This window comes from the organism of the source record quoted next, unplaced genomic scaffold (assembly GCF_019419815.1).
Source record: "Pyrus x bretschneideri cultivar Hongxiangsu unplaced genomic scaffold, Pyrus_bretschneideri_v1 Contig32, whole genome shotgun sequence".
Taxonomy (NCBI): domain Eukaryota; kingdom Viridiplantae; phylum Streptophyta; class Magnoliopsida; order Rosales; family Rosaceae; genus Pyrus; species Pyrus x bretschneideri.
In genome coordinates, this window is record NW_025999635.1 from 3,023,344 (window position 1) to 3,163,312 (window position 139,969).

Genomic DNA, 139,969 nt, shown 5'->3' on the forward strand with positions numbered 1-139,969 from the left:
ATTTTCGCTAAAAGTAGGCTCCCTTATGTTTGATTATACATCCTTTTTATGCAGTATGACAGTATCTGGTCTAATATTTTCCAGTCTGGTATATTGGGCTTTCTTTTTCTAGTTAACAATGAAATCATTACTTCAAACTACAGGTTTTGTACGTTATTCGTTTGAAAACTAGTTTGTATCTCTTCAGTGCAGACCAAAGATGATGTTGTGTTATCAAGTGCCAAAGTTTCGGGATTGCAAAAGAAATGGGATGATAAATGCCAGCATCTCCACTACTCTCATCCCCTGCCCGAAGCAAACTTCTTTCCAACTATGGTAGGATTTCAGTCTCCTGAGGACAAGAAGTGCAACCACGACAACACCACCAATACATCTTCACAGAAAATTGAGTGCAAGATTGCAGATTCATGCATCCCTGCAGATGTGCAAACACAATCAAGCCTTCCTCCAAAGGCTAAGAACGACAGTTTCTCTTCCGAAGTGTGGGAAAAAACTTCAAAAGATGAAGATCTTGAGTCTGCTGGCCTCGGGTCACCTTGCTTGTCCAACTCTAGTGTGGTTGATGGTAGCCAAACATCTGCCACATCAGCTGCTTCCGTCACCACAGATTTAGGGTTAGGAATATGCTCTTCTCCTGCTAGTAATACGCCGAAAAAACCTCCAGATCTGAATCCAGCAGTTCAACAGGACATCTCGGGTTGCTTTTCCTCTAATATTGATTTAGTCAATGGGAATCTCTATTCTACTCGATCATCATCCTCCTCGAGTCCTGACAACCATGGGCAGTTTGATCCAAGTGATGTCAAGATGCTTTTCAGAGCTCTCTTTGAAAGGGTTGGCTGGCAAACTGATGCTGTAAGTGTAATTAGCCAAAGAATAGCTAACTGCCAATCTAGAAGTGAAAAATTCTGTGGAGCAAGTCACAGAAGGGATGTATGGTTCAATTTTACGGGACCTGATAGGTATGGTAAAAAGAAAATTGCCCTTGCCCTTGCTGAGGTATTATACGGAAACCAGGAACAATTGATCTGTGTGGATCTAAATTATCAGGATGGAATGATCCATTCAGACACAAACTTTGATTGTCCGGTGGTGAATGGTTATGATGTGAGGTTTAGGGGTAAGACAGTTGTTGATTATGTTGCCGGAGAATTGGTCAAGAAACCATTGTCCATTGTCTTCTTAGAAAATGTAGATAAGGCTGATGTGGTGACTCAAAATAGTTTGTCCTTGGCTTTATTGACTGGTAAATTTTCCGATTCCCATGGAAGACAAGTCAGCACCAATAATGCGATATTTGTTACAACTTCGACATTCTCAAAGGGATGCAGTATTCTCAGTTCCACGAAGGGACTCTCCAACTATTCCGAGGAAAGAATCTTACAAGTGAAAGAGCGGCCTGTGCAGATTACTATTGAATGTGCCTCCGAAGACAGCAGCAGAAGCCAAAACTGGAGGGCATCCACGAATCAACATTTTCTAAATAAAAGGAAACTGGTCGGTGTCAATGAACTTCTAGAGCAGCATGAAGTCTCAGAGATGCCCAAACGGGCCAACAAAACGTCAACCAGGTATCTGGATCTCAACCTTCCAGCTGAAGAGAATGCAGTGGAAAACACAGATGATGGGAGCTCTGAAAACTCCAAGTCCTCGTTGCAAGACTTCCTTGATCAGGTGGATGAGACTGTGGTATTCAAGCCCGTTGATTTTGACGCACTTGCTGAGAAAATATCAAAGGAAATCAAGAATAGCTTCCACAAGTTTGTTGACTCAGAGTGCCTGCTAGAAATGGATTCAGAAGTCGTGGAACAACTACTTGCAGCTGTATATTTGTCAGACAGGTCGAGGGTGGTGGAAGATTGGGTGGAACAAGTACTCAGCAGGGCATTTGCAGAAGTTCAAAAGCGACATAACTCGCACAGAATCACTACCGTAAAACTCAAAACTTGCGAGGGGATTTGGTTGGAACACCGAGCACCAAAAACTTATCTTGCCCCTAGCATTGTACTAATATGATTGCCAGGAAAAGTGTAGTGTTTGTAAGTAGATGTATAAGGAAGGTAGCATATGTAGCTTTGTGGTAAGCTTGTTTAGCCTCTTGCTGTAGTTAATTTCGGCCAGTCTATGTAAGCTTCGTAAATTCCATATGGTTTTGGTGGGCTTTTGTTCGAGCATCATATATAAATGTAGCTATTGTGTTTGTAATTTTGTGTCTTCTATGTGTGCCAATTGCCAAAATCAGAGAAAGGATGGACACTGCCAAACTGTATATTTTTTGTCAAACAAGAAGCATTTCTCGAGGGTCTCAAAAGTCTCTAGCTTTGGGGTCTTGAGTGGTTATATTTCTAAATTTTTAAAAATCAAAAGAATAGCCGAAATACGAGTTTGTTTTATAAATTTTCCGTCAAGATTCGAACTTGAGACATTTTTTGACATTTGGAGAGAGATGTTTGGATGTGCATTCACGCAGATTCCCAGCCATTTTTCAAGATTAGAGCTTGGGACTTTTTTGAAATTTGAAAAGAGATGTTTGGATGTGTTTCATGCGGACTCCCCGTCATTTTTGACTTTAGTTAACAGGAAAAAAATGACCCAAATCTTGAATCAACTAATCCAATCCATTGTCCTAACATGAAAAGATCATTTGAGGATTGAAAATTGAGACTAAAAGTTAAAATTATAGACCAAGATTCTAACTTGGACATTTTCTACCCATTGTGTTAATGTATAAAAGTCAAGTATTCAAATTTGACCAATTAACTTTTAGTCTAGTTTGTTCTCAATGTTAAAAGATATCCCAATTTCGAATGCTCAATCTTTACTAATAAAAACAAGAGCACTACTATTTGACCTTTGTCGACTATATTATTGACCGCTTCTCTAATATAGGTGAGTCCGTACACTTTATTAAAAAGGTCAGAGTTGGTCAACACGATGGTCAATAAATGTGTTACAAATTCGACTGATATTATCTGACCTGACCCTTTATGAGAAATCCCAATACAATATCTGAAGCCCAAGCCCGGTTGACGTCGCGGGTCTCCTCCTTATCTAAATCCATTTCTTCTGTTTTTACAAAAATATATATCAAATTACAAACAAATTGGGAAAATGCCATCGTCGAGCCCTCGCACCGTCGAAGAGATCTTCAAGGACTACAGCGCCCGTCGCTCCGCCGTCATTCGTGCCCTCACCTACGGTTCTCTCTCTCTCTCTCTCTCTCTACATCTCTCTTTCTCTCTCTACGTTTCGGTTTCATACATATACTGCATTGCTTGTATCGTGACTTCCATTGACGCTTTTGCTTCCTTTTTGTACTTTCAGATGTGGACGAGTTCTACTCCCTTTGCGATCCAGGTACTTTCTTGTTTCAATTTTCGTTCTCTGTTTTAGTTTTCTGTTTGGTTGCCGAGAAAGTTGAGTGAAAATACAGGCTTGAGCATAAGTATGTTTATTTATTTGTTAATTATTGTTTTGGTGTTTAGTTTGTGTCAAATTTATTTTCCAAGTGAGGATAATAGTCGTCATAGGTTGTGACTAGGTAGTAATGTTGCAACAAGTAAGATTTAGAGTTTTCGTTTCGTTTCGATTTCTGCATTTTGTAGGTAACCTAACAAAGTGCATTATTGCCCAATTTCCGCTTATTGGTTCTACTAATCGTAATCTAGTGGTGGTTTAGTTTAATTTGAATCGAATGGCACTTCTGTTGGATTTTGGATGCTATAGTTACGAGCTTGTATGATTAATCTCTTTCAGAGAAGGAGAATTTGTGCTTGTATGGACACCCGGATGAGTCGTGGGAGGTGACTCTGCCGGCAGAGGAAGTTCCCCCCGAGCTTCCCGAGCCTGCACTGGGCATCAATTTCGCAAGAGATGGGATGAACCGTAAAGATTGGCTGTCATTGATTGCAGTACATAGTGATTCTTGGTTACTCTCTGTGGCTTTCTACTTTGGTGCTCGACTTAATCGGAATGAGAGGTTTGTTTATCCTTGTCCTAGAGCTGACAGTTGGATATTTTTATTGAATTCAAATGTCAAATACATTTCATGTTTGTATGTTGGTCTGCTACTTGTGGAAGTAACATTACTATTTGATTTGTGGGTTCTACCATAAGGTTTCTACATTCTCGTGCATTTACCAAAAATCTTTCCTTCCAGCATGTCTTCTTACTGTTTCATCAACCCTTATTGTCTGTTTGCACGAAAGATTAGTATTGCATTTGCATTTGCTAGGATTTGTTTTGACAGCTGATGGCCGAAACTTGTAAAGGATGATGATAAACTTAGGGGGTGTGATGTTGTATCGTTTGTCAATGTTGATTATTTGAAAACACCAGCAAGACCAGCTCTTGGCGTATGTCTCTTTTGTTGTGTTATTGTTGTTTTCCCCCTTTTAATATGCCTCTTTTAATTATTATAGAACTAGTAGCTTTTGTTACTCTACAAAAGATATGTTGGTTACCAATTTTGCTCGAAGCATATTGTACGGCATTTCAGTTCTTAAGTATATGTGTGTATTACATATGTATATTCTGTTTTGCGGTCCTTAAATGAGTTGTGTTTTTCAGTCGTTAGAATTTAGATCAAATATGGTAGGCTAAGACATACAAGGATGGGAATCAATGCCTCTTCAATATACAGTCTGATTTAATGGCTAAGGACCTTCTCAAGAACCCTATGAAAGGAGTTGTGAGTTTGTGTCTTTATAGAGAACGTATGACTTTCCTGAATTTTTGTGAATTCCTATTCAAGTCAAAAGAAACTGCGTTTCCTTGGACAATGTTAAGAGTTTTTTAATGTCTAAGAATTCATGGTGCTGATTTCTCTGGGATGAACTCGCGATTGCTTCTCTGACTCAAGTTGAACTAAAAAAGACCTCTATCCCTATTATTTGAATCGGTGAGATTGCTGAGCATTCTCGGGAAGTTAGTTCTAAGTGCACGGGTTTCTGTTATTTACATAAACAATTGTCTGAGACCGAAAAAGAACACAACCAATTGCAATGTATATCACTAGAATAGTAGAAAGTAAAGTCTTTGTTGTTGCAAAATAGTTGTGACTGCTCGTATTCTTGGACGATACATTGAAGTGTACTTAAAGTGAAGCTGTTGATTCTTCATACACATACATCCAGTTCAGAACTTTCATTCTCACTTCCCACCTATGCATTTTCCTGCCCTGCCCTCTAGATCCCTGATTCAGCAGATGTTGTTCATTGGGGCACTTGGAATAAAGTGTATAATGCTCTGTTGCTCCACCAGTTCATGTTAATGCAAATTATTTCCTTTATCTTACCAACATCTTGAAATTAACGTGAAACTAAACTGTGATATGGGGGCCATCGATCCTGGAACAGGAAGCGTCTGTTTAGCTTGACAAATGATCTGCCTACAATCTTTGAAGTTGTAACTGGAAGGAAGCCCGTAAAAGACAAGCCCAGTGGGGATAGTGGAAGTAAATCCAGGAACTCAAAGGTGAAACTCTCTCTCTCTCTCTCTCTCTCTCTCTCTCTCTCTCTCTCTCTGTGAAATTATTGACTCTCCAAAACAAATCTGGAAACTCTTCCCCTTTTGCAAAATTTGGGCTTATGACCCAATTTGTGTCTTTGCAGAGATCGATTGACGGACAAGCAAGGACCAACAGTAAGGTACATGATGTAAGCTACTTGGAGGATGAAGATGAGCATAGTGAAACCCTATGTGGAAGCTGTGGGGGAAATTACAGTGCTAATGAGTTTTGGATTGGCTGTGACATCTGCGAGAGGTGGTACCATGGGAAGTGTGTCAAGGTAACACCAGCCAAGGCAGAATACATTCAACAGTACAAATGTCCTTCTTGCAGCACAAAGAAGAGCAAGTAGTGATGAGTAACAAAAACCTCGGGGGCACTTATGTCTGGTCGGCAGATACTCTCTGGCCGTTGTTATTCATTTCTGTTCCTACTCTCGGGTCATGTCGCCGTGGTTGCGATCATGCTGCCATGGTTTTTTCTTCTAGCGTTTTTCTCCCTTCGGATATATGCCCCTCCGTATTCCTCTAATGTACAAATTAGATCTCGTTTCATTTGTGTTATTCATGAAATGCTCTTGAGTTTTCGTTATTAGAAGATGTTTATGATTTTGATTTTTGACTCTGAATTGTACTATGATGTTTATGCATCCTTTTGGGAACAATTTAAACGATCTCAGGGTAACAAAAGTTCTCATCTTTCGCTAGTTTTGTGAAATTAATTTCCAAGTTAAACTAGGGAAGAATTTTTTCCATTTTTCATTTCCTTTAGTTCAAAAGGTAGTTAAACGAAGAGCAAGGTGCTTGTAGTTCAGTTTGTTAAAAAGCACTCATGTTGCACTCGTTGTACTTTAGTTATCGAAGAAATTATTAAATATACTCATTTTTACTAGTTTAATGCGTAACTTGCAGTTTAACACAAACAAAATCGATATCTTAAAAATGATAAATAGGTTCAATTGTTATTAATCCGAACTCATAAGCTTGAAATTTTTGTATACGAAGCCGTGTTGCGTTAACGGATCTTGTATGAGGTTTAAGTTAGACGATTTTTTTTTTTTTTTTTTTTTAAGCGATACCAATGAAATGAGTCAAGTGTGTATCAATCATGGAATTAGAAAATCGAGTGTGCGACAAAATATCACCAATGTAGCTCTCAAATGTTGTCATTTTACAATTTTCTTCTCTGATGACGCCAAGTCTTGTTCACGTGCTTTGTGTGAACGTTGTGATCACAAAATTTTTCCTTTTTTTTCTTGCTCACGGACAAATCATAAGTATATTTTAAATTTAAAAAAATAAATTTAAACTGTTCCACGATGTATCTCTCTCATATTTTTCTCAAACTACTCTCTCTTCTATATTTTTATTTTATTTTTTTATGGATGCGGACTTGATCTAGTTACTATGACATTAATAATGACAATTATTATTATTATTATTATTATTATTATTATTATTAACAAATTCTAAAAGAAACGTGCTCGTATTTATGTCGGCACCGCACCATGGAAGAAACTTGTATATTCCTTTAATTTAAAGGAATTTTAACGAAAATTTTCCAGTATTGTTCATTTTAATGAAAAATTACATTTTTACACTAAAAAAAATCAATCATAGTAATATTCATTTTACCATTTATTTTATCTTTATCGTTAAAACTCAAAGTTTTCAAACCATTTTTATTAGTTTTTCCTTAATTTAATGATGAAATGTCTCCTCCCGTTCTCTCCCACTTGGAAATTGCAATCGTAACCTTTACATGCATGAACCTCTTTGCATGTTCATTCTCTGCAACTTTTATTCATTCTCTGCAATTAAGATGACATAAATATCTTTATTCTTTGGTGGTAGATGCTTTAGTTTATTGTTTCACCAATAATCTATGCATTCAAATATTCGTCGATACACCGATATATTAGGATCCGAGGACACTCATTTTTTATACATTTTGTAGCAGGAATAAAGCTAAAGAACTGTAGCAGAGGGGCAGTTCTCTCGTCCGAGTCTTTTCACCAGCTCTGTTTTTGTTTTTTTTTTACATCTTCAAATGCCTTTTGAATTATACGAGTGATGAATTTCATGAACACCAACTAGGGTTTTTCATTTTTGATCTCCTAATATTTCTCCAGTAACTTTTCCCAAACCTTCCGTTGATATCGATGTCTCACTATTTCCATAAAATTGAGTCGACGTATCCACATATGAATCAATACTTTAATCCTTCCCTATGAGACATATAATGCTTGAATTATTGGTTGGAGCATTGAATTATATGACTCATTCAAAGTTGCATGTCCTTATTCTTGCGTTTACATATAAGTAAAAAAGTTGAAACGTTACCTAATTTTTTTTTTTGGAATACTTTGAATTTGGTCCTTGATTATCAATATTCTTGGACTGAAACCTTGTTGGTTCTCAATTTTTTATCAACGTCCCTGAAATTAATGTGATAATGTATTTCTACGTAGGTTACTATATTTTTTAAATTAAAAATTGATTGTATTAATGAGATTTTAAATAAATAAAAACCCATAATTTGTGGATTAAATTTATTAAAATATAAATTATACTCTCCAATATATTGTGTGTGTGTGTGTGTGTGTGTGTGTGTGTGTGTGTGTGTGTGTGTGTGTGTGTGTGTGTGTGTATATGTATATAAACATGGGTACATTCATCTTAACAAAAAAATTATTTACCAAAATATGAGTACATTCTTTAAAACCACACAAAAAATAATCGATATTAGGCTTGATAAAATTAGTAAATTTCTTTAATTAAACTTGACATGGATACATTCTCAAATCAAGAAAAAAAATGTACCCATATAATTTAAAAAATGGATTAGAAAAAAATTGAATAGATTTTATATAAAAAAAGGGTACATTTTACTACAACAAATTTGGATATTTAAGAATAGGTGCATTTTAAGATTAAAAATTTGAAAAATCACATGAATGGGTACATATACGATTAAAAAATTGGAAACCTTTTTATAAAAAATTAAGGGGTACAAACTTTTCTAATTTTTTTATTTATTTTGGAAATGTTTTGAATTGAAAATTAGTTAGGAGTTTAATAAAGGTGTGAATATTAAAATCTTAAATCAATTATTAATTTTTATTTTAAAAATTATGTAACTAACATGTAAATTTATTATTGCATTAATGGTAGGGACCTTGATCACAATCTGAAAACCAATAAGGTTTCAATCAAAGAACATTAGTAACTAAGAACGAGATACCAATTTTTCCTTTTCTTTTTGGGAGCTGTCTTGGTGCATATGAGCGATACACTTCGACGATAAATCAGTAACATGTCTAAAACAAATACGTAAATACAGTTGCAAACGTGACCTGAAAAGAGAATCTCACTGTGCTTATTCACATCCTCTTTTGCTTGGTCTAGGTTTACCTTCAATCTGTCATCATCGTGGAAGAGCTTTTCTAATTTAGGTGGTTACGTCCTTCCAAGGTGCTGCTGCATTCTCGTAGGCTGTAAGTGATTGATACAGATTGGTACTGACTGTTGGCCATGATCCATGGTCCTTTTGTCTACAATTACAACTACTGGTATCTAACGCTAATGGATATATTAATTTAGAACGTGGAATGAAATGAAGGGCTTTGATCTTCTGGATTGGATAATTGCATGGGACCTAAAATTGACCATTGATGGTAGACTTAAACCAACAAGTTTCTGAAGGACTACGTGCCATCATAGAAAACCATATAACTTGGTACTTGCATATAATCTATCGTGGTTTGGTGCTTAAAATTAGATTATGTCGCACAACTCACTAGATTTGGTGCAAGTTGAATGAAGAAATCAAAAAAATATATTGTACAAGTCAATGATAAAAGATTCATAACAGAAACTTACCCATTTCAACTTCGATAAAATAATAAAGTATCAACATATTTTACAACCTATCTTTTATACTCTCCATACGATAAAAAGTTCGTCACCTCCGTAAGTACACATTTAATTTATGAGTTATTTAATCCAATCTTCAACACAAAATGAATTAAAAAGTTCATATATTAAGTGATTTTCTTGAAATATTAATTATTTAGAATTGTAGTTGAGAAAATAGGAGAGGCTGACCACACATGGCGGAGACTAGACTGTAGGCCATCGAAAGTTTATCACACGTGCCACAATTGTAGGTTAGTGGAATATCATTAATTAAGAAAGAAAACAACAAATTATTGGATTTTGATGATGGATAATGAAAGGGGTCCTACACATCTCCAGCAGCTTCTAGCAGGAAAAGATTTTTCAATATGACTGGAATACGGGATGATGCATAATATGTTATTATATAAATGATATGATATATGTGTTAAAAAATTAATAATTTAAAAAAATACAATTTTCCACTACTTATATAAAAACACGTGGTGTACCACGCGTGTTCCGGTCACAATGAAAATTTTCTCCCTAGTAAGGACCGAACCTGAATCCTCTCAGGATCCCTATAAATCTGAGCCTAAGGATTCAATGATTCGGACTCTTGAAATTTGATCCAATGACTACAAACAGGGAACCTCTCTAAAAGTTATAATAATTGTAATCGTTGGATTAAATTTCAACGGTTTGGATCGTTGAATTCTTGGGATCCAGAGAGGATCCGGGTTCGTAAGGACCACCATGGATAATCACATCAGACATCACCATGATTAAAATATACAACAACTCTGATGGTAAACAAACGTAGTGTTCCAGATTTCAACCCATCAAAACTGCCGAGATGTCGACCACAACATTTGTCCTACAAATCAACAATTTAAAATTAAACGGAAGATAAATTTGGATATGTACATTACGAACGACAAACTTATTAGACATTTGAGTCAATATATCTTACTTTATCTTATAAAAAGATACTGAATTAATAAAGAACACGTGATGAATTGTCATTAGTTAAATGTTATTGCAATCAATCGACAAATTAATAAGGACACTTGACTTTGTACAGAATTGAGGCATAGAAAATTGAAGCTCTACTAGAGCACGGCTTTGACCCTTTATCAATAGTACATGGATAACACTTTTTGCATCCCTATTGGAGGAATATTATCTCACTTCATTGAGTAATTTTTCGTAAAAATTTTGCCGACCCGAGCGATGGAATAGCGAGGGGTGTTGTGGCTGTGGCGGTGTTGACTTGTGTCAATAGACTAAGTCTGATGACTCTTGTTTAGGCTTCTTGGTCCTTTTGGCCTAATTACAAGTTGTTTATATAGTTATCTCATATAACATCTTCATCTATTAATAAAGTTTATGTTTGACTTTGACAAAAAAAAAAAATTGTGCAAAATTTCATAATCCATATCATTTAATATATTAATCTTCAAATGAAGATCATTCCTAAAAAAAATTAATTCGAATCGGAGGCTGGTTAATCATTCAAGTGTTAAATACGATTCATCATGAATATATTATTTGTACTCACTTTGTCAATTTGTTTGATACATTTGATACATAAACGATCTTTGTCCGTTCGAATGGTGTTTTTGTAGAGTTGATCTACAAATGAAGATAAGAAAGAAATGAAACGGCTCGAATTATTAAAACTTATATGGTGAAGATACATTATTTGCAAGATGTGAGATATGCAGGGATACAAGTATTATTCTACAAATATAAGAATTAATTAAACAATGAACACGTATTTTCTATAATTATGATATTTTTGTTTAGTGCGATTTAAAGTTCAGTAAGACAAGAGCTGGGTCATTAAAAATCGGATACAAAACCTGATATTTGATCTGAACTACTGCTTTTGTTAGTTCAAATGACAACTATAATTCTTTTTGCATGCTAAATAATGTATTTTGCTCCTTTGTAATGACGATTAATGTACGAGATGGAGGAACGGGGGAGCTAGTCAAAAATCGTACATTTAATCAATGAGTCAAAGACAATCGATGGCTGATGGCACAATATTACGCGCATGATCAATTGAAATTATGTAGTTTCTAATACATATTATGATGCCTTTCCAAATACTAATGTTTTATTTTTATAACTTTGCAGTTTAACATTAATTTTCGTACCAACATTATAAAATATTGTGGTAAAAATATGAGGTGATAGAGACTCTATAGAGAGTCCCACTTTTGAGCGAGTCTCCTTAGCATTTCTCATAATTTTTGCCTCTCACTTTTATCAAGTAATTAAAGAAACCAAAAAAAGTTGAGAATCCATCATAAAACCATTTAGCAATATGAGGAGTAACTCGACTTATTTATAAACTCAAGCAAGGTCTCTCATTCCCTCAATGTGGGACATTCTCAACACGCCTCCTCACGTATGACGAATTTTCAAGCCAAACACGTGGACAACACAAATGGGGTGACGTGGAGCGCATGTGTGGCCATTGAGCTTTACACATGAGACAATCTACTTTACCATAAAACTAATTAACAATATACGAATTAACTCAACTTACCTATAAGCTCATACAGATTTTTCCTCCTATTAATATGGGACATTCTCAACAGAAAGGGGAAAAAACTATGAATCCCCCCACCAACAGATAGCAGACATGACTCATGAATAGAAATATATCATGTGTGTCGAAGTATTTTATTGTTGCCCCAAAGTAAGACAAATTAGCCTTGTCAATTGTCATTGGATGCAATATGAATCCTTGTAGACCCATAAACATTCAGCAATATTGATACAATGATTTCTGGCTAGCTCCAATCATTTTCTTTAATTAATCAATTTTTTCACTATACTTTGATCATATTATCATCCTTTCATGATTACAAGATGTACAATTAGCTCAAAGGAAGCAATAAAAAGATTTCGTTACATACATTCATGTAATTTTTGTAGTGAAGAAAATTAATTAATGTCACGATGTATTTCGCGGAGACTTTAAGGATTCGACTTGAGATTTTCCCCGAGGGCCATTCAATCTTATGTAAAGCCTGTATTCATTGAACGTCATAGGAGAATATTGTGCAGGCTTGTCCGGCGTTACAAGCTCCTTCGCCGGTTGAATGGGTATGTCGCTCTTCGGATTGTAGAAGAAGGCCAACGAGAGTCTCTCTTTAGCTGGGTTTACGATGACCCTGTGCTCTACACTCTTGTACGTTGCATTACTTAAGACCTAATTCAAAACAAAGATTTGGACAATACCATATGAGAAATAGTTCAATTTATAAAAATTAGAATATTGATAGGAACAAAATGAGTGATTATTTGTCGATGGTATCCTTTTAAACAATATTCTATAACAATTGCATGTATAAACATAGCAATTCATTTTTCTTCAATTCTTGAATAATTTTTCTTCAATTCATTTTTTGAAAAGAAAAATATATTGATAATGCATGTCGTTTAAGTTCCAAACAATCATCACTTGGCACAACTTGTTCATGCACCTTGCTGTTTTTAAGCGGGCATGGAAATATGAGTCCATCACGTGGATTGATTAAAAGAGGCACGTTTTGACCCAAATTGTATGACTTGGTAAGGAAGAGGAGGAGCAGCCCATCACAAGTTGACCCCTCCATGTGCTTGTGGTTCATGCGTATTGGTAAACCATACATTTTTTTATTTCATACTTAATATAACAATATTGGAATGGATGATGTATGCGAAATAATATAATGAGTCAGCTGATAATAAGATATCCAATTGTTACTACAAGAATCGAAAGATCAAAATATAGCTAAACCATAACACTAGTGTATAAAATTTTCAATATTATAATTTTTATATGAGCTTAATCTAGAGGACAAAATAAATATAATAAACGAATAAAACCAACAAAAAAAAAAAGTAGTAGAAAAATCACCTGAATTTGATCCCCAATATTGACAATAAAAGCGTGTGGAGATGGTTTCACAGTGATCCAAGCGCCATCTTTCCGGACTTGTAGACCTGGGACTTGTTGGTCGGCGAGCAAAATGGTCATTCCGCCGGGGTCCGAGTGCGACGACAGGCCAAGGGTCAGGTCAGGCTGGGGGCACTTTGGATAAAAGTTAGTCCTTAGACATGCCCCAATGTCTTGGCCACCGAATGCATTTTGGAGAAAGTCTTCTCCTAATCCAAGGTTTAGTGACAAAGCCTTCAATATCCTCCCACCAAGCTTCACTACCTCCTTTCCATACTCATCTATTACTTCCCTATTAACCATGCAAATACACAACTCAATTATCGTGAAAAAAAAAAGATACACAACTTAAATTTCCACAATAAGGAAAAAAAAATATAAAAATTCATCTCAAGGAATTCAAATTCTGACATTTCGACTTAAAAGATAAATCGTAAATATTGTTACAAATCCAACAGACAAGTTTAACGTGAAACTAACTATTAAAAAGTTAAGTACAACTCGCTTGTACTGTAGATGAATTTTATTTCCCGAGTATGCACATGTCACTTACTATACATATGATTTTTTTGTTTTCCCGAGCATGCAATACAAATAATTATTAGGGATGATTTATGATTATGAAGAACATACAGAAAATCGGGAAGACAAAATGTAAGATCCCACATCATCCAGGAGTGAGGATCTTATAAGCCTTATATGTATATTTTTCATTTTTACTTAGCACAAGGCCTTTTGGGAGCTCATTGACTTCGGGTTCCGTAGGAACTCCGAAGTTAAGCGAGAAGGGGCCAGAGCATTTCCAGGATAAGTGACCCACTGAGAAGTTCTGCTTGCGTGAATTTCTAAAAACAAAACCGTGAAGGTGTGGCCGGGGCCCAAAGCGGACAATATCAGGCGTGGCCGGGGCCCAAAGCGGACAATATCGTGTTTCAGCAGAGTTGAGCCCGGATGTGACACAAAACATATCAACTAGTTCTTAATATAGTGATATTTTTACTATAACAAGTTGTAATATTTAAATACGAATATTTCCATCCATCCATACGTAACGGAAAAGAGAACCACACACTAATTATTGAAGTATGAATAATTAGAAACCTATAATTAGAAACCTACCTTCCATAATCAGGGAGGGCAGGCCACTTGTTGTAGTCCTTTAAGCACGACGGAAGAAAGTGAAGGAAATAGTAATCGCTCCAGTCAAGAATGGCGCCTCTCTCAATTCCAAGCCTACTCCCATACCCTTCATAAGTCTTTGGTGAGTTGGCATACGCCTGCTTCAACTCCATCGGCAAGTGGAAGAATTCCCGCCAAACCTCTTGGGTTTTGTCCATCAGTCCCGGGCTAACGCCGTGGTTCACCACTTGGAAGAATCCCCACTCACGGCACGCCTCCGAGATTTGGCTAAGCGTGGCGGCACGCGGGCGATCGTCTTCGCCGGATAAGCCTTGTAAGTCAATAACTGGGATGTTGGCATGATTAGAAAAATCGGATGATGAGATATAGGTGGGTCTATCAGGTGGGGGTTTGATGTATCGATCTGGGACTACGGGACTGTTGGATAAGGATTGTACTCGGACTATTGGCTCTGGCCAATCCTGTGGGCAACTCATGGTGTTTTTAGTAGCTTTGGAGTTCAAGTTTTCGATGCTTTGTAGTTTGTATGTATATATAGATAACAATTGTGTATATATAGAGCGGGATGACATCATGACAACCAACTTTAAAAAGAACAACGATTTTTTGGACTAGCATTATCTCCCTTCCTATATCTATCCTATTTCTTCCTCTCCTCTCATATATTACTTTTTGTCTTATTGTCTCTATAAAAAAAATTATATAAGATATTGACGTTGCTAAATTGTAACTGATCAAATAGAAAGGGATAGAAAAAGAAAGATTAGGAGAGGAGAGAATCCTCCAACCAATTTTTTTCTCAGTTTTAAGTGTGGGAGAGAGAGAGGATCATAGGGCGTGGATGAGAACGCAGAGGAACAGTAATTAAACGTGGGGGATGTCACTATAGTGGTGGGGATTGAAATGGACGTGAAAGAGAGACGTGAAATATGAATAATGCTAGTGAGATTAAATTTAAAAATTCAATTTGTAAACTAAATAATGTATCATCAATATGAATAAGTATGTTTATCAATGTTTAAGTAATAAATCAATCATCAACTTTCATGTCCTTTAGTTTTCCAAACTTAGTCTCTAAATTTAGTTTCCCTAGCATTACCCCGTGAAATATATATACAAACTTTTTTAACAAGTTTCAATCAGATACAAGGGTACTTTAGGTGCAGAACTGAGCTTAACTAAGTTTTTTTTAAATTTTTTTTTTTTACAAATGATATTATCTATATTAAGAGGGAGAGAGTGAGTTTAGCCTCACAATGAGCTAGTACTAATGTGGTTCAAATTTGCTTTTGGCTATAATTGAACCTAAGACCTCTCACTTACAAGCGAAAATGAATACCACAAGACTGTAGTACTAAGTGGCGTAAGCTTCTAAGGTAGTTAATATGTTTTTTGTTCTGTACTCAAATTTGAAATTCTCTTTCTATAATTTAAATAAACTTTTTTTTATATGTCAAATGGTAGATTTGTTAGATTAGATGTTAGATTAGTCGTCAACGAGATTCGAACCCAAGCCGTCATACAAAAGCTCAACTTCTTTCCACGATAAAAGGTCACTTGCAAATTAAATAAAGAATAATGCTAGAGAAACCAAATTTGCAAACCAATGGTTGTTGATGATTGAATTATTAATTAAGCATTGATTAACGTGCTTATTTCCTATTGGTGACATAATTTAGTTTGCAAATTTGGTTTAAATTTATAATCCTCCAAGCATTATCCTTAAATAAATATTGGGGTAAACTATTCTTTGTCTTAAAAAAAAATATTTCTTGTTTGCCTAAGGTTTTGACTAATGAAGGAACAAGATTTCAGATTATATGGTAAACCGTGTACACACTAGAAAAGAATGACAGTTATGGCGGCCGGATGAAAAGAGACTAAGAATAGTGGTTAGTTATAATCCACGAAATTCGGAGATCTGAGTCATTGAAATTTGATCAAACGGCTAAAATTATAAATTTTAAAATGGGCCCCTATTTGTAACCGTTGGATCAAATTTCAATTGCCGAGATCTCCGGACTTGTTGGATTAGGAGGAAATGATCCGGAGATGATCTATTTCCAGCAAAAAGAAAGTGGGGAAAAAATTGAGAGATTTTTTTAAAATTTTATTAAAATATTTTTATTTACTTATTTTCTGTTGTTATTTAATTTTCTTTTCTTTATCAAATAAATTTGTAAAGCATGAGCATCTAGAAGTGATTCTTTTTACCTTTTTTGTTGGAACATCAAGAAGAGGTCGACACAGGCTAGGGTTCTTTTAATAAGAAGGGAATTTGGACAAATACCATCTGAATTTATAAGCAGGTGCGTCAATATTGTGACATCCCACATCGTCCAGGGGAGTGATCCTTATATGTATATTCTCATCCCTACCTAGTACGAGGCATTTTGAAAGCTCACTGGCTTCGGATTCCGTTGGAACTCGAAGTTAAGCGAGTAGCACGCGAGAGCACTCCCATGATGGATGACCCACTGGGAAGTTCTCGTGTGAGTTCCCAGAAACAAAACCGTGAGGGCGTGGTCGGGGCCCAAAGTGGACAATATCGTGCTACGGTGGTGGAGCAAGCCCGAGAAGTAATCTGCCATGGGCCGAGATGTGACAATTTGATATCAGAGCCTAACCCTGGTGATGGAGCGGGTCCGGGAAGTGATCCACCCCGGGCCGGAATGTGACAATTTGGTATCAGAGCCTAACCCTGGCCGTGGTATGCTGACCAGGACGTCGGGCCCCTAAGGGGGATGGATTGTGACATCTCACATCGCCCAGGGGAGTGATCCTTATATGTATATTCTCATCCCTACCTAGTACGAGGCCTTTTGGGAGCTCACTGGCTTCGGGCTCCACGGGAACTCCGAAGTTAAGCGAGAAGGGGGTTAAAGCAATCTCATGATGGGTGACCCACTGGGAAGTTGCTCGTGAGTTCCCAAAAACAAAATCGTGAGGGAATGGTAAGCCCAAAGCGGACAATATCGTGCTACGGTGGTGGAGTGGGCCCGGAAAGTGATTCGTCCCTGGCCGAGATGTGACAATTTGGTATCATAGCCTAACCCTGACCGCGTGTGTGCCGACAACGACGTTGGGCCCCTAAGGAGGGTGGATTGTGACATCCCACATCGCCCAGAGGAGTGATCCTTAAATGTATATTCTCATCCCTACCTAGCAAGAGGCATTTTGGGAGCTTACTAGCTTCGAGTTTTGTTGGAACTCCGAAGTTAAGCGAGAAGGGGGCTAGAGCAATCCCATGATGGGTGACCCACTGGGAAGTTGGTCGTGAGTTCCCAAAAACAAAACCGTGAGGGAATGGTAAGCCCAAAACGAACAATATCGTGCTATGATGATGGAGCGGGCCCGGGAAGTGATCCGCCCCGGGCCAGGATGTGACAAACACTACCTGAATTTTCAATTTTTAATTTTTATACATAAATTCTCTGCACTGTTGGAATCTACTACCTATATTACTTTCCATCCATTTTTCCATTAAAGTATGGCACGCACCTTTCATGTGGAAAGATATTTTTGTCACTTCACTTCCTATAGAACATTGATCATATTAGAATGTGTGATTCATTCATATGATGTGGTTTTTTTTTAAAACAAAAAATAAAATAAAATAAATTCTGCACTAGCTAATTTTTATTTTAATCACATGAGGAAGTTAAACTTAAGAAAGAGTACAGTGGCTCTAAGTTCAAACTAATTTAGCTAAACTCAAATTTGCGATGACATGATGTGATTTATGGTGATCGCCTCAACATTTATGTTAATGGTTATGAGGTCTGTGTTTCCTGAACTTGACAAGCCGACATGGAAGAAACAGCTCCGCGTAAAAGCTTGGAAGGAGTCATGCCTGCATCACTTCTGTTTAGCCTTTCCAGCACTCAAAACTCGTGGGGTATATATTACAAGGAATTGGTCCCGGCCATTTCGGCGCCGTGAGCGACTTGATTTACACACAACCACTTGTCTTTTCTTGCTTTCTTTTCCAGCAGCGCCATGTCTTGTATTGTCTCAATAAGGACCATGAAATGGATGATGCTGACATGATATTAGAACTATACCTAATTAGCATCATGCATACTTTTATCTTCCTTTTTTTTTACTTGAATCGTAAAAACATTACAAATTAGATTGTCGGTGAAGACTTTGAGTTATGATTGACGTCACTCTTTCACTTATTTTCTTGAAGCGTATAGAATTTGCTTTAATATTTTGAACATAAGTACTTTTGGACTTTATTCATCATATTTTTTCATACGTATTACTGTAAAATTGCTATCATTTTCTCCAATAAAACTTACAATTCATGATAAATTAGCTCTTAGTTTAACTCGTTGCCCTATATTTTCACCCCTAATGGAAATTAATAGGGTCAAAACTTTATATCCGCCTCAAATCCACCACCCCAAATAATCACTTTTATTTTAGTGCTCAAGGAGGTTAAGCTAGCACATAGATTTGGATGTTGAAAACCATGGGACTGAACATGTTAAGCCTAATAATTAGGATGATTTAATTTATTAATGAATCTAGCCAGCAGTTAACTGCTTCAAATGATAGAGAATATGTCCATATGCCTGTCACAGTATAAAGTGTTCATCAATCATTAGGAAAGAGATTGTTCAAACTTCAAATTAAAAACTGATCATCTTACTATAAAGTTAAAAACAGAAAAATAGGGCAAGATTCTTCATTTATTCAATTTGGATTGATAGAGATAATTCAACTGCCAAATAATCAAAAAATTATTTATACGATATATTATGCACTTTCTTCTTAAAGTTCCCCTTTTGGCATGATCAATCATTTTATTGTGTTACGCATCACATGTATATCTTCATACTTCCAACATATTTTACAGACGATTGTTGGTCATACACACCTCTTACGTATGTTCATAGTTCACACACACATGCATAAAGAGAAATTTATGAAAATAAAAAAACATATACAGTTTCCAAATTTCAAAATTTTTCATAAATTGTTATTGTATAATAACAGTCCAAACTTCTTTCAAATTTTTAGCATTATATTCGTACAATAAGGACAAATCAACATGTTTCTTGGTTTTGTCCACGCTTATTATTATTACTTCAATGCTACTTGTCAGTATTGTGATTTATTTAGTTTCTCTTTCCGGTATGAGGCCCTACATTTCCAACTTCTTCCGATGATCATCTAGTTTCTCTTTTCGGGCTTAAAGACGCAAAAATCAAACACTTCTAAAATAAAATCAGATAACTACAAGTAGAAAACGTTTGTTTTATATTTTTTTTATTATTTTTTTAAAGAAGCTGGGGTTGCTCAATGCCCTAGTTGATCATCTTGCATGCCCCTTCTGTTTTAAAGTGAATTGTCAAGTTGCCAACAAGCAAGTATATACTTCAAATTAAAGAAGTACGCAAATAACTTTAGTAACTGGATTAGTTTAAAGAAGCTTGTGACTTTAAGTACTCTAGATCCGACAAATCCTCATGTTAAAAGTAATGGCCTCAATTAAGGGTCTCGTATATATGCAAATCAGTTGATGAAATTTTTTCACTTTCGATTACAAGTTTGTCTCATTTTTTTTTTTTTTTTATGTGTAGTTTTTATTTTTATAATTGTTTGTTTTTTGTTGTTTTGCAGATCTTAGCTATTAGTTAAGGTTAATGCTAAAGAGACTAAATTTGTAGACAAAATTTTGTAAACTAAATGACATGGAAGTTAATGATTGGATTATTATTTAAGTGTTGATTAATGTGTTTATTTTTTTTTATACGTAATTTAATTAATTTTCAAATTTAATCTACCTAACATTACTCATTAGTTAAACTTTGTTTTAGATGGATTGGGTTCTATGCCTCTCATCTTATGATTCTTATCCTTATTCTTTGTTGTTTTCTTTCCAAGTGGTTAAGTTTTTGACCCCACTGTTTGTTTGCTTTTTCTTTTTTTATTCTTCTTTTATGAGTTATAAGCTTATGTCTCTATTAATTAAACGTAATAACCATTTTTTTATGATTCAATATCATCTCCCTTGTACCGAAGTTTAAAGTTGAGATATTAAAAATTCTTCGTTCGGCTGCTTCGGCATGTAATAAGATAGTTCGAGAAATTGACTTCAAGAAACAGAACAAGCGAACGAGCTCAACCAACAATCAATTTTTTTTTTAATTTTTTTAATGAAGCAACTTATCAAATGAACAGCTAACATATTGTAGATATCAAAACATAATTAAAAAGAAAAGATCTAATAGTAAATAAATATTTATACGAGTAATGATTTTTCTTATAATTATTATTTAAAAAATTCAGACATGACTGAGAAAAAAATTTTTAATTTTATAATTAACCATACGGGAAAGTGCCTAAGGCCATACGCGGGCCATACATTTTTTGGGAACAGCATCCGGGAACCTGAGGGATCTCGCAATTTTATTCATTTATCATACATCGTATAGTTAGGAATCATTTAAATTTTAAATTTTAAAATTTAAAATTTAAAATTCAAATATAAATAATACCTAATAAAAACTGACCATACGATATACGATGAATGGACAAGATTGTAGGATCCCTAGGAAAAAGATCCGGTGAGGATCCCATTTTTTGTCAAATTAATTAGCAACTAACATGTGTGAAGGTCATGTGTCACATGTACGTGTATACATGGTACTGTTATGCTCACACAGTTTTCTAATTAAGTAGCGAGCTGGAATTATTATGTGAACCTCTTTTTCCCTCTAAACCTAGCTAGCGGAGAAGAATTACTGGAGATTAGCTATTCTGTAATCGTCGTGTGCGAAGTTACTTTCTCTCTTTTGTAGGAGTGAGGACCATTATATTTGGAAAATCATCCTCCCATCCCCAGCACCCTATTTTATTAATGAAATAAAATAAAAAGAAAGATAAAGTATGTGTTATATAATACTTTTTTGAGTTGAAATGTGTTACACATACTATCAGTCTGTCATGTGTTTCTTGTGGAGACCTGCAAGACAGACATGTAACAGGCTTACCAGCAGAAAAGTAACATTGAAGGGTTTTCAGCCCATTAATCTGTAAGATTTTTTTACTATTTTTATTTGATTAGAATCTCTAAATGATTTTCGATAGGTTTTGAAATCTTTTGATAACAAGGAAGTTTTAAATTCGGTACGTGTGTGATTATATATATTTACCTTTATTTTTGTATACTTTATGGCATCAATCTGCAGATATGTAAAAGTAAAACTAAACGAGTTTTTCTTGATTTGTTTTACGTGTCCGTATGTATTGATTATTTGAAATATATAGTGTATTATGCATGATGTTTAAATCTAAGGAAAATTAACGAAAATTGTTTGAAAACTTTAGTTTTTAATCAAAATGACAAAATAAATGTGTAAATGAATAGTACCATGAATGATTTTTTAGACTAAAAATGTCCTTAACGTTAAAAGAGAAAAGTACCATGAGTGTTTTATTAAAACTCTTTTAAATCTAACAATGTAAGATTTCAAGTGGTGGCTAGATTGCGATTATGGACGTATACGATGTTCGTCGCACTGCACCCCATATTCAAACTCTCTCACTTTTTTAAGTTTGGTTGGAATAGTATCGCTATTTGTGTTAAATAAAATAAAAATTAATAAAAGAAATTAGAGGAAAATGGAAATTCATTATCTTAAAACACTTAACAGTTATTTAAAGCTTTAATGCCTTGTTGTTAGGAGAACTACCGTATCTGTATGTAGGGATGAAAATTTTTACCAAATTACCGTACCAACCGTCCTACCAACCATATCATACCAAATTATTGCCAAAAAATTTGTATCAATTGGTAATGGTACAATATTTGTATCGTACCATACTATTTCTGTACGGTACTGGTATCCAAAACAGTACCGGTGGTATACCATATCTACCAATATTATTATTATTATATTATGTATTTATTCATATAATTATTTAAGGGCAAAAATAATAAAAATAATAATAATTATTGTACAAGTGTAAAAAATGTAAAAAAAAATATACAATCACTCATAGTGACAAGCTTTACAACTTTTATGAAGATGTCAGCTTTAAAATCCAACGCTATAATCCATAAACCTTAAATTTATATTTAACCGTTGATTGTCATTTACGCTTTATTTTGCTTACTAAATTTTATTTTTTGAAAACATGATCATCTGGTGGATGTAAGAAGATGAACAGTTCAGATCTTTGATATTCAGATCTTTGATATCACGTTTCGATATTACGGTTAACTAAAATATGAGTCGATGTCATATAGTTTGTAGAAACTTTATAAACATCAAGCAATATTTTCACTAACCGTAAAACTCTGAATATAATATCAACGATCCAAACCGTTCATCTTCTTACATCCTCTAATAGATCATGTTTTCAAAAAAGAAAATCCGAAAAAAAAAGTTTGATGAGAAAAATGAAGCATAAATGTAAACAACAATCAACGGTTAAATTTTGATCTATGATTTATATGATTATAATCAAGAATTTCAAAGTTAAGCTATTTACGAAAGTTGTAAAGCTTGTAATTACAAGCGTTTATATATTTTTTCTATAATTTTCACACTTCTACATTAATTAAAAAATATTAAATTTTGGACAAATTAAGTAGCGTAAAACAAAGTGGCAATTACCATTGACATACGATATCAACCAAACTATTTGGTATACCGATATTCGGTATACCAAAAGTTAGTACGGTAATGGTAATAGATGTTGCCGTACCAAATATTTAGTACGGTAATTGGTACAAAAGTTTTGGTACGGTAATGTACCAAACCATCGATCCCTATCTGTATGTGAACGTACGCAATGCATGATTTACTAGCTAGCTAGGAGTACGTGCGAGTAGAAGTAGAAGCTAGAAGGAGGCCATGGAAAAACAAATGGCGCCACGTATATGCATGTGCATGGCACACATGGCGAAGCTACAAGTAGAAGTTAGAAGGAGGCCGTGGAAAAACAAATGGTGCCACGTATATGCATGGCAACGTGGCGAAGCTACAGAAGTGCAAAAAGGGGCGGCCGCCCCTACCCTCGTCAGAAATCAAGCGCATGAGCGGCGGTACTGTCCCTCTGCATAGCGCAGGCTGTGCGGGTGCTCTTTTTCTTATTCAAAATACCAAGGCCAAAGAAAGGAGGAAGGGAAATCTGCGATTTGTAGTTTCTGGTTTCTGGAATAGAGTTCATGTTCCAACGAAGAATACGACGGAGGAAGAAGAGAGACTCTCTAGTTCATATTGTCAACTAGTTTTATGGTAGAACACCGATTTTGTTTAGATGGTTATTATGACCATTTTCATGGGACTCTTTATCGTTAGTATCTTAATGGCATGACGTATCCTAAAAAATAGACATGAATTTCAGTATCAGGAGCGGCTGTGATACGGTAATTCCCAGACCCCTTTTCTATTAAGCAAAATTTTCGAGTCAACATGATACTTTTAAACTTAGCAGGTGGAATATTTGCATTCTCTAATGGGACAAGTATTATGCATGTGTTTGATTTTCATCGTTGGATAATAATTCGATGTATCTTCATCTCTTTCCCTCTCCACTTATTTATATTTAATTAGATTGGAACCTGTTTATAATAAATTGAAGTTAACATATCCTGTAAGTTAGTATATATATGAATTTAAAATGGAGGCTGATCTTCAACGCCAAAGTTCCCTTTATGCCATCTTTAAGCCCAAATTTAAGTGAATCAATCACATCACTAATTAATTAATTCATGAGCATTAAGAAATAAATGTCGATTTTTTTTTTTAACAAACAATATTTTCTACACTAAAGGGTTAAGAGAGTAGTCAGTATCATATTAGACTAGCAATAATGTGGTTCAAATTCGTTTTTGACGAGAATCAAACCTAAAACATTTTAATTACAAGTGAAGATGAATACTACTAGACCATATTATTAAGTGACGGTAATGTCGATTATTTAATAAAGTTTATTTGGAATCCGTCAAGGCGTCACTGCTTTGGTCAGTTATGCCCTAACTTCGATTGATAATTGTACACTTGGTTCTTCTGCTCGTGCTTCATTTTTACTTTTAAAAATAACAAAATCCTTAGGTATTTATTTATTTATTTATATTAAAAAAAAAATACAAAACAAAAGCCATTGGTGATTATTTGTATCAATACTTTTTCCTTTTTCTGATACAAGTTTATTTTGAAGTATTGTGTCGCCCTACAACGTTACGACAGAGACTAAACAACTTGTTTTCTACGCCTGACAGTAACAAATTGAGATGGCCAAGTTGCTGTTCTGTTCTGTACAACGTACATGACAATTATTTGAGGACCCATAACAAAAACGTGGAGAAAGTGATAGGCTTTGCTAGTTTCGTTCTTATCAAACGATATTTTAAATTACTCTGAGTTTAAGTATTTTGCATTTATTTTATGTGTGACCTCCTTATGGGTTATATCATTCATCGACATGTGTTAGTTTATGATAATAGAATTAACGAGAATTGAATTTATGAACACGTGTTAATCAATAATAGAACCACAAAGAGACCACCCATAAAATGAATACAGAAGATTTCAATTCAAATTACTCTAGTCCATTGAGAATTTCAACATACATCCAAAGATGCGGACGTTATATTTTAATCAACGGCCTTAATTCACGTTTGTAGTGGCTTATCGGTTTGTTAGTTTCATCGAAAGACCCAAAAGCAAGCGATTACATTCGGCCTAATTGTTTGATTAAAATAAATATTTTGGCCCAATTAAGCCCTCGGTCCTCTAGTTTTTTAACTACGGAACTTGAGCTCCTTAAACTTGAAAGCCCAAATCAAGCCCAATTGCCTAAATTAGGCCCAAGAACACCTGTAAGATTGCAGAATCGTATGTGTCCAAAGTATTATATATTGTGTGCCCAATTGGTGTTTACATTCCTTGTATGTTCAAATGTATAGGAGCCCATATTATAGCATCCTATCGTTTGGTATACAAAACCCAAGTTGTATGCATTCCAACGAGCATTATTTTTCACAAGCGAACGGTTGAGATTTAACCAAATGAGATTTTGATAATTTCAACCTTTGCTTTCTGTCATTTGATGCGAAGGAGAGCATCACTCTCCAAAAGTCATGTACATAAATGCGGCAAATACAGTTAAATTAACTTGGCATTTGAAAAGGCCGTGATTCTTACACTCTTAGTTTCTTTTGTATTCGTCTTCTTAATTTTTTTCAATAATTTGTATTTATTTATTTAACCTTAAAGTTAAAGTAAATGGTAGAATCGAGAGGAGGAAATGCGACCCTTCGAAAATAACCTGGTTTAAAAGTCTATGCTCGTATATAGAACTTTCGCTCCAATTTAACCCGATTATTTTGAAAAGAAACTTAGAAACCTTTATCCATCCAAAAGTTACTTTTATTATTATTATTATTAAGGAGAGAGTTCGAAACTATTACAATAATTTAGGAGAATATGAATTCCGAACTCGAGACGCATGGGTAGAAATTGATACCCTATCCGAAATTTACCGCCAAATTTTCTAAATATACCCAAGAATTTGTACCATAATAAAATGGGTAAATTACCAATTTAGTCTATAAATTATAATTTGAGTGAAAATTAGGTTCTTAAACTATTTTGTTTCTTCAGAAAAATCAGTTAATGAATTATAAAATATGCCAATTACATCCCTAATATTATATTCAAAGCTACTATTTTCAAATTTTGTTAATTTAAGTCACATTACTTGCATGTAATACACATTAGAGGGTTGATTGGTAATTTTTCATAGAGAAATGGTGCATGGAGTTAGGTTTGAAGGGTAAATTAATATTAGACGTTAGATTTGCAACCTATATAAAATGTTAAAGGCTTATTGGCTAGAAAATGACAGTATTACACTCTAAAGTATGTAAAGTAACTTAAGTTAATGAAAAATTGGATAAATAGCTTTGAATATAATATTAGGGATGAAATTAGTAATTTTTAATGTATTTAGGGACTTATTTTACAGAAAAATAATTCAGGGACTAAGGTCATCTCTAACCGAGCCGGTCAAAGGGCTATAGGCCAAAACATAGCCCGTTTTGACACAAAACCCATCTCCAATTGTGGGTTGGACCAAAAAAATTTGGAACCCATCAGGCCAAAATATAGCCAAATGGCCAGAGGGCTGGGCAAATATAGCCAGCCAACCAGCCAAAAGAGTTGGGCCTATCTATGCTGCTAGAAGACGTCACGTAGTCTTTTTTTTTTTTTTTTTTTTTTCTTAAGATGAAATTAAAAAAAAAAAAAATTCTAATTTTTTTCATATAAATACCTAAGCCATTTATACATCATTTTCACCCTTCCATACCTCATTTTATTGTCTAAATTGTTAACATGCAATTAAAATATTTAATAACATGAAACTTAAACAATATGAAACTTAAAACAACATTTAACGCAAGTGATCCTTAAAATATGTTCGAAAATCTTATTTTAATATGATAATTTAATTCAATTAACCAATAAAATTAAAAAACAAACTTAAAATAATAAATTATCAAGGGGCTTATTTTTAACCTCCTTGGGTTGGAGATGGTATATAAATATGGTCTAACACTATTCATTAAAAAATAATTTCTTGCAGAACTATAATCTACACAGGTACTAAACATACCCCTCAGTTGAAGATGACCTAAATCGGCACTCACCCTTATAAAATATATCATTTTTTTTACCAAGCTGAAACCATTGAGAGAGCAGCCAACAATATACAGCTGGAAACTTATTCATATATAGACCAACTGTACAACGTTTTTGCTGCTTGTTTTATTAGCTTGCACCTTAACAAAATTAGAAATTAAATATGCTCTGATTTATTATTTATCCTCTAAATAGTTTGAAAGCCTGCAATAAACAAGTAACAAATGAGTGAGGACTCCTTGTCAAACTTTATAATCTCTCAACGTTTCCTTAGCTTCCAGGGCTTGAACAAAATTCAAGTCAGAAGTCCAACAAAAGCAAAGTTTAGATTAACATTCGGTCACACTCATCACACATATGATATTAATAATTTAATACTAATATAAAAAGAGAAGACGAGTCTCGACGCAATAAAAAAGTTGTTTCTTTATGATCGAAAGGTCAAGAATTCAAATTGTGAAAACAACTTCTTTACAAAGTAAAAATAAAATAACGTACTATAAACGTTTTTCCTAAATAATCTCATGTCAAAGAGCCTAGTTGACTTGTAATCTGCGTTAACAAACAGAAAATGCAGAAAAGAAGATGATGATATGGATAGGGATGGAGGCAGATTGTCTATCATCCTGTTTGGTTGTCATTTCTATTCCTTTCTATGTATGCGGTCACGGTTAAGTTACGTTAATATTTTATATTAATTTTTTTATAAAAGAATAAGATAAAAAATAATAAGAATATAAATTATTAACGTGATTTAACTGTGATGCCACAAATAAAAGAGGATGAAAATGATATCCAAACAGGAGGGCAGACACCGATAGGGATAGGGGCTTTTGACAAACGTCCATGGTGGAAGGCTGAGTCAGAGATTCCAATAATGCTGTTCCTGTCTGTCCACCACCTAAAGTCGGTCTAAATTATAAGACAAGAAGAAGAACGCGCTTAAGCTTTAAGCGTGACAGCTTGGAATACATTTATATGTTGCTATTCGGTCACAGTTGGTCCAACCTCTACGTGCACTTCGTTCACAATCCACTCAGCTCTTGGTCATTCTTCCCGTTTCTTACGACGCAAACACAACCTGAAACTGGTGTTGCGACTTGCGAGTGTTGGCGTGAGTTGATTTTTTTATATTTATCAACTCGATTTATATTAATTTATCAGACTGTTATGTGCTTTATGAGCAGGAACAAATCATGTAACAAATAAAATGAAACATTTTGATGCTGAATAACCGGTTAGATTTAAGATATTTCAAAAAAAAAAGAAATTGAGTTTAACTTTTAAATTTTATCCAAATTGAAAACAAAAGATGAATTTCAATTAGTTATGAATGAAAATTATTCAATTCATCACAACATGAGCAATGGCCTCAATCGATCTTCCTTGTTCTTTAAGAAACATGTTTGTTTTGTAAGTTTTCCTTTAGATATACATTAGATATTCATGTCAAAATAAGTGATAACAAGGTGTGTAGTGTCTTGACAAATGTTAACATAAAGTTTAGAAATTAGTTAAAATAAATAAAAACCTATGTAGCTGTGAATAATTATACAGCCGCAATAAGAAAATGAGTTATTGGATAATTAGAATCATCTTTTTAATAAAATGAATTTGATTTTGGACAAACGAATATAAATATGTATTATCATCCATACAACACCATTACGACACCAATTACCATCACAATTAAATATTTTATTTGTTAGGGATCTTTTAATTAGAGTATGCATCTCCCACACTCGAGTTGTCAAGCAAAGCAAATCCCAAAAGCAAAAAAGGGGGCAGAAAGTTACGAGTAGCGCCGCATGCCGCTTACTTTGGCACTGTTAGATTCCACATCGTTCGTTCAGGAGGGAGGATCTTTTATGCTTTATATGTATAAACCCACCTTCATATAGCACAATGCCTTTTGGGAGAACTTCAAAGTTAAGCAAGTTCGCGCGATCCCAATTCCAAGATAGGTGACTCATTAGGAAGTTCTACAACAGAGTAAAACCCGGGATGTGACAGACACCTTGTTTTTTTTTTTTTTTCCTTTTTGTATGCGATTAAAGAAGTTGAAATTCCATTATAAAATTTATAGACAAGATGGAAGTAGTTCAACTCATTGTAAGCACTTGCAACATCATTTTTCAATATGAGATTCACACTCTCAATATTCTCTTTCTTGTGTGGTGCCAACGCACACTACGTGATATGGGATCACTTGGGCCATTGGACTTAATACGTAGGCAAACCTGCCTTGATATCATAAATAAGGTCGAGTTTCCACTAAAAACTCAAGCTCGAAAGTCCCCAACCAAGAATGGAAACGACCCTTTGACTCACTCCCCATTCTCTCTTAAATAAAGCTCGCCCTTAAACCTTGAGCAGGTCGGCTGGATCTTTTTCTGTTGTTCTATTCTAGCCACTAGAAAAAGACACACTATTGTCATGTTCCCACCATGAGAAAGGTAAAACAGGTACGCTGTTATTTTTTCAATGTGATAGTCGCACATAAGACATTTTCCAACCAAATCAATCTACATACTGCTAGATCAACTAATCATATGCGCATCAAGTCTTGAATCTTTCTCCCCTTCCAATATATAGGTGGTACAAAAATTGATGCATTTCCTTTACTTTTTGGGTGTGATATTCTTCCTGAACCAAAACCAAAAACTAAAAAAAAAAAAAAAAAAAGGTGGGAGATTGTAGGTAAGTGCACAAGTGCGAACCAGATAAAGAAAACCATAAAACCCAACCTCACGTGAAGGACAACTCCACTTTGGACTTTGGGGTGTTTTAGTTCAGCAAACCGTAAACGAGGTGTTGGTGCAGGTGGAATGAAAGGAGAGTCGGTCCACCCTTCTTCGCATTTAACCTGAATTCCATCCTAATTTGAATTCGAATTTGAATTTCATTCACCAGAAAACCCACCTCCTCAATTCTCATAGGACAGTCATAAAGAAGTGGCCCTTGCTTTGAAGCTTTGACTTTGACCAAATTCCACACACCCACGAAACAAAGTAGAAGGAAAGTCACGCTTTCCTTCCTCCTTCCTTTCAGACCCTCGCCCAACAGCAATATAAATCCCCAAAGCCTTCCGTTTCCTCATAACTCCAAGCGCCTCTAAGTCGAGGTTCCTCGTCGATCTTTTTCTCACTCTAACAACAAACGCACAAGTTATCATCCTCCTCCTACTATCTGTCACTCTCTGTCTCCGGAGATCTGTTGAGTACTTGAAACTTAAAAGGTAAGGAAAAGCTTTCTGGGCTTGATTGTTTGAGCTTTGTGGAACCTTAAAGTTTGAATCTTTCTGTATTCGGATTGAGTTTTTTGATATAATTATGTGTGATTTCAATTGGGTTTTGTGAAATATTTCTGGTTTGAGTTAATTGGGTTGAAGTTTGAATTTTTGGATCTGGGGTTGTCTGTTTTCACTGATTTCTGGGTTCTTTTGGGTTATATTTTGATAATTAAGGAGAAAAGTTTATGGATTTGTGAAGTTTTATGATTATTTTTGGAACTCAATGGGAAAAACCAACCATATAGTTTTCAAGATTTAGTTTTTGGGTTTTTTTTTCTGATGAGGTGGGTGAATTCTCTGTTCAATTTGTGTAAAATCTTAGATTCAACAATTATGCAGCTGTGGAAGTGCTTTTTTAATTTTATTTGCTGATATGAGCAACTTTACATAGAAGTAGCATCTGTAAATCTGCTACCAGTTATTGAAACTGAGTGGTATATTGAACTTTTGTTGTTACGATGGTGCAGGACTTTGGATATGTGCAAGGGTTCCAAAAATAAACTCAGCCCCTCAAATTTCAACATGGAAAGCGAATTCCAGAAGCAGAAATCGGTTTTGGTCGAATTGTCCGCCTCGGACAATCTCGAAGCTTTCAGGACTGAAGTAGAAGAGAAGGGTTTCCATATTGATGAGGCCGGCTTTTGGTATGGAAGAAGAATCGGGTCAAAGAAGATGGGGTTCGAAGAGAGGACGCCGCTTATGATCGCTGCCATGTTCGGTAGCACTAGGGTTCTGAAGTATATAATTCAGTCTGGCATGGCTGATGTCAACAGGGGTTGCGGCTCAGATAGGGTCACTGCCCTTCACTGTGCCGCTGCTGGCGGTTCCACTGCTTCACTTGAGGTTGTCAAGCTCTTGCTTGATGCATCTGCTGATGCTGATTGCGTCAATGCTAACGGAAACAAGCCCGTTGACTTGATTGCCCCAGCTTTGAAGTCGCCCTGCAGCTCAAGAAGGAAGGCCATGGAGATGCTGTTGAGAGGCGATAAGTCAATTATGGAAAGCGATACTGAAGAGGGAGACCAACAGAAGGTTTCGAGCCCCCAGATGTCGAAAGAGGGAAGTGAGAAGAAAGAATATCCGATTGATATATCGTTGCCTGATATCAACAATGGGATATATGGTACAGATGAGTTCAGAATGTTCACTTTCAAGGTGAAGCCGTGCTCGAGGGCCTACTCTCATGACTGGACAGAGTGCCCTTTTGTTCACCCAGGCGAAAACGCCAGGAGGAGAGACCCAAAAAAGTACCCATACAGCTGTGTTCCCTGCCCTGAATTCCGCAAAGGATCGTGCCAGAAGGGAGATGTCTGTGAGTATGCTCATGGTGTCTTTGAGTCCTGGCTTCATCCTGCTCAGTATCGAACCCGCCTTTGCAAAGATGAAACCGGTTGCACGAGGAAAGTGTGCTTCTTTGCTCACCGACCCGAAGAACTACGCCCGGTGTATGCTTCTACGGGTTCCGCCATGCCTTCACCAAGGTCAATGTCAGTTAGTGCAGCAGATATGGCAGCCCTGAGCCCGTTAGCTCTGGGTTCATCAGCTATGTCTATGCCAGCTACATCAACACCGCCCATGTCTCCACTGGCGGCCGCTTCATCTCCTAAGAGCGGAGGTTTGTGGCAGAACAAAGTTAACCTCACCCCGCCTGCCTTGCAGCTTCCGGGTAGCAGGCTTAAGAGTGCGTGTAGTGCCCGAGATTTGGAGTTGGAGATGGAATTGCTAGGACTAGATGGTCATTCAAGCCAACAACAACAGCAGCAACAGCACTTGTGGGATGAGATATCTCGTCTCTCCTCCTCGCCGTCCTACAGCAGGCATGGAGAATTGAAGCCAACTAACCTTGATGATGCTTTCGGATCCTTCGATCCTTCTTTGTCGTCTCAACTGCAGGGACTCTCTCTAAAGCCTTCAACCCCAAACCATCGCCAAAACATGAACCAGCTTCGTTCGAGCTACCCAACCAACTTGTCATCCTCTCCGGTGAGGAAGCCCTCATCATTTGGGCTCGACTCACCCAGTGCTCTTGCAGCAGCCGTTATGAATTCCAGGTCTGCTGCATTTGCACAGCAGCGGAGCCAGAGTTTCATTGACCGCGGAGCAATGAACCATCTTCCCGGGCTTAATGCCCCAGTTAATTCTTCCACCATGAGGCAGTCCTCAGATTGGGGCTCACCTGGTGGGAAATTGGATTGGGGAATGCAAGGAGACGAGCTGAACAAGCTGACGAAGTCTGCTTCTTTTGGGTTCCGAAGCAACAATGCCGGACCACCTGGCTTTAAGACTCCGGCGGTTGAGGAGCCGGATGTCTCATGGGTCAATACCCTAGTTAGGGATGTTTCTTCCGAGAGGTCTGAGCTGTTTGGTGCAGACAAGAAGCAAAGGTATCATCACCTCAACAATGGGGGTCACGAAATGCTTCCCTCGTGGGCGGAGCTGATGTACATAGAACAGGAGCAGAGGGCGTAAGCAACGGTCCTGTGCTCCCAGCATCCGCTGAAGAAATCGACACGTCGAAGTATTTTATTAGTCTTTCGATAAATTTATAGTTACTTGTAATCTAAGAAAACGGGAAAGGTCACAGCAAACCAATTCCATTCAATCAAGGCCCTCAAATTCTGGGCAGGAGAAAGGAGACCAAGTTAGGCTCTAGAATTTGGAGAAATTAGATAGGAGGCGAATATGCTCTGCTTTATTTTTTCATTGTATTATTGTATTTATTTATTTATTTTCCCTCTCCATCTGGGAGATGCTAATTTCTAGTTCCCCGCAGAGATGATAAATGCATCAGTGGCAGAAATGTATTTTTATTCAGTCTGATCAAATCTTGCAACTCATTTGGAAAGTAAAGCGTCTCTCTGTTGTAATCTATGATTTTTCGATTTTATTTATTTATTTATATCAAAAATTATTATGGTTAAGGGAATGGAGGAGGATTCGAAACTATTACTTTGATTTATCTTCAAATCTTGCAACTCATGGGGAAGTGCTGGATCATTGTAGCTATTCCTTCCCATATTCGCCGTCATGCAAACGAGGTTGCTCGCTGTTTAGCCCGTTGGCTGTCCGATTCAACGAAGTTTGTACTTGGTTTGAGGAAACTCTTGACATCTTAAGGCATCATAGGCTACTGAATATCTAGATGGTTCATTGCCAATATCAGAAGCAAACCCTAGCTCATTTCCTTTGGCCAATCTAACTCAGTTCCAATTTCATTTGAGAAACTCGTTAAATACATGACACTTCAAGCTTATCTTGTGCCTCCTGGGTGTATACACTTGTGCGTTTACATATCTCATCACATGACGTTCGGTAATAGAGCAAAATCTCTGTTACTACTGGCCAAGTAATTCACAAATCATTAAAAACATTGCACTTCAAACATAAGTGGTTATTAGCCTATTAATGAGAAACTCTTGTATGCCACTCCCTACATTAATTCAGGTCCACCAAAATGAGCCAATGTGAGGCACGAATGTATAGGGTCTCTCTTATTCGTGTCTTGGGCAGACATACAATTTGGCATGAAGGGGCGCACCTAAGAACATCTCATGTTACTAGAGAGAGATTTCACCACATTCTTTGTTACGTCACATTGGCATCCTGAAACAATAAAGACAATTTCATGCGAGAAAATCAAAACACATAACACCGATAGCGTCCGAAAATATAAGTAAGTAAAATCTTCAAATCAAATACTGGCCAAGTAATGCACAAACGTTGATTTTTATTTGGTTTGGCACAAAATTGGTTGGTTATCACAAACATTATCCTAATCCCAATATAATGCAAGGCTAATGAAAACAATCTAGGGTTTAGGTTAGGCATTATATCTAATTATCTACATTGGAAGTTGGGTGGTCACCTCTTCGATCCATCCATCCTTGCTGGAACGTTTCAGTGCCAGGATGGAAAGCAAAACGCAGCGTTCTGCCTTTGTTTCTTATTTATACAAAATTGTTAGGCCGATGGCGTGTGGGCCCCCGACATTTGACGTTTGTCCTTGCTTGGTCCATCCAGCCGCCCATGAGTTAATTTTCTCAATCCAACAAATATGAAGTGTCCAAAATCCCCCATAAACGAAGCTTCCTCCTACTTTTCCTTTTCCAATATACAGGTGATTACTGACGAGGATGACACATCCACTTCTTTCTTGTCTTATTATATTATTTGAAAAACAATTTCCGCACTTCTGTTTTCTTCTTGCAAAAGGGTTACACAGAAAGAATGATCAAATCAAGTTTTTTTTTTTTTTTTTTTTGTTTTGTTATGGCTCAACTTTAATCATTTTTTGCTTGACCTTTATAGTTCAAGTGATAAAAAGTTCCGCCCGTACTTAGACTCACTGTACGTGTGAATATGCAGTATACACCAAGTTGCAACACATACATAAACACACGCTTCATGATTCTAAGCCGAGTTTAGTGCAGATCTACGAATATCCATATATTTGAAACTATGTACATTTTTTCTTTTTACAACACGATATTCTAAAGTATTTTACTTTCCCTCCATGAGGACAACTTTCTAATTCCATTTTGCCAAAATTCTTAAAATAATAGGCCAACCTTCCTAAAAAAAATTGGAAATATTAGGCCGAATAAAAAAAAAGAAAAATTAAAATATTTATTGGTTTTGGTCAAAAACTTCTCTAGCCCTTTTTGTTGGGTCAAGAATACTAACTTTGGGCCAAAATCTTAGCCACGCGGCCCACACCTAATGTATTTCCTAATTTGGGTTTTACTAACCCAAACTCATTTAAACGATTTAAAGCGTTTTGTACAGCCACTTAATACTACGTTCTAATAGTATTCCTCTTCACTGGTAAGTGAGAGGTTTTAGATTCGATTCTTGTTAAAGGCGAATTTGAACTACATTGTTGCTAGCGAGGCTAAGCCCACCCCCTCTCCTTAATGTCGACTAGCATATGGGCACACACAAAGTGTGTAAGAAAATATTTAAACAGCAAAATTTGGTTATTTCATAGAATTTTGATTGACAATGAGTGTTTTATTAATTAGTAAAGATAATATCAAGAGCCGTGTGATGCATCCGACCTTGAATGAGTGTTTTATATTTTTAGGGTCGTCCAATCCATTTTCATCGTCTTTGCATGTCTATCAATTCAGTGATTGTTTATGGTGGGAAGTTTATTCCTGGTTATTCTCAGGGTTTTGACACTCGGATCCTTTCTTCTTTAGGGATCCAACCTATCCCTCGCAAGCACCTACTATTCTTCCTGTCCCTTGGTCTCCTCCTTAGTTTCCTTGGGTTAAGCTTAATACAGATGGTTTGTCTAAAGGAAATCCCAATCCTGCTGCATGTGGAGGAGTTTTCAAGAATTGCCATGGTCGTTTTCTTGGAGGTTTTTGTCAATGGATTGGTCATCGTAACTCTTTTTTTGCAAAGTTATCAGCAATTATTATTGGTATTGAGTTTGCATATTAGCGGGGTTGGCATTGTCTTTGGTTGGAAAGTGATAGTTCTAGTGTTATTTCTGCTCTTCAATCATCTGATTTTGATTTGGCCTCTTCATACGCAATGGTCTATTTGTTTGGATCGCATTCGGAAAATGACTTTCTACGCATCTCACATATATCACGAAGAAATCTTGTTGCGAACAATTTTGCTAACATGGTATTGTCTTCTCCTAACTTGGCATGATTCTCCTCCAATGGCGGTTCGGGCTGCTCTGTTTTCAGACTATGTTGGCTTGCCTGGTTACCACTTTTCAAATTAATGTATATGTCGGCATCCAGGTTTGTCTCACTTTCTTTTTTTCTCCTAACTTTATGGGGTTGTTTGACTTGTTTTGCAGGTTTAGACCTTTAGGTTTGAAGGGATTAGGTTTCATGTCTCCCTCCCCCCCCCCCCTTTTTCTTTATTTCATTCTTGTTTTTTGTTTCTAGAAGGGTAAGGTTTATGTCCCCTCTTCTTTTTCGTGTATTCCTTTTTATTGTCTTTGTTTTTTGAGGGATAAGGTTTAGGTCTCCCCCTAACTAGGTGTAACTTATTTTTTCGTTATCAATAAAATTTTCCTTGTACCGTCGAGGGTTCCCAAAAAAAGAAAAAACAAAAAAAAAAAAAAACGGTGTGATGCATCCGACCTTGAATTTGTTCAGGAATAGGTTCCCGTGCCTTGTTAAGCTTGCACATTGCATAAATACATAACAAAATGCTTAGAATTGTATTACTTTGAGGTTTTGCAGCTCCATGGAGATGGCTTCCGAGCAGGTTTTTCTGCATTAGTTGGAGAGCACCGTATAATCTATGTTCTTCATGCTAACGAAGATGGAAGTCTTGTGAACCAGATTTCCGCTGAACAATCTTCTCTGGTTGATTGGATTCTTGTGGATAGTGCAAAGGGTGGCAGGTAAGGAAATTCATTTTTCTTCTTCATCTACTCTCGTTCTTAAACATCGTCTTGTATGTATGACCGTTCGCATTAGCAACTGTCTGAACATAGATTTAACCCACGTAGTTTACTAGCAACTTCAGTAGAAAGACAACGACGTATTTCCTTCAATTTATTCGACATAATTACCACGCGAAGACCGTGTGTAAAGTGTTTTATGGTTCCAAAATGTCCATAACCTCACATGTGCCTCTGCTGTGCTAATTTCGTCGAAAGAACAGACATAATTAAGCCGCTTCACCCAAACTACTGTGAGCACAATCATTTAAATGTATGTAGTATCGAATATATGAGATTGTTATGATTCACTTCACTCTGAAACCGTTTGGACGCAGTTTAAGCTACCGAACATTAGGAGCAAACACGGGCGGCTCTGGGCAGGAGGAATAAAGCCTGAGAACGCTGGTGAGGCTCTTTCTGTCCTCAAACCTCAAGGAATTGATGTCAGCAGCGGCATTTGCGGCCCAGACGGCATTCAGAAGGATCAAATGCGAATATCTTCCTTCATGAGTGCAGTTCGTTCTGTAAACTGATCGAGCCTGAGCAGATATCATTTGGAAATTTCAAGACTCAACCCTTTTCATTCAAATCATTATACTTCACTATACATATTCCAACGTGTTACAATTCAACAGCCTGCAATGTATCTATGCAAGGCACCTAGTTCTCTTAATACACAGTATATTAAGAAAAAGAATGGCTGCCAAAGGCAGACTAGTAATGCAGAGCCAGAAACTGTCCGGGGGTTAAAGCAAGGTGGTCAGAAAGAATTTAATCCTTTGGTACGCTGTAACGCTTCGATCGTTGTACCTATGACTTCACGGCTTCATTCTGGGACTGCTGATCCGGCGAGTTCCTTATCTGTTTGATAATATACAACATCCCCTGTATCACTCACGTAATGATCTTGTTTAAAGCTTCTTACAAGGACTCCCAGTAAGTGAAGTGGGAGAGGCCCCGATTTCTTCGGTTCTCTGTAGTACTTCCCAAGCACAGGCTTAGCTGCCTCTGTCTGGAACGAACAAACGGAAAACAAGCCGAGAATTAAAACAGGGTACACAATTGAATTGATTTTTCGGCCAAAGAGATTAGTTTGAAGGGGTACTCACTGCTTCTATTAAGTTGTAATGTGGGATTTGAGGGAAGAGATGATGTATAACATGAGTCCCGATATCATGATGGATGTTGTTGATCCAACCGTAATCGCGATCGATGGTTGTCAATCCTCCTCTTAGGTAACTCCATTCCTGTTTGATAGATACAAAATATTTCAGAAGTGTGAAAGCATTTGCATTGTTTGGAGATTTAACAAAATCGAACACTTTACCTTCCCACGGTACCATGGAAGCTTGTCCTCATGGCCGTGGTGATGCAAGTAAGTCACTAAGTCCAACCACAAGACAAACATCTGCATTCGGAAGCAAATTTAAAAGAAACAATTGCAAGATGAGAGAAGGAACACTCGGTAGAGGCATTCGTTTATGCCAGCATTGCAGAAGCACGAGCATATGGAGACGGAACCTACCCAGTATGGAACACCGTAGAGCTTAAGCACTTGGACAGGACCCATTGTGAAAGACAGACCGACTAGCAGCGCAGCCATTGCTGTCCAACTGGCAGTGGAAGTAATGATATCTTTCCTTTCATTCGGGAGAAACAGTTCGCTGTTTGGATTGTAGTGAGACCCATTCTTTCCCGGACTTCGATTCCACTGTGATCGAAATCAGCAGCATATACCACAACATATCAGAAAAAGACATCACAGGCTCATTGTTCGTTTAAGTAACAAAGAAGCGAGGAAGCGGAAGGCTCACCAGATAGAAAGGATAAGCAAGCATGGGGAATGGCAAGGTGAACCTAAATATCTGAGTCATCTTATCTAAGCTCTTGTAAATTTTCTCAGGCAACTGCAAAACCAGATGAGACTAATTACGAGCGAAATAACTTACTTGTTCGAAGTTAATGAAAAACAAAATCTATAGGATGAACAATTTGATACGCCGAATTAAGAACAGAGTTGGACACAAACGGAAACTCACCGGATGCCAAGACTCATCGTTTTCGACGTGTCCATGGTTCTGATGATGAGTTCTGTGGCTAATTCTCCTGTGACAGTAAATGGCCAATGGTTACTGTGCAAGTTTTGTTACATGTATGGACAGGATTATATTTTCTGAAAGAAAACTAACCATCCATGGTATGGGACAAGGATTGAAGAATGAAGAAGATGACCGACCAAGCTATTCAGCTTCGGATTATTCGAGAAGCTTCCGTGGCCACTGCACAAACAAAACAACAAACAATTCACATCAATCGGCTAAGAAAAACTGCAAGAAGCATAAAATTCAAGAGGCACTGAAATCCTGAATTAGAAAGTGCACATTTTTGTTCACCGCCCCTTAAGTGGTTGTAAGCATCGTTAATTGCCAATTAAATGAGTGTTATTTAATCTGAAGAATTTACAACACAAATCTCGAAACTCAAACTCAATAATTAATGTAGAAAAATACACTCAACTAGAAGAACGTGTAAAAATTAATACTTCAACTGAAAGAAAGCAAACTTTACGTACCAATCATGTCCAAGAACAAAGAGAGCCCAGAACATGGTGCCCTGAGCAACCCAGTAGAGAGGCCAAACAACCCAATTGTTAAAGTAAGCTGCAACAGCCGCCATCCCAAAAACCACCGCCACATCTCTGACCACATAGCTCATAGATCTCCAGGGGTCCTTAACCCAGCAATGCTTCGGAATGGCAGCCCTGATGTCACCCAAATTGAAGGGGGGAGGGGCACCAGGGTCGAATCCACCACCGTCTCCAACCCCATGTGTGCTCCCTCTCCCATTATCTTCCCCGTCCACGGATGGGACCCGCAATGGGGCACTCACATTGAGTGACCATTTTGCCTCTCTGAACCGAAAAAGATTGGTGCTTTTTGAGGTTGGAAACGGCCGGAGGGAGGAAGGAACGGTGGGTTTTGACGGGAGGGCGTTTCTGGGATGTGGGTAGGATTTAGGGAGAGGTTTTAGGGTGCATTCTGAGAGGACCCAAGTCGCCATTGGAGAGACCCAGAGGGGAAAAATGCAGAAAGATTTGAGCTTTCAGGTCGGATTGGATGGCGGAATGGAGAGTGGAAGTGGAACTAATCGGTCATAAAAAGTAGGACGAGGAGGATAACATAAGGGCCTCCCTCCTCCACGTCCAAATACAACTTGTGCTTCTTGTCGCTCGTCCTCTTCTCTCTCCCTCTAGGATTATGCAAGTTGCAACAGTTTCTCTCCCCTCCTCTGTTGGTGGATGGTAATAAAATGGATTCTGCGTTAAAAGCTTATTTTGTTTGGAGAGTTTGGTTTTGTTTATATATTGGATGTTGGTGCGCGTACGAACAAATTAAAAATTGAGTAACGTATTCATATCATGTTTTTGTAGCACATTTCTTCTTCCTTTTCTTGGATTTTACAAATTTTTCAAATGATATGATTGTCCACAACCAATGTCATCTAAGGTGATATATAAAAATATGGTATAAATAGCATTACTGTTAAAAATTTCAAGTTTTTTTTTTTTTTTAAGTATAACGATATATTTTTACACTAAGGGGGAAGGGGGAATGGGGAGTTCGGCTAAGCCACACAATAGGTAACCTAATTTGGTATCGAATTCGCCATTCAAGAGATTCACAAGTAAAATAAATATCATCAGATTCTAATATTAAGTAAAAAAAAATTGCAAGTTAGAAAGAAAAAAAAAAAGGGAAAGAAAGATGGAATTTTAGATGGGAATTGGATCCTCTCCTGACTGAGCCCAAGGAGAGGATCCTCCTGATCAATGATCTTGTATCGTTAGATTTTCATCCAATGATTATAATTATTATAACTTTAAAGAGATCCGATATTTGTAATCGTTGAATAAAAATTCAACGGTCCAAGATCTTTGGTCAGAAAAATCCTCTCTTTAAGCTCAGGAGAGAGGATCCAATTCCTTTTAGATGGGAGGCAAAAGAGAGACGTTGATTGGACAGCGGGCCCAAACAAATGTGAAATAAGGCGGGTAGTGGACGCGGTCAAAATCTGGCTCCTATTGGTGGACAAAACTTTTGGTATACGTGAAACTGTACCATCACACCAAGTTATAATAATATAATTAATTAAAAAATTAAAAAAAAATTAATTAATTATATTACGACATTTAAAAAGTTCTTGTGGCGTAGCTGTGTGATTTACGTTTGTTCTTTGTCAAATTCGTTTTTGTCCTCGTGAACCATTAAAAGTCAATTTTAATTTGTCATTTTTCAATAATTGAAATCGCAGCGTGACACACATTAATAATGATTTTTCTATTTCAACCGAAATATGGATCGCCAATTTTCACATGGCCTGTTCAACCAACCAAGTACTAAACCGTCCTAGTATTATAATTGCGACCGCCTAGTGTTATGATTGAAGGTGTTCAGTGAGAAAAACGTGGACGTACAAATCAAATGTCAAACCAAATGAATTTTAGACCCGAGGATAAAGTAAAAAAAAATTTAAAGAAAATAATTTAAAAACTTTAAATTTTAATGATAAGAACAAAATAAAAAGTAAAATGAATAGTACTATGATTGACTTTTTAGTGTAAAACTATGATTTTTCGTTAAAACTTTCTGATGTAAATAGATCAATCAAAGAATCAACCGCACGTGGTTCGTGCAGATTTTCTTTTTTTTTTTTCCATTTTGTTGAGTCCTTCCTCGTTTTGGTCGGAAGAGTACGTTTGATCCAAGAAATTGGACCACCGTATTAAGCGGTAAAATTACAATCGCACGCAATATAATACGGTTTAAACGGTTTATTTGTAATTATTAATCATTAGAAGAAATGTATGATTCAAACGCCGTGATATACTTGATCTTATTAAATTTCACACACCAAGAAGTTTACTGTCAATGACTCCATTGTGTGCTCATGGTAGAAGTTTTGAATAAATGTATTGCCGTGTATTTGGATTTAAGTTCTTTTCTTTCTAAGATGTGGAATAGAATAATTCGGTTGAAGTGTAACAATCATGCATTTGTAATGCATTGTATGGCCCATAATAGTTCCCATTCTTTTACCCTTTTTCAGGGAGTCAATGACTAATCATAGCTATCCCCTTGACACCAAAGAAGAGTTTGACTCAATGCTTTATTTATGTCCTAGTTGATCCTGATTCAACTTGTTCAAGAACACAAAACCAAACCGAACCCGAACATTTTAGCATGTTAATTTGATACAAATTCCAGAACCCCGAAGAAAAGATAGCAATGATTTACAGGGATAGACACAATATAAGAAAAATATGAGCAATTTATGTACAAAAAATACAGATTGTGGCAGTGCTGGATCAAATGCATCAGTAGAACGTGAGAAAATAAAAAATTAAAATGTGCATAGTAGAACGCTCAATCAGGGTACCTTTCTTGAACCGGAAGAGCAAGATTCAGATAAATCTTGATGAATACGTATAAGCACTGGTAACCGATTGATGTTAGCTCGTCATATTTGCCACCATTTACGATTTTCCATTCTCTTGGCGAGCTCCCTTGCCATTGACGCGAAGTCCTCAGCTCCGCTTCGCAGTTCTTCTGAGTTTTGGCTGAGTTTCTGGTGTGTGCAAAGAAGACATGGTCATCAGCAGATGAATCATGAATTGTGTAGTGACAGAAACAAAATTACACAACGCAAGGATTCTCAATGCCGTGGAATGTGAATGCATCTTTTGTTAGATCAGCGAAATGTAACTCAGACAAGTAAATCCTATGTCATAATTTGGGATTGCTAGTGTAACATATCCGTGCACAGCCATTGATGTTTGTGGACTCCACAGTAAGTCCTACACTCATCAACGGCTGAAAAAGATAGCGTCATGTGCCTGAGACTGACTAACGTTAGCATAGTTTGGGGGATCTGAGGTCTCCATTAAAAGAAACTTGTACCTCAAGTTTTTCCTGGCGTTCTGCAAGCTTATCTCTCGCAAGTGCCGCTGCTGCACCCGCAGACACATCCTGAAACAATCGACCACGTTAGAACGTAATCCCCATTTGTTGTCTACGCTTTATATAGCCGTGAAGTCTAATGAAATACTCATTAAATATGCAAGAAGTACTTAATCTTTTTGTGGAAAGAGTAGTTAAGTACCCCAGTGTCTCTATATTTAGCCTTGATTTCTTCAGCTGTCCTCATTTTTGGTTTTGTATCACTTGTCGCGCCTTCAAATAATCTTTCCTTCTCTGTTCCCTTGTCTGCGAAGAAAACACCGGGGCATCAAGTTAAGACCACTAAAAAAGTTTCGACCTAGAAAATACAACAGTTATACCTTTCTTTTCATTCTTGTTCTTCTCAATTGAAGAAGGGGGAGCAGGTCCATCAATTATGAGAGGTCCGTCAATTACAAGATCGTCTGCACCAAAACAGTTAAGACTACGATTACAAAGAGGATGGAGGTAGAGGTAAAAAGGATTACAACAAAAGATAGTTAACCTATATGAAGTTTCAGAATTTCTTGATCATCCTTCCCATCTTGGGAAGGTTTTAAAAACGGCGGACTTGAAAATAAGCTCTCTAAATTCTCACAATACTTCTCATGATTTGCTGGGTGCATGTCTTGTTCCGCTTTACCCGCTTTTAAGCCCTTGATGATACCGCCTAAAATACCAGGGACACCAACCTGTGGCTAACAAGATGTTCAGGCTCAGCAATAAATTACACCTTCACCACAAAAAAATGATAAACAGTGCTTCAAGCAACACACTGCAACCTGTTTCTGGCTAACAGATAAACTAGCAATGACATCCGTAGCAGCTGCAATCACTTTATCGTGAAGACAAGGCAACGTTTCAGGAATCCTAAGCCAACCAAAATCCAATTAGAAGCATGATTTGTATAAAGTGGTTTGAATAAATTTGCAATGAAGTTATCATTTGAAGCTTAAGGAATGTACACGTACACAAAGACAACTATATGAGAGCGGGAGGAGGTTACCTGAAGTCATTTTCATGGGACAAAAGAGATACAAAAGCTAATTCACTCCCATTTACCTAAAAAGATAAAAAAAAAGAAGTTTGAAGGTTAGAGAGTGCAACACAAAGGTATAAATTGGAGGTGCAGAATACACGCGCCTGCCACCGGGAGACCGAAAGTTTGGATTGTGAAGCAGATGCTTTCCAGTGGCATATAATATACTACAGAAAAAAACCGCGTGCTTATACAAAATGAAGAAAGAAACTGACCAGAATAATTTGCCCACGATCAGAGGAGCAGATTGTCTTGTCCATGTTGGTCTTGAAGTTCCATCTCAGAATTGACATTAATGAAAATCCTCCCACCACTTCAAGATTTGGAAAAGACCTGTTGATCGATGGCCAATGTTTTATGATACAAATATTGTTCAAATAAAATGATAAAACACATTGGTGCCAAATGCATAAAACATCCCCGCATATGTGCATTCGCTGATCAAAGTAATATCAGGTTACACAGCAAATAGAACTCGAGAAGCAAGTGCGAGTGCTTCACCTTATTTCGAAAACTCCTGTCTGATAGAATACAACCAGTCCACCATCTTTCCCGTCTTTGTTGAAGGCTGTAGTCCAGCAACATGGTTTTGCAAGGTCCACCTTCTGAGTGGAGTTACAGTCACCCTGGAATTAAGGCAATTTCACTTATTGGTAAAAAGAGATACGGAGATGTTCAACACTAAAGTGATAGCATAAAGGCACCTCAATCAAAGACTTCAATGAGCACATCTGTAATGCATTATCACAACAAAGTAAAACAGTTGTGTTCGTTGATCTCTGCACAAAATATGCAGTTTTGCTAGTGGTGTCCTGCTCAACTTCCGGCTGCGTGCTTGCAGGGTCGGCATCTTTTTGTGCATGATCCTTTTTAGCTTCAGTTATCTGAGAAACGTCCAACGATTGCTTTGCACTTGGAACATCACATAAAAAATCACCATCCTCTGCATAAAGACAGTTCTCAGAAAGCCAAATCTATGTTTTTGTTATTCTAGTATAACATCCCCCACCCCAAAAAAACCAACCAAACAAAACAAAATCAATGATTGGAATGAAATTACTCACCAAAAATGTACATTGAAACCGCAGTGAGCTCCTTTTTCGAATTCATAGTCCAAGAGCTAACCATATCGCCAGAGGCACCGTCTATAACAACAATATGCGCATTTCTAGTCATAACGATTATCAACCCATTTCCAGGATCTTCCAAATTCTTGGACGCAGAGTCCTCTGGACAATGTGATGAGTTACTGGTATCTGAAAATGATTTTACAGCCAGACAGGTGACTGGGGAACTTGAGTTGGATACACTGTCTGAAAGAAACAAAACTGACATTGTACTGATATCAAGCATCGCAACCTGTATTATGACATAAAAAAAAATGAATTCTTGAAATTTATTCATTTGAAATTAACATCCAATCTAAGAACGTATTTGTAGTACAATAAATTTGAGAAGACGATTCTCACCCGGCCACATTCAAAACCCACAGCAAGTCGGCCTCCAAAGTTTGCATATTGTAGGATGCATATAGGTGAATCAAGAATAGAAAACATGGCCGTGCACTGAAGCCCCTTTCCTTGATGTAAATTTTTAACTGCAACCAGCACTGCTCTTGTTAGAAAATGAAATCACAACAACAACAACAACAACAAAGCCTTTTCCCACTAAATAGGGTCGGCTGTATGAATCCTAGAACACCAGCACTGCCTTATTAGAAAATGAAACCGATCCACTAAATTTAAAATCAATGGAATAACAGAGACATCTGTAAATATAAAACCTCCTGCCATTCAAACAAAATAATAGAGACATTGGCACACAACTAATATATATGTAAGCCAACCTTCCTTATCAGTTTTTGTCACAAAGTGCACTCTGGTCTCTTCTGAACCACCTATTAGGTTATAAAGACGAACCTACACAATCTCAAACAAGAACAGAATCACTAAAGTATAAAATTAGGATGACCTAGTAGAAAGGCGTCCATAAGATCAACTAAATCTTACCAGACCGCTATCGTCACCAACAGCTAGCCCTATAGTAACAGAACAGAAATCCAATGCTGAGACCTTTGCACTTGCGCCCGTAGATCTGATTCCTTTTACCTTCCATTCATATTAAACAAGATAAAATGATTTCTGAAGTTTATTCTCGAATATATCATGCAAAAACTGCCTGTGACAGTATACCAACCTCAGGGTCCTAAATCACAGATAAGTGAGAGAGCTGGATATGTGGCATCCCATATCCGAACTGATCCATCTTGGTATCCTGCTATATAAAATCTCTCGACGTGATAATCTTCAGCAGTACAAAGCTGGCTGGGAATACCACCGGTCAAAGGCCACTTTTTACCACCAGTTGTTGAAGCATCTTCCACGTTAATCTTTCCAACTAAGAATTTCTAATGGCCAAAGACATACAAAGTTAACAAATTCATTCTAAAGGCCAAATACATATAAAGTTAACTAATTCAGAAATAAGGAAAAGAAAAAAAAAATTGAATTGTGATCAGAAACTCAAATACCCTTGAGAGTTTCTTGTGATACGAACGTACAGTACCTTAGAAAAAACTGAGGAGTATTCCTCATCTCTATGCACCAGAGAAAGCTTTGCAACTGTCATATATGGTTCAATAGTGGGTAAGAACACAGGATACTGCACTGCTGGAACAGCAGTCTTCTCCTTTTGCTGAGACATTAAGGCCAACAAGCAAGCCTTGTCATAGACATGCAGTTGTCCCTGATTTGTCAAAACAAATAGCAATGTGCCACTATTCTCCGTTGCACCAGCAGTCGGTAACAAAACTAAATCCGCAAATGAACCATTAAGTTTAAGGTCTGTACGGCCAACGCATTTCAGGCTTTCTACTCCTGAAGACCAATCAAGGCTCAGAACCTGTGAATGAGAAAAGAAACTAATATGTAACAATTATACTAAACATCACAAGAAAAACTGCATAACTAACAAAATAACAGAGTAAACAAGCTCATCTGGATCAACACCGTACCGTCAGAACTTCTTGAGATCCAATGTCATCACCACCATAGACAAAGAGTTGGCCCCTATGATGATTATCTAACCTATTTGCAGACCAGTGTAAAACAATGACAGGGAGTCTTCTATCACCTGATGATAACTGTAGCTTTGCAACATTGTTATCTAATTTTTCGGATTTCTGATCCTTGGTAGAGGCAGCAGTTGATAAGTCCCAAAGCATTATATCACCATCTACATAGCCAACGGCAAGAATCGACCCATTGTCAGATACCCAACAAAGAGAGCTTATTTCTTTCTCCACCTGCTTGCTTTCTTCTGTAGCATCAGAAAGCTCCTTTGTTGTGTCCTCTGGAGAATTTGTAACTGCCTTTTCCTTCACTTTCAGGTCCTTGGAACCTCTAACAAGAACAACTCGGTCCTCGGAAGCATCCCAAATAATGATGAGCCCATTCTCATATGCCATTACCAATCTGCAAAAGAACGCATTTATGAATCCATATTTAATTAATGGAAGCGGCAACACGTATGCATGTGTGAATAGGTATATGGTCGTAGCTTGTATATGTGCTACATGTTCATCTTAGGAAATAGTTTGAACATTTGGCATTGCTTTGGAATGAAAAGCCAAGATCTAGGTATAGTATCTTCACATGATTTTTCTTGCCTGTTTCCCAGAGAACCAGGTTGATGGAGAACTCCGACAACAGAAAGATGATCAGGTACTGACATTCCAGCTGCTTCTGCAAAATGAGTACTTGACTCAGCATTAGAATACAATAGGCATGAGTTTTTCAGTACATCAACTACGGCATCAGTGAATTACAAGAGCTTAAGCAATTACCGGCTATGAAATTTGCAGTAATATAGTACGGCAGTAATTTTATTCTTCCATCTTCAACATCATACTTCAACACAGAGACCATTGCATATTCACTTCCAATATACCTGGCATAACGATAGCGCAATGTTAAATTCCTTTGCCAAGTTTCACTTCGATTTTCAGCCAATTACTGTCAACTGGTTACACAGTACAATAATAAGCTTTACAAGTGCTGTACATGTAATTAGTGCCATATATAACAGAGAATGAAGTTATATTGCATTCCCACTGTAAAGAAGAAGCCATTCGCCTCTGTTCCAAATCCCAAACCTGCCAACATCAACAACCTATTAAACCAATCAATATTGTCAGTATATACTATATGAACACGAAAAATGCAACATATAATATAAGGATCAAGGTGAAAAAATAGATAGAAATCTTAAAGGTATCAGATAATGCCTGGTAGCAGATGTCGGTTTTTTATAATAAAATTGGATAGCTTAAGAAAAGGCAATACCTGAATTTCATTTTCACTTGAGACACTGGCTAGAAAACCCTGATTTTGCAGGAACTGCAGAAATACACAACGAAAACACGAACTACAACTAGTTAGAAAAGTATGAGATCTCCATAAAATTTTGAAATATTTCTCAACGGAAACTAGGCCTCTAGAGGTGGAGCATGAAGACAGTTTAAAGTAGGATTGGATGCGGTCTCCTTTTGGAAGAACGATAGCTAAAGTCTTTGTGAGCAAGGACTAGAAAATAAAAATAATATACCAATTGCTTCTTGCTTCTAAACTTACTAACCTCTAAGTTTTTAAAGGGAAGTGGCTTTGGAGATGTAAGAAGCCCTTCGATATTATCACCACCGATCACTTTTATCCTACCATCCCTACATTCAGTACACAATGAAGTCAACTTGAAGTTAAGAAGCTCCCACATTTTGTATGTAACACTCACTTCTTTCTGGAATTTTGAAGGAAGACACTACGGCATCATAAAAATGGACTCTTGAATTTGAACCAGAAACGTTGCAGAGGCTCAAGCAAGCAGAATACTGATTGGACATGTATAACATACTGAAATTCGAAAGCACACATTGTCCATAACATATGTGAACTCACAGTGTTCCGATTGCCAACAGGCTTTGCGTGCGATCTACTGCGAGAATGGACGAAGTAGACGGGATCCCATAGTGAACAACAACACGCGGATCCAAATCCGCTTGTTTGACCCTTGCCTGAGGCACATTACGCCAGATGAACAATATCAAAAAAGCTTCAACACAACAATTACATAGACACATACGGTTTCAATTACAAATGCGGTAAGCATTCAAAAGCAATTTAGAGAAGATTTTCATTTCGATATGCTAAGAAACTATACTAAATTCAGCATTTAAAATCTCTCCCTATCAAATTTTATCGATGAGATGAGCTCATTAGCTCTGTTTCTCCTTCCAAATTCTTCTTTTTTTCGTGATTAAAACTTAAAATGATTTCATAATTTTAATTTGATCAGCTTCCATTGTAGCACGTCAATTACTTTCACTCCAAAACAATCAAATTACAAATAAAAATCATTTTCTAACGAAATGCGATTCGGGAAAAAAAAAAAAAAAAAAAACTCGAATTCAAATTACGACGGAAATTATGGAGAGAGTACCTGAGAATTTGGTGGTTGCTGTGAAGATTTGTTGAAGAACTTGGCGAACATAGTGATTCAGCGACGAGTTTTGGATGGAGCGTCAGCTTCTGTATTTCTTCGTCTGAATTTTGGTGAAAAAAACGAAGGGAAAATATGGTTTCTTTTGGTTCGGTTTCTTCGTTTCAGGTGCGGTACGGACGATTATGCTGGCGCGCCACGTAGAGGATGTTTATTGGGAATTGTGTGTTGCAATGGACGGTGATGCAAGGAGGGAGGAGGGCTCACGGACCGTCGGATTAGTAAAGTTTTTGCCTTGATTAATTTCAGATTAAAGGCGTTTATGTGACTCAGTCTGACATCATATTTCGTTTTGAGAAATTTTTTAATGAGACTATCACATATTGGTGCAATTCATTATAGGTTAGCATGGGTTTGGTGCAATTCATTATAGATTAGCATGAATTCACCATTACGTGACGTCTCATGCTAATATTATGAGAAAATGTGTTACTTTATTTTCTCATGATCTCTTGTTATTAGCACGAGATGTCATCTTGATAATGAACTCATATCATACAAGTTGTTTTATGTGTTTAAGCTCTCAAAATCTCACTAGGATTGGTTGGTTTTGGTTTCTATTTTTAGGAAAGTTTTTCTCTTTAATTTTCATATGGTATTATGGGATTCATGGTGGTGATTAAGTGGTGCAACTCATAAGCATTGTACTCCTTATCCAATATAATTTGAGAGTTTCACATGATATTCGTGTAACACAAGATTTAATTGATTATATTGATCTTTGTAATCTTGCAGTCCTCATTAAGCTCTGCTTTTAACAAAGTGCGTAAAGTTTGCTTATTGTTATGCAATTAGTCATGCTTTATTGTACTATTTTTTAGATCTAATTTGCAAAGACCTTTTGGGGTTGAATTGTTCATGAATATGTCCACGTGACTACCCTTTATTCATTGAATTAAATATTGTACTTTTTTTAAAATAAAAATAAAACATTGACATGCTTTATTCATTGAATTAAATATCTTACTTTTTCAAAAATAAAAATAAAATATTGACATGTTCGTATTTTATGTATTTAATTTTAGATATGATCATTTATATGATGTACTGTTTATTTATTTTATGTATATGAATGACTAAAAAATCTCTAAATAAAATGGTGTTTTTTTTTTTTTTTTGTTTTTGCATATATAATCTTCAGATGAAATTTTATCACGGGATAACACAAGCAATATCTTTAATAAAATACAAATATATCGATCATAAATATCTAATCATGATCCATGATCACGAAATGATGCCCTTTGTAATTACTATTTGGTTGTCATGGATTAGACATAACTCCTTTGTAATTATTATTTGGTTTTCATGGATTAGACATAACTCCTTTGTAATTACCATTTGGTTTTCATGGATTAGACATAACTACTTTTTTTTCGACAAAAATAAATGGCACAACTACTTTCTCTTTCCCTTTCCCTCTTCGGTCTTTTCACCGAGATAAACATCAACCAATCCAATCAAGAGAATCATGTAGCATTCAAAATAATGTTTTACTTTGCATTTGTTAAGATGTTCCTTTTTTTTTTTTTTTTTTTTGCCAAATTGTAGATCCAATATAATCTTGTTATTCACACACCATTATTTACCTCTCACGTACTTTTCTGAATTTTCGACTATATGGTCGAATGAATTAAAGAAGATCAATTAACAAAAATACATAAAAGATAAAAATAAGTATATAGATATAATCATTCTTTCAGTTTAACCAAAACTCAAGCATAACCTCCCATATATCTGAGATATGGCTTTTGGGGAACTGTTTAATTATTTAAGGTTTTTTAGGCTAAATGGGTGGTATAAGGAGATATTCGATTAGCTTTTTGGTTTTCAGAAACAGGATGCGGGTTTTGAGATGATTAATTACTCGTTAATCTCGTACTTTATGAATAAATAAAACCTAAATAGCAGGGCGTGCGACCTGCCACCACCAGCAGAGGCACAACTTCCCTCACAACAAGGCAGCAGATTGCCATTACACCAGCATAAGTTACGAATATTTTGGGTTCACCAAATTTGAAAAGAATATTGATCATTTGTGATAATGTAGTATTCAGATGCAGCACACTCATGCTGTTATGGAATTAAAGCCGGACAAGCATTGTACTGTGTATCTAATATAAGAAAGTTTATCTCGATGTATATTCGATATCCTAATATGTTACGTTATTCAATTTTAATTTGAACAGACTGTACACATAAATTATTTGAATTTGTAGTTCAGATTAATAATTCGATAGGAACTTGTAATTAACAATTTAATTACATCCGTTTCATTTGGTCTCCCTCTCCCACGTGAATAGATGGATGTTTATAAAATCGAGCGAGGCACTTCATGATAATGCTGCCCTACGAGAAGTCATAATTTCCAACCCTTTTCATACATCAAAAGACACATCCTCTCAAAACACAAGCAACAGCAGCAGCTACCACTGCCACCATGCACGGCGGCGCCACCTCAGCACCACCCCCAACACCCTCCAACAACCTCATGTGCACCTCAGATGCCGCGACAGCAGATGCCCTCTCGAGGCTCCTCCACCGTCTTCCTCCCACTCTCTCGTCCCTTCCCACACGCCGCTCACCTCCCACGACGTGTCCACAATCGATCTCTTTCTCCGACGTCCAGGCCAATCCCACCCTCCTCTCCTGTGCTTCTCAACTTGGGCTCTTCCAGCTCACCAACCACCCTATCCCATCCCAACTCGCCAACTCGGCTGAGTCAGAAGCGCTCTCTCTGTTCGACCTTCCCGCACACCAAAAACAATCATCCGTCCCCAAGAGCTGGCCCTTAGGGTTTGAAGACGACGACGAGGATAACGGAGACGGACTCGGTGAGTCGTTCTGTTTGGACTCGTTGTGTTCCACCGAGTCGACCGAGTTGACCTTAACTTCTTTGCGCGAGTTCACTCGTGCTTTGGAGAAAGTGGGGATGGAGGTCATCGAGCTGCTTTGTAGCTCATTAGGGTTTCAGAACCCACTAGGGAAAGATGACCCGACCCGGTTTTCTACCATGATGTGGATCTCTGAGGGCTTACCCGACAAGAAGTCGCAGACGGCGGGTCGGTTTTACCCGTATGTAGTCGGGTTACAGTACCAAATCCGAAGTAGTCAGAAGTACTCTTTGCTGGCGGATTCCGGTTGGCTCTCGGTGTTACCGCAGGTGGATTCAATCATGGTTACCATTGGTGACATTGCTCAAGTAAGTTTTGTTTTAAAACTCCAAATATTACTGTAAGAGACGACAGCCTTAGACGAAATACATTACAGAGTGAATCTTACAAAATATGTGTCTAAAGCGCATGTTCCAGTTCAAACCATATATATATATATATATATATATATATATATTGAAATGGGGATATTATATATGTGCAGGTATGGAGTAATGGGAAGTTGAAGAAAGTGAGAGGAAGGCCAGTGGCATGTTTGGGAAACGACTCCAAGCCATCAGGTCGCTGCATATCAATGTCGCTGTTGGTGACTCTTCCCATGGACAGTACATTGTCTCCTCTTCTTCAAATTGCAGCCATTGATGGAAATGACAGAGATGATGATAATGATGATGAAGGAGATCAAATCGACAGTAGATGTGGGGGTGGCGAAAGAGAAGCAGGAAGGTTGTTTAAGTCATTTTGTCTCGAAGACTATGCTTGGAGAGTGTATCATGAACGCCTATTTTTCAAAGACCCACTGGACAGATATCGTATCAAGAAACAATTTTAATTTAATTTCATAGCTAGAAATGCAGCATTTTGTTGTTTTTATTTTTTATTTCCGGGATAAACTCAGCTGTTTTTCGTTTGGTAACTCATTGAAGCTTAAATTTATATCTTTTAACTTTTTAAGACCATATCCAATGGTTGGGCTAAAAGTCAAATTTTTTAGCTCGAAAAATTTAGTTTTTAGCCCAAAAACAGCTTTTCTACTCCAATCATTCTACCCTAAAGTTTTAGCCCGGGATTATTAAAGAATGAATTTAGGCTATTTTTTTTTGTTAAATTAAATTTTTTTAAAAAAATAAATATGTAGACTATCGTAAATTAATTTTATGAACATTTTAATCTAAAAAAATTTAAATTCTGATAAATATTGGGTAGAGTCCACCCCGATTTCTGGGCTAAATTTCGGGGGGAATTTGGCATTGGTTTAGCATTTAGCATTTAACTCAAAATTTCCCCTTGGGTTGGAGTGCGTTTGGGGGGAAATTTTGGGGGCTAATTTGGCTTTTAGCCCACCATTGGAGTTGGTCTAAAGAGATGTTAATACCTTGTCATTTACTTTTCTGATTAAATTTTTAGACCTGACATGCATCAACGGTCCGAATGTAATTACATACTACTCAACGGTTTTTGATGGAATATGAGAAGATCGAAATGATATATATAGAGGAGTTGGGTTTGGGTTTGCCTACGACAAGCCCTACCTACACTATCAAATCTTAGTAGCTTACACACACACACATCTATACTACATATATGTAAACTTAAGCTTTATGAACAACCAAGAACCATTTTTCATTTTTTGGGTAATGGCAGGCCTAAGCCCGCAAGAATATCAATTACAAATTATTCTCCCCACGTCAATCTGTTGTCATTTTGTTTGCTTTCTTTGTAATGAGCTAGCATAATGCGGTTCAAATTCGTCTTTGGCAAGAATCGAATATAAGACCTCACACTTACAAGTGAAGACGAATATCATTAGACCGTAGTACTAAGTGATTGTTACGTGAATATTAGTTGATAAATAGTTGGTAATAGTATTACAAAAAAACAAATAATTAATTAAAGTTCTTAATATATATTATTCATGGTTCTAAGTTCTAACTTCTAATTAATGGTGTCCCAAGTCGGGCATTCGCAATGTTGTTAATTAAAACCCAATTCACTTTTTCACAGAAAGAAGAACCTAATCATTTTGCAGAATTTCATGTTTTATCTAACGCTTGGATTCTATGTAGTCATGATATCTATGTACGTACGACAGGCGACAGGAGAAGAAAATAGCTAGCTTAACAACATTTTGTACAAGGAGTGACATACCTGTCATCAATAGATAAGAGTTGTCAGGATCAATGACATACCAGCTGATACAGCCATCAACTATGGCTTGCTTCTTGGTAGAGAGAGAGAGAGAGAGAGAGAGAAGAGCTTCTGGGTTCTTTTCTCTCTTTTTCTGGCTCTGAGCTTCTGGGTTCTTCTAGGTTTAGGGGCAGATGAGAGATCAAATTTTCTTTTTTCTTTTTTTAATTTTGCCACCTGTTGGCCTTTTGTGATGTTATTTGTTATGATTTCATGACAACCGTTAGATAGGGCATCAACAGGTGGGATTGAAGTTGTCTAGGATGGTGTAATCGCTTTTTCTATTTGGTAGCCAAACAGTACTTAGTATTAAACAGTATTTTTGTACGGCGTAAAAGCATATATTTGGTTGCTCGGCAAACAACAAACTGCCGCGACAAAAAACACTATTGATTTATAGTGCTTTATAGAGTAGCATTTTCAAACGAGGCAAAATTTTTATAATAGTTTTTTTTTATTCCACATATATTTATGTATACTTTGTCCTCCTCAGATTTCAAGTAATAGCAAATTGTTTGATGACAGACATACTTGGAACTTTTTATCATGTTCGAATACACTACAGGCATAAGGATTATGGTGGATTGCAATCTACGTTATCGACCATAGTAAATGATTTTTAGTTGTGTTATCACATTTTACATACAAAAATACCAATTTCTTTCCATGTAGTTGTTTTGTTTTTTTGTTTCTCTTTTTAATAAATGACATACTTTTTGTTTTTATTTTTATATTTATTTTCTATTTTTATGAATTGACATAGCTGTAAAACGTCCGTGTTGAAGTGGTTTTGCTGCAGCAGTTGGCTGGCTTGACTTGGAAAACAAGCAAGCTATCCCACCATCAACGCACACAGTGGAAGTACGCACTCAAACAGGACGAGCAGAGATAAGGGAGGAGAATGTTGGTATACTCACTACACCACGAAAAAGCTTTCCTTAGACTTCACTTTTCTCAAACATAAAGGCACCAATAATTTGGATTTGTTCGTCTAAAACACATCATTATGAAAGAGGCTTGGCTTAATGATGCATCAAATATACGCTTGGGCAGTTGAAGCTTCCTTGTTGGAGACAAAGATAGGTCACGTGCATGCTAATTGCTAGATTGAGGAGTGAATCTTAATTGAAATTCCAGGGCTTATTGGAATGCTAGGGCTAGTCGAGCACATGCATAAACTAATTGTAATCGTTGATGTTTTATTGAAACGCACACGCATTTTAACTGATCATGGTTGTTAGATGTTATGCGAAGGCACACACGGGTTGATTGATTTTAGTAGCTGGCCCCACAAATATCAATGGTTAGAATCACTCTACTACACCTTCATGACTAGTCGTAATTAATATAAGAGAAATGGTTTCCTCACACCTTTTTGCTCCTCTTACGTACTCATGTTTATTTTTTACATTCATATTGAAAAATTCAAAATAAAATCAAATAATAGTAATAAACAATACTATGCGAAAAATGTAACATTCCACATCGCCTAGAGAAGTGGATCCTCTATGCATTATATGTACATACCCACCTCAATTAGTACGAGACCTTTTGGGAGCTCACTGGTTTCGGGTTCCATCGGAACTCCGAAGTTAAGCGAGTAGCGCACGAGAGCAATTCCAGAATGGGTGACCCACTGGAAAGTTCTACTCGTGTGAGTTCCCAGAAACAAAACCATGAGGGCATGGTAGGGGCTCAAAGCGGACAATATCGTGCTACGGCAGAGTTGAGCCCATGATGTGGTGGGGGCCTGGGCGGGAATGTGACAATTTGGTATTAGAGCCAATCCCTGGCCAGAAGTGTGCCGACAAGTGGATTATGTAAGCCTTATATGTATATTCTCATCTCTACCTAGTATGAGGCCTTTTGGGAGCTCACTGGCTTCGGGTTCCGTAGGAACTCCAAAGTTAAGCAAGTTTGTGCTAGAGCAATCCCATAATGGGTGACCCACTGGGAAGTTCTCGTGTGAGTTTCCAGAAACAAAACCGAGAGGGTGTGGTAGGGGCCCAAAGCGGACAATATCGTGCTATGGCAGAGTTGAGTCCGGGATGTGGTGGGGGCCCAGGCTGAGATGTGACAATAAAAATTCATGTAACTTAATCTTATATTGACATTGAAATATTATTGGGTAAACCTTTTTTTCCTTTTTTTAATAAAAATGATTGGATGACTTTGAGAATAATGATGGTTCTTGCGAGATTTTTCAATGTACCCAGAACATGGGCACATACGTTTTATATTATCATATAAGTAGTGGAGGTACACTTGAAAAAAAAAAAAAACTTATCTCTACTTATATAATAGGATAATGCTAGAAGACCAAATTTGTACACAAAATTTTGTAAACTAAATGACATAGAAGTTAATAATTGAAGTATGACTTAAGCGTTGATAAATGTGTTTATTCCTATTGGTGACATATCATTTAGTTTGTAGATTTTGTTTACAAATTTAGTCACCCTAACATTACCCTATATAATAACATATGACAAATCATATTATGTTCTAGGCCCACTGAAAAATCTCGTGATTCTTATAATCATCATCATTTTTTGGTTGGCCTCCTAGTTTTGGAGTCCAAACAACAAAAAACCAACATTTGGTATTAGAGTTGGAAGCATAATGTTAGTTTAATTAGTTTGTTCATTAGCAAATTTTTATTTGATTAAGGCTTACAATTGTCTCCTATTCACTCTACTTCCTTATCCATGACATAATAAGTTAAGACCCACATTTATATTATTATGAGAAATTGGTTATATTTGTTGCTAAAATAATATTTTCTCTTTATAATCACCAAACTAATATTACCTATTTTTCCTAAACAAATATTGCTATATTTATAACATACATATGTACTCAACTTGTGTCATACATGAGTAACATGCATAGATAAATTTATAAGGATGATGATAGAGAGACTATTTACTTGAATCGTATCTTGTAGATTATATAATACAACGGTTGATAATTGAATTCAATTTTTAAATCAGTTAAAGAAGGAATTCAACCATCAACTGTTACATCATGTAATCTACAAAATACGATATAAAAATTTAATTTCCTAGCATCTCAATCTAATCTGAAAAGCCAAAGCACATTATGACCAAAGTTCAAACTCATGAATGAAGTTCAAGCATTATCTCAAAGATAAAAATACTACATGGACATTATTTAGTAAAAAGGAAAGGAGAAAATTGAAGGTAATGAGATTAAATCACTATATTAGCCCTTTGACTCTAGAAAATTATAGAGCTCAGTGGGACCTCGAAAAAACTCTCGTGAAAGTTGAAGCTTCCCCATCAAAATCTGTAAACATAAACAGATTATCTGCCATGGAGTTGAGTTCCACATCACCACCACAGCCTGCAAATCATCCTCATTCACCTGCAGATTGGGACCAACTTGCCAGAAGCTTCGAGATTACTTCTCTCTCTCTCTCTATGAAGCCAAGTTGAAGGGAATTAGTTAGAATTATTTATTTATTTTTTTAAATAGAAAAGAAATAAGCAAGAGAGCAACTGAGAGAGACAATTGTCCCTCCACCAAAAGGCTAGAAACCATTTATTGAAGACAAACACATTTCACCAAACACCCAACTAAACAAATATCGCAATCCAATAATCCTACTAAAACTCCCTTAATTCTCTCTTAATCTACACCTTCATGTCTTTCACTTTTCTTATATTTTCCTTCTTCCTCCTCCATCTCTCTATCTCATGCAGCTACCTCGCAGAAAAACTCTCTCTCTATCCGAATCTACGGCAATGAAGGTACGCAAGAACAACCACCTCTCCATCTTCGTCGTTGTCTCTTCGGTCTTCCTCTTCGGGGTGTTCATGTACAATGAGGACGTGAAGTCCATCGCCGAGTTTCCATTCTCGAGCCACAAAGCTCAAGAGCTACAGGAAGAACAACAGTCGTCGAAACAGAGCGACCCGGTTCGAGAAACGAAACAGACCGACTCTGTTCATGAAACACAAAACCGAGTGTCTCTGAGCTCGAGAACCCAATTGGAAGAAACCCATTTGGAGAATCACAACTCTGAGGAAACCCAGTTGGAGAATCACAATTCGGAAGAAACCCAGTTGGAGAACAACAATTCGGATGAAACCCAAGAGCCGGTTGATCTGAAATCCATCGTCGTACAACACGACGATCAGAAGATTGAATTGTTGGGTTCTGCTCAGGAAGAAGAGGAAGAGGACGAGATTGACCTGCCGCCGGAAGATTGCGATTTGTTCAACGGAGATTGGGTTTTCGATCCGGTGACTCACCCTTTATACAAAGAAGAAGAATGTGAGTTTCTTACGGAGCAAGTGACGTGCATGAGGAATGGAAGGAAGGACTCTCTGTATCAGCATTGGAGATGGCAGCCCAGAGGCTGTAATCTCCCAAAGTATGAATCTTTAATTGTCAACTATTAGTTTTAACTTCTGGTTTTGTTTGTTTAATTACGGTCTTGATTAGTGTGTGATCGTTGTGATTAGGTTTAATGCGAGATTGTTGCTGGAGAAATTGAGGAACAAGAGGCTGATGTTTGTTGGAGATTCACTGAATCGAAACCAGTGGGAATCCATGATTTGTTTTGCTCAGTCTGTTGTTCCTCCGGGCAGGAAGAGCTTGGTGAAGAATGGCTCCCTCTCTGTTTTCAGAGTTGAGGTATGCATGTCTTCGTTTTTCTTCTTTACCTTTTCTCAGTTTCTATTTTTTTACTAGAAAAAATGATTTCTGCATGCACGGGCTAATGAATTTGATAGCCATGCCAGCATTTCACTTGCAATATATGATGAAAATTAATGGAAAATATACTAAAAAAGTGTGGGTAGGTTGTTGATGACTTCATCCATGACCCGTTTATACGACACTTCTTACAAAAGTTTGAAATCTGTACTGGCAAACGCATATTTGTTTTGTCACGACAATCCACCATTCTGAGGATCAGGAAAACTCACATAGATATTTCAGCTTCCCCGTCACCATTATGTGATTCATTAGGACCGGGAATTGAACTCAGAACATATCATATAGAATACAAGTCTAAATTCGTTCTCAATCACTGAATCACCTGTGATAATTACATAATTTGGAAATTGGCTTATGATTTATTTATGTGGTTTCAGGATTATAATGCAACAGTGGAGTTTTATTGGGCGCCATTTCTGGTGGAATCAAATTCAGATGATCCAAACATGCACAGCATATTAAATCGAATAATCATGCCCAAATCAATTAACAAGCATGGTGAAAATTGGAAGGGCGTCGACTATCTAATTTTCAACACATACATTTGGTGGATGAACACTTTCAAGATGAAAGTTCTGTAAGTAGCCCACCTAAACGCACTCAGAAAAATAAAAAGTTTATTTCACAGCAATTTCAAGTTTTTGATTTGGTTTTATTCGTTGTCTTGATCGAAAAGACGAGGGTCGTTCGATCAAGGGGCGACGGAGTATGATGAGATAGACCGGCCGTCGGCGTACCGGAGAGTTATTAGGACGTGGGCTAAGTGGGTGGACAAGAACATTGATCCCAATCAGACCACCGTCTTCTTCAGTAGCATGTCTCCACTTCACATCAAGTAATTTTCTCAACCATTTTATTTAATTCTTTTCTTTTGCTTCAAAATGTGGAAACGGTCTTGGAAAATTTTGCATAAAAAGACAACGTAAAACAAAAGCATAAATAATAATGACGAATTCTCAGCAATTACAAGAGATTTATATAATCAAAGTCACGTCTAACTACTAAAATAATCTTAAAAAATAATTGGAAGTATGCATCACCGCATGCGTGCTAAAGAAACTTAGTTTCGTGCATACGTAAGTTAAGTGCTTATTTAAAATTGCTTTTAAAATAGCTGAAGGCGTTTTTTGTAAAAATGTTTTTCGAACCAATCTTTAGTACAAATACATATAAATCCTGAAAAAAAAAACACTTGAAGTACTTCTTACAAGAAGCACATAACTAATGCTTATTGCAGAGAGTACTTTGATGATTTGGAACCTAAAAATATTTGATCTAAAAACTTTTTCTATCATTTTAAAAACACTGTCAAACGAGCCATAAATGAGCTAAAGCCAAGTGCAAGCCTTCTTGCACCTGTTTTTTCCACACAACATCGAATCTCTCTCCCTCATAGTAAATGCATGTTTTTTTATTTTTCGGTTGTATAGTGTGTGAAAGTGAAACATAGAATACAATAATATACCTTAGGTGAGCGTGAGCTTGTGGGTGGTTGATTGTGGGTCTATGAAAGCGAACACATAAGTTCCATTTGACCCCAATTTTTGGTTGGTTAACCACTACATATTTCCAAATGACGTGGCAGTATGTACACATGTACGGAGACGAGAAAATTTTGGGAAGGAACCTAGAGTACGTCATCCTTATCTTACAAAAGTATGTAATTACATTTTCGTTTCACTCAACCTGAGAGTTGTCCTAATCCAACAGTTTTACCAAAACTTCTCACCTGATACATCATTTGACGAACATATTTGACAGAGTTTATTACTTCTTTTTTTCTAACCCTAATAACCTCTATGATGTAATAGGAGCTTGGATTGGGACAACCCCGATGGCATAAAATGTGCAAAAGAAACCACACCAATTTTGAACACGACAACTCCAGTGCATGTGGGCACGGACCGCAGGCTCTTTGTGATTTCGAGCAACATAACTAAATCAATGAAAGTGCCTGTCCACTTCCTCAACATCACAACCCTCTCCGAGCTCCGCAAAGATGCACATACCTCAGTGCACACCATCAGGCAAGGCAAGTTGTTGACGCCGGAGCAGCAAGCCGACCCGGCCACTTATGCAGACTGCATCCATTGGTGCCTCCCTGGGTTGCCCGACACATGGAACGAGTTCCTCTACACACGTATCATCTCCCGCTCTTGACAGATAGGAACTTTTTCTTTTATTTTTTGGTTCTTTTATTCAGCCAATATGACTACGGTGAGAGATGAGTGAGGATGCTAATTTTTGGCCAATGTCTCACAAAATTTGCTTAGGCTGAAAAGGGACTCTTTTATACCCCCTCCCCCGACCTGAATTGAAAAATTAATAATCGAAAGAAAAATAAAGATAACGCTAAATTGCACGTCCTTTTCTCTTCTCTTCCTATTTTTACTTCTAGTTTAGAAAATGACGACTAAATTCCCGAGAAGTTTACTGTACTCCGGAGTATTTTTTTATACATCGAGACTTTTTTACTGTTAGATCTTGGTCATTGGATCCATGCCAAGAACCTCTAATGGCACCCTACTGCCAAGATAATAAAAGGTTCCGAGATTAATTGCGCCAATTTACACATACCTATCGTAAACATGCAAGGAATATCTGTAATCTGCATACATGGTAACACACGGGGAGGATGTCTAGCAGATGAATGGGATATGCTTCACAAAGTATGATTATCCCAGAGCGGAAAGCAAAGAACAGATCATACCTTCGCGTCTTGAGACAAATATTTCGCGACAAATCTTCAGTGTGCTCTGTACCATCCATGCTCATCTACTCTTGTTAGATGAAAAGAGCTTATCTATCGCGGCAACAGCACTGATGTGAGTTCTCGGAAATAGTAGATGCAACAGAGGGACCAAAGTTGGCGAGGACTTGAGAGCTTGGGCTTGACTTTCTCCACAGCCATCTTAATCACAAATGGAGCTGGTACACTGAACCACTGAGTAAGAGTTTATCTCCGTGGGTTTCCCCGTTTGGCCACCTCCCAGAATACATATAATTACAAAAGTCGTCCTTCAAGTCCTGAGAACAGTTTATGATCTCTTCCACCTGCTTCCGAAGACATGCTATAAAGTTGGACTGAACAATGCCACCTCTCGAAGAGGTAGGCTAGTGCAAGCTGCAATCAGAAGGGGAATTGATACAATTTTTGGCATCATTTAATATGAATAAGTTGAAATGAAAGTTATAACGAGCGCAAACTGAAAGGTCAATAGAATACTACCTTAAGATTACAAATAGCAAGAGAGTCACATAAAACGACAGTATCACTGGTAACTTGACCTGCCATTGATCCAGTTGTCGTGTATAACGACAAATAGACCTGCAGGTTTTCAGGAGATTGCATTACGTTTCTTATTAGAAAGGTAACACTAATAAACGGGAACATCTCATAAGTAGGAATGGGCAAAATACTCTTAGGTTTGGTTAATCGCGGTTACCCGTCTATTTAAAGTTCACAATTATGGTTATGGGTAACCGTTTAGACAAATAAACGGTTATGGGTATTATACACAGTTATAACGGGTATACATCGGTTAGGGTATTACCCACGAGTATCCATTTACCCATTTAATTTAATATATGTAAAAATTTAAAAAAAAAATTTATCGCAAGTGCTAGAAATTATAAAGAAACAAAAAAAAAAGGACTTGATAGTGTAAATGTTTTTTCCAAATTTAGCCTTGACAGAACCTACAATTACTCAGAGACTTCGAAAACACAGACACAGACACACATACACAAAACAAAACAAAACAAAAAAAAAAAAAAAAAAAAAAAACACTAACTAACAGTGGTGGCTGTGGAAAATGAGGCAACACCAAAAGCCCCATGTGACATAAAAAGGCAAAGACAGTGAACGGGCTTGGTTAGGTTCTGTCAGGGGTAAATTTGGAAAAAAATATTTACTGTTAGTTGGGCTTTTAATTAAGTCCGTGAGTTTTTTTTATATGGCTTTTAATACATCAAAACATTTACTGTTAGGTTATATGGTTATATAGGTATTACCTACGGTTATAATGAGTCGATGATAGTTTATCATTGAATGTGTTCAAAAGTGTTTAGTTTCGGAAAATTTTTCTTTTGTAATTTTCAAGTTGTTAAAAAAAACATGTAGACAGGTGAAAAAAAGGGTAAATGGGTAAAAAAAGAATAAACGGGTTCAAAAACCAGTAAACGGGTAAATGGGTACACGGTTATGGTTATGGGTATAACCGTTTATGCAATTACCCAACGGGTAAACGGTTTTGCGGGTATGAACATAAACGGTTATGAGTAAATAACCGTGGTTACCCGTCTACTATAACCGTTGCCCACCCTACTCGTAAGCATTGATTATAAGGAAAACCATAATCCCGTATCACGTTAAGAAAATGAAGGGCAAATGTCAGTTGCATTGAATGTGTTGCATCTAAATCAATCAAGCCATACCACCCGGCAGGTACAACCAAATTATAGCCCTTGTGGCATCCAACCATGCTGGAAGAACTAACCCCGGAATGCAAGGGTTGTTTAAATTGAAAGCACAGAAGAATAATCTCATAAGCATCTTTTATGGTTACCTGTAAAAGAGCAGGTCTGTCTTTGCTCACACACTCGAATAATACTTGCAAGCAAAATTCTTGGAAATTAATGTCAGATCTGCGTATGCATTTTAAGACTGGTTATTTCAAAGAAATTATATGGATAATGTCCGATCCTTACCCAATTCCAGACCACATATTTTAAACAAAACCAAAAGGCTAAGGAGACAAATGCGAGGTCAAATATTATTTTAAACGTGTTTCCCTCTAACCTTCTTATTCAAGGTCAATCTTATTGGCCCCTTAGTATTATCCAGTTATGAATTAAGCCATTTGAACTTAAATGTACTTTACCGGACCTGGAGGTGGCATCGATTATCACTTGGTCCAGTAGGCAGTCGTGGATAGAGAGTAATCGGCAAAGCAGCAACTGAACTGTTGCTTGTTGAAAATGTCCTTGTTCCTCCCCCAAGGAACAAGAAACCAATTGCTAGGCCTACCTAGAGTCAACAGAAACACAAAGGCAACAAAATTTGAATCGTGATTCGTGATAATGGGGCTGCCATCAAAGAAATTTTGAGGAAAGTATGAACGTTTCTGAATATGAGATCAGATGATAAGCAGTGGAAGACTTACAGCCATCTGAACACCGTAATTAACTTGTCCATCTGCAGAATTTCTGTTGCGGAGAAATCTCAATAGCTTAAAGGTTCGTAAATGTCCAGAACCAGCCATAACCTGCCATTTCAGAGCATTAGCACCAGATACTTAAAAACAAAGACAAAAAAAAAAAACAGTAAGAATGAAAAATCCATTTACCAGAGACAGGGAAAGAACAATGAGATGAAGGCATATCTCCAATGTTCTACGATCGACATAGGGCTGGTTTGGTATTGCTGTGATTTGAAAAAAAGTTGCTTCTGCTGTGCTGTGAGAATAAGCAGTGAAATAAAGCAGTAGAGTGTTTGGTAAACTTTTTTGTAAAAGTGTTTTTGAAAAAGAAAAAAAATAGTATTATAGTGTTTGGTAAACTTTTATGTAAAACAGATTTGAAAAAAAACCGGTTTTTCAAACCTAGGTTTTGCAGCTTCTTGTTTTTGGCTTTTTTTTTCACCCAAAACTGTGAAAAAAAGCTGAAGCTGAATGTTTACTAAACACAAAAACAGCTCCCAGCTTTTTTTTTATACCAGCTTTTTTCAGAATCAGTACCAAACCAGGCCATAATGGGACAATCCCTTTGGGAAGGTTCCACTTGTAGCGGAAACTGGCTTGATCTGCAAACAAAAGAAAAGTACTTACTACTAATTTACAGATGATTATAAGTTAAGCAACATCGTGCGAACATCCAACCTCATTCAGAAAGTAAACAGCATAGCTGTAAAGTAACTCCTGAGCATTTGCATCCTTTGTACCAGCAGTACCTGCTCGACATTATCAAATTTTGGGCAATGACACGAAGCATGATGAAATCAGGCCGCACATATTGTAACTCAAACTGTGTTTGAGGAATAGAGCTTAGACACAGTTGCCTGTGATTCAGTCTGTTACAGAACATTGCTATGTGAGAAATTATCATGCAGACAGACAAGCTACTTGGAGCGTACTGTTCAAATCAGTATCGTCTTTAGTGGAAACTACCTTCAAAAACATTAAAGCAAGAGCGAGTGTGGCTCCAGGTGCAGTGGCATCAACATTGACCGCAGTTCCATCCATCATCTACAAGACAATATTAACAAGGGGGAAATGCCCATATCAACTGTTAAAATGCAGACAAGTAGGTTAAAGTAAAGACCGCAATGTAATGGAAATTACAATTAAGCTAGTGTGAAACACTCAACCTGTGCAGCAGCACGGCTGTGTTCATCGGCTGATAATATTGCCGAAAGGGATCTATCCTGATGTAGGTGAACAATTAACTTTCGTGTTAGAATAACCACAAATTGAATACTATGGTGGGATGAAATTCTTTCCCAAGACATTTGGGGAATAGAGAAACAAAATGTACTAATATTCAAACATTCGAAATTATACACGACCGAAAAGTAACAGAGTAATGAAAGAAATATGGACTCAACAGCATACATTGTGTCCATGAAACCAAGAGCATCTTCTCCCCGACCTTCATTAACATCCATCATTATGACCACATTTTGAAATAATTGATATCATTTAACTGTCCATACCCAATGCAAAAAGACCCAATGAAAATCCTGCAGAAATAGCATAACCCTCCCTTTCAAGAACATTATCTCCTGCACTTCTACGTCCTATTTCCAACTGTAAAATGCAGCATATAACATATGAAGTCAGATACAAAGGCATCATATAACCCAATGAAAATCATGTTCAACTGTACCCTTCCTACCAACAACAACAACAACAAATCCTTTTCCCACTAAGTAGGGTTAGCTGTATGAATTCTAGAACGTCTTGGCGCTCAGTTCTGTGCCGCATCTTCCGTTAGATTCAAGCACTCTAAGTCTTTTCTTAGATCCAACTGTGCCCTTCCTACCATTTAAATAAAATAAATTTATGTTATGACTCTCTAAATTTGCTCTTAATATACTGAAACAGCGCAAGTACAACCCAAAGAATTGAGAATGGTTAAAAGACAATATAACTTAGTAATTATTGAAAAAGATTCCAAGTTAGTCCACTCTCAACTTATGCATCTACAATGACATGGTTAAAGACAATGAACTTCGTAACTATTGAATAAGATTACAAGTTAGTCCCCTCTCCAACTTATGCAGCTATAATGTTGAACACAGATGCTTAAAACTTAAAAAGCATAAGTCACTACCTTAGATGTTGCTAAAAGAGCAAATCTGAACATACAGTTGCATTTTGCTGGGCAGGCAACCAACCTGCTAGAACAAATAATGGTTTAGATATGTTTTAGGATCATTTGACCAAATAATGGTTCAGTAGAATCTATAGAGTTATAGGCCCACTATCGATTAGATATGTTTTTAGACAAATCATTATCATGCCATTTTTTATCTCTTAAACTTTTAACCCTCTTCAATAGAAATGACATGAATTAACAAATTTTAACCCAACTTAAACATAGGGCTAAATCCGTTGTTTGACGGGAGGACAATTATAAGTCATTTCGCTCCCATGCATTTGTAACACGTGACCCACGTTTTCTTCACGTGTAAGAGAAAAAAATAAGAAGGCGACTGAAGTGGACTAATTAAAAGTTTGCTAAGCTATGATCAAATCAAGGCAAGCAAGATGATGAGCTTCATACATCATACCTTGACCAAACACAAAACCACTCTTCTTTTCTTTTCTTCAACAAAAATAAAAGTCAACCATGTTGTATTAGCTAGAAGCCTAGAAGTCAAATAATACTGTTAAAAATGAATCAAAAACAATATTTGTAGCACATGTACTGTAGTCGATTCTGATATGATTAATATGTTTGCCTAATATAGAACTCACCAAGATTTGTAGGTATTATACAAATAAAATGTTTAGTGTGTTTAACTAATATTAGCACGAGATAGTTCAATGATTGAGGACGAATTACAAGTCTGTGTTCCTCGCAGCACATCTTGGATTCGATTTATGGTGTCGATAAGTCACAAACTATAGTGGCCAAATGATGCTAAAATGCTTCAGTGAGTATCAGAATCTCAACAAAGGTAGGTTGTCATTGTGACGAAATCACCAACTGATCATTTTTTTGAAAGAATAAAATATGGTCAACATATTGTTACCATATGCTTTATGATAGCAATAGGTTTAGTTCCAGATTGTCTATATTTATCATGACCAAGTCGCATTCTCATACCCCCATTGATGAGGTGTATTTTGCATGCATATGCACGCTGACTTGTTAAACCTAGATATTATAAGTACAACTAGGTGGTGTCTTACGTACTTGTTGGTTTCTAACATTGCAAACATCGATATGAATTGCAATCTATAACATTGAGTGTTTGACCTTTCTACAACGTTTAACGGTAATTATGTTTGTTTTAAAAATCATAGAATTCCAAACTATAGAATAACTTATGCCTTGACTTCGGACATTGTCAACTCTAACACATCTTTTTTACAACCATGCAAGAGATCTTTATTGACATCTTCAACTTTCTTCATGCCATCGAAATTAGGCAGCCCTAGTGAGAAACTCAACAGCTACATCTATTTATCACATTCGAAAAAGCACATTAAGAATATAAAATATACATAAACAAAATAAACCGAACCAAATGAAACCTACCCCTAAATATAATATCAATTCAATTTTCAATTTTATAAAAAACCTGAACCGAATGAAACCTACCCCTAAATATAATATTGGCGCGCACGCCACCGACTGTAGACTGCAGTTGTCAACTTTGTCTGTAACAGATAGCTTGTAGCTGGAAGCAGGGAAACTCCGTGAAACCCTTGCCACCGACACAAACCAATCAGAACCTGCCATGTGCAAGTCAATTTTCTTTTTCTTTTGGGTGCGGAATTAATAAAAAATAATTAAAAGTGGAGAAAAAAGGGGAAAAGGATGGGATACCGAATATTGACAGGGTGTTGGCAAATAAGAACCATACGAAACAACAGCATATTTGACCGTTGAACAATATACTGGTCTTTGAAATAACCACCACCCACTCTACGAGAACATTTCAAAATTTCACGATCTTCCTTTTATCTTTTGGATATTTACAAATTGGGTCCTAATTGTGGTGGTTATTCCATTTTGACATATTTGACTCTCTTTCCATCTCAAGTTGGTCCTTAAATTAGCTAAAGCGTGAGAAGGAAAAATTTAAACTTGAATGTGAATGATGAAGTACATTGCTTTAATTAATTTTGGTTAAGTCTGGTTCTACCATTTGTCCATGAACTTTTTAATTTTAAATTAGAGGTACATTGGCGTTGGTTATAAAAATTAACAAGATTATTAATGAGTATAATTTAGTTTGGCAAATTTTATGTTGAAACAAACAATGATATCGACTACGAGAACAAGGAACCTTTCAAATCCTCAACATTGGTGTGCGTCAATGAAGATGAGATAATGTGAGATCAAGGTTATGGGTTGGTCAGTCGTTTTGAAAACCAAATGAAACATCAAAACACTCACATAAATAAGACACTCGTAAAAAAAAAAAATCATATTATTTGGTCAAGCCACTCATTTTCGACTTTCTTAAGATCAAAACTAGCAATTCTAATTAGTCATTCTCATGCCGTTTAAGGAAACCAAGTCCAAACTTGGAAGAGAAAAAACATTTGATTTGGTCAGTTTTGTATAGGTTGGGAAACATTTTGATCAAACTAGATGGGTTTTGTAACCAAAAAATTTCTCACCCTTATCAAACCCACATTTAAAAGTTAAAAGCTAATTACAAGAAGCTTATAATTGAAGTGGTCAAGAGCAAATGCTCATATACCCGATATTATGAGTTCGATTCTACACTCTCTCACCATCGTTCGTAATAAGAAAGAGTGAGACAAAGAAAGTGTTTAGGGACTAATTAGAGACGAGAAAAATTCAAAAGACTCGATCTAAAAAACCTCAAAAATTGAGGGGACAAATGTGAGATCAAACCTAAATATTCTTGTAAATATTTGAAAATTTGATATTGTAGAGATACGGCAGGCACACTCTTTACGCATGGTCAACATCAAGTCAATTCAATTCCCATACAACCGAATTACGACCCGGTCGCTCCGTTGCCACCTCCACTTTATATAAACACCTTCCATTTCCCGCTGTCGACCAAATCACACAGAGATCACACAGAGAGCGCACTCGCAGAAAAACGCACTCGCAGAAAAACAAATAAAATCCCCAAAAAAAGAAAAGAAAAATAAAATCACAGAGAGAGAGAAGGGGAAAAATGAATTGCGCTTTGGTGGTGCCGAACTCGCCGATTTTCTCGCCGTCGAAAATCCCCTCCCATTTTTTCCGGTCGTCGGCTGTAGCTTCCCCGTCGTCGTGTTCTTCGCCTAGAGTCCTACATGGGGCTCCGCCTACGCCGTCGCGATCGTCGGCTTTGACGACGCCGGGTTTCGAGTCTCGGTTTCAGAGGCAGGTGGTTGGCGGGTGCCAGAAGAAGGCTTCGGGTTTGGCTCTGAAGAGGAAGAGGCCGATGATGATTGATATTCCGGTGGCGCCGTCGGTGAGTTTTAAGGCGGAGGCGGATGAGGGCGCGGCGGAGAGAGTGGAGATGGTGGAGGTTGATGAGGATGGGTATTCGGTGTATTGCAAGAGAGGGAGGAGGGTTTCAATGGAGGATCGGTACTCCGCTGCTGTTGGTCTTGGCGATGATTCGAGACAGGTAAATTGTGGTTCTTGCGCTCTGAATGTTCTGTTTGTTTCCCGAGAAAATTTCAGAAATGGAAATTAATATCTTGACTGGAAAGTTCAAGCATTTAGCTTTGATTAGATTGTTTTAAAATTTTGTTTTTGATTTGAGCTTCGACCGACAAAATATACGACGAAATCAAAATTGGGTTTCTAAATTTTTTGGAAAGATATAAAATCGTGGGATCATGTTTTTGAATTCGCCGTTCGAATTCGTGCTGATTAAGATTATGTGATGACAGGCATTCTTTGGTGTGTTTGATGGGCACGGAGGGGCCAAAGCAGCTGAATTTGCAGCCAAGAACTTGAATAAAAACATTGCGGATCGTCTGATGGGTGGAAGTGAAGAGGAAATCGTGGAAGCAGTCAAGGATGGTTATCTAACTACCGATGTCGAGTTTTTGAAGGAGGATGTTAGTGGTGGTGCGTGCTGTGTGACTGCCTTGATCCAAAAGGGCAACCTTGTGGTGTCCAATGCCGGTGACTGTCGTGCAGTTATGAGCCGAGGAGGGGTCGCGGAGGCCCTTACATCCGATCATCGTCCTTCTAGATTAGATGAAAGAGAAAGGATTGAGACCACGGTAAGCATTCAAATATGTGTATATGGACTCGTGGATTTGATATAATCTTACCTAAAGATTGAAATGGAAGATAGTGGAGTTCGTCACTGATTGGATTTTGCAATGTTTTGTTTTGTAGGGTGGTTATGTAGATTGTTGCCGCGGTGTTTGGAGAATACAGGGGTCTCTTGCTGTTTCGAGATCAATTGGCGATAGACAGCTTAAAGAATGGGTGATTGCAGAACCAGAGACTAAAGTCTTAACGATAAACCCCGAATGCGAGTTTTTAATGTTAGCTTCTGATGGTCTTTGGGACAAGGTAATTTTAGAACTAATCTCATTCTGTTTCATGCGTCGTTCGTTTAGAACGATTACTTCGGAAGTATCTGAATCTAATAAGAAGTTTTCATTTCTCTTTCCAGGTTACTAATCAAGAGGCAGTAGATATCGTTCGCCCTTTATGCGTTGGCGTTGATAAGCCGGAGCTCTTTTCAGCTTGTAAGAAGCTCGTTGATCTGTCAATTCGGAGAGGTTCCATGGACGATACAAGTGTGATGATAATCCAATTAGGTCGTTTCGTTTGATGATACCGATTTAGGTAAAATGAAACTCAGTCCAGACTACGACAATTGACCTTTTCTTCCACTGCAAGTAAAGTTTTCAAGAAACTTGCAGAGTTAGAAGGAAGCCAGGAAGACAAGCCATGGTGCAGAATAGCAACAATCACATGACCAATTGTAAATGACCATTTGTATGCTCCCGGGAGATTTTGTCTCGGCGGTAGGAAGAGAGTACTAGAAGCACGTTGCACGTGACGATAATTGTTAGGACTCGTTTGGTAAGTGCTTTTAAATGGCTAAAGGCGCTTTTAGAAAAAATGTTTGAGTTTCAAAAGCATTAGAAGCACTTCAAATGCTTTTGGAGGATTAATTTGCATTTTTACAAAGGATTGGTCCTGAAAACATTTCTCTAAAAGTGGTTTCAGTCATTTAAAAGCACTTCCCAAACGAGCTTGGAACTTCTGTAAATTTCTTAGCTATTTCAAAGTTTATTATAAATGATCAAAATGTTTACCCTTTAATCTCAATTTCTTTTTCTGTTTTCACTGCATAAGTAGCTCAACCGTTGATTTACCATGTGTGAATTTATTGTCTTAGTATGTTGTGTTTAATTACTTCCAGATTATAGTAAATATGTTTTGGTTTGGTCTTGTTTAAGTGAACTTGTAGGGCACATGCTTCTTTAGTCCGTTAAATTGTTGTTGGACCAGGCAGTCCTGTTTGGCAGCTGCAGCCTGCAGGCTTAGTTTTCCATTTGAATATATTTCCGCATGCGCTTTGTTGTTTGGTCAAAATTCAATGACAAATATGTGTGCCGGAAAAACGGCTTAGTCTACAACAAATTTCCAACAACTTGTGTTTTGATATTTAATGTACCGAGCTATATTCATGACACATTGAAGATTTTAACGCACAATTGTTGTTGGGACTTTTTCTTTTAATGTCTCGAGTCCAATTATAAGGCATGTTTACTTAATGGAAACTAGCAATTGGCACACACATTTTATGTGTGCAACTGAATTTGTTTTTTATTTTATTATGACATATCATTAATGAACACGGATGACAACTCAAAAAAGAAAAATAAATAAATAAATAAAAAGGAAAGAGAAGAGGTAGGATAATGTGAGGAATGTAGATAGAGGAAGAGAGGAGAAAAGTGGGGTTTATCTATTTATTTTTTAATTTTTAAATACAATATGCCATATTTACATGGCTATGATGTTAGTATAAGAAACAGTAAAATTTATGTTTGGCGTAATTACTAAATTGTCCACATTTTTTATTTTTGTTTAGTTTTGGTGAGAGGGTTAGAGTGGTACTTTACTAGAGTTTTGATTGACAAACAAAGTTTTATTAATATGTAGTTTAGATAAATGAACAAAAGAATCAAAGAACTTGAAAACAAAGGAAAGTAAGGAAAGAAAATCGATTAACTAGTCCCTCTAATTGATTTGATTCTTGAATTTTAATTATTTGATTACGAATTTTAATAGAAAATTCACAATTTTTCGGTTCTTTGTGTTATTCAACATAATAAAGTTAAAAGGTGAAACAATTATGATATTTGTTATAAATAAACAAAAGTGAGAGAGAAAACCTATGCTAGAGATCGAGTGGAACGAGAACAATGTATTACACTTTTTATTTTGTGCAACTGTATCAGACAATAGACGCAGGTAAAGAGAGAAATAATAAAATTGGTACAAATTGTCTACTTAGATAGGTAGATAGAAAGACGGGTAATCTTTACATTATAAAGGTCCCTTTATATAGGGAAAGTCTTACGCTTGCAGGAAACAATTGCATGAGTGAAAAAGTCATCATGCATATTTACTATTTCACATTTCTAAGACTTTTCCACATAAAGCTTTTAGTTGTTGTCACTAAATTAACTTTTGATAGCATGTTAGTTTGTTTATTCGTGCATTCATACGTGTGACATCCATGCTATATTTCATAACAATGTCTATAGTATAATGAAAGCATAAAACTCGCACATTTTCCTGATGCAGTCTCCACCAATATTATTGCACATCGCTTTCCCTTTTAGAGCATGCGTGGTTCAAGTGACTTGTGACTTGGATTAGTGGACATCAGGACATGCCAAACTCTTTTTATCTAATATTGCTGTAATAGTTTAGTGGCAAACACTTTATAGTACTGTTTTTTCTCCCTACTCCTTTTTGGTTGACTAGAGAGGCGTTTCGAACTTTATACGTCATTCTAGGAGGAAGAGAGATACCAAATACTAAATCACGAGCTAGTTGATAATATTGTGATTCAAAGGTTTCACGGATACCTTTCCAATGAAACGTGAAACCTTTGAATCATTTTGGGGTAGGGGGGTCAGTTGACCTCTCGAATGCATTGAGGGGTATCCACGGACATTCACTAATCTTCAAAAAGGCAGCACCTAAGATATCCATTGACATTCATTAAAGTTCGGAGGATCAACACCCAAGGTATCCATGAACGTTCATTGAAATTCGAGAGTTCAACTGACCCCCTACCCCTCAATGAAGATTAGAGTTGGCTTCATACATGCCCTCCAACTGACTTCACGCCTATCAAGACTCGGTGAATGTCAATGGATACCTTAGGTGCTTCCCCTTGCATACATTAACAGGTGTACAATATGCCTTTCCAAATGACTTCAGGCCTACCAAGACTTTATGAAATGACGATATGCATGCTATTTTAGGTAAAAAAAATTTACGCGTTATTCTTACTTACTCCCCTAATATTATTTCATGGATCCGCCACTGCTTGTAGTGCAAAATACCTTGAAGAACATGATGTCGTTTTACATATATAAACGATTTGCATGCAAATAGAATGACAGGTGTCTAGAGTTTAATTAAAATGAAACTAGTACATTCATTCAACCGGTAAAGAAAGAGAAGTGGAGTCATCTGATCTGATATCAAGTTTCTGCAGTAGAAATGGCCTTGCCTTTTCCGTTAACGGATGAGCAAGTTTCTGCAGTCATCTTTTCATTGCTGTCACGTTGTATTGATCATGTTCTCCATCTCTCTCTGTCATTTGCTCGTCAGCCTCGTTTTTGGACTTTCTCCTCCAGCCAATCGTGACACATCGAGAACGAAGACGGTGAGAATAATTATGGTTTTATATAATATACATAAGCATGACTTCATCTACATGCTTATGCTTTGTGTTTTTTGTCCAAAGACGACTTCATGTTGACTGAATTGGGGACTTTGCTTCTGTTTTGTTTGCGTCGGATGTCGCTGGATCAAATGTAACGTTATTATTATTTCATAAACATAAGACATAGTAATAAATAGTAAAATAGAAATATTAGCTACCTTTCAGGAGGATCCTCGTCGAATTTTCTGATCATATTCGTTTATCATATATCGTGCAGTTATAAATCATTGTAATTTTTTATTATTTAAAATTGAATATAAACAGTACCTAACAAAAACTGACCGTACAATGTACGATGAATGTATGTGATTAAAAGATCTATGAAATCCTAACAAAAAGGATCCGATGAGAATCCTCTCTCAGCTACCTTTCCTTCTTCATTTTCCCACTCATTTATTGACTAATTATTTCCATTTGCACAACTAACTTAAAACTTAATGCTTTGACCCAGTTTATATGTTTCCACCGGCAGTAAATGTGGTGTGTAGAAATCAATAGATCCACAAAAATTAAATGGGCTAAGTTTTTATTGGGCTTATGCATTCTTTGTGGTTATGAGACGTAGACCGACTTTAAAACTAAATTTTGCCAATATATAACACCGTATGTTTTAACTCTTCATTAAAAAAAAAAAAAATTGTATCAATGATCCTGTAACTCTAATTTAATTATTAATTGTTTTAATTAAAAATTCGTGAATATTAGTCTCTTAACTAATTAAAATGTACAATTATGGTCATTTTCGTTAACTCCGTCAAAATGAATTATGGTGGAAGAACCATTACTACAATTGAGTTAAAGTTGAAGGATCATTACTTCTATTGGATTAAAGTTGAGGGACCATTGTTAAAAATTTCTCCTTTTGTTTGACCCTTGATTCAAGCTCATGTACGTGATATATGACTCATTTTGATAGAAGTTCTGATGGAGTTAACGAAAATGACCATATGTGCAAGTTTTGATAAGTTAATGAATCAATGGTCATTAATTTTTATTTGAGGGACTATTGCTCAAATTCAATTAAAGTTAAATGACCATTGCTATAAAAAGAAAAAACTTTTGTGTTATAGATTACAAATGAAGAATTATGCTTTGCTTAGCCAAAAAGATGACTAATGTAAGTTTCCAAAAAAATTATGCTTTTCAACAAGGACGTATTATATTTATATTTATATGAATAAAATGAGATTCACTATGAATATTGTGTTTGAAGCATGTGAACCGAGAAATCTTTACCTTTCAAGAGAGAGAAAGAAATTCGAATTACTCAAGTTTTTGGGGTTTTACGAAGTAGGTTAGTGAAATAAGCTAATGTGACTGTATGATTGAAATTAAATGTCTAGATCTCTCGATCGCAGGTTTAGACATAGAAATTCCAAGTGGATCTCAATCTTATGAAAATGAGATGCAAAAGTAAAGACTTGAGATTCAAATTTTGAATCTTCTATGACAATATCGCTTGTACTAAAATAAAAATAAAATATTAATTAAACAAGTAAACGATAACTTAAGATGATAAGACACAATCCGGCTAATTTATTCTGGTAGTCCCTTCCTTCCACCACTTACAACATGTTACCATAGAGAAATTTTTAATTGTGATTGGAATACGGGTGGTACATCATATGTTTTTATGTAAGTAGTGAAATTTTATTTTTAAAGTTATTAATTTTTTAACACACATATCTCACCATTTATATAGCGACACATGGTATACCATACCAACCAATATGTTGGCGCACTACAGAACATTTTTAACACGTAATTATTTTTTATTTTTCCTCCTCCTCCTAATATTTTTATTTTTTAATTTTATTTTTTAATATTTTAGCTCTCGAAGTGCTCTGGATGAGATTCTTCTCTGCGTCTCGTTTTATATTTCTCACTCGAAAAAATTCCATTTTATAAAATCGCCCATAAAAAAAAACAGACCTCCCTTCTAGTCCCCTCCCATTTCTCCTCAGATCTCTCTCCCTTGTTCGCTTTTGCGGGTCCAAGGGTTTCGCTGCTGCTCTAGATCTCCCCCAGCGATTCGAATCCCTCTCCGGGTTCGAAACGCTCTCTCTCTCTCTCTCTCTCTCTCTCTCAGCCGTGGCCTCGCACTTCACGGCCGCATCGCATTCGTAGATCCAAGCCGCCGATTCCGAGCCGTCGATCTGCTCCCCAGCCATGGCGGCCGCGAACGCTCCGATCACCATGAAGGAGGCCCTAACGGTTAGTCTTTAACTTCCGATTCGAATGCTACTTCAGCTCAATTCAGATTTACACTTTTTTTTTGCCGAATTAGTTGCTTTTTTGGTCAATTGCTGTGCTTGATTTGTCGTTTTTTCTTCGAGTTTGTTACTTAGTTTCGTGTTAAGCTTCAGATAGATCTGAAATTTCGTTGAATTTTTGGTTTCTGATCAGATCTGAGAAGTTTTACTAAGAACTACTTAGCAACTGTGATTTCGAACACGATTAACTGTTCTCTGTTCGCAGAGGATTTGACTAGAATAATTAAGTGATGATGAGTTTATATGATCTGATCTGATCTGACTGCAGCTTCCGAGCGTTGGGATTAATCCACAGTTCATAACGTTTACACATGTTACTATGGAATCCGATAAGTACATATGCGTTCGGGAGACTTCGCCTCAGAATAGTATTGTCATTATCGATATGAGTATGCCGATGCAACCTCTGAGGAGGCCTATCACCGCAGACTCTGCGCTTATGAATCCGAATTCCAAAATCCTTGCCTTGAAAGGTAGATTATAGCAACTTGTTCGCATTGCTGGAATAGCTTTTTTTTGCATATACGTGTTGTCACTTTTGAAAGATGCTCTGGTTTAGTGTTCTGGGCTTGATCTTAATGCATCATGCATGTGTGCTTGCCAACTTTTTGAACCTCAGCTTACTTAATAAATAGATTCACGATTCATCTTGCTAGTATGTTTGCAACACGTATTTAGTTGAATCAGCAGTAACTATCATGTACAATCTAAGCACTTAACTTTATTTACTGGCTGGATCTTACTTACCAGCGCCTTAGCTTTCTTTATGAACCTCGATTTATCTAATTTTGATCGACCATGTGTTGTCATATCCACTTGAAGCTGGAGTTCAAGGTACTACTCAGGATCACCTTCAAATCTTTAACATCGAGATGAAAGCAAAACTGAAATCTCATCTTATGCCTGAGCAGGTACCTCACTTCATTTGTTTACTAATTAGTATGTTTTCGGCATCTCTTAATTATTGCATAAGGATATCTGGGTCTTGTTGTTTTGTGCAAGGTTTTAAATAATCTAGCTTACCTATCCCCATTGGTTCTTTTGTAGATTGTTTTCTGGAAGTGGATAACCCCAAAGATGTTGGGTTTAGTCACTCAGACAACGGTATATCACTGGTCAATTGAAGGTAAGATACCTTAAATAACTAATTTGAATATTACACAATCATATGTCTTCAGGTTTTTTTTATCTTTATTTTTTATTTTTTATAAATTAATTAATTAATTTTTATTTTTTTATATGGAAACGTTACTGTTTGTGTTAAAGTTGTGGATTTTATTTGTTTGGTCCTGGTGCATCTCCTTGTAGGTGAATCTGAACCAGTAAAGGTGTTTGAGCGAACAGCTAATCTGGCTAACAATCAGATTATAAATTACCGATGTGATCCTTCTGAGAAGTGGTTGGTTTTGATTGGAATTGCTCCTGGTGCACCAGAGGTATGTTGTTATGTCTATATGTGCCTGTCCAATGTCCAACAGTATTCTTTATCTCAGCCGAGGAAATTGTCAGAAATTGCAAAACAGTTTGCGTCTTTGGGTGTTTGCAGCCAGTGCTCCGGTTGTCAGTCTTTATCTATATTCAAATCCTGTACTTCTATCATAATACTTTCAATCTAGCCTTTTAAACAATATTGTCTGAACCTATATTTCCCAATGATTGAAATTGTGAAACAACTCTGGTGCTGTACTAGTTTTTTGTTTATAAAGTTCAATGTATCAGAAAATAAATTCTCTCTCTTTTAAAGCCGCTTTTCTGCTTTTCTGCCGTGCTGCTGCTCATTGTTAATTCTATTTTTCTAGAGGCCACAACTGGTGAAAGGAAATTTGCAACTCTTCTCTGTGGATCAGCAGCGCAGTCAAGCTCTTGAAGCACATGCTGCATCATTTGCCCAATACAAGGTATGTACAGTTCACTGCCCCATTCTCCTACTATTTATTTATATTCTGCACCCTTCACTACACACAATCTGTTAATACACAAATATATATGCATCTTAGAATATTGTTGACCTGCTTCATTTATGTTGCACAGGTTCCAGGGAATGAGAATCCTTCAACTCTTATTTCTTTTGCCACCAAGACCCTCAATGCTGGACAGATTACATCAAAGTTACATGTTATTGAGCTCGGTGCCCAGCCAGGTTGATATTAGGATTATTTAAAGTCTCATGCACATGAAACGAACTAGACTGCCCGGTTCTGTTTAGACATGATTTTTTGTTTCTTTACACAATCTCCATTAAATCTGTAAATGATGATTATGTTTTCTTTGATAGGGTACTTTTTGTATTATTAGTTTCAATTAATCCTGGCGATCTTGGTTACATCTTGAGGGGATATAAATTGGAATAAGTTTAATATGCTCATGATATGCTCATAAAATAGATTAAGAGCTTGTATAGATTAAATTAGTGATATTGATTTACAAAGTTTGTACACAGATGGCATTTTTACTTAAAATCAAATGTTGGGAAGATATCGAAAATATATAGTTTTTATGTACTTTATTTTGATGATTTTTAAGTTAAAGGAAGTAAATGTGAGTTTGATTCACTTTTCAGGGAAACCATCTTTTACGAAGAAACAAGCAGATCTTTTCTTTCCTCCCGATTTTGCTGATGATTTCCCAGTCGCCATGCAGGTACTGAATTCGTCAATGTTTTTGATTAATCATGTACTATATGGTAACTTTGTTAATGTTGAATTTGTTTATTTGGCAGATGTCTCACAAGTACAGCTTGATTTACGTAATTACAAAGCTTGGGCTACTATTTGTGTATGATTTAGAGACAGCTAGTGCAGTTTACAGAAATAGAATTAGTCCGGATCCAATTTTCTTGACAACAGAGGCATCATCTGTTGGAGGGTTTTATGCAGTTAATAGGCGGGGCCAGGTGTTGTTGGCTACAATTAATGAACAAACAATTGTGCCTTTTGTCAGCGGTCAGGTATGTTTGAAATTTTTTTCTTCTTTCTTGATATGGTATTGAAAGTAGCAATTTGTTCTTAAGAATGTTGTCTTGTTTTCATTTGCAGCTAAACAATTTGGAGCTTGCTGTGAATCTGGCTAAAAGAGGAAATCTTCCAGGTGCCGAGAATCTGGTAAGATACTCTTCATAATTCAATTTTAAGCTTGAGTATACTAGATTTTCTATAGGGGGAACATTTTAAGCATGCATATTTCAATTGTTGATGGAATTAAGTTATTTATATGATTGCATTTCGTGATGAGAAGCAATATGGTTGCTTTTATTGTATCCAATTTGAAGTTGTCATGATAAGGCAGTTTTTTGAACTTGATGCTCACTGAAGGTGTTTTAAATTTTTTATTATTTTTATTAACTTTATTAACCTTTGAACGAATTAATAACACTATGAGATAGGGAGTTGAGCTGAGAGAAGGCCTTAATCTATGTGGTCTACAATTTCAGTATTGTTGATTGTTGGCAGGCCAGTACTTGGCTGCCATGATTTGATGAGCTATAATTCTCTTGACTTTAATGTCTGATGTGGCTACATGAATATTACAGGTTGTCCAGCGTTTCCAAGAACTGTTTGCCCAAACGAAGTACAAAGAAGCTGCTGAGCTTGCAGCGGAGTCCCCACAAGGAATTCTCCGCACACCTGATACTGTTGCTAAATTCCAGGTTTCCATTTTGCTTATGTATTTTTGTACATGTTTCTTTCTTTGGGTAGTTTTTCTCTCTTCATATGATTTTGTCCTGAATGTGTTTCACATGTATCTAGAAGCTTGATGTGTTCTAGTAGTTCATGTTTCTTTTTAAGATAGATTACAACTAGATGAAATTTACGTTTACGATTTTTGTTGTCTGATGTGTTGCAGAGTGTTCCTGTCCAAGCTGGGCAAACACCGCCTTTGTTGCAGTACTTTGGGACACTCTTGACAAGAGGGAAGCTCAATGCATTTGAGTCATTGGAATTGTCACGTCTTGTAGTAAATCAGAACAAGAAGAACCTTTTAGAGAACTGGTTAGCGGAGGACAAACTCGAATGCAGTGAGGAATTGGGAGATCTTGTGAAGGTTGGCTTTGCGATTTGAATTTAAATGTCAATTTTCAGATATTTACATTACTGGTGTTAATATCTCTGATTATTTTCTTGTAGACTGTGGATAATGATCTGGCTTTGAAAATATATATTAAAGCCAGAGCAACTCCCAAAGTTGTTGCAGCTTTTGCTGAACGAAGGGAATTTGACAAAATTCTGATCTACTCAAAGCAGGTGTGGAAATGTTTTTATGTAGTAATTGGTTTATAAATATTTTTTTTTGTATTTGTTAAATGGTTGTTTGGTTTCTAAGCATTCCCATTCTCTTTGTTGCGTTAGGTTGGCTACACACCTGACTATCTGTTCCTTTTGCAAACAATTCTTCGAGCAGATCCTCAGGTATTCTTTTAATACTAAGAAAGCTTATATTTTCTATTTAGTTCGTGAAAGCTGAAAGCAGAACTATATCACACATTGATCTTTGTTTGGTGGATGTCTCATTGAAAACAAAATCCTTCCATTTGCATTTGTTCAGTTAATACCCCCAGGAGTTTGGTCTACTGTTTACATTTGACTTGTAGTTGTATACAGATGAACTTGAATTCCTAATTAAACACGTTTATAATGTGGTTTTGAATGTAGGGTGCTGTGAATTTTGCATTAATGATGTCTCAAATGGAAGGTGGTTGTCCAGTTGATTACAACACCATAACGGATCTCTTCCTTCAGGTGTGTTTACTTTCATTAGTACTATTGTGCTATGCTCACATTAGCAATTATAGATATATATATATAAAATAAATAAGAGACTAACAATCTTCTTGTTGTCCTTTTGTTTATTTTAGAGGAACCTTATTCGCGAGGCAACCGCCTTTCTATTGGATGTTTTGAAGCCAAATCTTCCAGAGCATGCATTCCTGCAAACAAAGGTTTCTATCCTTGAAGCTATATATGAATGATCTGTTGATTCCTATTTCAGCTGGTTGACTTTTTTCGTCCATGCAGGTCCTTGAGATCAATTTAGTGACTTTCCCAAATGTGGCCGATGCAATTTTAGCTAATGGAATGTTCAGTCATTATGACCGTCCTCGTATTGCCCAGCTATGCGAAAAGGCTGGTCTTTATGTGCGAGCTTTGCAAGTAAGATGTCTTGTGTTGCAATTCCTTTTCTTTTTCTTGTCTATTTTCTAATATTGACATTTGTGCTAAAGCATTTTACTTCTGTTGCAGCATTACTCAGAGTTGCCTGATATTAAACGTGTCATAGTGAACACACATGCAATAGAGCCACAGGTTCATATCCTCTCTAGTATTTACATCAAATTGGTACCATAAACTTCTAGAACTGTTACTAAGAGTGTGTGTTCCTCTACAGTCACTTGTAGAGTTTTTTGGCACTCTATCAAAAGAATGGGCATTGGAGTGCATGAAAGATCTTTTATTGGTCAACTTAAGAGGAAACCTTCAGATAATAGTGCAGGTACACACTTTTTTTACTTTTTGTACTTTGATGTTAAAAAACATATCTGGAGCTTATCTGAAGCAAATTTTAATACCTGCACAGGTTGCTAAGGAATACTCTGAGCAGTTGGGAGTTGATCAGTGCATGAAGCTCTTTGAACAGTTCAAGTCATATGAAGGGTTGTATTTCTTCCTTGGTTCGTTTTTGAGCTCAAGGTAATCTGTTCAAGAAAATAAATTTTCTTTGTTTTCTTTTGTGTTTTGGATGTCACCTCCAGTTTATTCTTGATTTTTATATTACTTTTAAATGTGATACAGTGAGGATCCTGATATCCACTTCAAGTACATTGAGGCAGCTGCTAAAACTGGACAAATCAAAGAGGTGGAGCGAGTTACTAGAGAATCGAACTTCTATGATGCTGAGAAGACGAAGAACTTCTTAATGGAAGCGAAGCTCCCCGATGCACGTCCATTGATTAATGTTTGTGATCGTTTTGGATTTGTTCCAGATCTCACCCACTACTTGTACACGAACAATATGCTTCGTTACATTGAAGGTTACGTTCAGAAGGTACTATTTGAGCCTTCTTTTGACAATTTGAAATGTCCTTTGGGTTCCTTACTGATGATTTTTTTTGGCTCGTTGCGTAGGTGAACCCTGGGAATGCTCCATTAGTTGTGGGACAGTTGCTAGATGATGAGTGCCCTGAAGATTTTATCAAAGGTTTAATTCTTTCTGTCCGTTCATTGCTTCCAGTGGAGCCCCTTGTGGAGGAATGTGAGAAGAGGTACATGTTCAGAATGCCACACCCAATCCTCATTTTTAGTTTGCCATCATTTTTTGTCTATATCACTTAATTTTCTTCTTCTTTCCATCTCTTTAGGAATCGCCTTCGTTTACTCACACAGTTCTTGGAGCATCTTGTGAGTGAGGGAAGCCAAGATGTACATGTTCACAATGCTTTGGGTAAAATCATCATTGATAGCGGCAATAATCCAGAACACTTCCTTACGACAAACCCATATTATGATTCGCGTGTTGTTGGTAAATATTGTGAGAAACGTGATCCTACCCTGGCTGTAGTTGCTTACCGCCGTGGACAATGTGACGATGAACTCATTAATGTCACAAATAAGAACTCCTTGTTCAAATTGCAAGCAAGGTTGGTGATCAGTATTTTATTGTTTTTTTTTTGTATTTTTTTTAAATATTTCATCTTATTTGACTACGTGTAGGTTTACTGACTAATTTGTTGGTATTAGGTATGTGGTTGAGAGGATGGATGAAGATCTTTGGGGAAAAGTTCTTGACCCTGAGAATGAGTACAGAAGACAGCTTATTGATCAAGTTGTTTCTACTGCCTTGCCCGAAAGCAAGAGCCCGGAACAAGTTTCTGCGGCTGTTAAGGCTTTCATGACTGCTGATTTGCCTCATGAGTTAATTGAGCTTCTTGAAAAGATTGTGCTTCAAAACTCTGCCTTCAGTGGGAACTTTAATCTGCAAAACCTGCTAATCTTGACCGCCATCAAGGCAGATCCATCGAGAGTAATGGATTATATTAATAGGCTTGATAATTTTGATGGACCTGCAGTTGGGGAAGTAGCTGTGGAAGCCCAACTGTTTGAGGAAGCGTTTGCAATCTTCAAGAAGTTTAACTTGAATGTCCAAGCTGTTAATGTCTTGCTGGATAACATCCGAAGCATTGATAGGGCTGTTGAGTTTGCGTTCCGTGTGGAAGAAGATGCTGTTTGGAGCCAGGTTGCAAAGGCTCAGCTCCGGGAGGGTCTGGTGAGCGATGCTATTGAGTCATTTATCCGTGCAGATGATGCCACCCAATTCTTGGATGTTATTCGCGCTTCTGAGGATGCAGATGTGTACCACGACTTGGTGAGGTATCTTCTGATGGTTAGGCAAAAGGTGAGAGAGCCCAAGGTGGACAGTGAGCTCATTTATGCATATGCAAAGATTGATAGGCTTGCTGACATTGAAGAATTTATTCTTATGCCCAATGTCGCTAATCTCCAAAATGTTGGTGATCGCCTATATGACGAGGCTCTCTATGAGGCTGCAAAGATAATATATGCCTTCATATCCAACTGGGCAAAGTTGGCTGTCACACTTGTGAAGCTTAAACAATTTCAAGGTGCTGTTGATGCAGCACGAAAAGCCAACAGTTCAAAGACATGGAAGGAGGTTTGCTTTGCTTGTGTTGATGCTGAGGAGTTCCGCTTAGCTCAGATTTGTGGTCTCAACATTATTATACAGGTGATTTTTTGCATCTGGATATGTCTCGTATACTTCTAAGGTGCACTTTTACTCTAGATTTGGGCATATTTATACAATTTTCACTAATTGTTTGTCTTGATTTGAATTTTATAGGTGGATGATTTGGAAGAGGTCAGTGAATACTACCAGAATAGAGGATGCTTCAACGAGCTAATATCTCTAATGGAGAGTGGTCTGGGGTTAGAACGTGCTCACATGGGAATCTTTACCGAGTTGGGAGTTCTATATGCTAGATATCGCCCAGAGAAACTTATGGAGCACATTAAATTGTTCGCGAATAGGCTAAATATTCCAAAGCTTATAAGAGCATGTGATGAGCAGCAACATTGGAAGGAGCTGACCTATCTGTATATTCAATATGATGAGTTTGATAATGCTGCAACCACCATCATGAATCATTCCCCTGAAGCCTGGGATCACATGCAGTTCAAAGACGTGGCAGTTAAAGTTGCTAACGTGGAGCTATATTATAAGGCTGTGCACTTCTACTTGCAAGAGCATCCGGACCTCATAATGATATTCTAAATGTGCTTGCACTTCGTGTAGATCATACACGTGTTGTTGACATAATGCGGAAGGTAATTGATTGTGCATGTTTTCATTACGCGCATCATAGATTCCTAGCGCTTCTCATCCAACAAAAAAAAGCACTAGAAGTTTATATTATGAAAATCATTTTTATGGCTCTTATATTGAGATTCTTTTGTGCTTGCAAATTGTAGGCTGGTCATTTGCTTCTTGTGAAGCCATACATGGTTGCAGTTCAGAGCAACAATGTCTCTGCTGTGAATGAGGCTTTGAACGAGATATATGTTGAGGAGGAAGACTATGAAAGATTGCGTGAATCCATTGATTTGCATGATAGCTTTGACCAAATAGGCCTCGCTCAAAAGGTAAAATGCACTCTATTTCTTGTCTGTTCTCTGTGTTGTTAATGTGCAGGAGCCTTATGTTGTTTGTTTGGTCAGATTGAGAAACACGAGCTTCTGGAAATGAGACGTGTTGCTGCATATATCTACAAGAAAGCTGGAAGGTGGAAGCAGTCCATTGCATTGTCAAAGAAAGACAAACTTTACAAAGATGCCATGGAGACAGCCTCACAATCTGGTGACCGTGAACTGGCAGAGGAGTTGCTTGTTTACTTCATTGAACAGGTACAAAACTCTTCATAAGGACTCCATTTTCCCCAGTGCATTCTCTTTACTGTTGTCCCTGGCCTGCTAACATTTTTGGCAATTCATGAATTTCTTCTTTAAATTGCAGGGAAAGAAAGAATGCTTTGCATCGTGCCTCTTTGTCTGTTACGATTTGATAAGGCCGGACATTGCCCTTGAACTTGCATGGATGAACAACATGATCGACTTTGCTTTCCCATATCTGTTACAGGTAATTTTTTTTGTCTTGTTTCCAACTGTTTCTTGCGTGTAAAGGGTTATTGACGCCTCTCATCGAGTCTTGCTTGCATTGTTCAGAACCTTATGTAATTCTTTGTTTTACAGTTTATCCGGGAATACACTGGCAAGGTTGATGACCTGGTTAAGGACAAAATTGAAGCTCAAAAGGAGGTCAAGGCTAAAGAACAGGAAGATAAAGAAGTTATTGCGCAGCAGGTAATCACTTTGAGATATTCTATTTCCTTACAATGAAAGCAGGTTCTACGAATTTGCATTCGTTCTGTTCACATAGCACGTCAACCTCCGTGTTCTCAACTTATCTTTTGTTCTTTGCTTAAATGTCACTATGCATTATGATTAATTGGGTTGACATACTTTGCAGAACATGTATGCTCAGTTGCTGCCTCTTGCTTTGCCTGCGCCACCAATGCCTGGCATGGGAGGCGGTATGGGAGGAGGATATGCTCCACCACCACCTATGGGAGGAATGCCACCGATGGGCATGCCGCCTTTTGGCATGCCACCAATGGGCAGTAGCTACTGAGGCGTGTTGAACTATTCTTGATGAGTTCGACATTTGAATTTGGTATTTTAGTCGGTAGGGCAACCTATTTGATAGAACCTGCCATTTAGTGTAATTTTGTGTGGATATGTTGTGTTGTAATATTCTTTTGTAGCAGAGGCAATTTTTGTTTGGCTGGTGGTTGAGGGCGAGCCTAGAATTTTCTCTGTATTTTTTTGTTCTCGTTTTTTCGAACCTGCCGGAGTCCGAGTATAATACAAAACACTACACTGATCATTTTGGTTATGTTCCAATTTTTCTTGGTGTATATTTGTTCAAACGATTTGTTTTCCAGTAAAAGTGCAGTTTGTATGAACCATTTCTGAACCAGTCTGTTTATGATGGACCAAAATATCAACTGCGGTGCCGGAATTAGGAATAATCCTGGCAATTCATTTTGTTTGGGTGCCTTTTATGTACAAGTGTGTTTACGGGTTTTATTGTGGGGTCTAAAAGTTGGAATTTACAAGCTTGTTTGGTTACCATTTTGTTTTTATTTTTTGTGGAGATACGAGGAATGTGTATGAGAGATGATGAAACTCCTCATAATCTCTTCGAGTTCAGAAAAAATGGATAATCATGGTTTATTATTAGTTGTTCCATTTTTTATTTTAAAAAAAAAAATGAACGTTATAGCTCAAATTTGTGTTTTAACATTTTCAGTCCCAAAAGCAATGCCAGAGTGACGTCACACATAGTATTTGTTAAGTTTTTATCCTTTCAGTTTAGTCCTCTCGGCCTCCGATTCTCGGAAGTTCATCGACCTGCTACTCTCCCACCAAAACAAATTCCACCAATTTCCCACATCCATTTCTCTTGTATTATCCAATTTCCAATTCCCAACAACATCGATCAATCAACGCAAATGGTGTACCAACTCGTTATTTGGGGTCTGATCACTGCTCTCTTGGCCCTGATCCTGAGAATCTCCCTCCAAATATCCGCCGCCAGAAGCAACAGAAAACGCGCCGTCGCCTTCTTCCACCCCTACACCAACGACGGCGGCGGCGGAGAAAGAGTACTCTGGTGCGCCGTTAAAGCCATCCAGGACGAAAACCCCTCCCTCGACTGCCTCATCTACACCGGCGACCACGACGCCTCTCCTCACTCCTTGACCGCCCGTGCCGTCGACCGCTTCGGCGTCAAACTCGTTCACCAACCCAAGGTTGTCTTTCTCTCTCGCTCTCTATCTCTGAATTCATTTTTTTTTCATTAATTATCGATTGGGATTTGAAGGTGGTGCATTTGAGTAAGAGGAAATGGGTCGAGGAGGCCACCTACCCCCGGCTGACCATGATCGGGCAGAGCCTCGGCTCTGTCTACCTCTCATGGGAGGCGTTGACGAAGTTCACTCCTACTTTTTACTTCGACACCGCTGGCTATGCCTTCACGTACCCAATTGCCCGGCTGTTTGGTTGCAGGGTTATCTGCTACACCCATTACCCCACAATCAGCTGCGACATGCTTTCCCGGGTCAGCCGGCGGAGCTCCATGTACAACAATGACGAATTCATTGCTCGGAGGTAGGTCTGTTTGTCAATTTTCCCATTTCACATTTTGCTGATTGTGGCTGATGAAACCCAGTGAAAGGAACATGGATGGATGTTTGGTTAAACCGAAAAGGTGATCACTTTTTGCATTTAGTTGCGTTGACAAAAAAAGATCGTCACTTGAATTTGAATTGTTGTTGTAGCAATTGGCTGTCCAGCTGCAAAGTCGTATACTACAATATATTTAGCCGGATGTATGGGATTGTAGGCTCTTGTGCTCATCTTGTTATGGTTAATTCGTCCTGGACTCAGTCCCATATCGAAAAGCTCTGGAACATTCCCACACGGACTAAGCGGGTCTACCCTCCTTGTGATACTTCTGGACTACAGGTTTGTTACCAGTAATATCTTAACATATCACTTCGAAATGTGGTTATCAACGATTTGATTAGTCGTTGTGTGAGATGAGCTGCAAATGTGCAATTGTCTCTCTGTGTGGTTGTTAACAAGTTGCTGTCTGTGTAGGCGCTTCCGTTGGAAAGGCCAGCTGAACCGGCAAAAATTATATCTGTTGCTCAGTTTCGGCCAGAGAAGGTGGGAATATAAACCTTATGAGCACAAGGTACTAAGATTTTTGCGGCTCATTTATGGGGCCTTAATTTGTTGTGGCTATTGCAAGTCCTTTATAATTTGGTTGTTCCGTTATCAGGCACATGGTCTCCAACTTGAGGCCTTTGCAGTTGCCATAGGAAAATTAGATGCACACTTGCCCAGACCGAAGCTTCAGTTTGTGGGTAGCTGTCGGAATAAGGCAGATGAGGAAAGATTGCAACATTTGAAAGATAAAGCAATTGAACTGAAGGTTGACGGCGACGTGGAATTTCATAAAAATGTATTATACAGGTCTGTGCCAAGGATTTTTCATGTTCTGCATCCTTTAATGTAAATGTCTAGAACTCTAGATAACTTGTTCTTCTTGCTCTCGATCTCTCTGTTAAACGTAAACCATACATGATCTGTTCACAAGTTTCTTATCTTTGGTTGGCTTGCATTGTTAATTGCTTCCCGTCTGAGGATTGGATCATACAAGTAGTGATGCTAATATATACAGCATGAATGACTCAGATAATTAGCATTTTTTTTTGCGTGTCTGCCTAGGTGAATTCGAATAAGCTACATAGTATGTAGCTGAATAAGACATACAAACTGTGGTGTGAACATCTTCTCAAAACCATATTAGCTGCTGTTTTCGTAAACATATTTTCCTCAACGATTGTCGGCACTCTTTTGTCTTGTAATAATATACCCTGTTTGGATTTGTTTTTGCTTTCTTAGCCTTGGTTATTTTTCACATCTACAGGGACTTGGTGCAACTTCTGGGAGGGGCCATCGCAGGAATCCATTCAATGACGGATGAACACTTTGGAATAAGTGTTGTGGAGTATATGGCTGCAGGAGCCATCCCAATTGGTGAGCATCTCAAAAGTTATCCGTCATTTAACCAACAAACTTTCTACCTTACCCTATTCACTTTTTTCCTGCTCTGATATTCCTCATGTTTTCCGTTCTTGCTTCAGCACATAACTCTGCCGGCCCGAAAATGGACATTGTTTTAGCAGAAGATGGATTGCAAACAGGATTTCTTGCCCGCACTGTGGACGAATATGCAGATGCCATCCTCAACGTCATAAAGATGCCAGAAAGCGAGAGGCTGAAGATGGCTTCAGCTGCGAGGAAGCGGGCTGGCAGATATTCGGAGCAAAGATTCTACGAAGATTTCAAAGCTGCAATCTCCCCAGTGCTCACCCATTCTTCTAGTTAATGGACTAAACATCAATCACAGGATACTCGTAACTTAACAGAGAAGAGCCCTTTGCATCGGACTTTAGTTGTACTGCATTTTTCGTTGCCCCGAGCCTTACCGGTAACTGAAAAAGTCCGATTAAGCCACTGTAACTCTAACCGTTTGATGGTGTCTTCTTTCAAATCATATACCGGTATTCAACATCCACATTTACCCTTTCCGTAACGCCCTTCATTTTCGGGTTCTTTGTTGAGAATGAGTTTAGTTGCTTCAAGTTCGGATTGGATATTTTGAATGAGGATCCTCTCCAGGTCCTCTTCATGATAATTCTTAAATCGTGTCCGTTCATTGTACATCGTGCAGTCAAAAATCATTTTAAATATTTTTATTTAAAATTAAATACAAATTGTATTTGATGAAAATTGATTGCACGATATACGATGAACGGTCACGATTTGAGGATTCTCAAGATCCTCATTATCGGTCACGACTTGAGGATTCCAGGATCCTCCTGGGGATATTTTTACATAATACCGATCATGGTAGATTGGATAAAATTGAAAGATACAAAATCTAACCGAAACTTGTTATGGTATAATTCAATAAACGACATGCCGTTGGGATGTAGAAAACCAAAAGTAAGAAAGACGTGCCAGGCACGCGCTCGGACATGCTGTGGTGGCATCAAATTCTCATCCCCTTTCCTTTGGATTACAGACCATCCACTCCATTGCTTGCACCACAACGCAGACGATACACAGTAAACTCTTTGCTCTCTCTCTCTCTCTCTCTCTCTCTCTATAAATGGTTGGGCCGTAGACGACCATAAAAATGGCTGTTTCATTCAACTCGGTGCTGGGCTTCAACTCCACGGTAACTTCTATGCTCCCTCACCTGCACCATATTTTGAACAATTTGTTTCTATGTTTTTCTTCTTGTATTGAAATATATTGAAATGGGTATGCACTTTACTTTTGAGGTTGGCTTGGAGCAATCGGTCTCTGGGTTGCTTGCTTATTTCATATTAAAGGAGATATTAGATGGCACTGTGATGGTATTCCAAGCCAACCGCGCATTGTGAGTGGATAAGTTCATGGCTTACAGTGCGTGATTAGTTTGGAATACCGCACAATAGTTTATTTCAAGGCCATCTTTTGGGTGATTATCACTTCTAATAATTTCTTGAGTAAATTGTAACAATGATTCCTTAATTTTAACTCAATTGGAACAATGACACTTCAAAACTCGACCTTTTTCATGAATGGAGAAGTAGCTTCACTCGTATACTTGTTCTCTCGATAGGTTCATCCTAATTTTTACATGATTGTTACAGTGCATCGTGCCTTTAAGTTGGACAAACTGTGTTCTATCTAGCTGAATAGTTTCATGCTCTCGTTACTTGTTAACTGGTTCAAGGGGCTGTTTCTAACGATGATACAGATGTTTGTTCAACAGACGATGCTGCCTTTAATTATATGTAATGAAAGACTAAAATCTCTGTTTACAGTTCAATCATTTATGTTATTTGTGATGTAAATGGCTCGGCAACTGGATGATTCACTCGATAATTTACGAAAGTTTATTTGTTCTCCGTTCGAAGTTACAGGCCAAGTACCAGAATGTGTCGAAAGGTTCTGTTGGAGCTTCTATACCAGCGGCCACCACCCAATTCACATCCTTCTTTGGAACATTTGGACAAAGGAGGCGTATAAGTGAAAAACGATGGGGCTTATGTCTTTCAGTTGCGGATGGCAATCAGCTCACCACAGACCCCGGTGACAAGGCTTCCGAAACTACTCCAAGTTCTCCCGATGGTCGATTACCAGCTGTTGATTCAACGTCTTCGGCTCAGTTCCGAACGAGTGTCCTTGATCAGTCCGGGCCTCCAAGCTCTGAGCCTCCCAATGGCTTGTTGGATTCCTCAAATCCAAAGGAGGCATCTCAGTCACCTGACGTGCAACCCAAGTCAAAAAGATCGCCCCTAACAGCAAGGGAGAGACTGAGGGCAGCCAAGGTTCTCAGTCGTTACACGGACTCAAAGCCGTCTAAGAAATCAGCTAGGGGCAAGAATGTATTGGATGCTCTCAGAGACAGCGAACGCGGAAAGAAAAGATCCGGACTTCCAGAGGCCCCTACAAACATTTTTGACGACAGCAAGCGAGGGATGCCAAAGCAGGGCCTCACTTGGGAATTTCCGGGGGGTAATGATTTGTTTCTAATTCTCTTTTCGTTTGTATTTATCAGCACGGTGATGTTCGCTACAACGTACGTAGTTTGGAAACTTGGTGCCATACATTTCAATGAAAATTGAGACGGACTGCGGTTGGCATCCCCGAGTTTTGCACCAGCCACCTTGATGCTTCTGTGTACCAAAGTTCTCATCTTCCACAGGACTAGGGTTTGAAAACCATTGTAGGCAAGATATACATGTCAACGTACAAAGATTTGCAGGGTCAATATTTGTATCACTATTATTCAACATTTACTGCAACTACACTGTTGTAGCTTCATTGGAAAGAAACATATGGTAAAGGCTATTCAATTCCTTGAACTTCTTCCCCTGTTTCCTTACCTCAACTACTTGAAAATGAACAAGAATAGCATTTCACTTTGTATTTCTGTTGAGGTTAACATTGACTTTAGGGCTCATTTTATTTTGGATTTGTGCGCTAGATTTGATTTGTTGACATACCTGGTTTCGGGGAGAATTTGTCGGTAACCGATTGTATATCCTCTCATTCTCTCTCTCATCAAGTTCATTTTAGTTGAATTTGTGTGCTAGTTTTGCTTTGTTGACATACCTGGTTCTGGAGAGAATTTATGGTATAACGGATTGTATATCCTCTCATGCTTTCTTTCTCATTACTTGATGAGAGAGACACAAGGAATATACAAAGAGATACACATAAGGGGACGTATAACGGCTATAGTCAAGAATCTCTTCTACTTCAATGACAAAAACTACGACTATAAATATCATCACACTTAACATAAAGTTTTTAATGGTCAATCAAATAAGAGAGATTTACACAAGATTCGTTACTGTGATGATATCTCAAATCAATAACACAATGTTATATAGTTTATCTTTTTCACATAAAAGTGCGTTTTTTATTTGTAATACTGCTTCTCCCATCAAACACCCATGAGTTTAGCTTGCTTAATGTGCTTCTCTTCCCATGATCAAACTCGTGTCGGTTGGCGTCATCTACGACCAGAGTGGCCAACCCACTCGAGCCATCTCACACACAGATATTTCTGCAGACTCCGCACCTTTATATCATGTTCCTGCCCACGACACGTAAATTAGCAATAACGATGAACCAAAGCCAATGGACCCCAAAAGACATGCACTCGAGATATATATCAATACTTTTTAAGAAGAAAAAAAATGAGGGGAGGGAAAGAAAGAAGATACGGGAGCTACAAGGACCACACAAAATGTGAGAAAATGGAGGGGAAGAAATCTGCACAGAGAGCGAGAGAGAGAGAGAGAGAGGCAGTTGGTTGATCAAACGTCGTGTCAATCTTTAAAGTCCCTCCCTCTTTTATGGCGAGTTACAATGTTTCAGTGTAAAATCAAGGGGCCCTATATATGTGTAACATATAAATATTTTATTTGTCATTCAGTATTATGATCTGATGATATTTATTTTTACTCAGAAGTAAGAAATTATAAGTTTGAATTTCGTAGATAGAGAATTCGATATCAAATTAGATTACCTACTGTGTGACTTAACCAAACTTCATCTTTCCTTAATGTAAAAATATCTATGTATTAAAAAAAATATAATATATATATATAAATATTTATATCCTGCCATTGTTGATTATTTATTGAAGCTCTTTTGTCTGCTTGTGTAGTACCATCAAAGCAAGCAAGCAAGCCAATGGGAGAAGAAGACGAACCAAGCCACAAAAAATGTGTGGCTGCTTGAAGGTTAATCCAAGAGATCTTGTTAGATTTATTAGGAAGATAGATGGAGATCTCACAAGATACTAAAATGATCGCTTGTCTGACGGTAAGAAATGTTTGTGTTGAAAAATCGTCTACAGATAATTATGATAACATTCTATATCGTTAAAGTTTCATTAACAGTTTAAAAACGTAACAATAAATACGTGTTAGAGTCTTATAAAAATAAATATATTCAACTACAATACTTAATGATTGTAATTGAATGTTGAAAAGCATAAGGTGTAGATTGTTGTGACAAGGGAATGAATACTTTTCAACAACAATACTTAGCAGTTCTAACTTCTAATTGACTGTTTAAAAACATATGATGTTTGTTGGTTGCTACAGGAGAAAACTATTCAACTTAAACAATACTTAGCAGTTCTAACTGATGTAATATAGCAAGTCATAGTGTCACGATGAGACATTTAGGGTATTCAATATGAACAATACTTAACATGTATAGTTTGAAGCAAAATATAACGCGTGAAACTGTAATGATAAGAAAACTTTTTAACTACAATACTTAGCGGTTATAATTGATTGTCCAAAAAACATCATATTGTTGCGATAAGATAAAATATAACGCGTGAGACTGTAATGACAAGAAAACTATCAACTAAAATATTTAGCGGTTATAATTGACTGTTCAAAACACGTCATATAAGCAGTACTTGGTGGTCCTAATTAATATAAATGAGATAAATGAATGAGAGTGGAGTGCGGCAATTGTCCTGCTCTAGTGGGGATGAAAAATCACAATTGGAGAGGTGCGGATAGTGGCTGCCGAAAGCAACCAAGTCAGCTGCCGGCAGCTGTATCTCACTTAGACCATGGTGATGCGGCAGTGTGCTTTCTAGTCTTGCTGAAGCTTTCTGAGAGTAAGTTAAAACTGCCTAACAGTGGATAAGGGTCAAGATGAATACTAAAACTTGTTTAGGGTTCTGGATAAGCTGAAAGGCATTGTGCTAATATGACTCAAATTCTTATTCCTCTCTAACAAATACGAATACCAATACTTGTTTAGGGTTCTGGATAAGGATTAAGATACGTACAAAGCATAAATTAGACTAAGTTAATACCATAAAGTTGATGATCTTTCTAACTCTGATAATTGAGAAGTTCTTCGGTGCGATTATTGCAGTGCATCACATTCACAACTTGTGGGACCGGCTAAGACCAACATGCATGTAGTCCCACTCTCATGTGAGTATGATGCCATGCATTGTCAACAACTGCTACATCGAAGAATTTCTCCTCCTACTATTATCGAGTCAATCTATGTCATTTTTAATTGTATTTACCAAGGAGCCCTTAAGGAAAAGAAAAAATTGTATCGAGGTGACAGCCGTATACATCCAAAAGCGATTTTCATTTGACAAACTAAAAGGTTTTGTGGATAAAAAAGCCAATCACTATCAGGATGTGGAGATCACACGTTGTTAGTGCCAATGAATAGTAGATCTTAAATTATGTGAGATTAAAAGCAAAGGGGATTGGAGGACTGAAGGCTTTAGAATATGGTTTGCTTGTGTATTTTCTGGCCATGGATCAGAACTATTATTATGCTGGGACTGGAGTGCCAAGCTGGTCACATCAATACAACTCTGCTGCAGCTGCTGCTGCGATAAGCAATGAGTCTTCTTCCAGCTTTCTGGCTCCATGGCCTCCTCCTCCTCCTCCTCCTCCTCCTCCTCATGTATCGAGCTCTAATCAATTCCAGTTTTGTGGGTTGCCGCCTAGTTCGTGGTCTTCGACGGCGGCGGATGGTTTTGAAGAAGATAGAGCTGCATCTGCTTCAAGGAGCCACAGCCAGGCTGAGAAAAGGCGCAGAGATAGGATCAACGCACAGCTTGCTACTCTTAGGAAACTCATTCCCAAGTCCGACAAGGTATATACTATGCCATTTTTCTCTCCGTCTAAGCGGATTATGATTGACAGCCTAACAATATAATATAGAATATCTCGCATACGATGATAACACTAGGCCTAGTTCATTTCTCCTTTTTAGTGGTATGCCTAGGTGATCATGATCGAGTCTAACAACATAACATATCTCGTACGCTGATAACACTTTGCCTAGTTCATCCATCTCTTTTTCTTAGCATTTTGCCTCATTCATGATTTATAGTCTAAGAACATAATATAATATGTTTCCTGCGCATAGATTATAGTGTATCATTCATTCCCCCCTCTCTTTTTCTTAGAGCTCATTCATAATTTACAATCTAAAAATATCAACATACAACATGTCACACTGCGCCCAAATAACACTTTGCTTCATCATGATTGGCAGTATTGACAACATAACATTCCTTGTGCAAACATCCTGATTGACAGTTTAATAACGTAACATGCATGATCTTGCCAAACGAGAACGTTCCTGATACGGTTGAGTTTTGTTTGTGCAGATGGACAAGGCGGCTCTATTAGGAAGCGTGATCGATCATGTGAAGGATCTAAAGCGAAAAGCGATGGAAGTGAGCAAATCCTTCGTAGTTCCAACCGAAGTTGATGAAGTAACCATCGACTGTGATCCTGCTCATACTGTAAACTCCGCCACCAGTAGCACTAACAAAAGCCGGGGGAGTTTTCTCATAAGGGCATCCGTCTGCTGCGACGACCGGCCGGAACTCTTTTCGGAGCTCATTCAAGTCCTCAAAGGCCTAAAACTGACGGCTGTTCGTGCCGACATGGCGAGCGTGGGAGGAAGAATCAAAAGTGTTTTGGTGCTTTGTTCTAAGGACGGCGAAGAGGCTGTTTGCACGAGCACTCTTAAACAGTCACTCAAGTTGGTTTTGAGTAAACTCGCCGCGTCGTCCATGGCGCCAAACTGTCGGATTCGAAGCAAGAGGCAGAGGTTTTTCTTGCCATTCCATTGCCCAAATTAATAAGAAGATTTCGGACTTCTATGTGAATCAAGTGTTTTTACTTTTTAGTACTTAGCCCCTATTCTTTCTTTCATTTTATTTTACGTTCTTCTTTTGGGAAAAGACTTAAATGGCACAACTATACTTCCACGTTTAGCGTTTCGTATCAATAATTCAATGATATCTTTAAATTTTTTCCGTATAACGTTACATTATAAACACAAGACGCCACACTAATAGCGGAATTATGTCATATAAATTGCTTTCCTTTAGGAGACATGCTTCAATCATGCATAAGGCAATTAAGCATAAGGATGTGGCATCCTACCACAAGATGTGGTGGAGTTCATTGACAGCAACTATATGGTATACCCTTTCCTCATCTTATCATGATTGTTCGATTGAACAATGTATGATGTTTTGCCTACTTCTGTTCAGTTGCATGTGCTTGCTGGCTATCAGGCATCTTGTCATTGTGGTTACTAAGGAAATTGATGGCAAATAATTGTATTGTTAGTGCTTAAGAGAGTGTTTAGCATATGATAATCCCTATTTAATTATAGATTAAGGAGGCTATGGTTCTATTACACCTGGTGACAAAGCCCACCAATTATAAACTGGTTAGGGATGGTACAATTTTAGCAACAAGTTGGGGTTATTGGCCCATTAACTTTTGACTTTGGAGACTTGTATTTTACGTGACGAGAGAGATTCGAACTTCGAACTTTTATGTTTAGAAGAGAAATATTACTAGTTTAAGAGCCAGTTGGAAAAGCTTCAATACATCTATCTTGTGCATGTCGAAGAGAAAAGTTAGTACCTATACAGATTTGGAACAAATTCCAATCTAATGTAACCAATGCTACTATTAGTGGATGATTTGAACTTGTGACATTTTCAACGTTAAAAAGATACGAACTACTAAATCAAGTTAGTACAATCAATTGAATTGAATTGTGCATGTTTGCCCTTATTGTGAACTAACGATGTTGCTAATTGACCCTGAATGAATAAGAATTACAACTGTGAATTGAAAACACAAATTAAATTCCTACATCTCAAAACAAAACTTGAATATAATCCTCAAAATAAAATAAAAAACAATCAAACAAACAATTACGATCTAGATTGGATTGCCGTGTACCTAACCAAAGATTGGTCTGATGTGAAATGGTGCTTCGAAAGATTTAATGTTCCACATAAAAAAACTTGACGAAATTAAGTACAACATGCACTGAGTAGTTTCTATTGCTATTTACATCGATAACCTCTATTCAAGCTAACATGTGCACGTAGTTAAGTTTGAAAATTTTCAAATCAAGCCCCTTTCCTCATGGAGTCCTAAGCCAATTCCTACCACTCCATTAGAGGTTTAAACAAAGATTTATGAGTAATTAAACAAAGATTATGTTTAGCTACTCCACTTTGTTCACAAACTTTGAACTCTGATGCTACAGTGTAGTAGTTGAATGTGATTACGTCATATCAAGTGTTAGAAATTAACTTGGTCACCAAATTCTCCATTGCAACTCCAAAAACACGACTGTAAAAACATATGTAATCTACTTTTTAACTGTTTAACAGTTCGCCGTTACGGCCGGTGACGCTAATATCCCGCGCCCAGTTTCCCGCGCAATCTCCGTTGGGCAGTTCAGTTGCCTTGCAGTTTGCACTTCCGTTCCGTTCCGTTCCATTAAGAAACGGATAGCCGTTACACCTTACTTTTTCATCATCTCACAGTCCCCTCCTTCTACTATTTTATATTCGTTAAAAAAATTGAGCTAATTATTAATTTTCCTCGAAAATTTGCACAATTGCACTTGCATTTTTCACTTTTATGATATCTCATTGATTTTATTATATCTCGCTGATACAAAGTGAAGTTTACATTTCACACTTCTTTTCATATCGATCATTGATTTATCAAGTATTTCGACGAAAATATTGACGATTTCATAGATATCTTAAACACTGCATTTGACACATATGTCCACTTCCATCTACCTTTGGATCAAGTAATGGCAAGTGATAAGAACACAATTTTAGGGTCCAAACTTGACGAAGTTACTTTTTAAAGCAGAAATAAGAAGTTGTACTAATTCCATATAAGTGTATGCTATGTGGACAACTAATTCCATGTTTCTAATCACGATAACTGACAAGAATGCCTGTGAAAAATGATCTTTCATGGAGTTCGAGTACCAATTTACAATACAACATGAAGTTTGGGAATTAATTGAAACTAAAATTAATTCACGTGGTAATTGTATAAAACTAAAAAGCATATGCCATTCGTGCAATTTTCTCATCTTTCTTTTGATTAGAGTGCAAATTATTAATTAACCACCCAAGCATTGGAAGCGTTTAGAACGAAGAGGGGGGAAGTTATAACTTCCTACTCAAAAACAACAACAAAAACCCACTTCTTCTTAAACCCCTCTCTCTCTCTCCCCTCTCTCCACTCCTCTCTCTCTCTCTCTCTCTCTCTCTCTCTCTCTCTCTCTCTAAAATCTCACCTCGATTTTCTAGAGAGGTTTCCAAAACAAAAACAAAAATCAAATTAAAAAGAAACAAACAGAAAGAAAGAAACGCGTTTGGAGTTCATTTCCGTTATGTGAAATCATAGCGGTTTTACGGTTCATGCATGTCACCACCAACCCCCCATCCCCTCCATCAAACGGTTAAAACCCCACTCATCAAAACTCTCCTCTCTCTCTCTCTCTCTCTCCAATTTCATTCCAAGTTTCCATTCTCTCTCTTGTTTTCTGATTCTCTCTGTTCTTATGATCGCATGGCGATGATGGGAGCGATGAGCGGTGAGGATCGTGTGAAGGGGTCGTGGAGCCCGCAGGAGGACGCCACCCTGATCAAACTGGTGGCCCAGCACGGCCCCCGCAACTGGTCCCTCATCAGCACCGGCATTCCCGGCCGCTCCGGCAAGTCCTGCCGCCTCCGCTGGTGCAATCAGCTCAGCCCCACCGTCCAGCACAAGCCCTTTTCGCCTCAGGAGGACTCCGTTATTATCCAGGCTCACGCCCTCCACGGCAATAAGTGGGCCACCATCGCCCGCCTCCTCCCCGGCCGCACCGACAATGCCATCAAAAATCACTGGAACTCCACTCTGCGGCGGGGACGCCAACGCGCCGAGTTGTCTTCCACGTCGTCCGGTTCCGACTCGGCTGCCGCGGTCGGGGACGAGCCGGACATGAAGCGGCAGTGCCTGCGGGCGTCACCGGAGCATGAGAGTCTGAAAGCAAACGCGCGAGGGGAGGGAATGACAGTTGAGACGTCGCTGACGCTGTCGCCGCCAGGTGAGAAGGCGGAAAACGAGGTCGTATTGAAAAGTGAGGAGGAAGAACACGGTCACGAAGCGGTGGATAATAACGATGATGTGGAGATCTGTAGGGTGGAGACGGAGGAGACGTGTTTGCTGACGATCATGCAGCGGATGATAGCGCGGGAGGTCAGGAATTACATCGATAGCTTACGGGAGAATGGTGGGCCCACATTTGGGCTGCAGTCTGCAGCACATCAAAACGACCCCTGACGTGGATCATGTGAAGTTTTCATTTTCCAATCCTATCCTTTTTCTTTTGGGTTTCTTCTGTTGGGTTGTGAAATTTCAGTTTCAAAATCTTGCTTAATCTTAGTTTTAAGTGTAATGCTTTTACTTGTTGTCATTAGAAATGGTAACGCTCAAGAGATTAAAGTTGGAGATAAAATTTTAAAAATTAAATGACATGGAAGTTAATAATTGATTTATTACTTAAACATTTATAAATGTGCTTATTCCAAGGTGACACATCATTTAGTCTCTTTAACATTATCTCATTAGAAATTACAAGAGATTAATATAGAGTTAATTACACATGCACCGCCTGAGTTTTTTTGTATTTTTCACAAAACCTCCCTCAGATTTTCAACATATCACAAATACCCCATAACGTTTTAAAATTATTTCACAGAACCCCTTCCGTTAGGTTCCGCTAGTAAATTAACCTTGTTTATTCGAATTAGGTATATGATATTGCACTTGTAGCCGAACACCTCAATCACCAATCTCCTACATTGAATAGACAAAACCATTCGACCAGGTAAGAGGGGCTAAAAAAGAGAAAAAAAAGAGATTTGTAAGTAGTTGAGCCTTTTTCCTTCTTTTTCACGGTGAATTGACCCACTTTAGAGCGATTTTTGCTTTAAAATGGCTCTGTTTGGGCATCCTATCCCGTCATTTTCGTTTTTTTTTCCTTCATTAGGGGCTCTTTTAGGCTGGTGATGGAGTGAATTGAGGGACCGACGGATTGTTATGATAGCTGTGGTGAGTCAAATAGTAATATTCCTTCGTAATGTCATTAGATAGATTCAACTTGAGCTGTATATATAATTTACCCAATTAATACGCGAAAGGATGTGACGCACCCGAACGACCGAAAATGTGTGCTACAACATTTTCTTAACATTTTTTCTTCGTTCCCTTCCATTTAGGGAGTGCGGTGTATTCCACTACCCCAAGTTCAAACTCACATCCAACTAATTTAGTGTAGATAATATCATTGTTTGTAAAAATAACTGATTCACCACATCTAGGAAATGAGACGTAAACAGATACTACGAGAACAAGATCTGCATCCATACTGACACAGACTGAACGCAAAACACATCGGTTCCAAAATGTTTTGGACGAATGGTTAAACCAAGTTTGATACCAGATTTCCTGCTCAAAACTACACCACACCTAACACAGCGTTGCTCACTCTTGAAATGGAAACGCCCGCATTTTGGTTACGGAAACAGAGTTCCTGCTTAAGGGCAACAACAAAATCAATCAACTTATCCAAAATAATGAACATGTCCATCGACATTCCAAATTTTTTGCCATCGAGCTAGCATAATCAACAATGCTGACCAACTTACGATCAAGCATTTACCCAGTACAATGGAGGCAACCAGTTAATCAAAAGGTTCTCAGCTCCTTGACCCGACAGTGAAGCCTAAACAGATAATTTCCGATAACATACCGCTTATGTCAAACCCACGGACAAGCTCAACATTGCATAGCTAGTTCTAAAAGACGTTAGGTAATAGTTGGACGGCAGGTTGGGGCCTTAGCGCCTAGGCAACTAAGGTGGGTTCTAGGCAAGTGCTTAGGCGATCTAGGCGGATTTAATTAAATCTATTGTATTTTGTGTAAACAAGCATTTGTTTATACTTAAAAAACATATGATTTCATGCAAACTAACAAATGAAATGACATATACATTGTAAGCTATTAGAACATAATGAAAACATGTGGAACAAAGTTTGAAAAAATAAAATGCAAAAGGAAAGTTATCCATTTTCTGTCTAATTGAGTCGCAAACTAAGCCAGTGTCTAGGCGAGGAGTCGCCTCAGTAGGTCTAAACGCCATTTCCTAATTTTCAAACGCCTAGACATTAACCGGTGACCAACCGCCTAGCACCGACTTGGCGCTTGGCAGAAATTTTAAGAACAGTGAGTATAATCATACTAACCTCACAATACTCCAAATCACCTACGAAAATATAAGATTCCGAACATCCGCCATTGCCATCAAAATTGAAAATTGGAAAATCAGATATATTAAGACTCATAATAAGGTTCATAATCTGACTGAAATTGAAGCAAAACTGGTTCAAAACGGTAACCCAAAGAGTACAAAACGGCTACAAACTGACTAATCAGTAGTGATTACTTGATTAGAAAACAAAACACGGAGACGGAAGCGAGCGACGTCGATTGATGATCGGTGACAGCGAACGAGCAAACTACTTGGATCTCTGTCTCATCTTTCGGCGCTTCCTCTTCAACCTCCTCATGCGCTTCTTCTTCCACTGCAATCACCGCCGTAAAAAATACACAGAGAAAACGAATCAATCAACGGACACAAAGCGAGGATAAACAGAGAGCGTAGGTGATGGAGAGAGACTGAGATTTTACCTTGGCTCTCATGGCGGCGGTAAAACGATGTTCGCACCCAAACCCTGCTCTTGAAAGCTGCGGAGGACGAAAGGGGATGTAGCGGCGTGAGCGGGTTTGGATTTTAGAGCTCTGCGAGTATTTATACTGGACAGAGAAAACCCTAATGTGTAGTCGGCTTTCATATTTGGGTTGGGCCGGTTTATAAAATCATCATCGGGTCGGTTGGTTCAAAATGTTTTAAAAATCAAGAGGCCCAATATTTATATTCGGGTGAATGAGCAAGATTAGTCGACCTCACGTCGAAGGAAGGTCAAGAGGTATCATTTTCGGATGACGTGTGTATTAAGCAAGACAAGTGGATAATTTGTTCTGATACTATTATATATGAGTGGTTCTTTGTATATTCGAGTTTTGTCTCTAGACACTAGTTTTTTTAGACGCTCAATTTACTTTCACACATTTCTTTAGATAGCAAACCACCACAACTCGATCTGGGATAGCAAACTCGAACACCTTAAGTGGCTGGTCATGTGAGAAGAATAGGAAGGGCCAGGTGACAAAGACGATCAAGAAGATGATGACGGAGAACGGGTGGTAGAAGAGGTTGAGCAGGAGCACAGGAGGGCAAAGTTCATTCGTCACTCAGTTATCTGTTGTTTGTTTCAAAACCCTATGAATGTTCAAATAAAATAATTATTTTCCTTAAGAAATCAATCGTTTATGGTAATTTCAAATACAGATATATGATTTTTTTTTCTTTTAAATAAAATTATTGGACATCCAGAAACAAAACTTAGGTGTACCACTCTTTTACAACGAAATCCAACCACATTAATTATAAGTAAGTTTGACCTCTTTGTAGACGTCAGGTAATACTATTCATACCATGTTTTTGTACCATATTTTCATATCATCTTAGGTTATATTTGACATGGACATCCACTTCATTTAAATTAATCAGATTTTTAAATTTCGTTCATTATTTAATAAACTAATAATTAAGAAAAACTAGTTAATTAAATGATGATTGTGGTATATGATGAGTTTTTCCGCTTCATTTCCTTAGGTTTTGCAAATTTTTCAAATGATGTGACTGTCCACATCAGATGTCACCTAAGGTGATATAGAAATATAGCATAAAAATATGCTATGAATAACATTATTCTAGACGTCAACTTACATTCTTTGCTATTTATGTTCAACCAATCAGAAGGTGACATTGAAAATCTACGCAAACTTTATACTCGTAGAGAATTGAAAGCAATATAGTCCACAATATTCACATTTTCTTTTGCCAAAAATAAATTAAAAAAATAAAATTAAGTCGTGGGCACACATCCAACCGTTCGTATAGGTATTGAATGATTTGAATCCTTGATCGTTATCTGATTGTCGGGGCAAATATTCTTTTATTCCGCTACTTTTTTTACAACAGTTTACCAGATGGAGATAATAATTAATTTTCAAAAAAAAAAGAAAAAAAAAAAAGAAAAACTAAGTTTAAGCAGAATCAGGAAGCAGTAGAATGAGCATGGAGCTGAGCTCGACAGATTGGACAGCTCGAATGGGTCGAAAGCCACGTGTCCACGCACTCAGAGTGGTAACTATGGCGGCAGTTGGGCAGAACCTTCACCTTCTCGCCGTCTTCGAACACGCCCAGGCATATGCAGCACTCGCCACCGCTGCCGGCTTCCAAATCCCGGTTCGATTCCTGGTACAACACAATCGGCAAGGCGCGGATGAAGGCGGCGTCGAGGCCCTTGGGCCGAATCAGCGGAGGCGTGGGGGGCGCGTCGGAGGAGACGTCGTGGTGGTGGAAACGGCAGAGCCAGCGCGCGTAGAGCACGAACAGTGTGACGAGGAGGACGACGGTGAAGATTAGGACGGCGACGAACAGCGTCTTGCCTCGGACGCGGAACTGATCGTCATCAAGGACGGTGAAGTGGACGTTTAACGGCTGATTGTCTTGGGAGGTCATGGTGGCAATTGGGAAGGTCCGGCGGCGTAATTATTGGAAGATTGGAAGTGGGTTTTAGATTTTGGTGGGTTTAAGTGAGATTAGAATGTGATTAGCAAAAGAAGGATTAGAGTTGTATATAAAGTAGAGGTTGGTGAGGCGGCCATTGTTAGCTTAAAAGAGAGCTGAGTAGCAACTTAATAGTGTTACACAGTTCTTGAATGATTTTTTATTTTTTATTTTTTTATTTTTTATTGGGGAATAAGATATTATTTGTAGATAAAGGTATTAGGCTTATAGCATTAGAGGGTCCACAATTGACTTGTAAGCTTGGAATTTTGTTATCTTTATCCTCACTTCATTTTTATTTTTCTTATTTTTCTGGGCCTTCCGAATTTGCTTCTTAATGTTGTTTGAGCAGTCGTCTCAATACAAAAGAGGAAATTACAGCAGTAATTTCTTAATTTTAAATTAATTAGAGAAGTCTCTTAACTAAAAATTTATATTCATTGATCTTTTAACTTATTAAAACATGCAGTTGTACTCTTTTTTGTTAACTCTGTAAAAATTTCAGTTAAAATGAGTCACGTACTACACACATGAAGCTGAATCAAGGTGTCAATACAAAAAACCAAATGAGAAAAATTGTAACTATGCTCCATCAACTTTAACTCAATTGAAGAAATACAATCCATCAACTTAACCTCATTGGAGCAACGGTCTCTCACTTAATATTAATTCAGTTGTAGAAATGGTCTTTTCACACAAGGTGTAAATTTTTAGTACTTTAGTACTATAAATGATTATTTTTCATATTAATATGAATCTGGGGTACATCAATTTAGATTCGTAAGAATAAGAGTTTTTCTTTTAATTTTAGAAAGAATAAGATGAATAATGAAAACGTAAAATATTTTAAAGGGAGACCCAAGAAGAATGCTTTGTTTGCCTTGTATTTAGGCATTGGTTGTACTAATCCATCTGAACATAGAAAAAGGAAAACTATCGAATCAACGTAAAAGATCAGCTGGCTTTTCTCTGTCCTTTATCTTATCAAGTAAACTTCAACTTTAATTATCAAGTTTTCAAAAATTATTTACTACTCTAAGTCCAGAAGATTCACAAAAATTTGCAAATTATCACAGCTTTAATTTATTTTTTGAAATAATTGACAGCGCGGTTTCTGTTTAATAAAGTTCAACTTTAAAAAGAAAGGGGGGTTTTGTTCTTTGGAGTCACCCCTACTTTCGACGAGGGACTTTTAAAATCCCATAATCTACTCAAACAAACAACTAGTAGAATACTATATGTGCACTATAATTTTCGAGTACTTTCAACATGACTTAAAGCATGTTTAAACGAAAGATTATTGGGTTTCAAAAGCACTTGAAGTGTTTTTTACACGAAACACCAGTTATGTGCTTCTTGCATGAAATGCTTAAGTGATTTTCTAAAATTCACTTGCAGTTTAACTAAGAATTGGTTTAAAAAAAATACATTTTATAAAAAACGCTCTGTATTACAAACAATTCTATAAAGACAATAAACAAAGAATTTTTAAAATAGAAATATTTTATTTGAAAATTCCTTGCATCTAAAGTTATTTTCCAAATCTATCCATCTGTTTTTGTAGTACATGCTTAACAAATTTAAGCTAAATTTTATGAAACTTCAAAGTCCACATCCATACAAACTCAGATCACGACATATCATTATACAGTAAATCATCAGTTCTTCTCTTCTCTTTGGAGAAACTAATATTAACAGTAATTAATTGTTACACAAGCAACATGAATTGAAGACGAGGGGATAATGCATGGAAAAACATGTTACCCGAAACCAGTGCACGCATTGGACCCTTTTAGATTGCAAATAAAAAGCACAAATTTATAGCTTACCTTTTCACAATATTATAAATACAAAAGCAAAGTAATACATATCCGCAACGACGATTTAAATTATTTTTAACTTTTCAGAGATAAATGTACTTTTTGAACACCAAATTAGTAGGAGCCTTGTAAGAATCACACCAATGGGGTACTTCCCTATGCTAAAAATTATACAAATTTAATGTTAGTGGGTGCGAACTGTTTAAGGTAGAACCGATTTATAGCCATCCAGATAACGAAGGGCCAGCTTAATATTCGAAAGGACGTTTTAAGGAGGCCGTAGATTCCTTTCAGCCTTATATGTGATATACATGAGCCATATTAAACAATGTGATGATCCACTACTGCTCGAGCTTCAGAAAATAAATATCACTTAATGGAGTTCATCTCCTTTACTTATTGTTAAAACTTCAAGCCCAAAACTCACTCAGATAAAGAACAATGTCAAAAGTTGTAGTTCGGCCTACCTAGCCCTAATCTTATTCTTAAGGGAACTTTAATGAAAAGTTCTCGATATTGTTCACTTTAACGAAAAATCATATTTTTACACTAAAAAGTAAATTCTGGTATTATTCATTTTACCCTTTATTTTGTCGTTATTGTTAAAACTCTAACTTTTCAAACCATTTTCATTAATTTTCTTTATTCTTAAACGTATGAATACCAAGAGAGACCAGAAAATACCTACACATGTATATCCAACTTGGAGCAATTTTTCACTATGGCACTGTGGCCTATTAATTAAGTTTATGATGTATATATATATTAACTCAAGGACTCATATAATCATATTCCAACGCCAGAGGTGACGAGTATGAGTATTTTTTGTTTTTTCTTCTAACGCAAAGACTTTATTCTTAGATTTCGAGTCCCGGCATTGGAAATTAATTTCATAGGACAATATGGCTTATATGCACTAAAAGATCATTGAAAGTATTTTTTGTTTTTTTCTTCTAACGCGAAGACTTTTACTCTTAGATTTCGAGTCTCGGCATTGGAAATTAATTTCAGAGGACAATATGGCTTATATGCATTAAAAGATCATTGAAGTCAAAACTCAAGATCTTGTTATTTTTAATTTACTGTGTATCATTTTATTATGCTGACATAGGCTTTACCTTCTACTCAAATCTCATGCAGTAATATAAATTTGGGTCTCACGTGAACCTGAGACTTATATATAAGTTGGACTCATATTTTGACTCAAATCTGAAATATGGACTAAATGAACAATACTACGACAAAATAACAATAAAAACTATTTAGACATGTACACAACACACTCGCTAATAGAGGTATGCCCTATCATTGTATGTCGCATTGTGACGGTGTAACCCACCTATATTCACCACCTATATTATAAAGCGTATTAAATTTAACTAATGTGTCCAAATAGCATCACTCATAAATTAAATACCAATTCATGCCTGGATGGCCCAAATCTTCTTTTGGCAACCGCAAAGATCCCTTGGTGTAAGACGCATATCAGACTGGAATTAATCCCAGGACATGTCACAACCAGCTTAACCAAAATATAGGTAACTGAAGTATATTTTGCAGACATTTAACAATACCCTCTTTCAGCGGTTCATTTACTTTAAAACTAAAGATTATCATATACAATCTACAGATCATCAAGAGGCAAACTATATGTAGTGTATGTTATATGATCCGGAAAAGCTTAAGCCAGTATGAACCCAAAATGTGCTTGAAGTAGTTTGGCAAACTAGTGATCCAAAACTCACAATTCTCAATCATCCCTTCACTAAAACCTATCTCTTATCTTCTGGTGCTGCCGTCGATTATGAATGAACTTAACTTTACTAAGTTTCCAACATAAATCTTACACAAAAGTTCTTAATATACAAGTCTAACCATATTATTAATTAGAGAAGAGAATAGTACCCAAGATCGATTGCATATGATATGTGTGTGTTTTGTATTTATCAAGGGATCAATTATGAAGCAGAACTCCTAATTCTTCTTTTATTTTTTATTTTTTATTTTTTTTGGTATTGCCCCAAAAAGAGGAAGATTACAGTGGGATAGCCCTAATTTATTTAGGGCATCACCAGCCAAAAGCCCTACCATAGATAGAGGAAGAGACACAAGATAGATGATTACAGTGAGACAGAAGATAACTAATACATGAGACCTTACCAAGGACAACATTAATTCCACGCTGCTCCCCTTGCTCCAACATGTTGAACACTAGGATAATTTCAATTTTCGGTAATGCAAATACACACATAAAATAATTACCCAATATACCAAATTTTCCTTTCAGATCAAGAAATATTATAACTAATTATATTAATTATTGATATGTATATATATGCTTTAGGTAACTAGGGAAATTAAGGATACAATATTTCTCAGTTCAGGAATAAAGAAACGAAGAGAGAGTAATAACATTTCTTCTTTTATCCCAAAACTACATCATAATGAATAAAATTGCCTATACTATAATCTGATTACAAAAATAAAAATCAAGTCCAAATTTTCATGAAAATTCCCATCCCAAAACTCCACTAAGCTTTGAGATCTTTATGATAAACTGATACATAAGCAACCTTACCTCAGATCGATCTTTATGCAACATAACAAGCTATCGTCATTAATCCAATTGCCAACCCCTTGTGTTCATCAGAGCTTCTATCGATCGATCATATTGTAACGTCGTAAGCCTCAATTCGATACTAAATGCCCTCTTTCACATCGTAATCAATCTTCGGGTATTTTTGGTTACCACAGTTGGAAAACAAAAAATATTCTCCATAGAGACCAAAATTACTTCAAATTAATCTTGCATGCAAGCCTAGCCTATAGATTAAGCTTGAATTTTGAAAGGAATTGAATATATCTGTATCTCTCTCTCTTGTTCTTCTTCGAAATAGAGTGACATGCAGAACTATATAAACTTACCTATATATATATATATATATATATATAGTCAAGATCTCGAATTCTTCATGAATCCAATCCTTTAAAATCCAAGAAGAAAGGATCGCCGTAGTCCCAAAGGCCCGGCACACACTCTTCCTCGCTCGTCAGTGGCCACATCAACGGCGACATGGGTCCCACCGCCCCCATCGGAATATCCGAACAGCCCGGTGCAACCTCCATAGGCGTAGACAACCCCGATCCCACAAGCGAATTCACATCCTCGTAGGAACAGCACTCCTGATTATTGTTATTCTGGTGGGGTACTTGTCGTTGGTATTGATCATGACTAGGGTTTGGATGTAGATACGAGGTTGACGTGTCACAACCGCTGCCGTCGGATAATGAGATGGGGTACTGATGATGAAATTGTTGCACCACAATTTGTTGCTGCTGATGTTGCTGTTGTTGTTGGTGCAAACGATTAATGTTGTTTTGATACTCATGATCTTGATCTAACATGTGATGAGGATGCTGATTCATACGTACGGACGAAGTTGCACCACAACCGGCGACGGCCGCAGCAGCAGCAACGTTATGGTAGACTCCTAACCCTAAGCCAACACCGTATGGAACGAAGCCCGAATCCATGAGCGGGACCGGGTGGGCAGAGGAGGAGTAGGGCAGAGTAAGGCCGAAGCCCGACGGGCGGGGGAGAAGCGGTCTTAGGGTTTGGGTGGAGGAGGTGGAGGAGGAAGCGGAAGAAGAGGAGCCCCGCGTGGAGTTCTGGGACGAGGAACCGGAGGGCTGGAGATTAAGCTGGGCCCTGGAACCGTAAAGGATGATGGCAGCCCGGTCGTAGGCGTGGGCAGCGTCCTCGGCAGTGGCGAAGGTCCCGAGCCACTTGCGCGTGCGCTTACGCGGCTCACGGATCTCAGCCACCCATTTGCCCCAGCTCCGCTGGCGCACGCCGCGGTACCTGAACTTGTTGTTGTCAGGGCCTCCTTTGCCCTTGCACTTTCTGTTGTTGTTGTTGGTTATTTCTGTTGTGGCGGTGGAAGCGGTGGTAGAGTTGTCCTCAGTGGTTTTGTTGCTGTTGCTGTTGTCTTGGGGAAGGTGATGATCTGGTGCTGCTTCAGCTGCCGAATCGCGGTGTTGGTCTTCTTCCATAGGGTGAGGTGGCGGCGATCTTTAAAGGTGGAAAGCTGTGTGTGGGGGTGGGGTGGAAAGAATCAATGGTGGATGGAGACCACTACACACCACCTCGTTCAGTGTTCTCAATTAGTCGAAAGAAGAGAGGGTTTTTTCTGATATTGTGTCTGATTTCAATGCCATTTTTCGTTAATGGTGGACTAGGGCGGTGGTCTCTCTCTTTATATATATATTTTATGGTTTTACTTTTCTGTGTTTCACATCGAGGAAGAGGAGCAATTTTTAGTTATGACGGAAACACAGATGATACATCACGCGTTTCTTCGTAAGTGGTGAAAAATTTTAATTTTTAAGTTATTAACCTTTTAACACACATATCTTATCATTTATATAAGAACACATAATATACCATCTTGTGTGACAATCACACTGAAAAATCTCTCGAGAAAGAGAGAGATTGTGAGGTGAGAGTCTGTGATACAGAGAGAGAGAGAGATAGAGTGATTGCTGTGCAGTGAAGAAACAAGACCAGGCGCAGTGCGCACATTGGTTTGCTATTTGCAACCTGCCATTGCATTATTTACAACCTTATTAAAATGGTATATGATGTTATTTCATTACATCAATCATACGGATAATTTTAGGTATATCTGTTTTTAGATAAAATTTGTAAATTATTTACGTTTTATTAATTAAAAATAAAAATGTTAATTAATACAAAAATAAGAATTTAATTATTAAAATTACATCATATGATTTGTAAAATATAATTTGAATAAATAACCTCTATAGCATTACCTCTTCATATATACATTGGTTTTTAATGTTTTTGGATTCCTGATCTTAAAATTCTTCGTGACTAATGTAGTAAAAGAACATATTAAAAACGTAAGTTTTGGCTTGGTGTTTTTGTGGTGACTAGTGTATTTTAATTTTTTTGGTGTCCGTTTCTGTTGGAAGATATTTTTTCGAAAGAGATCAATGAGATTCTAACTCGGCGCCGCTTTTTGTTACCATTTTGACGTTTTAATGATATTTAGTAGCTAAAACATTACTTATAAATTTGAAGTTTATGTAAAAATTTTTGGAACTGTTAGTATTTCAAAAATTATTATTTACACTTTTCATAAGTGTATTTTTTTTTCTAAATATAACAAAATTTAGAGTAGAAAATAAGAATTTAGAGTGCCAATAACAATTATATTTTCTTTTTTCTTTTTTATCTTTATTTTCTTTTTTTTCAACGATAAAAGATTGGGAGATTTGATTAAATTCGAATTGAAACTTTACATCAAATGCTAGTGTTAAACAACATCAAGGTTTTATTTAGGCCCACTGAAAGATAAAAATTGTGAAAAAAAAACCCACAGGGCCACAGATAAAAAATAATTCACGTAAGCAATCTGTTAACTAGATTCATTAATATTTTTTTGGTATTTTGCCTTTAAAGTTTAATATTGATTTAATACGCTTGTTCTTTCATTATTTCGAATTTAAATTCCAAACTTTAATTGCTAAATAAAAGTATGACTTACATAAGCCAAAACAAAAAAACTCAACACGCCACTACATTTAACAGTTATTGCGATGAAGCAAAAGTCGTCGCGCAACGAAGAAATTTGTCGTCCAAATAATTGAACGATGAAAGCTTCATCGCCATATTGTCATCGCGTAAAGCCTTGAAGTTAAGGTTTGCATGACGAAAATACTAAAGTTCTTCAGTGCAAAAAATTTTGCGTGACAGAAATGATATTCGTCGCATTAAGTTTTAAGGGTTGAAGGCCTTCATGGCGCAAGATTTAGAACCACAAAAGCTTGTTCGTCGCACTAAGTTTTAAGGACAAAGGCCTTCGTTGTGCAAGATTTACAACCACGAAGGCTTATCATCGCCTTGAATTAATAGTGACAAAAAATGAAAGAGATTTTTAAAAGTATCCAATATTCAAACGGTACTCCACATGTCATAATACATGTGGAAGAAATGATATTCTTTTGTTGTAACCGTGAATTGCCTTCATAATTGTTATTTCTTTCTTGGTGCTATAGAGACAATGAGTTGCCTCTGCTATAATTCCTTGCGCCACATTTTGTTCCTCGATCGCTTCTAAAAGAAGGTTTTTTTTTTTTTTTTAACAATCGATATTATTTGCATTCAGGAGATACTAGCAATAATGTGGTTTAAAATTGTATTTAGCGAAAATTAAACTAAAAACTTTTCACTTACAAATGAAACATAATATATACCACTAAACTGTAGTATTAAGTGACCGATTTTAAAAGTAGTTAGAACTAAAACTTAAAAAGAGATACCTTGATCCATGTCCTTAAATTGCAATGGGTCTCCAGCATGCTACTTACAACTTTACCAACGTCTCTTGAAGTTAACCACGCGTATTTTCAAGGTGGTCAAAGTCGGCCATCCCAATTTGAAAATTTTTATTCAAATTGTTTTGAATTTCTTCTGCATAATTATCACTCTATATATGTAATTATTTGAAAATATGAAAAATAGAGGGTTTGTCGGCAGCGAGACAAACTTAGATATTAGATTAGTTAAAAGAACGATTATTACCAACTCAATCAATCTTTAGTGATAATAGTTCTAAAACTTTCATTAAGTAATTTGTGCATGTCAATTACAAACCAAACCTAAACAAACAGCAGTGTCGATGAACAAATATAATAAGGTCTAAACCCATTATTGTTCGATTGTAATTTGGAATTGAAACAAACCGCAGTGATACACGACTTAGACTGAAACCGAACCAACTCAAACGCGTCCATCCCTTCTGCAGTATCTTGGCTTGCAATAATTGTAATATCAATTGTGGGGTCAAAAATAATTACGTGGCGACATGTGGATTTTTTGGTTAAAATGACAAAATTACTCTTGAGGCACACTGAGATTTCTACGCGTGAGCAGCAGACAGTCATCCAAGTGGCCGGTCCATCTCCTCCCAAGGGGGCCGGCCACTTTTATTTCAAAATTCTAATTTTGGTATCAGAGGTTCTTCGGTCAAAGCCCTCCCCACCCCTATTCATCGTGGGCATGTGAGGTTCTTGGCCTTGACCTAAACTGTTATTTATTTTGTAGGTATAATTTTATCCAATAACAAGGATGAAGAAATTTGCATCCACGTCAATAAGTTAACTTTTTTAGGAATAAGAGAGTGTGAAGGGACTAGTCTGTGAATACTCGATGAGGAAAATGACGATGATGACGTGGAAGGCGGATTTGCATGCAGGAGTGACGTGTCTGAAGACCAGAGGATGTGCAGCAAATGTTAAGAGCAGGAAGCATGTGATGGCCAGCCCACCGCATTGGCACTCGCTGAGGCAGCCGCAGCAGCAACTAAACATAAAAACCAGTTGGACTTGGACGACCCCTAATAGATATTGAGGGACAATTTCTGTCTTCTGATACGATGCCTAGCTCTGTTGCAAAAACAAATAAAACTGATATATAAATATATTTACATAAAATATTGGGCGTCTTTGTGCCCTTAGCTTGTTCTCCACTCAATCTGGAAAACTCTTGGAATATTTGATCAGCATTTTGCTTGTTGTAAACATGGAGGGGAGCTGTTCCAATCTGAGCCACACCTATTGGTGGTATTGGTGGTATAAGCCGTCCTATAAGCCGTCATACCTACAAAGTATAAGCCGTCCTATAAGCCGTCCTACCTACAAAGTATAAGCCGTCCTACCTACAAAGTATAAGCCGTCCTACCTACACTCTTGTATCCCTTAATTTAGGGTGATTTGATCTTGTTACTTGTAATTAAAGTCTTCCTGTTTTTTTTATATATAGATCCTTGTAATCTTGTAGAGAAATATAATGAGAAAAAGTATTCTCTTCCATATTTTCCACAACACCTCTCCTGCGATACAATTTCTTTTCAACAAATTATCCTTTTCTTGTTGTACGACAAATATATATGTACAAATGAGGTAATCCATGTGCGTTCATAGCTGCGATTTCGATCGTAGTCTATTTTATTTTGTCAACAAAAGGATTATTGTAGAAAGAAAATCTACAAAGAATCGAGGTGAATTAGTGACATTGAAATTTATTGATCAAAAAGAAAGAAAGAAAAAAGATAGACACTGAACTTTGTACTTTTCTTTGATCGTACGCATTGTAAAGGCATCGGAATATATGAACCAATTCAACACACATCCCAGGCCCCGTATAGTACTGACATGATCTAAATGGCATCGATCCAATCAGGAAAACAAAAATGCATTTTCTATACAGTGCTTCATTGTTTATATAGATAGGGTATCGTTTCTCTAAAAAATATATGACGTATAGAGGCATTTAAAAACCTTTTGCTTGTTTCAGTTTCACTTTTTGCTTTTGTAGAGAGAATGTCCGGAATGCAAAGGGTTTTTGCTCGTTGGGGGAGCTTGATAGGGTTTCCCCTCTTCAAAGTGCTAAATGCTAAGCCTTGTATTTATACTATCCCACTAGACATGCTCTCTCTGCATGTTTATTTACAAGAAATGTAATAATAAACTTTCTCCGATTCTTGACTTAATCACTAAAACATAAGTAATAGAATATATATATATAGAGGAGAGAATCACAGTAATTAGAGGAATAGCTATTCCTGATAAATTTTTAGGTTTAGTATGATTTCACGAATAGCATCACTCGTATTGTTTCAACTTAATCATTATTTTTTGTTAGGTTTTAAGTTTTATTACAAAAGATTTTAGTGATATGAAATTTACAAACTATCATATATTAATCGTCGCTCGGAATCAACATGTGTATGTGAAACATAACGGTACAATAATATAAAAAGTCATGCTTGATTCAATACTTCAAATAGATGGGTTTCCCCACACACACACACACACACACACACCACACACACACAACTATCTAATGCACAACGCATGGGCTCTCAAAATGAAGCACTGAAATTAAGATAAAATAAGGGACAAGGGAACCTAGTCGCTCCAGATGTTTGATCAACCACATTTGAAGATCCTCATCCTAGTGAAACCTTGTCAATTTGAAAAGGTCGATCCTACAGCGCGGGAATGGTGCACCAGGTAAATAAAAATCCAGATAAGCACAACGCTCATATAAGTAGTAAGTAGGTAACTATGGTTCACAATGTACACTAGGGTTCGACATGAAACTATACCATAAAGCCATAAGTACTAATTCACAAAATCTAACCACAATAGTGTTCCTCAATGCCACCTTACCCTCAATTGCCACTATGCACTGTTACATATGTCACGTTGCTATATATGTTATCAATATTCACCTTCATACATAAAATTAAGCTATAGGGCTAGGGTGATACTTTTGGCCGAAGCCTACACGTCATACGGTCCCATAACTTCTCATATAACCATGTAGGAGGAAAGCATAAGGTCCCACAACCACTCAATGGAACTCGCCAAGAATCGTCACTCTATTGAACCTGATTAGAATTTAGAGTCCAAAACCTCTGAATGGAATCTATGGGATGTAGGGTTCAGACCATCTCAACTGAACCATAGAAGAACTAGGACTCCAAACCAACTCAATGGAATCCACAGTTGTTGGGTTTTGGGCCAACCGAATGGAACCATAAAAGAAATAAGATTCCAGACCAACTTAATAGAATCCATATGATGTAGAGTTCTAAACCAACTCAATGGAACCATAAAAAAGTATGATTTCAGGCCACTCAATGAAATCCAACTATCGTAATAACAATCACACGTTATCGACAATGTCATCTCTAACTCATTATAGGTGGAAATGGTAAATTCAATAGAGCATACGTATAGGCACATTTTCACTTCAATATTTTACGAAGGGATATTTAAAAAATTACTCACCTTGGGTCCAAAGCAATCACAAGTCCGAAGGTGGCATGTTAACCGAAGAAACTAGATGACCGCCAACACCTATCAAAGTGTATAACTAATTCTACTATTGATACAACATGTTCACCGATTCAAATCTCGAAGAACAAATATAGAAACTGGATTTGGAGCGTCCATTTTAGCGTGTTGCCAAAAACTATGTCATCATGTCACGCGTCGTAGTAGGCGATGGGCCTGCCAAAACCTCGCCAGAAACCAACCAACAAATATCCAACAATTTTAAGGGTGATCCTAAAAGATCTACGGATTTTTATTGTTTAGTAATGAAAAACACACTTTAACTAACCAACTATACACTAAAAAATTAATGAAAATACCATAAAATTACATAAATACAAAATACAATAATTGAATAAAGATTTCACGGTAATTGTATCATATGACTGAAGTGAGATCCTATTTTTTAACATGCCTTCTCACGAGTGGCCCTACATGGGTCACAAGGAAAACCAATTTTCACATATGTAACTGATCAAGTCACTATACCGGAGCTAACTCAAATTTTCAAGAGCCAGATAATCATTCAAGGACTAGAGCCAACGCAAATTTTCGATAGTCTAATCATTCAATACCCTTAAGTTGGAGCTAGTGCAAGTTTTTTAAAAGCCCATTTTAAGGACAAATTTGATCCCTCTAAATTGGGCCCAAAATGTGTCAAATGAATAACATACTCTAATACCATAATAAACTTTTTAGGTTCATTATGGTCCACCACCACCATCTTAGATATTGTTTCAACTTAACCACCTATTGCTAGGTATTGGGTTTTATTACATATGGCTTGGTGATATTAAGGGTAGGAATCGTATATTATTTTGTCATTTGAGTGATGTGAGACCTTACTCTCCAACAATTCTCATACTCATTTGCCCAATTCATAGCTTGCCCTGTTTGAAGAAGTAAACTTGTAAAGTGTTGGAGTTTTGGAGCAAATTCCTCCAGACCAGCGTGAAGGTACCCAAAAGAGTATTTGGTACTCAGTAAATGTCACAAATGTTGATTGCAGAGAATAATGGGAGAGATTGGGATTATATACCAGCTTACAATTAATCATGCTCAACTCCTAAGCTATGCTTAACAAACACATACTAACATAATACTCGCGTGGCATATAAACATATATGCCAAATAATTAGAACCATCAACCTCCCATCTGAGCACACACAGACATAAAAAGGCATCAACTACCATACTCTTAGGACTGGGAGAAAGTTCAAATATGGGCTTTATTGCTAATAAGAATTCTACAGAGATGAGAACATGCAAGGACAATTCATTAGGCCTGGACTAATTTAGAAGGATTTGAGCTCAGAATTCAAAGTCAAACAAAAGCCCAAATAGGCTAAAGCCGTCGGCAACTGAATTCTATTTGTATGCTTGAGAAAAGGTTATAACACTTGCCACTCCTGAGATAAGATATTGTGTTTGCTATGTTACTGTGTTTGCCCCTCCTCATCCAACTTTGAATCGCATAGAGGTTAAATTATCAACATGCTTCTCTTCTCAACATCGTTTAGCCTTTCGGTATTTGCAAAAACACCTAAACAGTGTGCCTGACAAATTATTTAGGTGCCAGATTGACGAACAAACACAAACAATTACAGGTATGTTTGATTACTATTTAGTTTTTTATTTTTATTTTTTGTGTTAGTGACATGGGAAAAATAATTGGAAAAAAAGAGGGATGTAGAAGAGTGAATGAAGGATACCTTCACGCTGTAATCAACATTTGTGACATTTACTGAGTACAGGGAAGATATGTATTGGAAGACACAAAAAAATGAGAGTATAATGCTTGCATTTTCTCCTTGGGGAAATTACCTCATTCTTCCATTTACAAATAATATATCTTCATTTAAAGATCATCCCAACAATAAGTCATTCAAATCGGAAATCGTTTAGTCATCCAAATGTATCAAACAAATCAACGGTTCATCATAAATATGTTAAACTCTTATTCAAAATGAAACCAAAAACCTATGTCAAACTCTTTTCACTTTCAAAATTTTGTATTTATTAATTTCATCTTTACTTAAGTTGTTTTTTTTATATATATATTCTTCTCGCATATCACAACCATTAAAAATAAAGTGAAAATAATTATCAAACAGATCCTGAGCTATGAGCTATGTGCTATGTAGTAGAAATTTATAGAATCATCTTAATGAGTAATCTTCCATTTGAATATGTCGTTCAACATGTTTGTTACGTCAGGGTGACCCTCTTTCTCCACTTTTTTTTTGTCTAGCAGAGGAGGCTCTGAGCAGAGGTTTATCTTTGCTTTTCTCTATTGGACGGATTACTTCTATTTCAGCTCCGCGAGCTTGTTGCCCTCCTACTCATGTGTTATATGCTGATGATCTTTTTATTTTTTGTCGTGGGAATATTCGATCTCTTCATTCTCTTCTAAATTTCTTGGATAAGTATGGTTGTGCATCGGGGCAACTTGTTAATGCATCTAAGAGTACTTTTTATCTTGGCACTTCCTCGGTCCATCGTAAAGCGCATGTCTCCAGATATCTTGGCTTTCATTTAGGTGTTGTTCTTTTCACTTATCTTGGGGTACCCATTTTTTTGTGGTAAGCCAAGGAGAATTCACTTTCAAGCTTTGGTAGACAAGGCTAAAGCTCGCCTCTCGGGTTGGAAAGGTAAACTTCTATCAATGGTTGGACGATTTCAATTGGTGTAGTTTGTTTATCAAAGCTTATTTCTCCATAGCTTCTCAGTTTATCAATTGTCATCTTGTGTTTTAAAGCATCTTTCTGCTTGCGCAAGGAATTTAATTTGGTCTGGGGATTTATCTTCTCGGAAATTGGTAACAATTGATTGGAGTATGGTGTGTAGACCTAAAAAAGAAGGTGGGATTGGTCTTCGTGATTTAGCTTCTTTGAATTTGACAACCTTGCTTAGTTTTGGATGGGATGCTTTACAATCCTCTTCTTTGTGGGGTTCTTTTGCTCGTTAGCGTTTACCTCTTTCGCCTTACAGAAATCAAAATATCTATTTACGATATTCTGTGTGGTATGGTTTGAAGCGTGCTTTGCCTATTTTGAATAATAATCGTCGTTGGATTATTGGTGATGGGAGGTTAGTTTCCTTTTGGTTTGACAAATGGTTGGATGAGCCTATTATTAGCCCTTCTTTACTTTCGGTCATTTCACCTAAGGTTCTTCCTCGAGTTTCAGATGTTATTGAAGCACAAAGTTGGTCTTTGCCATATTATTTTACAAATTTATTCCCTTCAATTGTGCAACAGATTTTAGGTCTACCTTTGCCTTTAAATATTGAGGATGACAAATTGATTTGGGCGCCCTCACCTACTGGGAAATTTTCTTTTTCTTCTGGTTATCACCTTATTCGAAGGAGACATAGTGATTGTGCTTGGGCTAAGGTTATCTGGCAACATTTTATTCCGCCATGTCTATCTATTTTGGCTTGGAGGGTTTTTCATGATAAACTTCCTACAGAGGGTGCGCTACAACGATGTGGTATTTCTTTGGCATCTATTTGTTGTTTATGTCGTAATTCTGATGAATCTACTGCTCATCTTTTCTTTGGATGTCGGATATCTAGGCAACTTTGGAGGTGGTTAGCATGCCAATTTGGTACATCTTTGCCTCTTTTAGATTCTTTGGTTGTTTTTTGGGATTTCTATGTCCGTAAGCCATTTTCCAAACAGTTGCACAATCTATGGATTTTTGCGGGTCTTTCTACTATTTCAGTTATTTGGAAGGCTCGAAATAAATTTATTTTTGAGGGTCGTCCAATCTATTTTCATCATCTTTGCATGTCTATCAATTCAGCAATTGTTCATGGTGGGAAGTTTATTCCTGGTTATTCTCAGGGTTTTGACACTCGGATCATTTCTTCTTTGGGGATCCAACCTATCCCTTGCAAGGCTCCTACTATTCTTCCTGTCCTTTGGTCTCCTCCTTGGTTTCCTTGGGTTAAGCTTAATATAGATGGTTTGTCTAAAGGAAATCCCGGTCCTGCTGCATGTGGAGGAGTTTTCAGGAATTGCCATGGTCGTTTTCTTGGAGGTTTGCAGAGTTATTAGTAATTGTTATTGGTATTGAGTTTGCATATCAGCGGGGTTGGCATTGTGTTTGGTTGGAAAGTGATAGTTCTAGTGTTATTTCTGCTCTTCAATCGTCTGATTTTGATCCTCCTTGGGTTTTTCATACGCAATGGTCTATTTGTTTGGATCGCACTCGGAAAATGACTTTCTACACATCTCATATATATCGCAAAGGAAATCTTGTTGCGGACAATTTTGCTAACATGGGATTGTCTTCTCCATATTTAACTTGGCATGATTCTCCTCCGATGGCGGTTTAGGCTGCTTTGTTTTCAGACTATGTTGGCTTGCCTAGTTACCGCTTCTCAAATTAATGTACATGTCGGCATCCAAGTTTGTCTCACTTTTTTTCTCTCCTTACTTTATGGGGTTGTTTGACTTGTTTTGCAAGTTTAGACCTTTAACTTTGGTTTTAGAGGGGTTAGGTTTCATGTCCCCCCCTCTTTTTTCTTTATTTCATTCTCGTTTTTTGTTTCTAGAAGGGTAAGATTTATGTTCCCTCTTCTTTTTTGTGTATTCCTTTTTATTGTCTTTTTTTTTAGGGGTAAGGTTTATGTTCCTCCTAATTAGGTATAACTTATTTTTTCGTTATCAATAAACTTTCCCTCGTAAAAATTAAAAAAAAAAAAAAAAACCTTTTGCATAGACATGAATTGAATCCAACGGTTCTCATCTCACATTACAATTTCCCAATTTGATCGCATGCATTTTGGAAGACGACATTAGAAATTTAGAACAGTAAACCCTAAGCCATCGCTCTCCCTCACTCTCTCCAATTATACAAGTCAGAAAATTACTATACAAAGTCAACGGCAAGAGCAAGAGAGAGGGGGAGTTATTTTCTACCGGTCTTCATAAGCAAGGACTCTTGACCAACATCTCGTACTTGTCAACTGCACTTGTGGGGACCGCCACCATCACCTTCATAGATTCCCCCTGTTCATCATCACCATCGCCAGAACATCCAGCTGGCAAAAACAAGCAGTACCTATCGCTGCATACGGGCCCCACGTGAACCGGCTTCCCCATCCCAAAGTCAACCCTCTCCAGCCCCAGCCTTGACCACTGCGACACGATCAGCACCCCCACAGAGTCCGGACAGGCCCTCCCCTCCCCGCTCACCAACTCCACCACTCTCCGCACGTGATCCTCCTCTACCCTCTCCTTTGCGCGCTTCACCAACTCAGCCGCGTGCCACAGACCCTTCTCCTCCAGCTCCCTCGCGCTGCATTGCGCGCACCCCAGCACGAACGCGTTCCCGTAATACCCGCCGGGTAGACTCGGCCTGACTCGGTCACGTACGTTCACGCTGAATAAAATCTTTAGGGTTTGGTTTGGTGGCAGGTTCAATGCTCTTGCCCAACTACGCCACACGTGGGCGGAGAGGACCTCGAACGACGTGTGCGCCGATAACGAGGTACTGGGTCGACTCGTCGACACAGCGAGTTTCTTCAGCTCAATTAAATGTTTTTTATGGAAAGTGATCGAGGTGGGGGCGAGTCGTTCGTTGGCGAACCGAGTCACGAAGCCGGAAACGTCCGGGACCTTGCTGAACTCGGGGTGACTCGCCGCCTTGATTATGCGATGATGACGTGGATTTAATGCACGATTTACGGGTTGTGGGTCGAGAAGGTGGCGATCCCATACAGGCTTGGGTTTGAACTCGCTAGTGAACCCGCGCTTTCCGGCTGCCAGCCCGGCAAACGAGTTGAGAAATTCGGCGCTTCCGATCCCGTCGCAGACGCAGTGGCTGAATCCCACGCCAAGTGCCGCCGCTCCATCTTTCAGCCACGTCAGTTGGACAACGAGCGGCGGCGCCCCTTTAAGTACGTCAGCCAATTGGGGCGACAATAGCTTCCTCCACTCGGTGACGTAGCGCGGAGCCCGCTCAAAATTAGAGACCGCAACATTGTCGGAGACAGCTTCAATGAACACTGCGCCCTGAGCCCGACATACCACCTCGAGGCTGAAGCCATCGGGCTTGGGGCGCACTCTGCCTGCTAGCGGATAGTATGGCACCAAAGCCTGAGCTAGTGCAGCCTTGACACGCGACGCGGTCGAGGCCTGATTCAGTTCCGGGCAAGGAGTGTAGACCAAGAGGTACTCGATGGTGAAGCGTAGGAAGAGCTGCGAATCGACGGCGGATAGGTTGAGAATGCAAGGCGGGGTGGGCGCGGAGGGCGTGACCATCACGGCCTCCTTTACACGGACGGAGCTTTCCATAGCCTCTACTTTATAATGATCAAATAAATGAAGAAGTTAATCAAACCTTGCGTTTTGTGTATTTTGGGTAATGTTTTGGGGGTGGGGGGTGTTGAGGACTTAGGGTTTTTGAGTTTGGTTTTTTCAGCCGAGCAATGGATGAATATATAAGAGACAGAAAGGAATTTGGTGTGTTTAAGAGGGGTGTAGTAAAGTTACGATTTGACGGATTTTAAAGATTATAGAATCAGAGTGTAGTTAATTATGATTTTTAAAGAGGATTTTAAAGGATTTTGAAATTATGAGGTACTGAAAGTAGAATTTAATAGAATTTTAAAAAATGTATTGAGCTCAGATATAGTCAATTAAGATTTTAAAAGAGTCTATACAAATCTATAGGTATTAATCTTGAAGAATTTCATTAAGGGCTCGTTTGAAAGTAGTACTTTTAAAATAACTAAAAACGTTTTTGATGAAATTGATTTTGGTTTTCAAAAGCATTTTAAGTGTTTTTTAGAAGAAGCACCAGATATTTGATTCTTGCAAGATGTACTTAAAAATGTTTTTTTAAGATTCATTTAAATTTTTACTAAGTATTTGTTTAAAAATACTTTTACAAAAAACGCTTCAAGTTTTTTAAAAACACTTGCAAATGAAGAGTTCGTAGAATTTAAAAGTAAATTTTATGCATAACGAATTTCATCTCCACCCCTAGAATTTCTTTTCAAGTTTCTCTGCCGCTCTCTACACCACTGCCATGTTATCTGGAAAATACACCTTACCCCTTCTCCAGATCCAATAGGACTAGTACGAAATCTCTCTGATATTCTCTCGCTGTGTGTGTATTTGTATATACTTGTATCTAAAACCAAAGATTCTCTTTGTATCTCAAAACCCGTGTCAAAGAAGAACACACTTTGCTCTACTGGCTTCTTCTTCACAAACTCTACCTTCGGATGTGACATGTTCCGAGATTCTAACCGGAATATTTCAGAAGGGGTGCGTTATCCACACACCTCATTCTACTTCTCACACACTCCTTGATAATTTATGTTCGTTGATCTTCTTCAATTCATCAAATCTAATGGCCAAAAATTAAAAATATGTGTAAGAAGTAAAATAAGATGTGTGGATATCATATCCCTTCCCGAAAACCGTAGGCAGTTGCAGACTTGTCTTGAAGGAATGGAGCCATGCCACGGAGTTACATTGCTAAGCCATTGTTCTTCCTTGTAAAATTACATGCCAAGCCGTTGTTCTTCCTTCTCTCTCTCAAGCTAATTTTACTGCTGATGGAACCCAATCCTTGACAAACAACCTTTGTTACACATATGCAAGGAATCCATAGAGATCTGTAATAGAAATGATTATAAATTTATCAAAATTCATATAAATTTAAAGTTTATAAATATTATTTAAAAAGAAAAATTAACGAAAAGTTCAAAAAAATTCCTTTTTAATGAAAAACTATTTTTAAAAGTATAATAAATAATACCAGAAAAATATATAAATGTGATTTTTTTTTTATTAAAAATGAACAGCATGAAAATATTTTATTAAACTTCTCAATTTAGAATCTGTCACTCAAAGAAGTCAATATATTAGAATTTCTCGAAATTCAAATTAACTACCACCCTAGCAAATCCAAAGCCATGTGCATGTTTTGCTGATTTGGTAACTGTGAAAGATTTGCGCAAGATTCACTGGGTGTTACTTTACGGAAAAAAATAGTATAAAAACAAAAAACTATTGTCAATTATTGCCTTCCCTCACTGATAGGTCTCTCTCCTACTGGTAGACTGATGAAAATAGATATACGAAGAAAAGAGTATTTTTCTCACCACCATTTAGTGTGATGTATGCTCATCATTCTATTTATCATCGTTATATGAGTTTGAATTTCGTGATTCGTGTAATAGATAGGTACAAATCTCAAAATTCAAACTCATCTAATAGTGATAAATAAAGTGATGAGTATACACCATAATAAATGATGATGAACAAAAATGCGCTCATATAAAAAACATTTTCCAACTAATCCCTTAATCAAATATTTAATTAGTATAATCACTTTGTCTGGTGATATTAACTATGGTTCGGTTTAGATGAATTGTGTGTACGCTTAGAAATGTAATAGTTTGTGTAATGTGTTGTTTATAATAATATTTGACTACTTAAAAGATGAGTAGAGATTCCTTTTCAAAATTGTCCTTGCCGATTTATAGAATTTTATTTTATGATCAGAACCAGTTTTATTATAAATTAGTCTATAGAGATTAGCCTGCAAAAAAATTCATTAAAAATATATGCACATAATTGGTAAAAGCATTGCAAGCCATATATGTATGTATTACAGTAAATTGACTAAATGACCTTAGTTTTAATTCAATTTTTGTAAAGATGATTTCTACAGAATTATTCACAATGTCAACCGTTCTTATCATAAGTACAAAATTTTATAATTTGAACACTAAAATTTTTTAATAGGATATCTTACTCGTTCTTGAGTATCCAACATTATTCTTATTCACTATGTATATGTTTGAATTTAGTTACAACAACCAGGTGTTTTATATAATTTTGTGGCAGGTGTAGGGAACTGATGGACGTGGAGACTAATACCTGTCTACTACTTGTCTCCGGTATCTTACTGCAAAAAGATATTGGCACAATCATACCAACATCACGTAAACCCTGCTTTGTATGGCTGGATGTCAGATAAAAACTGGCCTTTTGGGGACGTTTTGCTTTTGGAGCAGGGTCATAATTAGATGGCCATTTACAAAATTTATTTTTATTTTTCATATTTTTATTTTTATTTTTTAATTGTCGAATTAATTTATTTGAAGAAGATCGATGACGAAAAATTAACAAGTGTATGCGAAATAAAAATAAATGTATAAATAACACTTTTCTTTAGAGTATCCATCATCCACGGCCACTATGCCACATCACACTTAGAAAAATAAAGAAACCATGTGAAACAGGCAAACTTGTCAAATAGTTACAGGATTGTATTCGAATATAGACTAGTCTAGTTTTATTTTAATCTTATATGTTATAATATGAGTGAATTATTTGTTGATTAGTTATGTTATGCACATATTCTTTGTTCAATATGTAATTAGTGTTTTCGTTAAGCGTAGGGAAGCTGGTGAACGCGAAAGGGTAGGGGAAGAAAGGAGAAGAGTGCGATAAAAGAAGAAATGTGAAACTTTAACGTTTGCTAAGTTTTAGGGTTTTTCATTTGTCTTTTTTTTTTCTTCTCCCTGTTTTTTGGTTTTCTGATTCTTTTTAATTGAATAAAAATTTATATTGTTTTAAATAATGTGGCTGTCCACCTAAAATGCCACTTAAGATGGTATAACATTATGGTATAAATATAAGGTAAAAATAATATTTTCGTATTTTAAAATTGAGATTTAAGTACTATTAAATTAAATTTAGTCTAAACATTAACTTAGGAGGAGGGGAATCAGTAGGAAGAATTGTGCCCATCACTGTATCACATATAATTGACTCTTTTTACCAGATGCTGACTATTTGATCAGACACATTGCCTATTGTCTAAGCCCCATTTTTGGTCGATCGGATTGAAAATACATGTTTTCAATTTCAATAAAAAAAAAAAAATCGTAAATGCATATCAGTTTTAATTTCGGTATTTCTTACACTCATACCGAATTCGGTATTCTCGGAATCGAATTATTTCGGAATTTTAAAATTATTGGAGTTGTATGACTTCATCTATACCAAGGTAAAAATAATGTCATTTCCATGGCCCTCTCTCCAATATATAATTTTTTATAGTTCTTAAATTCTCACGTTTGTATGTAATATATTCAAGTGAGTTGTAATTGAAAAATTATTTACATATTTGAGTATATTGTATTACAAACCCAAAGTCCATAAGTACATACTAAGTGTATGTAATAGAGTTATGAAAGTTTCGGAATTTCGGATCAGATTTGAAATATTAAGTACATTCCAATTCCTATCCATTTTCTTTAGATTTTTTTTTTTCGGATTTCAGAATTTTGATTTTGAATTTGAATCATGTGGAATTTTTAGATTGTTTCTGCTCAAAATTAGTTGGAATCAAATATTCCTATCCAAGTTGCACCCGCAATGCCTATAGAAAATTGCAATTTTTTTTTATTGTTACAACTCAGTGTTCAGAAACTTTTTTTTGCTATGGAAGTAGTGTTTCGAACCACACACCGATTTTCTTTCCTTTATAAACTATTTAATTTAATTGGATTAATCAGTACTACAGGTTTAGTGATATTCTTATTCACTTAGAAGTAAGAGACTTTAGGTTCGAATCTCATGGATGACAAATTCGATACCAAATTAAGTTGCCCATTGTGTAGCATAACCAAATAAAAAAAAAAAAATTGGAGTAACTATTCTATGGAAAATAAATTGAAACGAAAATGTGCCTTAAATTATTCTCTTAAAAAGCTAAACGAAGCGCAAGAGACTTTAGGTTCGAATCTCGTGGATGACAAATTCGATACCAAATAAAGTTACCCATTGTGTAGCATAACCAATTTAAAAAAAAAAAAACAAAATTGGAGTAACTATTCTATGGAAAACGAATTGAAACGAAAATGTGCCTTAAATTATTCTCTTAAAAAGCTAAACGAAGCGCCCCCACCCGAAAAATTTCTCCACTGGCTAGAGCCTAGAATCTTAGTGCATGGACGACCTTAATTATATTCAATTCAAATATATCTATGGTTTTTTTGGTAGTGCTATTCACATAGCAATTTTTATCTCTCACATATTCTTGTTAATAATATTCATTGACAGTCTTCAATTCATTCGATTCGACGGTCAAAAATGAAAAGGGGTGTCTGAGAGACAAAAATTAGTGTGTGGATAGCACCGCATTTTCTTTGTTGAGTGCATTTTTCTTACCCCTCTAAAGTGAGAGTGATACTCATTCTTCTATTGATTATCGTTACATTAGTTTAAATTTTAAAATTTATGTCTTAAATCAATTAAACAATAATTTAACGAGATCAATGAGGAAGTGAGCACCACCCCACTTGAAGGAGGAGCAAAGTGGCCCTCTTTTCTGTGTTATATCTCTTCCGACATGGGCTTTGCTTTTGAGGATGTTCTCGGTGTGATGAACCTTAAAGAAAGCACCCTAATACCTCGGGCGTTCCTTTATAAATTCCTCCCTCAGATATGGACTACATGCAATAAAAAAGGTTGATGAAGTTAGCTGTAGATTTGGTATTGATGCCAACGCATGCATCTTATGTGGAGGGTGCCCTTGGTTTTGTGCTCGTATTCGACTCTTCCTGCGATCGACCTCTCTTTTAGTTTACATTGTTCATGCAGAATATTTACTTGCTAGGATATGCATATAAAGCTGAAGACGATGTTTAACTATTCTCTCTCTTTATAAATAGTCGATAGTCTCACCTATACATAGGGCTTAACTCATCAAATATTGAACAGTGAGACTTTTTACTTTATTATATATTTAAAAGCGATTTAATAGTTGCCAATTTCAATTATAATAAAAATACGTCAAAATACAATAATCTCAATTGAGTTGACCCAAAAAAAAAAAAAAATGCAGCCATCATGTGGACACACGTATTTTTCTTTTACAATATTATAAATTAGTATGAGCAGCGTGCCTATCCAATATGCGAAAGATGCCTTAGATGTCCACAGAAAGTCATATATATTAAAATAAAACTAAATTTCAAAGCCTAGGAAACTAAGGAGAGGTAATGCATGCCTATCCCATTAATTATTAGGATTCCATATCTACAATTTGATCATGAAGAGATGGGAAGATCGGATTTTCTTGTTTAAACAAATCCATAATTTATTTCTGGATTGTTTTAGTTAACTCAATCTCATAAACAATTGGTGGAAATTCATTTAGCCATGTGGTCCATTTAATCTTGTCGAACAAAGGCATGCAATATTATCCCTAACAACGTGATTTTAACGGTATTGTTTAAGAGTTGTATTATTGTTTGTGACCGGCTCTCTGGCTTTTTTTTTTCCTGGTTCTATAAATAATATTTCCCATATCGATCCTTTGACATTAATTAAAAAAAATAAAAAATTTAACATCAAAATAAGTCCCCCGCTACCAACTTCTATATGGCCCTTAAGTAGTACTTAAGGGTACTGATTCTATCTATAATAATTATATCTGGCGTTGAGATCTTGCTTACATAAAAGAAAGGAGAGGATCGTATGGATAATGATTCTTAAACATCATAAAAAAAATTATTTCGATAAAGCACGTATGAGATTGTATATATGTTTCCATTTTTATAAGACCAAGTTTGCAATTAGAAGTGATTCGTGAAAGTTAATCTTGTTTTGTTGCAATTGCATAACTACTAGTGCAAGCTTTCATAGATAGACAAATCGTCATAGGTTTGATTTTCTCACGCTCTCTTTTATCTTCTTGCACTCTCTTTCGTGTTTTAAACCTAAAAATTAGATAAATTAATAATGAATAACCAACATAAGTAAACATAAGAGTGCATGAGAACAAAAAATGGGTGAGAAACATTCTGGGGAATTGGCCAAATCACTTTTTGTTAACCTTTCCGGGTTGGATTATATGCTTTTGCCTGGCTTTTTGGTAACTTATAGAAGGACAAACTTCTAATTTCGCCGATGGTAAGAAAACAAAAAGTATCGGGTCGGCTGTAACATTGTTAGGTGGCTGGGTGTGCAGTGGGTACAAGAAGTCATGCATGGCTTGGCTGTGCTTGATATGTTAATGACCATCAAGTCGTGACCTACCACCGACCTATTAATTTCTTCCTGAAAGATGCTCTGTGAGCTCCGTGCACTCTCTCAGACTGAAAGAGATGGGAGGATGATAGGAGAGAGAGAGAGGAATACGAACACCTTCAGTTTAACTTTTATTTAACTTATTAGGTAAAATGTAAGTGTATGGAGACCTAGTAATAGATAGTAAAGAAGTATTCTCAAAGCAACAATAACAGTTTTACAATCGAAGACGATTAGATTCTTATTTGAATGAGTGGTTCAAATTTGTAGTACCGCTACATAAACCCGAATCATTTTCAGTCATTTAATGGTTAATTACTCTTGCATTATTGAACGGGCTGAGTTTCATACTTTTATTCCCTTCTAGACAGTGAGACATACTAGTTAGGAGGCTCAAGAATAACAAAAAAAAGTGAAAAGGTTAAGTCAGAAAAATAGGCCAAAGTTTGTCCCTACGGGAAACAAAAAGATGATGCATATATATCTGATATCCTCATATTCCTCTGCAGAAAAGAGAAATAGTTTTAGACCGAGATAAGAACTCCAACGCAAGAGATCAAATTCTTTACTTTTTCTTAGCTTTGAAGGATCTGCATGCTTTATTTTCACGCGCATGCATGCAGCAATGTCGTCTCGAAGAATTTCCTAGGCATGCTTTGTCCAGTTGGTTAGTGATTTACCCTTCACTTCTTTTCATAAAAAAAAAAAAAGCCAGACCAAGACAATCTCGCTGCTTAAAGGCGATGTTATTAGCTAGCTAGCTTATCCTAAGATTCTTTTTTTTTAGGGTTTCGTCGTGATACGGAATGTTAATTTGTTCTGTTTCGATATTAACTTGCGATTTAGGGCAGGCTATCATCTTCGGCAGTACCCTAAGAACTACGACTGGAAAATTGGAAATATCTGTTGGGTCGGCATTGACGGCAAAATCTTTGTCTGTAGGCGGTGGGATATGGGTACTCTTTTGAAGTCAGTGCTTTGGTGGACTTCTGTTTTGGCACGGGAAATTGTTCAGACAGTTTAATATTGAAAATCTTAGATATCTATCACCGCTGAAAAAGTTCAATCACGACATTTTTCTAGGCTTTCGTATGACAATCTTGATCTGAGTGGTTTTAGATCGCACACATTAATTGTATGTTTGATACCGACGAGCATTTTTGTTTTGGGAATTTGATAAGGTCAGACTGTCCAAGTGCGCAATTTCAAACCATTGATGTGAGTTTCAGAATCTCTTGTACAATATAAAATCAACTATTTATCATCTACAGGTGTTCACATGGACTAATTTCGTGACATTGAAAAATCGCGAATGTTGTAATGATCAACGTTGAAAAAACGCAAATAACAAATAAATTACTAATTCAACATGTGTTCATTGTAGACATAGATGTAACCACATTAACTAGAGCATATATGCGCCTTTATGCACCCGAGTTTCAATCACATAAACTCAAGCAATACTATTTGCTTAATATTAATATGCACGTTAAGCTGAATTAATTAATATCATTCATAACTTATGCAGGCAAAACCACTTTGTTTCGAGCAAATGTGCTTCGTATACCCCGGACTTTGAATTCTGTCATCGAAGTTTAGATTAGTTAAAAGTACAATATTGGGTCATCAAAGAAAAAACATTCAGCATGTTTTTTGGTACAAAATATGTATTACTTGGGCCATAAAGACTCCTTTTATTCAATCCAATGTGCAATATCAAGCTTACAACCTAATCCAGAAGAAACCTAAAGTCCAGTCCAATAGAATTCAGCCCAAGCCCATTTCAAAATGACCACCTACCCATTTCTCAACTGGGGTTTTTGAACTTCTGATCTTCTTCATTAACCAGCTTAAACCCTAACCCCTCCAAACCGGCCACCATGTCTCTCCTCCGTCGAATCCCCCATAAACCACAAAATTCCCGATCTGTCGTCACCTTCGCCGCCCGTTTCTTCTCGATCCAAAACCCTACCCTAAGCCCTTTCCCTGACGTGCCCACCACCGCCTACTACGACAACCTGGTCATCGCCGCTGGCCACTCCAGAGACTTCGACAACCTCCACTACCTCCTCAATAAGCGCGTCAAGGACCACTGCTTCAACACCACCAACACCTTCAGGTTCCTTACCAACACCGACTCCTCCCTCTCCGTACTCGACGACCTCACCAAAACCCTAGCGCGTCTCGACCGGGGGTTCACCCGCAAAAGCGCGTATGACTCGCTCATCGCGCGTCTCTGTAAGATCGAGAGGGTCGATGAGGCGCTGCGCGTGGTGGATTTTATGGCGCTTGGCGATTACGGCCTCAACGCCTGCACCTTTCACCCGATTCTCAATGTGGTTACCCGGAAGAAGAGGATGGACGACGCGTGGGGCGTGGTGGATCTGATGAGGAGAGTCGGAGCACCGCCGGATGTGCCGGCGTTTAATTATCTGATGATGGCGTACTGTTTCTCCGGAGATTTGGAAGCGACGGCCGGAGTGCTGACGAGGATGGAAGAAGAGGGGATGAGGGCGGACACGCGCACGTACGACGCGCTGGTTCTTGGCGCGTGTAAGGCAGGGAAGGTGGAGGGGGCTCTGGTGCTGATAAGGAGGATGGTGGACGATGAGGTGCCGGCGCGGCTGTCGACACACGTGTACGTCATTGATTCGCTGCTGGGAAAGGGATTTTACGCGCAGGCGGTAAAGTTTGTGAGGAGTTTTAGCGGGAGGGACACGTGGCTGGACACGGAGAGTTTTGGGAGCTTGGCCAAGAAGCTGCTTAAGTTGAGGAGGTTTAAGGAGGCTAAACTGGTTTTTGAGGAAATGAATGCGAGGGGTTTGGTGATTGGTGATAAATTGAAGGATTCTTATGAGAAGATTAAGGATTATGATTAAAATTTGATTGGGTTGGCCATACCATTTTGGGTCGTCCACTGATTGAGTAGTTGTTATCTTTGATTCTTTGGTTGTATATAAATTACTTGAAATATTGAAAGGTAGTTTGAAGTGCTTAAATAATAAACCTGATTACGTATCTTGTTTTAACGTGTTTGTGTCGTATCATTTTCCTGTTGTGTGAGATTATAAATAACTCGATGGCTCATTTGCTTATTGTTTCTAGATATAGAAAAACCCAAACTCATCTGCAAAATCTTAGCTGTATTCTACCGATATTTTTAAGTATTTTGTCAATTGAAAAAGAGTAAATTCTAGTAATGGTCCCTCAACTTTAATCAAATTAGAGTAATGGTCCATTAACCAAAAATTCATTACCATTGGTTTCTCAACTCATCAAAATGTGTAGCGACGGTTTTTTTCGTCAACTTCGTAAAATTTTTATCAAAATAAGTTATGTTGGACGGACCATTGCTACAATTAGGATCCCTTAACTCATCAAAATATGTAGTTATGGTCATTTTCATCAACTTCGTTAGAATTTTGTCAAAAGGAGTTATGTTGGAATGATCATTGCCACAATTAGGTCAAAGGTGCGGAACCATTGCTCAAATTGGGTTAAAGTTGAGGGATCAATGGTAATGAATTTTTAGTTGAAGAATCATAGCTACACGTTTTGATAAGTTGATAAACCAATGATAATGAATTTTTAGTTAAGTGACTGTTGCTCCAATTAAGTTAAAATTAAAAGACCATTACTACAATTTACTCATTGAAAAATATAAAGCATTAACAACAAATATAACATTAATAAAAAAACTCTAATTAGACATGTTTTCATTAATTTTCGTGCTTGTTCATATAGTGTTATCCTGTGCATTTGTTTTTTTTATTTTTTTTCCAAATCGTGTATTATTTTGGAAGGGTAAATGTGGTAAGTGCATTTGTAAATAGGTTTTGTTTGACAAATTTCGCAGCATTATTCTTAATTAATTTTCACAAGCACTTAAAGCGGTTTTAGTAGTCCGGCCAACGCCAATAGGGCAGCTGACGTCACTGCCGGCAGATTACACGGCCAGAATTCCATGTGCCTCTCACTCCGATCCTTTCCTTCATCTGTCTATCATTACCCTCACCGACAGCTCCCACTCCCAATCTTTCTCTCCACCACCTCGGCACCCAAACCCGTCTCTGTCCATGGACCGCCTGAACCGTACCCACGCCCCGGCTGGCCGCGACGACTGTTGGAGTGAGGACGCCACGTTGGCACTAATAACGGCCTGGGGAGACCGCTACCTCCATTTAAACCGCGGCATCCTCCGTCAGAAAGACTGGAAGGAGGTGGCCGACGCGGTTAACTCCCATCAAAACGGCGGCGCCAAGCCGTTCAAGAAGGACGTCCAGTGCAAGAACCGCATCGACACGTTGAAGAAAAAGTACAAGCTGGAAAAGTCGAAGCCCGGCCAGTCCACGTGGCCCTTCTACCGCCGCCTCCACTCCATAATCTGCTCAACCCCCTCAAACACCGCCGGTGCGACCAAATCAAACCCCCCAATCCTCGCTCTCAGTGCCAAATCCCCCGACCCGAATACGAATCCCCTCGGAGGGTCCACCGACAGCTCAATTCGCCACGACGACGGCGATGATGAGGCGGCGGTGTTTGAGGGTGGAGCGGCGTGCAGGGAATTGGCTAGGGCAATTTCGAAGTTTGGGGAAATGTACGAGAGGATTGAGAATTCGAAGCGGAAGCAGATGATGGAGCTGGAGAAACAGAGGATGGAGTTCGACAAGGAGCTCGCGTTGCAGAGGTTGAGTATGTTCATGGATGTTCAGGTGGAGCTCGGGAAGAAGATGAAGCACTCCAAGTACTCGCATTCTTCAGGTGCCGCCATTGTTCAGAACTTCAACTTCAATTTGAATTTGTTTATGGGTTTTATTTGATCATTAAGAGTTATTGCACTGTGATCGATTTCAGGGTTGGTTGATAATTTTTATTTTTGGACACATGATGGTGTTAGTCGGTTAAATTGTTAGTTGTTTGAGAGAGGTAAATTGGTGAAGATCGAATTTGCACTAGGGTCGATAACCATTTCGTTTTTCCGTTTCTTCTATTTGTGTTCTTATGACATTTTGTGTTTCAATAGGGAAGAAATCATAGAAGTTTTAAACGCACGACGCATGAGAAGGATTTGCATGTAACTGGGACGTCAAGGCGACGGTGTCTCATTCTAATTACATTATTGTAACTGAATAGTTGTTTTGCTTCATAATTATTGTACATTATGTTTCTGATTTCTGTAGTGTAATATTGTTTGTCAATAATCACATAATTCCCACTTCCCAATTGTTCATTTTTATGAGAAATTAAGTCCACACATTGCAAATTACCAACAAAGAGAGAGAAAGAGAGAGAAATTGAGAGAGAGAGAGAGAGAGAGAGATAATGAATTCAGAGTGTATATGAAGAATAGCTAAAATCACTAGTTTGTCCTTGCTGGCTGATCAATTCAGATGCATTCTGGCTGAAATTGTTACCGTTTAATCCACTCCAAGCAGGAAATCCTGAGAAAGTATCCTCATGTAACATGGGACAACAAGAAAAACATGATGACGACGATGAGGGCGAATTCTTTGGAGCATAGCAAACGAGACGAGCTCGAGCAATGGCCAGATCATGCTGTAACTGAATCATCTTCCTTTCCAACATAGCTATGGCGCCAATGCAGCCGTAAACAGGGTCTCTCAGCCTCGCCTCGGCCTCATAAGCCAGCGAATTCACCGTGTCTGCGCGCTGATCCTCGGGGACTTCAGTTAGGATCTTGCTCACATTGCTTGCTCCGAACACTTTGTGAACTTGGGCGAATTTTTTGGGCTCGTCGGAGCGGAAATAGGGTGCGAAAATGCAGGTGGGAGTGCATCTTCTCTTGAGTGATCTGCAAGCTGCGCAAGATGAGCTTGAACGGGGTTCATGACTTCCCTTCATGGATAATTAGAAAATAAAATTTAATTTCTCTAATGAATAATAGCCTTGTGCATATATAACAAAATTTTAAATGGTTAATGCGGTTATGGAATAATCAATTAAAAGTAATACCATGTTACTGATACATTTTCGATAATATCAATGTGTGTTCGCGCTTTATAAAAAATAACATCGTGCACAAAGAATGTTTGTTTTTATGATATTCAAAATCCAAGTCATGTTTTAGTTGGTTTGAGTGTCATGCAAGTTGCAAGGTTCTAAATTTACCTTTTACATTTTTTTTGGCTAAAAGTTTACCACTTCAAGGTTAGGGTATACAATAAGTCTCTTTGAGGACTTACAAAATGAGTCTTAACCTTTTTCTTTTTCGGTTTTGACAGATCGACCACCAAAAGTTAATTGTTGACAGTGAAACTCGAATCCAGGTCTTGGTTTAGCAAAGAGAACGATCATTACCAACTTAATCAAACCTTGTTGGCTCTTTACCTTTTAAATTTTCATGATTCAACATTTATTCATTTTTTGAATTAAATTATGTATTTTAACTTCTAGAAAAAGAAAAAGAAAAAGGAAAAGAGAATCCAAGATAATTGAAGATGGGCACCATCATTATGCGCCATTGGTGGGTATAATGGAAAATGACGGTTCATCAACAAATGATGGGATATATCATTTGACTCAGTGAGTTAGCAAATTTCAATACAAAAGCAGATTAATCACATATCAAGAAAGTTAAGAGTTGTTCACAAGATGGAAACTGGGAAAAGTTGCAAAAGATGATGAATTAAGTTGAAAAAAAAGAACATCACTAGAACATAAAAATTTATCATTAGCCATAAAAAATATTTAAAAATGTTGGAGCGTTAAGTAGGTTTGGTAGATGAAAAAATGTGTGTTTTTTTCTTCAAATTATGGGTGCAAAACGGTAGGGAGCAAAATTAGCTCTTCACATACTACTCATAAAAAATATAAAAAAAATTTGTTCATTCAGAGCAAGTAAATAGTATCAATTAATAAAACTTTCATATAGACAAATATACCCCTATTTTTATTTTTATTTTTTTGGTAAAAACACTTTAAGCATTATAATTTACCAAACCGTTATGGTTTTTTTTTTCAGAGTTGTTTATTCTCACAACACAATAAAAATAATTTTAATGAAAAATAAACAACACCAAACTAACCCTTAAAGATCCCTTTTGGCATAAAGCAATGCGTAGAAGAAAAGAAAAAAAACCTACAAAAAGTTGCTCAGTTTTCCTTTTGTGTACCGTTTTAGGTTCCACCCACATGTCGTCACTCTGCCTCGAATATTTTTGACAAGTGAGGAATATAATGTCACTTCAAACGTTGCGGTGGTAGAGCAAGAGTGGAAATGCAATAAAAACGACAACAATAGTCAATAGTGCTCCTCCCTCCAAGACCCCACTCTCACTTGATCAAATGCATGTCGTTTTCCCAAACACACACAAAGACAACTGCACGATGGAAAGTATCTTCACGAGTTAGTTTCGGTTCTAAACTCAACCCGACTATTGGTTAACACGCTTGTGAATGATGCGTGGGGCCGAATGTGCATACAGAAAGGAATATGGGCCGACCCAAAATTGAATGATTAGGATGGTAGATATTTTATATTTTGAGACACATCAAGGGTTCCACTTTGAAAAGAAAGAGAGATTCCACTTTGAATTTGAGGAACATAGAATTAGGGCTAAATCGGGTCGGGATCTCGAACCGAAGCTTCCATCCCAAATTTCAAACCAAAATATATTGGGATGGAATTTAAAATTCCAAAAGCGAGCCGAAAAAATGCAATTTCCGAAATTCGGGATGCCCGAAACTGTTTGGTTCGCAATCTACAGAACACAACATTTCATTTCCCAAATAATCATACAGAACACAACATTTCATTTCCTCTACTCTTCACATTTTCCCTCAGTTTCTCAGTAACCAAACAAGCAGCATTTTTCACAATCAGACAGATAGATACCGAGCTCTTTGTGTCCTATGCAAGGCAAACGGTGGAGAAGTGGCCCCACCCAAGCTTGCTCTGCACCACATAGCATCCATTCTTGAAGGAGTCCCCAATAGAGATGGTGTGGTAGCCTCCCTTCTTGTAATCCTCGGTGCCTTCATCTTCCGATGTGTCGCTGAGCTCGTCATCCGCCATTGGAATTGGGGAATTATGGTTAACTCTTCATTGAGAAAGCCCACTGAGGTGTACCGGAACAAGGACCAACAAAGAAAGTTGATTGAGAATGCGGGGGAGTGGGAGTGACCTTGGCGGAGGGGAATTGGAGCAGACGATGGCGGCACCAACGGGATGGGTGCAGGAGAGTGAGACAGAGCGACTGAGAGTATGAGAAAGAGTATGAGGAAGGGAGGAATACAAAAGACCCAACTCACATGGACGGTTGGATTAGATCTTAACCAATCCAACGGTCCATGTAATTTCAAATTATAAATTAAAAATAAATAAATATATATATAATATTCGGTTCGGTTCAGGATTACCGAACACTCTCAAAGATGTGGTCAAATTCCAAACCGAAATTTGCAAGATCAGTTTGGTTTCGAGTACCGAATTTTTTGGGAAATTCGATTCGGGTATTTTTCAATCAAATTTCGGGACGGTTCGGGATTCTAAGGAAAAAATTCCATCCCTACATAGAATTGTGTTAAGTCACGTTAGCAGATGCCCACACACGTGGTATGAACAAATTTCATTTTATTTTATTTTTTTTATTAAGAAGTGCGATTAGTTTTTAAAATTCTAAAAAAAAAAAATCAGTTATGAAAATTAGGACAATGATGAGCCGTTGTTTTTTTTTTAAATTTAAAAATAGGGAATTATATACTACTTGGTTGTGAGGTTGCTGTTAAAAACAAATTTATGTTTATGTAACTACTAAATTGTCTATATTTTTTACTTTTGTTTAACTTTGATGAGAGAGTTAAAATAGTAGTTTTGTGGAAATTTGATTGACAATCAGAATTCTATTAAAAAGTAATTTAGATAATAAATGAGCAAGGGAGGGAGTTTGAGTAAGTGGGCTTCCGAGAAGGGAGACTACCACGTGAGACTACCACAGCAGGCCCAATAACGTGTAGACTGCACGAGGACTTGGACGTCGGCCGTACTAAAATACTTATGCGGTTGCAGCATATGATGTTAAGAAATACGATTATTATTACATTAATTGTAACTAAAAGAAAATAAAATACGAGTAATGCTATCTACACATCTATTTTTTTCATTTCTCATACACTTTTTTTAAATTTTCAATCATCAAATTGATAAATTAAAGAATATCAATAGATAATAAAGGTGTATTAAAAATAAGATGGGGTTTCATTCTTTTGTTGTTTTGCAGTGGATTTATAGTCTAACGTGTATTATTATTATGTACGAGAAGTCGACTAAAAGCACATAATCCAAACAAAAAGGTTAATTCAGTGGGTAGCCAACAGCCAAGTCAAACAAGCCCTCACACAAAGAAATCAATCTAAACCAAAAATATTAAAACTATTTTGCAGTTTAATAATGATTCTTTTTTGTTTTTATTAGCCCATTACTTTGAAATATTTGTCATTTTACTTGCAATTATCAAAGTTTTTACTATTCAAAAATTATAATCAGAACCATTCGTTCTCTCTATCATCATCTAAATATCATATAAGCGAAAAAATAATTCAATCTGATGATTGTTTAATCATCTATATGTATTAAACCAATCAACACTTTTGGTAAAAAGTAGCATCCTTGTGATGAACCGTCTATTAGTTTAACACATATTGATGACTAAAAGATTTACATATTGAATAATATGATCCTTAGATGATGATAAAGAGAATTAACGTTCTGATTATGATATTCGGATGGTAATAGTTCGTCAACTATAAGTGTGGACAAGTAAGTTTCCTATCGGAGAAACACAACTATTATCCTACTATCGTTGACCCTGATTACCATGGATTTTCTTTATCAAAAAAAAAAAAAATTGCCACCATCTTCTTCATCATATATACTTAATAACATTCGTGTAATGAATTAAGATGAAACCAGAACGACTTATCTCCAAAAGATGGTAGACTTGGTTCATTGTGTAATAAATATAAATCTTCATGGTAGACTTGTTTAGACCTAGACCAACGTGTGAAACTTATAGGCAAAGCACGGTGCCGTCACCAATATTAACGATATTAACGATATTATCTCAACTTAATCACTTATCATTAGATTTTGGATTTTGTCACAAAAGATTTCAGTAATATTAAGGGTAAACTCCCATATTAATTGTATACTATTTTTTTCATATTATTGATGACACACCCCAACCGAGATCAGGGCATGCTGGTCGTCACGTGGAAATGACGTAGCCATGTGCACAGTGCGGAAGCTAAAAACAGTAATATAAAAGTACGAATAATTTAAAACTAGCATACAAATATGTGACAATACGAGTGCTAGCGTAAGTGAGACGCTGAATTCAGAGCTTAAAGCCTACAACAGTCCAAAAGAAACGATACAACAATAGTGCACCCGAAGGTGACCCTACATAGGTGAGTGTCTGTCAGAAATGCCGGGACGTCCTCTGGGAAAACCACCGAACCCGCTAAGCTACTAGAACCTGGAGGGGCGCAAAACAAAAGCGTGAGTGGGCAAAAACAAATTCTTTGAAAGCCATTTCATAAAATACATTCTAACCCCTCGCCGTAAAACCTGTATACTTCCCAGAAAAATAAACATATATACGTAGGTATAAATATGCCAAGTATG

General features: G+C 37.2%; 20 protein-coding genes and 1 long non-coding RNA gene across 24 annotated transcripts in view; 13 read left to right on the forward strand and 8 right to left on the reverse strand.

Annotated features, from left to right (window-relative positions):
* LOC103936829 (protein SMAX1-LIKE 7) overlaps window positions 1-2,205 on the forward strand; it is a 4,195-nt gene extending 1,990 nt beyond the window's left edge. The window contains exons 3-4 of one of the 2 annotated variants that reach the window (XM_048590497.1): window positions 55-88; window positions 188-2,205. In XM_048590497.1, coding sequence (XP_048446454.1) covers window positions 55-88; window positions 188-2,016 — 1,863 coding nt within the window. In that variant the 3' untranslated portion in view covers window positions 2,017-2,205. The remainder of the gene's footprint in view (window positions 1-54; window positions 89-187) is intronic. The other variant, XM_009346704.3, reaches the window with a different exon arrangement.
* Window positions 2,206-3,025: 820 nt separating this feature from the next.
* Window positions 3,026-6,207, forward strand: LOC103932933 (PHD finger protein ALFIN-LIKE 2-like). The gene is made up of 5 exons (XM_009342584.3): window positions 3,026-3,199; window positions 3,325-3,357; window positions 3,757-3,979; window positions 5,358-5,475; window positions 5,613-6,207. Exons 1-5 carry the CDS (start codon window positions 3,112-3,114, stop codon window positions 5,859-5,861), a joined length of 711 nt encoding a protein of 236 aa, XP_009340859.1. The 5' UTR covers window positions 3,026-3,111; the 3' UTR covers window positions 5,862-6,207.
* Window positions 6,208-12,205: 5,998 nt separating this feature from the next.
* LOC103936843 (jasmonate-induced oxygenase 2) lies at window positions 12,206-15,119 on the reverse strand. Its single transcript, XM_009346723.3, has 3 exons — window positions 14,483-15,119; window positions 13,325-13,655; window positions 12,206-12,634 (listed from the first exon to the last, which is right to left on the reverse strand). Exons 1-3 carry the CDS (start codon window positions 15,076-15,078, stop codon window positions 12,377-12,379), a joined length of 1,185 nt encoding a protein of 394 aa, XP_009344998.2. The 5' UTR covers window positions 15,079-15,119; the 3' UTR covers window positions 12,206-12,376.
* A 15,106-nt stretch (window positions 15,120-30,225) lies between these two features.
* On the forward strand, window positions 30,226-33,274 carry LOC103936852 (zinc finger CCCH domain-containing protein 29). The gene is made up of 2 exons (XM_009346733.3): window positions 30,226-30,406; window positions 30,928-33,274. The coding sequence occupies exon 2, from the start codon at window positions 30,938-30,940 to the stop codon at window positions 32,927-32,929; it is 1,992 nt and encodes a 663-aa protein (XP_009345008.2). The 5' UTR covers window positions 30,226-30,406; window positions 30,928-30,937; the 3' UTR covers window positions 32,930-33,274.
* A 2,727-nt stretch (window positions 33,275-36,001) lies between these two features.
* Window positions 36,002-37,408, forward strand: LOC103937529 (N-(5'-phosphoribosyl)anthranilate isomerase 1, chloroplastic-like). Its single transcript, XM_048590770.1, has 4 exons — window positions 36,002-36,097; window positions 36,670-36,833; window positions 36,942-37,020; window positions 37,211-37,408. Exons 1-4 carry the CDS (start codon window positions 36,002-36,004, stop codon window positions 37,406-37,408), a joined length of 537 nt encoding a protein of 178 aa, XP_048446727.1.
* A 20-nt stretch (window positions 37,409-37,428) lies between these two features.
* On the reverse strand, window positions 37,429-40,087 carry LOC103936863 (omega-3 fatty acid desaturase, chloroplastic). The gene is made up of 8 exons (XM_009346741.3): window positions 39,448-40,087; window positions 39,065-39,154; window positions 38,915-38,981; window positions 38,690-38,782; window positions 38,401-38,586; window positions 38,203-38,283; window positions 37,985-38,122; window positions 37,429-37,887 (listed from the first exon to the last, which is right to left on the reverse strand). The coding sequence occupies exons 1-8, from the start codon at window positions 39,933-39,935 to the stop codon at window positions 37,702-37,704; spliced, it is 1,329 nt and encodes a 442-aa protein (XP_009345016.2). The 5' UTR covers window positions 39,936-40,087; the 3' UTR covers window positions 37,429-37,701.
* A 1,936-nt stretch (window positions 40,088-42,023) lies between these two features.
* Window positions 42,024-49,591, reverse strand: LOC103936872. The gene is given in 24 exon segments (XM_048590395.1): window positions 42,024-42,500; window positions 42,833-42,901; window positions 43,035-43,138; window positions 43,213-43,296; window positions 43,377-43,569; window positions 43,654-43,741; window positions 43,878-43,933; window positions 44,126-44,243; window positions 44,412-44,536; window positions 44,615-44,853; window positions 44,975-45,269; window positions 45,380-45,507; window positions 45,757-45,829; window positions 45,920-46,063; window positions 46,096-46,317; window positions 46,476-46,811; window positions 46,924-47,383; window positions 47,578-47,653; window positions 47,755-47,858; window positions 47,972-48,063; window positions 48,254-48,307; window positions 48,546-48,630; window positions 48,863-48,978; window positions 49,404-49,591. Coding segments are annotated over 24 exon segments (3,420 nt in total). The 5' UTR covers window positions 49,455-49,591; the 3' UTR covers window positions 42,024-42,392.
* Window positions 49,592-51,611: 2,020 nt separating this feature from the next.
* LOC103936901 (gibberellin 2-beta-dioxygenase 2) lies at window positions 51,612-53,311 on the forward strand. Its single transcript, XM_009346791.3, has 2 exons — window positions 51,612-52,665; window positions 52,842-53,311. Exons 1-2 carry the CDS (start codon window positions 51,904-51,906, stop codon window positions 53,187-53,189), a joined length of 1,110 nt encoding a protein of 369 aa, XP_009345066.2. The 5' UTR covers window positions 51,612-51,903; the 3' UTR covers window positions 53,190-53,311.
* Window positions 53,312-58,120: 4,809 nt separating this feature from the next.
* LOC103936912 (xylan O-acetyltransferase 1) lies at window positions 58,121-61,657 on the forward strand. The gene is made up of 5 exons (XM_009346799.2): window positions 58,121-58,943; window positions 59,035-59,206; window positions 59,668-59,867; window positions 59,967-60,125; window positions 61,102-61,657. The coding sequence occupies exons 1-5, from the start codon at window positions 58,264-58,266 to the stop codon at window positions 61,448-61,450; spliced, it is 1,560 nt and encodes a 519-aa protein (XP_009345074.2). The 5' UTR covers window positions 58,121-58,263; the 3' UTR covers window positions 61,451-61,657.
* Window positions 61,658-69,554: 7,897 nt separating this feature from the next.
* LOC103936926 (probable protein phosphatase 2C 25) lies at window positions 69,555-71,788 on the forward strand. Its single transcript, XM_009346818.3, has 4 exons — window positions 69,555-70,121; window positions 70,390-70,728; window positions 70,847-71,026; window positions 71,130-71,788. The coding sequence occupies exons 1-4, from the start codon at window positions 69,681-69,683 to the stop codon at window positions 71,289-71,291; spliced, it is 1,122 nt and encodes a 373-aa protein (XP_009345093.2). The 5' UTR covers window positions 69,555-69,680; the 3' UTR covers window positions 71,292-71,788.
* Window positions 71,789-76,409: 4,621 nt separating this feature from the next.
* LOC103936935 (clathrin heavy chain 1) lies at window positions 76,410-86,668 on the forward strand. The gene is given in 31 exon segments (XM_048590512.1): window positions 76,410-76,652; window positions 76,980-77,184; window positions 77,534-77,622; window positions 77,759-77,837; window positions 78,020-78,147; window positions 78,511-78,609; window positions 78,743-78,851; window positions 79,272-79,351; window positions 79,431-79,658; window positions 79,747-79,812; window positions 80,241-80,357; window positions 80,555-80,752; window positions 80,836-80,952; window positions 81,058-81,117; window positions 81,361-81,447; window positions 81,564-81,647; window positions 81,724-81,858; window positions 81,949-82,011; window positions 82,094-82,198; window positions 82,283-82,395; window positions 82,498-82,750; window positions 82,831-82,967; window positions 83,064-83,342; window positions 83,443-84,445; window positions 84,560-84,974; window positions 84,977-85,044; window positions 85,189-85,359; window positions 85,435-85,620; window positions 85,730-85,852; window positions 85,966-86,076; window positions 86,243-86,668. Coding segments are annotated over 31 exon segments (5,115 nt in total). The 5' UTR covers window positions 76,410-76,607; the 3' UTR covers window positions 86,405-86,668.
* A 584-nt stretch (window positions 86,669-87,252) lies between these two features.
* Window positions 87,253-92,267, forward strand: LOC103936944 (GDP-Man:Man(3)GlcNAc(2)-PP-Dol alpha-1,2-mannosyltransferase). 2 transcript variants are annotated; one of them, XM_018644987.2, is made up of 8 exons: window positions 87,253-87,587; window positions 87,659-87,945; window positions 88,116-88,302; window positions 88,438-88,506; window positions 88,622-88,815; window positions 89,273-89,382; window positions 89,490-90,589; window positions 91,317-92,267. In XM_018644987.2, the coding sequence occupies exons 1-7, from the start codon at window positions 87,288-87,290 to the stop codon at window positions 89,732-89,734; spliced, it is 1,392 nt and encodes a 463-aa protein (XP_018500503.2). In that variant the 5' UTR covers window positions 87,253-87,287; the 3' UTR covers window positions 89,735-90,589; window positions 91,317-92,267. The 2 variants fall into 2 exon arrangements, with proteins under 2 accessions (XP_018500503.2, XP_048446470.1); XM_048590513.1 differs by having other exon boundaries at window positions 91,323-92,267.
* Window positions 92,268-95,112: 2,845 nt separating this feature from the next.
* On the forward strand, window positions 95,113-96,742 carry LOC103936974 (transcription factor bHLH51). The gene is made up of 2 exons (XM_009346868.3): window positions 95,113-95,565; window positions 96,086-96,742. The coding sequence occupies exons 1-2, from the start codon at window positions 95,221-95,223 to the stop codon at window positions 96,563-96,565; spliced, it is 825 nt and encodes a 274-aa protein (XP_009345143.2). The 5' UTR covers window positions 95,113-95,220; the 3' UTR covers window positions 96,566-96,742.
* A 2,224-nt stretch (window positions 96,743-98,966) lies between these two features.
* LOC103937539 (transcription factor MYB73) lies at window positions 98,967-100,300 on the forward strand. The gene has a single exon (XM_048590798.1). The coding sequence runs from the start codon at window positions 99,189-99,191 to the stop codon at window positions 100,089-100,091; it is 903 nt and encodes a 300-aa protein (XP_048446755.1). The 5' UTR covers window positions 98,967-99,188; the 3' UTR covers window positions 100,092-100,300.
* A 1,819-nt stretch (window positions 100,301-102,119) lies between these two features.
* Window positions 102,120-102,697, reverse strand: LOC103936983. Its single transcript, XR_665752.2, has 2 exons — window positions 102,501-102,697; window positions 102,120-102,394 (listed from the first exon to the last, which is right to left on the reverse strand). It is a non-coding gene; the product is annotated as an uncharacterized LOC103936983 (long non-coding RNA).
* A 1,174-nt stretch (window positions 102,698-103,871) lies between these two features.
* On the reverse strand, window positions 103,872-104,475 carry LOC103936991 (RING-H2 finger protein ATL66). Its single transcript, XM_009346886.3, has one exon. It carries the CDS (start codon window positions 104,458-104,460, stop codon window positions 103,993-103,995), a length of 468 nt encoding a protein of 155 aa, XP_009345161.2. The 5' UTR covers window positions 104,461-104,475; the 3' UTR covers window positions 103,872-103,992.
* A 4,236-nt stretch (window positions 104,476-108,711) lies between these two features.
* LOC103937547 (ethylene-responsive transcription factor ABI4-like) lies at window positions 108,712-110,563 on the reverse strand. Its single transcript, XM_048590824.1, has one exon. The coding sequence runs from the start codon at window positions 110,379-110,381 to the stop codon at window positions 109,299-109,301; it is 1,083 nt and encodes a 360-aa protein (XP_048446781.1). The 5' UTR covers window positions 110,382-110,563; the 3' UTR covers window positions 108,712-109,298.
* Window positions 110,564-120,989: 10,426 nt separating this feature from the next.
* On the reverse strand, window positions 120,990-122,772 carry LOC103936996 (alcohol acyltransferase 9-like). The gene has a single exon (XM_009346899.3). It carries the CDS (start codon window positions 122,557-122,559, stop codon window positions 121,189-121,191), a length of 1,371 nt encoding a protein of 456 aa, XP_009345174.2. The 5' UTR covers window positions 122,560-122,772; the 3' UTR covers window positions 120,990-121,188.
* Window positions 122,773-130,909: 8,137 nt separating this feature from the next.
* Window positions 130,910-132,353, forward strand: LOC103937003 (pentatricopeptide repeat-containing protein At3g56030, mitochondrial-like). Its single transcript, XM_009346911.3, has one exon. The coding sequence runs from the start codon at window positions 131,205-131,207 to the stop codon at window positions 132,201-132,203; it is 999 nt and encodes a 332-aa protein (XP_009345186.2). The 5' UTR covers window positions 130,910-131,204; the 3' UTR covers window positions 132,204-132,353.
* Window positions 132,354-133,153: 800 nt separating this feature from the next.
* On the forward strand, window positions 133,154-134,554 carry LOC103937022 (trihelix transcription factor ASIL2). 2 transcript variants are annotated; one of them, XM_048590387.1, is made up of 2 exons: window positions 133,154-134,085; window positions 134,179-134,554. In XM_048590387.1, exons 1-2 carry the CDS (start codon window positions 133,401-133,403, stop codon window positions 134,235-134,237), a joined length of 744 nt encoding a protein of 247 aa, XP_048446344.1. In that variant the 5' UTR covers window positions 133,154-133,400; the 3' UTR covers window positions 134,238-134,554. The 2 variants fall into 2 exon arrangements, with proteins under 2 accessions (XP_048446344.1, XP_009345206.1); XM_009346931.3 differs by having other exon boundaries at window positions 133,162-134,085; window positions 134,348-134,554.
* A 95-nt stretch (window positions 134,555-134,649) lies between these two features.
* On the reverse strand, window positions 134,650-135,344 carry LOC103937010 (LOB domain-containing protein 21-like). The gene has a single exon (XM_009346922.3). It carries the CDS (start codon window positions 135,184-135,186, stop codon window positions 134,653-134,655), a length of 534 nt encoding a protein of 177 aa, XP_009345197.2. The 5' UTR covers window positions 135,187-135,344; the 3' UTR covers window positions 134,650-134,652.
* Window positions 135,345-139,969: the final 4,625 nt, after the last annotated feature.

Excerpts from the sequence above, each read along its gene's own strand:
- LOC103936901 (XM_009346791.3), top strand. The coding sequence starts at position 51,904 with ATGCACGGCGGCGCCACCTCAGCACCACCCCCAACACCCTCCAACAAC. Across the intron at positions 52,666-52,841 it reads CCATTGGTGACATTGCTCAA|GTATGGAGTAATGGGAAGTT; the intron begins GTAAGTTTTGTT and ends ATATATGTGCAG.
- LOC103936996 (XM_009346899.3), bottom strand. The coding sequence starts at position 122,559 with ATGGAAAGCTCCGTCCGTGTAAAGGAGGCCGTGATGGTCACGCCCTCC.
- LOC103937547 (XM_048590824.1), bottom strand. The coding sequence starts at position 110,381 with ATGGAAGAAGACCAACACCGCGATTCGGCAGCTGAAGCAGCACCAGAT.
- LOC103936912 (XM_009346799.2), top strand. The coding sequence starts at position 58,264 with ATGCAGCTACCTCGCAGAAAAACTCTCTCTCTATCCGAATCTACGGCA. Across the intron at positions 59,207-59,667 it reads TCTCTGTTTTCAGAGTTGAG|GATTATAATGCAACAGTGGA; the intron begins GTATGCATGTCT and ends ATGTGGTTTCAG. Across the intron at positions 60,126-61,101 it reads ATGTCTCCACTTCACATCAA|GAGCTTGGATTGGGACAACC; the intron begins GTAATTTTCTCA and ends ATGATGTAATAG.
- LOC103937539 (XM_048590798.1), top strand. The coding sequence starts at position 99,189 with ATGTCACCACCAACCCCCCATCCCCTCCATCAAACGGTTAAAACCCCA.
- LOC103936926 (XM_009346818.3), top strand. The coding sequence starts at position 69,681 with ATGAATTGCGCTTTGGTGGTGCCGAACTCGCCGATTTTCTCGCCGTCG. Across the intron at positions 70,122-70,389 it reads TTGGCGATGATTCGAGACAG|GCATTCTTTGGTGTGTTTGA; the intron begins GTAAATTGTGGT and ends ATGTGATGACAG. Across the intron at positions 70,729-70,846 it reads GAGAAAGGATTGAGACCACG|GGTGGTTATGTAGATTGTTG; the intron begins GTAAGCATTCAA and ends TTTGTTTTGTAG.
- LOC103937022 (XM_048590387.1), top strand. The coding sequence starts at position 133,401 with ATGGACCGCCTGAACCGTACCCACGCCCCGGCTGGCCGCGACGACTGT. Across the intron at positions 134,086-134,178 it reads CAAGTACTCGCATTCTTCAG|GGTTGGTTGATAATTTTTAT; the intron begins GTGCCGCCATTG and ends GATCGATTTCAG.
- LOC103936991 (XM_009346886.3), bottom strand. The coding sequence starts at position 104,460 with ATGACCTCCCAAGACAATCAGCCGTTAAACGTCCACTTCACCGTCCTT.
- LOC103936863 (XM_009346741.3), bottom strand. The coding sequence starts at position 39,935 with ATGGCGACTTGGGTCCTCTCAGAATGCACCCTAAAACCTCTCCCTAAA. Across the intron at positions 38,284-38,400 it reads TCTACGGTGTTCCATACTGG|ATGTTTGTCTTGTGGTTGGA; the intron begins GTAGGTTCCGTC and ends TTCCGAATGCAG. Across the intron at positions 38,123-38,202 it reads TTCCATGGTACCGTGGGAAG|GAATGGAGTTACCTAAGAGG; the intron begins GTAAAGTGTTCG and ends TCTATCAAACAG.
- LOC103936852 (XM_009346733.3), top strand. The coding sequence starts at position 30,938 with ATGTGCAAGGGTTCCAAAAATAAACTCAGCCCCTCAAATTTCAACATG.
- LOC103937529 (XM_048590770.1), top strand. The coding sequence starts at position 36,002 with ATGGTCTATTTGTTTGGATCGCATTCGGAAAATGACTTTCTACGCATC. Across the intron at positions 36,098-36,669 it reads CGAACAATTTTGCTAACATG|CTCCATGGAGATGGCTTCCG; the intron begins GTATTGTCTTCT and ends GAGGTTTTGCAG. Across the intron at positions 36,834-36,941 it reads GATAGTGCAAAGGGTGGCAG|TTTACTAGCAACTTCAGTAG; the intron begins GTAAGGAAATTC and ends TAACCCACGTAG.
- LOC103937003 (XM_009346911.3), top strand. The coding sequence starts at position 131,205 with ATGTCTCTCCTCCGTCGAATCCCCCATAAACCACAAAATTCCCGATCT.
- LOC103936944 (XM_018644987.2), top strand. The coding sequence starts at position 87,288 with ATGGTGTACCAACTCGTTATTTGGGGTCTGATCACTGCTCTCTTGGCC. Across the intron at positions 87,588-87,658 it reads AACTCGTTCACCAACCCAAG|GTGGTGCATTTGAGTAAGAG; the intron begins GTTGTCTTTCTC and ends TGGGATTTGAAG. Across the intron at positions 88,816-89,272 it reads CATAAAAATGTATTATACAG|GGACTTGGTGCAACTTCTGG; the intron begins GTCTGTGCCAAG and ends TCACATCTACAG.
- LOC103936974 (XM_009346868.3), top strand. The coding sequence starts at position 95,221 with ATGGATCAGAACTATTATTATGCTGGGACTGGAGTGCCAAGCTGGTCA. Across the intron at positions 95,566-96,085 it reads TCATTCCCAAGTCCGACAAG|ATGGACAAGGCGGCTCTATT; the intron begins GTATATACTATG and ends TTGTTTGTGCAG.
- LOC103936843 (XM_009346723.3), bottom strand. The coding sequence starts at position 15,078 with ATGATGTCATCCCGCTCTATATATACACAATTGTTATCTATATATACA. Across the intron at positions 13,656-14,482 it reads GCCCTCCCTGATTATGGAAG|GGAAGTAATAGATGAGTATG; the intron begins GTAGGTTTCTAA and ends CATGGTTAATAG. Across the intron at positions 12,635-13,324 it reads ATATTGGGGATCAAATTCAG|GTCTTAAGTAATGCAACGTA; the intron begins GTGATTTTTCTA and ends GTTTTGAATTAG.
- LOC103932933 (XM_009342584.3), top strand. The coding sequence starts at position 3,112 with ATGCCATCGTCGAGCCCTCGCACCGTCGAAGAGATCTTCAAGGACTAC. Across the intron at positions 3,200-3,324 it reads CATTCGTGCCCTCACCTACG|ATGTGGACGAGTTCTACTCC; the intron begins GTTCTCTCTCTC and ends TTGTACTTTCAG. Across the intron at positions 3,980-5,357 it reads CGACTTAATCGGAATGAGAG|GAAGCGTCTGTTTAGCTTGA; the intron begins GTTTGTTTATCC and ends ATCCTGGAACAG.
- LOC103937010 (XM_009346922.3), bottom strand. The coding sequence starts at position 135,186 with ATGAAGGGAAGTCATGAACCCCGTTCAAGCTCATCTTGCGCAGCTTGC.